This window comes from Leptopilina heterotoma, unplaced genomic scaffold (assembly GCF_015476425.1).
Source record: "Leptopilina heterotoma isolate Lh14 unplaced genomic scaffold, ASM1547642v1 Lhet_206, whole genome shotgun sequence".
Lineage (NCBI taxonomy): Eukaryota > Metazoa > Arthropoda > Insecta > Hymenoptera > Figitidae > Leptopilina > Leptopilina heterotoma.
This window is the reverse complement of record NW_025110922.1, coordinates 1,624,960-1,746,855: the sequence shown is the minus strand read 5'-3', so window position 1 is coordinate 1,746,855 and position 121,896 is coordinate 1,624,960. Positions and strand designations below refer to the sequence as shown.

At 24.6% G+C, this 121,896-nt stretch overlaps 7 protein-coding genes across 9 annotated transcripts; 2 read left to right on the top strand and 5 right to left on the bottom strand.

Annotated features, from left to right (window-relative positions):
* The first annotated feature begins 10,470 nt into the window (after nt 1-10,470).
* On the top strand, nt 10,471-11,779 carry LOC122501174 (H/ACA ribonucleoprotein complex subunit 2-like protein). Its single transcript, XM_043610467.1, has 3 exons — nt 10,471-10,750; nt 11,230-11,302; nt 11,442-11,779. The coding sequence occupies exons 1-3, from the start codon at nt 10,594-10,596 to the stop codon at nt 11,671-11,673; spliced, it is 462 nt and encodes a 153-aa protein (XP_043466402.1). The 5' UTR covers nt 10,471-10,593; the 3' UTR covers nt 11,674-11,779.
* A 321-nt stretch (nt 11,780-12,100) lies between these two features.
* Nucleotides 12,101-42,862, bottom strand: LOC122501172 (vacuolar protein sorting-associated protein 13B). Its single transcript, XM_043610464.1, has 51 exons — nt 42,706-42,862; nt 42,107-42,261; nt 41,804-41,981; nt 40,573-40,654; nt 40,299-40,474; nt 40,126-40,229; nt 39,633-39,882; nt 39,326-39,513; nt 38,918-39,127; nt 38,489-38,627; nt 38,051-38,168; nt 37,825-37,967; nt 37,272-37,444; nt 36,801-36,977; nt 36,407-36,695; nt 36,049-36,211; nt 35,331-35,721; nt 34,721-34,856; nt 34,464-34,631; nt 34,128-34,348; nt 33,803-34,019; nt 33,288-33,492; nt 32,156-32,333; nt 31,708-32,034; nt 31,418-31,621; nt 31,178-31,293; nt 30,746-31,064; nt 30,533-30,652; nt 30,223-30,339; nt 29,873-30,142; nt 28,236-28,862; nt 28,049-28,144; nt 24,675-25,944; nt 22,551-22,633; nt 22,296-22,474; nt 21,926-22,130; nt 21,606-21,770; nt 21,356-21,517; nt 20,848-21,047; nt 20,457-20,604; nt 20,220-20,370; nt 19,926-20,105; nt 19,470-19,627; nt 19,205-19,336; nt 18,462-18,993; nt 17,865-18,269; nt 17,577-17,753; nt 14,683-14,853; nt 14,235-14,428; nt 13,799-14,146; nt 12,101-12,387 (listed from the first exon to the last, which is right to left on the bottom strand). The coding sequence occupies exons 2-51, from the start codon at nt 42,191-42,193 to the stop codon at nt 12,157-12,159; spliced, it is 11,280 nt and encodes a 3,759-aa protein (XP_043466399.1). The 5' UTR covers nt 42,194-42,261; nt 42,706-42,862; the 3' UTR covers nt 12,101-12,156.
* A 154-nt stretch (nt 42,863-43,016) lies between these two features.
* On the top strand, nt 43,017-47,892 carry LOC122501173 (mannose-1-phosphate guanyltransferase beta). Of its 2 annotated transcripts, none has more exons than XM_043610465.1 (6): nt 43,017-43,352; nt 43,883-44,046; nt 44,198-44,591; nt 44,943-45,104; nt 45,440-45,671; nt 47,469-47,892. In XM_043610465.1, the coding sequence occupies exons 2-6, from the start codon at nt 43,894-43,896 to the stop codon at nt 47,635-47,637; spliced, it is 1,110 nt and encodes a 369-aa protein (XP_043466400.1). In that variant the 5' UTR covers nt 43,017-43,352; nt 43,883-43,893; the 3' UTR covers nt 47,638-47,892. The 2 variants fall into 2 exon arrangements, with proteins under 2 accessions (XP_043466400.1, XP_043466401.1); XM_043610466.1 differs by lacking the exon at nt 43,017-43,352 and adding an exon at nt 43,565-43,587.
* A 1,032-nt stretch (nt 47,893-48,924) lies between these two features.
* LOC122501288 lies at nt 48,925-61,767 on the bottom strand. Of its 2 annotated transcripts, XM_043610638.1 has the most exons (5): nt 61,629-61,767; nt 51,193-51,313; nt 49,621-49,747; nt 49,254-49,404; nt 48,925-49,128 (listed from the first exon to the last, which is right to left on the bottom strand). In XM_043610638.1, exons 2-5 carry the CDS (start codon nt 51,298-51,300, stop codon nt 48,990-48,992), a joined length of 525 nt encoding a protein of 174 aa, XP_043466573.1. In that variant the 5' UTR covers nt 51,301-51,313; nt 61,629-61,767; the 3' UTR covers nt 48,925-48,989. The 2 variants fall into 2 exon arrangements, with proteins under 2 accessions (XP_043466573.1, XP_043466572.1); XM_043610637.1 differs by lacking the exon at nt 61,629-61,767 and having other exon boundaries at nt 48,926-49,128; nt 51,193-51,745.
* Nucleotides 61,768-87,016: 25,249 nt separating this feature from the next.
* LOC122501200 (odorant receptor 4-like) lies at nt 87,017-91,399 on the bottom strand. The gene is made up of 7 exons (XM_043610494.1): nt 91,384-91,399; nt 90,736-91,002; nt 88,738-89,230; nt 88,426-88,525; nt 88,160-88,282; nt 87,622-87,777; nt 87,017-87,106 (listed from the first exon to the last, which is right to left on the bottom strand). Exons 1-7 carry the CDS (start codon nt 91,397-91,399, stop codon nt 87,047-87,049), a joined length of 1,215 nt encoding a protein of 404 aa, XP_043466429.1. The 3' UTR covers nt 87,017-87,046.
* Nucleotides 91,400-92,837: 1,438 nt separating this feature from the next.
* Nucleotides 92,838-93,898, bottom strand: LOC122501199 (odorant receptor coreceptor-like). Its single transcript, XM_043610492.1, has 4 exons — nt 93,833-93,898; nt 93,584-93,706; nt 93,137-93,292; nt 92,838-92,932 (listed from the first exon to the last, which is right to left on the bottom strand). Exons 1-4 carry the CDS (start codon nt 93,896-93,898, stop codon nt 92,873-92,875), a joined length of 405 nt encoding a protein of 134 aa, XP_043466427.1. The 3' UTR covers nt 92,838-92,872.
* Nucleotides 93,899-101,593: 7,695 nt separating this feature from the next.
* On the bottom strand, nt 101,594-106,451 carry LOC122501198. The gene is made up of 6 exons (XM_043610491.1): nt 106,220-106,451; nt 105,654-106,037; nt 102,976-103,130; nt 102,798-102,830; nt 102,280-102,435; nt 101,594-101,785 (listed from the first exon to the last, which is right to left on the bottom strand). The coding sequence occupies exons 1-6, from the start codon at nt 106,449-106,451 to the stop codon at nt 101,726-101,728; spliced, it is 1,020 nt and encodes a 339-aa protein (XP_043466426.1). The 3' UTR covers nt 101,594-101,725.
* Nucleotides 106,452-121,896: the final 15,445 nt, after the last annotated feature.

The following is a 121,896-nucleotide window of genomic DNA, read 5'->3' as shown; positions in this document are numbered from 1 at the left end:
TAAATAATAAAACTGAATGCAGAATTTCAATTATTTTTAATACAATTTTAATCAAATTTCTCGAAAAATGTAATTATTCTTAAAGATTTTATTAAATTTCGTAAAAAGAATTCAAATATTTAAAAATTTGTTAATTAAATTCTTTATGAGAATTTAATTATTCAATAAGTAATAAGTTATTTTTTTTATTTAAATAATTGAATTCTAGTAGAATTTTCTAATAAAAATTGATTAAAAAATGAATTTCAGTTAAAATTTTAGATAATAATTGAATATTAAAAGCAATATAGCGTGAATTTTTAAGAATAATTGAATTTTGTAATAAATTTTTTTGAAAAAGTTTAATTGAATTTTTTTTATATGGTATTTGAAGTTTTTATTTTGTAATATTATATTCAATTGAAGAATTTACGAATAATTGAAATTTCGTAAAATTAAATATTGTAAACAAATGTATTTGAGAAAATCCTCAAAGAACTTTTTCAAAAATTATTAAAAATAGTCTGATTTCCAGAAGAATTGATTCAATATTCAAAATGCAAAAATTCTTGAAAATAATAATTAAATTGAAATGATGAAAATAATTTTGAAGAAGTACAATTTTCGTATAATATAAAATAATGATTTTATCAGTGAATTTTATGAAACATTCAATTACTAAATAAATTATTTATTTTTGCATTTAAACAATTGAATTCTAGTAGAATTTTTTAATAAAAATTGATTTAAAAATGAATTTCAGTTAAAATTTTATATTATAATTGAATATTAAAAGAATTACAGCGTGAATTTTTAGAAATAATTGAATTTTGAAAAGGTTTTAAATTAAAATTTTTGTAAATCTGAATTTTTCCTATTTTTAACATTTTAACTAACAATTCTATGGAATTAATTTTTTTTGAAAAACTTTAATTGCGGATTTTTTTCTGAAAATATTTGAAGTTTGTATTTTCTAATATATACCTATTTAATAGAATTTCCGAATAATTGAAATATTGTAAAGTTAAATTGTAAACAACTGAATTTGAAAATACTCAAAGCACTTTTTCCAAAAATTATTAAAGATAATGGATTTATGGAAAAATTTTAAATTAAAAAAGAAAAAAATTTAATTTTAGAGAAGTTATAAAATATTGCAGAAATTATTTTCGAAAATAATATAATTCTTAGGGATTTAATTATTTTCATAAATAATAAAACTCATTGCAAAATTTCAATTATTTTTAATACAATTTTAATCAAATTCCTCGAAAAATGTAATTTGTCTTAAAAAATTTATTAAAATTTGATGAAGAAATTCTTTATGAGAATTGAATTTTCAAAAAGTGTAGTGGAATTTTTTTTAATTATTTAAAGTTTTTAATTTCTAATATATTTAATTGAAGAATGTCAGAATAATTGAAATTTCGAAAAATTAAATTTTAAACAAAAGAATTCAGTTTTTATACAATTTTACAGGAATTGCTCGAAAAATTGTAATTATTCTTAAAAATTTAATTTCAAGTCCTCGAAATAATTAATTATATTTAAAAAAAAAAGTTTTTTAAATTTTTTCGAAGAATTCAATTATTTAGAAAAATATAATTTTTCACAGGAATTCATTTATTTTCAAATATTTTAATAAAATTGTTCCAAAGATATCAATTATTTTAAATAGATAATTTGAATTAAATTTTTTTGAAATAATTCAAAATTATTCTTTTAGATTTTAATAAAATTCTTCCCAAGAATTCAATTATTTACATAAATAATTCTTCGAAAGAATCCAATTATAAAAGATGAATAACAAAATTATTCTTGAAAATTAAATTATTTTGAGGCATTTTAATAAAATTCTTTGCAAAATTCAATTATTGTCATAAATAACAATATTCATCACATGAATTCAATTATTTTTAAAAGTATTAAATTTCTTCTTGGAAATTCAATTATTTAAAGAAATTCTAATAAAATCGTTCGCAAGAATTCAATTATTTTCATAAATAATAAAATGCTTTTTAGGAATTCATTAATTTTAAAAATAAGTATTTCCCTCACAGCACCGGGATATTCAGGATATCCCAGAGACGTCCTGGGGATATCGATTTGTTTTCGGAAGTTTGGATATCTCTGGGATATCCTAGGGACGTCCATGGATATCCAGAGGATAATCCAGGGATATCCAAACTTCCGAAAACAAATCGATATCCCCAGGACGTCTCTGGAATATCCTGAATATCCCGGTGCTGTGAGGGTTAAATATTATTTGAAGTTTTTTTTTTCTAATATATATTTAATTGAAGAATTTACGAATATGTAATTGAAATTTCGTAAAATTAAAATTGTAAACAATTGGATTTGAAAAGTTAAAAGTTAAAAATTCTTGAAAATAATAATTGAATTGATAGTGATTTTATCACTCGGTCATCTTTGAATTTATTATAAAACATGAAAAAATCGATTACTCCGAGTCGAAGACTTTCGACTCGGAGTGATCGATATCTTCATTTTTTATTGTTATGAAAAAATTTAATTTATAATTTTAAATAAAATGTTCTCTTATTTGATCAGTTATATTTTTCTCAGTAATTGGTCCGTACGGTCCGTAATTTTTGGTCCGCAAAGTTCGTATAATTATTTTTAAATAATTTCACTGCGGTTCGAGCCCTGTCATTACTAAAATTTCTCTGATTTTTTTTTTGTTTATCAGGAAATTTCCCAAATTCTCCCATTGTAGAATTTTTTATAAAGAGAGAATTCCCTCCCGCACTGTAGAATATAATATAATAATTTGGAATAATTCGTTTCAAATGAAACGTGAAGGAAAAGAGAAATTGAAATTTATATGAATAAATCGATTGAAGAAGAAGGTGATGGTGGTTTATATTGAAACGCGTGCCGCGGCATTGAAAGCCAAGCGGCGAAAACCACTTGATTCTACGAACTCTAAATTAAACCGCTCGTTGTTTTTGCGATGAGAATAAGAGGGCCTCCAATCGCAAGTATTGGACTTGAGAGCGTTCCGGTGTCGTTCGCAATCGGGGGCATAAAGTGTCCGCATAAAGCAAAGTCGAGTGTTACTCGCTCTCTCGCAGGTACGGTCATCTCCAAAGTCCGGTTCACAAGAGACTTTCCTCTTATCTGTTCAGAGAGAGTAGTCTGCCCGCGGCCCTGTCGAGGATTTAATTCGAATAAATTCAACTTGACGAAGAGGCGGCCTTTTAACATTCCAACGATAAGATGCTCTCTTGGCCGATCTTTTGCCAAGACTGCGCCGTAATCCAACTATATATACGTTCAAAAAGACTCTTTTTCTCTCATTGCTCTCTCTCTCTCTCTCTCTCTCGTCGCGGTCTCTCGACTATCTCACCAGAGACGTTGTTTACTTACGTGCATTAGCTTTTATTATGCATAAAATTTAAACACCACACCGCTATATACAGATTGAGCAATACAATTTATGTGACTACTTTAATTAACGATCGTATTCATTTCATTAATTTAATGAGTTTCAAATAAATCTTGTATATTTATAATAGCTACTTCATTTTTCCGCTCGCAATACTCTTGTATATGAAAAGTCATTTTATTAAATCGATCAAATTTTTATATTTCACTCGATCCCGATAAATTTCTTAATTATTCATCAATATTTTATTTATCAATATTTTATTTTTTTGAAAAAAATTGAATTTATTCGATATTCACTCTTTTTTTGTATTTGATAAATTTTCACTCCTAATAATTTTCTTATCAATATCGTTATTTTTGTTTTTATCAATATTCGGACTGATCGTTATTTATTCGTTTTAAAAATTAATAATCTTACAGTGCTGCGAGATTGAAAGATTTTTCTTCAAATCTGAAGAAAATTGAAGCAATCTGCCATAATTGGAGAATTTGAAGAAATATTCGAAAAATTTGATCAAAATTTCAATTGCTTTTAGAAATAATAAAATTATTTTCCTCCATTCAAATATTTTTAAAAATTTCAAAAAAATTCTTGACATTCAATTATTTTCAAAAATTTTCCTCCATTCAATTTAATATTTACTGTTTTAATAAAATCTTCCAAAAGAATTCAATTTATTTTTCAAAAATTTCATAAAATTCTACGCAAATATTTAATTATGTATTTTCATAAAATAATAAAAATTTTACAGGAATTCAATTATTTACAAATTTTTTTTATAAATTTATTCGTAATCTTTCAATTACTTTAATAAATAATAACATTTTTACAGTGATTTAATTATTTTTATAAATAATAAAATTCTTTTAGGAATTCAATTATTTTCATAAATAATAAAACTCATTGCAGAATTTCAATTATTTTTAATACAATTTTAATGGAATTGCTCGAAAAAAGTTATTATTCTTAAAAATTATATTAAAATTTATCAAAGAAATTCAATTATTTTAAAAACCTTTGCTACAATTTATTTATTAGAATTTAAGTAATATTTTCAATACAGTTTTAATTAAATTTCTTCAAAAAATTTAATTATTTTCAAAAATTTTTAATGAAATTCTTTGTTACAACTCAAATTTTTTCAATTAATTTTAATAAAATTCTTTATAAAATTCTTTATTTATAGAAATTTAAATACTTTCAAAAATTTGACAAAATTCAATTATTTTCAATCTAAGATATTTTAAGAATTTGAAGAAATATATTGTAAAAAATTTGAAGATTTTTTGAAAATTTTGCGAATTTTTGTTCTTTACATCATTATGAATAAAATAATAAATGTAATAATTACTAATTACTACAGCAAATGTTACTGTTCCATGTATTATTTTGCAAATTAAAAAATTTTATAATTTCAAATATAAACAACAATTTTTAAGTAATTTTAGATTTAAAATTTGGAAAATTTACTTATTAACTATTCTTTTTCGCAAGAATTAAATTATTTAAAAAAATTTTTAATAAAATTCTTGATAAGAATTAAGTTATTTATAAAAATTTTAAAACAACATTCTTTAGAAGAATTCAATTATTTTTATAAAATGTAAAATTCATGGCAGGAATTCAATTATTTTCAAAACAATTTTAATAAAATTTCACAAAAAGTTTCAATTATTTTACAAATTTTTTAATAAAATTCTTGTGAAAAATTAAATTATTGGCAATAATTTTTTTAACATTCTTTGGAAGAATTTGTTTCTTTTTATAAATAATAATATTTTTTGTGAAAATTCAATTATTATCAGTACAATTTTAATTAAATTTTCTCGAATGAATTCAATTATTTAAAACAATTTTTGATAAAATTCTTCAAATGACTAATTATTTTTAAATTTTTGGATAAAAACTTTGCAAGATTTTAGTAATGTTCTTTAAATTCTTTAAATTTTACTAATCATTATTTCTAAAAATTGATTAATTTATGATATAGTCCTATATTTTAAATTATTCAAAAACAAAAAAATCAATTATTAATTAATTATTTAAAATTTTTACTAATTCAGATTTAGAGAATAAGTTTTGCGATATTATTTTTGCAAGAAAAAATTTTGATATTTTATATTCCTTAATTTTCTTTAATTTGTAAATTTTTTTAATTTTAAAAAATAACATTTTTGTTTAAAAAGTTTTAAATAAAAATTTTTTTAAAAAATCAAATAAAATTTATTTGAGTTTGTAGTGTATTTTCTTTGGAGGAATTTTTTAAAAATAATTGAATTGTTGCAAAAATTTTAATTGAAATTTTTGAAAATAATTACTCTTTCCAGGAATTTTATTAAAATTGTACTCTGAAAATAATAGAATTCTTGCAAAGAAATTTCATAAATTTTTTTTTTCTTGCGAAAGGTTTTATTAAAATTTCTCAAAATAATTGAATTTTTGCGACAAAGTTCTATTAAAATTTTTCAAAATAATTGAATTTCTGTAAAGAATTTTTATTATTTATGAAAATAATTGAATTATTCCTTCAAAATTGAATTTTTAAAAAAAAATTGGATTCTTTCGAGAAATTTCATTAAAATTGTATTGAAAATAATTGAATTTCTCTGAAGAATTTTATTCAAATTTTAAAAATTAATAAAAATATATAAATATAATTAATTAGTTAATAAGTTAATTTTGATAAATTTTGAATACAAAATTCTACAATAAATTAAAAATTAAATTAAAAATAAATTTCAATTGAAAATAAAATACACAAAATTGCTATAATGAATTAATAACTAAAAATTAAAAAAAAAATAGTTTAAAAATACAACTGAGTTTTGATAATTAAAACACTTTTCTTTCAAATATAAATATAGAATTAAAATACAATACTATTTTTTTCTCAATTTTCTAATTATAATTCATCTCTTGAAAAATATGAAAAGCGTTATACTTGAAGCACATTTGCAAATTTTGCATAAATTAAACATTACTTTATCGTTATTTCGTATATATTTTGCTGCTGTTCATTTCGCATAAAGAACGATTTCTCCTCCAACTCGAAGAAATCGTACTTTACGATATTTGTGCATGCAGAAAACATTTATTTTGTCCCTTAAATAGTATATACAACCGAGAAAGTGAGATATTATCGAGAAAAATCTTCGAAATACGTATAATAATTACAGTCACACCTTTTCAAAAAAAAAAAAAAAAAAAAATAGTTTTTTTTAATTTCTACCTCTCCATATATACGAAAACGTTTCATGAATCTGGTTCTCAATTAACGGTAAGTGGTATGATAAAAATATTAAATGACTCTTATTACTCCCCAATCAAGTAGTGCGCGCGTATACTTAAGGAAAAACAAGTTTTCTGCAATCGCAATGTTTAACCTCATGTTGATGTAACAGAACATGTTAAGTTCGAGAAATTATTGATTAATCGTTTTACCGCTTTCAAACTATATCTCGAGAAAATCTTTTTTTTTCCTCCCATATTTATTTATTGAAGCGATAATTTGTTACATTAAAAGCCTCGAATCATTAAAATTGTTAAGACTTTTTTAGTCACTTTAATTTCTCATTTAAATAGATTCTCAACTTTGTATTCGTTAATGTAACTTTTATTTCTCAATTCAAACTGATTAGCAATTTTTTTTTTCGTTATCAAATTGAAATCATTTTTTTTCTTTTACCATTAAAATTTGAATTCATGTTTTTCTTTTATTAAATTGAATTTTATTAAAATTGTAGAAAAATAAAACGAACACATTCGCAGACATATTTGTTAGTTTCTGATTTAAAATGAGAAACGTTCCTTTAAATTTTCTTTATTTTTTTCTCTTATTTTTTTATTAATATTTTTTCTATTTTTACTTTTTGTGTAGAAAATAAAAAATGTTTACAGGATATTTTTTTTTATTTAAATATATACTCATTTTTAAAGAGTAAAAGTTGAATGAAAAAATTTTTTATTTACATTCCAGGTATTAGATAATTTATTAATTAGAAAAAAATTGTTTTTATGAGCAATAAATTGTTAAGAATTTTAATATACAACTTAGTATTAAATACGTGTTTGATGATTCATGGCAAATAGTTTTTAACGCTCGATGCGACCGTTTAAATTTTATGATGATATTAAAAGTTTATGTATCCGTTATTTCTAGAAACGATCGACTTATTAAAGTATTTTTATATTATAGAAAAAAGATGGAAAAGAAGAAAAAGTTGTATTAGCGATGTTGGATATTACATTTCTTGGTTATTTCTCGTTAAAATCTCACTTATAAAATTGACAACCAATTCAAATAGTGTAATTGCTTCTTAGAAGACTGCGGAACAATAAAAATGTTTCAGGCTCTTGAATTTTGCGACATTTCATCATTAAAAAGTATTTACAAACTATTATTATTTCGTGACATTTTTTTTTTCTTTTATCAACATTCAATTGTTTTGACAATTTTTTTTTTTGTTTATTGTTGAAGGAAATAAATTAAGTAAGAGGAGCATTTTTCTTTTGAATTTTTTTTTTAAATTAATGTATTTTGGAAATCATTGAATTCTTGTAATGAATTTTATCAAAAATTTTGAGAATAATTGAATTCTCGCGAAGGATTTTATTGAAATTTTAAAAAATTCTAATTAAATTATTCTTTTGAAGAGTTTCTTTGAATTTTCGTTAAAAATATTGGAGTTTTTTTAATAATTTGAATTGAAAATTTTGAAAGTAATTGAATTTCATGAACAATTTATTTCACGTTCTTATAATAATCGTGTTTCTTAATAATTGAAATTAAACAATTAAATTATTGAATTTTATTAAAATTTGTAGAAAATAATTAAATTCTTTCAAAGAATAGAAAATATTTTGAAAAATTTTAATAAAATTCGTGTAAACAATTCAATTCTTTTTAGAATTTTATATATTTTTTAAAAATTGTATTCTTTCATAACATATATTTTAAAAATTGTATTAAAAATAATTGAATTGTTTTAAAGGATTTTTAAAATTTTTAGAAAATAATTGAATTCTTTTCTGAAATTTTATTAAAAATAATTGAATTGTTTCGAAGGGATTTTTAAAAATTTTATAAAATAATTGAATTTATTGTTTCCAAGGATTTATTAAAATTTTGGAAAATAATTGAATTGTTTTAAAGGATTTTTAAAAATTTAAGAAAATAATTTAATTCTTTTGAAAAATTTTATAACGAATTAAAAAAAAATTGAATTTTTGCGAAGATTTTACTATATTTAAAAAAATATTTGAATTGTGAAAGGTATATTAAATTTTTTAAAAATAATTGAATTCTTTCATGAAATATTTTATATTATATTTTAAAAATTTTACAAAATAATTGAATTCATTTGAAAAATTTTATGACAAATTTTTTGACGATAGAAAGGTAAACTTTTTAAACCTTTTTATTAAAGTTTTTGCAAATAATTAAATTAATTCTTTTGAAAATTTTTTTTGAGTTTTTTGAAAATAGTACAGTTACAGTATTCTTTCAAAATAATTGAATTTTTTTAAAGAATTTTACTAGCTATTTATAAAAATAATTGAATTCATTCAAAGGAGTTATTATAATTTTAGAAAATAATTGAATTCTTTCGTGAAATTTTATTGAAAATAATTAATTTTTCCAAAGATTTTACTATTTACAGAAATCATTGAATTGTTTTGAAGGATATTTATAAAAATGTTGGAAAATAATTAAATTTTATTAAATTTTTGTTGAAAACAATTATGAATTTCTGCAAAGAATTTTACTATTTATAAAAGTAATTGAATTGTTTCGAATGATTTATTAAAATTTTAGAAAATAATTGAATTTATTTGCAAACTTTTATAGCAAATTAAGTAAAAAAATTGAATTCTTTCGTGAAATTTATTTTATTACAATAATTGTATAATAATTATTATTTACAATAATTGAATTATTTTAAAGGATTTATAAAAATTTTAGAAAATAATTGAATTCTTTTGGAAACTTTTAAAACGAATTTTAGAAAAAAAATTGAATTTTTTCGTGAAATTTTATTGAAAATAATGAAAATTTGCAAATATTTTACTATATAAAGAAATAATTGAATTCTCTCGAGATAATTTATTAAAATTTTGTTGAAAATAATTGAATTTTTGCAAAAATTTTTACTATTTACAAAAATAATTGAATTCTTTCGAAGAATATTATTATTTATGAAAATAATTGAATTCTTGCAAAGAAATTGAAATTTTCGAAGTTATAAACAATTATAATTAATTATTATTACTTAATAAATGAATTTTTTAAATTCTGATTATAAAATTATTCAAAAATTTGTATTTGGAAATAAAAAAAATTTGTCATTTTCATAATAATAATATATGAATTAATTAATTAATTAATTAATTAATTTTTTAAAACTGTTAATTTTGTTAATTGGCCAGAAGATTAAAAGTGGTTAGATTTTATATTTTTTATTGAATTCTTGTGATGGATAACTTTCGCCATCTATGGAAGGAAGTTGCATATATTTAATGCGCAAAATGTATAAAGTTAAATATAATTATCATGTAATTAAGATTATATTATATTAACACTTTTCTTTGTAATCTAAGGATAGAAAATTATTTATGAAAATTTGAATTACATTTTAGGATCAAAAAATATTTAAAATTTCTATTTTCAAATGGTCAAACAGTTTTCTACTCGCGGCTGGTAACTTATCGACTTATCTTTCGTAGGTAAATCTCTCACCCCATAAAAAAATTTAAATTTAAAAATTGTAATTAATTTTTATAAAATTAGTTATTATATTATTTCGGGGGAATAGAAAAGCAATTTTATACTAAAAACTATAAAAATTGTTTATAAGAAGTCAATACGTTTTATTAATATTATTAAGTAGCGCGTTTATTTACTACTTTGAAAAAACTGTCAAAGATGTAAATTTTCAACTGTGAATCAAATTTTAAATATTCTTACTGCTATACTCTATTAAATTTTTAATTAAAAATAATGCAAATTGCTACAAAATTTAAATACTTATAAAATTCGTACCTTAAATAGCGCCACCTTTCGGCAGATTTGTGAATATGCGTCACTTCCTGTTTTCAGTTGTCTTGTCTGCTAGTGCACGTGTACGAAGCATTGTTGCTTTCTTAAAGTTATTTTACTTATAAACAATTTATTACTGAGAAGTATACTTTTCCACTATAAAAAAATGGATTTAGATCAATCTGGAAAAGATGTTGAAGATATGGATACAACGGAGGTGAAGGAAATGAATTATGAGGACAAGCTTGGCTTTGTTAATGCCATTTCTCAGCCTATGGCTCCAAAAAAGTTAACGAAAAAGATCTACAAATGTATTAAAAAAGGTATTAATTCATATTAATTTTAAAAATATTAGTATTTTATTATAAGGGCAGAAATTTAATCTGTAGTTTAAGTTTCATACTTGAGGAATTTAAACACCGACAAAGATCTACATAACCTAGAAATTTTTTAAAATTCATTCTTGAATTCAACATTCCGAGAATTCCGAGTAATTTCAATTATAATTTGCAATTTTAATCAATTTTCCACTTTTTTACGACTTTATTTTATTCATGTTTATTTGTTGCTTTAAAGTTCATGCGTAAAACGTAAATATAAAAGCTTTATTAATGCAAAAATATTCTTAGGTTATGTTATCTGTGTAAACAAACAACTATTTCTTTTAATCAAAACGTTTATATCTTAATTATTCTTTTAGCGAATTGTACTAAAAACAAATTTTAACATAGTTTAGAGAATTGTACTTTTGTTTCTGTAATATAAATATATTATTGTTAATAAATTTTGTAAATTGTTTCAGCATCAAAGCATAAAACTTTTGTTCGAAACGGACTCAAGGACGTACAGAAATGCATTCGAAAAGGAGAGACAGGGTAAATAATTTCAATATTATTAATTTATATTACACCGATATTATAATATATTTTTTTTTGAAAACCGAGTGATAGAATCATTATTATTTTACCCAATTAAATTGTTATTTAATTATTTTCATAAATTCTATTTTTTCAGGATTGTGGTATTCGCAGGCGATGTTTTCCCAATAGAAATAATGTGTCATTTACCAGTGGTTTGTGAAGATAAAAATATCCCCTATTGTTATACGCCATCGAGGACTGATATTGGCTCAGCAATGGGAGTCAAGAGAGGCAGTCTAATGGTTCTTATCAAAGAACATCCAGATTATCAAGAGCTTTACGACGAAATTAAAAGTGCGATGGTAACACTTTCTACACCACTTTAGTTTATATAGAATTTATTTACATATCGTTATCCACTAAATTTACATTTATTTTTAATGTACAAAATAACTTACATTTTATAAAAAATACAAAATATTTCTAATAAAATTCCTTTCAATTTTTCTTATATAAAATGGTAAAAATAATTGCATTTATTTTGCGTATTTTCAACATTTACTCTCTTTCTGTTTTTATCAATTTTAATTCATTATTTTTTTGAGAATTTTATACTTTTGTAAATAAAAAATAAACTATTGTTACAAATCGTAAATTGAATAGAAAACTTTTTATAATTGAAAGAATTACTTTTTTTCGTACTATTTCCATGTGTTAATTTAAAAAGTTTTGTAAATATTAATCTTTTAATATAATTTTCTTTTTAATAAAGCCAAAGGTAAAAGGATTAAATGAAAGGTAGTGTTGAAAGTCTGGTTTTTTAAAAATTTTATCAAATATAATTTATATCACTCCATAAATATAACATTTTACAAAACATTAAAACCACTGCCTTGGCTTTGTTTCTTTGCAACATTAAATACTGTTAGCAAATAATTGCGTGAATCGGGACTAACATAAAACGTTAGGCTACTTTCCGGTGGCGGTAATATTGTTTCGTGCGTATCTGATTGTGCGTCGCTATTCGTTGATAAACTAGCGATACCCGTACTGCTCGTTCGTAAAAATTCAGCAACCCTTGCTCTCATTTCTTGATTCATCTATTTTGAACATTAAAATTATAATTTATGTACATCAATTCGTCAGTATTTTTAATTTCAGAATTCTTATTTATAATATTCTATGTATTTCAATATCACAGTCAAAAATAATTATATACCTAATAGCATTAAAACGTTAAAATTTTTTTCTTAATTCATTATAAAATTTTCCAAAAGAATTCAATTATTTTCTAAAATTTTAATAAAAATCTTTGCAAGATTTCAATTATTTTCATTATTAATAAAATTCTTCTTAGGATTTCAATTATTTTAAAAAATTTGAAAAAAATTCTTGTCAAGAATTCAATTATTTTCATAAATAATTGATTTCTTCGGAGGATTCCAATTATTATCAAAAATTTGAAACAAATTCTTGTCAAGAAATTCAATTATTTTCATAAATAAGAAAATTCAGGCTTCCTACAGAATCTGGAAATCATGGAAATGGTATGGGATTTTTAAAAGGCTTCTGGAAATCATGGAAAAGACCTGGAATTTTTTAAAATTTCTAAATTTTTCCTGTTATCCATTTTTTCTCTTCAATAGATATTCAATTCGAAATTTCAATATATAATATATATTATACGACGTGGAAATTAAATTTAAAATTCTACTGGAATTTCCTAAAAATTTGACCTGGAAATCATGGAAAAGGAATGGAATTTTAAATTCGGATTTCTGTAGGAACCCTAATGTTGTATTTTAAAAAATTCGATTTTTCAAATTTTTAATAATTTTAAATTTTTTACCAAAGGGTGAAGACTATGAAATAAGTAAAGTATTTTTGAAGAGCCCAAAAATAATGAAGCTAACTGCCATGAAACAGAACAAAAAATGTTGAATTTTAAGAAATTCGGTTTTTCGAATTTTTGATAATTTTAGATTTTTTACCAAAGGATGAAGACTATTCAATAAGTAAAGTGTTTTTGAAGATCCCAAAAATATTGAAGCTAAATGCCATAAAAGAGAAGAAAAAATGATGAATTTCAAAAAATTCGGTTTTCCGAATTTTTGATAATTTTTAATAATTTTAAATTTTTAACCAAAGGGTGAAGACTATTAAATAAGTAAAGAGTTTTTGAAGAGCTCAAAAATTTTCAATTAAAATTATTTTTAAAAAAATCAAAGAAATTCTTCAAATTATTTTCATAAATAATAAAATTCTGCGAAGGAATTCAATTATTTCTCAAATTTTTTGATAAAATTCTTTGCAAGAATTCAATGATTTTTAATACATTAATTTTAAAATTGAAAATAATTGAAAAGAAAAATTATTAATCTGTTAGGAAACAAAAAAGCAAGCAACTAACTTCAAGCTTCGAACAGATTACCGAAATACAACGATTATTAATATAGATTATTTTGACAATAAAATTCATTTTCGAATTTTATTTTCTTTTACTGTACATACCTCAGTGTGTTCCATTGGAGAAATATTTCTCGCTGGATGTGTAACAGGCGATGGACAGAATAAACGCAGCATCGTCGAGTCGGACGGGTGATCAGCACCAATTAGTTCTTTTAGGGAAAATATCTTTTCGACACTGTCTTCGTCGACATTTACCAGTAATAGTGCTTGTCTTGTGAGGACTAATATCACAGCACGATTGCTGCCCTGGTGAACAACGTGATCTGCACTCGCCACATGCAGAATACTGTCTCCACTCTTTGCCAAGAGAGGCATCAATCGCCAAACGTAACGCAGAGACGCTGCATTGCAACCAGGTGTTGAATATTGCACAATTGGTCTTTGTCGAGGCTGAAAAGATTCATTTCATTTTTAATTTGGATTTTAAATAATTTTAATTTAATAAAAATAAACCAAAATTATTTTTTATTTCATTTACCGATGGCAACGAATTCCATCCAGCACCCTGCAAAAGACCTTGTCCGGTTCTAGCAACTAATTCAGCAGCTCCACTCAAAGGTTTCGTGACCACTCCGACAAGTCCTAAACCAACTCCAGTGACAAGACCCATTGTAGTTGATTCTCCGGACCAAACTTGTTGAAGTGGATGATGCGCTAGACCCGCAACAGCGGCTGTAATTTAACAATTGAGAATAATTAGGAAAAATTAAACCAAAGGTTTCAAATGTACTTTTTTAAAATTCTACTAAAAATAATCATAAAATTAAATGTTTTGGCAATTTAATAATTGAGAACAATTAACAAAAATTAGACCAAAAGTTTCAAATGTACTTTTTTAAAACTCTACTAAAAATAATCATAAAATTAAATTTTTGGCATTTAATTTATTTTGTTATTTTTAGTTTTATCAGATCTTCCTCTCTTACCGAGAAGACTCATTCCAAATCCAGTGAGACCCTGATAAAGTCCTTGAGCCATTCCCTGCGGTCTCACTCTCCTCGCTTCTTCCTGTCGTTGAAGATGTTCTTCGTCCAGTGTCAATCGATCCAAATTACGAGCAACACTCGATGCTAATTTAGTAACCGAATTCACGGTTCCTGCAAACAAAGAAAAAATTAATATTTTATCAAGAAATTTAAAATATTTTCTCGACAATTATTATAAAACTAGCAAATTATACGCGCGGAACGCCGTACTCCATTTATTATTATTTTGTAAGTTAAAAAATTTTATATTTTCAAGAATAAACGTCAATTTTTAAATGATTACAAATTTAAAATTTTAAGAATTCACTCATTAAGTACATAATATCAAATATTCTTGTTTATTATTATTCAAAAATTTTAATAAAATTTGTCGCAAGAATTTCATTATTCTCATGGATAATAAAATTCTTTAGAGCAATTCAATTATTTTCACTACAATTTTAATAAAATTTCTCGAAAGAATAGAATTATTTTTAAAAAATATTAATTAAAATCAATTTTTTTCAAGAATTTTAATATAAATTCAATTATTTTCAACAATTTTGATGAAATTCTTTTTAAAAAAATAATTCTTTTTAAAATTTTTAATAAAATTCCTTCAAAAAATTCAATTAATTTCAAACATTCAGATAAAATTCTTCGAAACAATTCAATTATTTTTATGAATTGTAAAATCCTCCGCAAGAATTCAATTATTTTCATAAATAAGAAAATTCTTCACAGGAAAGAAAATATTTTCATAAATCATAAAATTCTTCAAAGGAATTCAATTATTTTCATAAATGAGAAAATTCTTTGCAGGAATGAAAATATTTTCACAAATAATAAAATTGTTCAAAGGAATTCAATTATTTTCATAAATAATAAAATTTTTCGGAATTCAATTATTTTCACCAATTCTGATCAAATTCTTCGAAACAATTCAATTATTTTTATAAATAGTAAAATTCTTGTCGAGAATTTAATTATTTTTGTAAATGATAAAGTTCTTCTGAGAAATTCAATTATTTTCAACACAATTTTAATTAAATTTCTAGGAAAAGATTCAATTATTCTCAATAGTTTTTAATAAAATTCTTTGTAAATTTTAATTATTTTTAAAATTTTCAAAATTAAGATTACTTTAAAAAATTTCATTATTTTTACGAAATTTAATGAAATTCTTTCAAAAAAATGTAATTATTTACAAAAACTCTAATAAAATTTTTTAAAAGAACTTAATTTTCTATGAATAATTTTAATATAATTAAATAGGAAAATCGTTCATTACAATATTAGTAATAAACACCATTATTTAAGAAAATTAAAAGAAATTTTTCTAAAAATGCAAATATATTCAAAATTTTCAGTAAAAATTATTTTTAAAAAAACTACAATATTTTCAAGAATATTGAATTAAATTCTTAAAAGCAATTCAATTATTTTAAAGAATTTTAATAAAAATCTTTCCAAGAATTAAATTATTTTTAATACAATTTTAATTACCTTTTTCTCAATAGAATTCAATTATTGAAAAAAGGTTGATAAAATTCTTGAAATGAATTTAATTATTTAAATTTTTTATAAATATTTTACAAGAATTTAATGATTTGCAGTACATCAACAATTTAATTGTTTCTGAAAATAATTGAATTCTTGAATAGAATTTTATTAAAACTTTTTAAAATATTTGAATCCCTGCAAAAAAATTTATTATTTCTACACGGAGAGAGAATATATATTAAATTTTGTAAAAATATTTTCAAATTGGGGAAAAAGTGCGACAAAGCGAAATTTTGATATAAAAAATACTAAACTTTAAAAAAAACTTATGTGACATTTAGTATAATTATATCAAATATAAAGAATTTTAATTAAATTCTAATATAAATTTAATAAATTTCACAAAACTTTTTTTAAAGTTTAGTATTTTCTATATCAAAATTTCGCTTTGTTGCACTTTTTCCCCAATTTGTAAAATACTTTTACAAAATTCAATATATATTCTCTCTCCGTGTACAAATAATTGAATTTTTAAAAAGAATTTTATTAAAATTATATTTAAAATAATTGAATTCATGTCAAAAATTTACTATTTATTGATATTATTGAATTCTTTCGAAGAATGTAAAAAAAAATGTTTAAAAATAATTTAATTTTCCCTGGAATTCAATTAAAATTGTGTTTAAAATAATTAAATTCCAGCGGTAATTTCATTATTTATTATGAAAATAATTGAATTCTTGAATTTAATTTTATTAAAAGTTTTTTAAATAATTGAACTCCTGTGAAAAATTCAATAATTTTTGAAAATAATTAAATTTTCTCGGAGAATTTTTACAAGATTTTTAGAAATAATTGAAATTTTCCGAAGAAATCAATTAACATTGTATTGAAAATAAGTGAAATCCTGATAAGAATTTTATTATTTATATAAAAATAATTGAATTTTTTACGAAGATTTTTATTATTATTTATAAATTTACTTATTGCAAAGAATTTTATTACAATTATTGAAAATAATTTAATTTGCCAGGAATTAAATTATTTTCAATACAATTTCAATAACATTTTCTGAAAAGAATTCAATTATTGAAAAAAATGTTGATAAAATTCTTGAAATTAATTGAATTCTTTTCAAATTTTTTTATAAATACTTTACAAGAATTCAATGATTTTCAGTACATTAATTTTAATATTTTAAACATTTAAAAAGAAAAATTATTAAAAAAGTTAGGAAACGAGAAAGCAAACAACAACTTACTAATTTCAAACTGCGAACAGATTACCGAAATACTACGATTATTAATAATAATATAGATTATTTGTATTCATCTTTAAGGTAAAAAACCCACCTGCTGTAATATGCCTCATAAGACTAGCAGATCCATGCGTTATGCCGACAATAAAACCCCAAGGTCCTTGTAATAATCCTTGAAAAGGCAATGCAATAAAATCCTTAAGACCAGAACCTAAAGCTTGTGCTAATCCACCTGGCGATCCGAGAATCTCCAAAGAGCCAACAACCCATCCTGAAAAATATTATTTACCAAAATTAAAATGAAACTAATTAATTTAAATTTAAGTAACTAATTTAAAGTTGGAATGAAAAAGATAAATTTAAAGTAAATTTTTCTCTTTACCAGCTCCAAATATAGCTCCGGATAAATAGTGCATAGTGAGCGCATTTCCAAGTCTGTAGGGCGTTGTTAAGAAATTCTTCTTTTCGAACACGTTAAAATACAAGGGCGAGTGATCGAGTGCAACGTAAAGATGCACCGACGTATGTACACTTAATAAAATCGACAAAGGCTCAATAGTAAAAGTTTGCAATCTCAATGGCGAACTTAAGATTTTCGCATCAATCATTATATAATCTGGTATGTACACATTAGATGCTCCAGTTAATTCGTGAATTTTCTTCCCTCCATCGGAATTAATGAAACAAGGCGGCATCAATGCTGCCGCATAATCCAATAATTGACTAACATAAGTGTCCTCGATGTAAGCACTGATCGGCGCCAATTTCGCTCGAAATTCTTTACAAGCTGGAAAAATTAATCCAATTAAAGAAAAATTCAAAAAAGACTAAGAAAATGTCTAGTTTTCTAGAGAGAAAAATTTCAAACAGAAAAATTCCAAATAAAAAAATTCCGAACAGAAAAATTCCAAACAGAAAAATTCTAAACAGAAGAATTCTAAACAAAATTCTAAAAAAGAATTTTTTTCCCCAAACTTACCCCTCTTTCCTCCATCGAATTCAAAATTTAAAATAATTGTCACTAAGGAACCCTCGGTAATATGCTGTAAATTGCTCTTTAGACAATTGCTGAAGTAAAAAGTTTTCTCCTTTTTCGTTGGAGTTTTTTGACTTATTAATACGACGGGAAAATCGTAGCCACCCTGCTCAAATATTTGATTGTCAAATTGCAAATCACCAATGTAAATATTCGCGTCCATGAGATTGTCTCTTGAATCAATAGAGAGAATTGTATCGTTCAGTGATAAACTAGCGACTTCTGTTCTTTGTCCATTTTCATTGATATCATGCATCACGATTAAAGTGATTCCTTGAAAATGAATTATTGCAAAACCATTTGGTTTACTACTCTCATTTGATTTCTCAAGAGATTTTAAATTATCATAACTCGGACGATTTTTCACAATTGGTTTTAAATTCACATTCATTTCCTTTGGATTCTTCAAAGATAAACCCAAATTATCGTCTTCGGCCGAGAAAAAACTTGTCACTGAAGTGGAACTTTCCGAATTCTATAAAAAGAAATTAATTCAAATTTAACATTTTTAAAATTCAATTAAAATTTTTAAAACTCAGTTAAAATGTTTAAAATTCAATTAAAACTTTTAAAACTCAGTTAAAATGTTTAAAATTCAATTAAAAAAATTAAAGTATTAAAGTAAATCTATTAAACGGTGCAAATTAAATCAAATTTTTCAGAAAGAAAATAAGTAAAATTTGTACTTGAACGTTATCCAAGTCCTTTTCTTCTTCTCGTATCGACAGCATCCGATTGTAAATTACTTCCGTTTCTTGTAATTTATAATTAGTTGTCTTGCATAATTTACTTCTGATATCTCGAGCCGATACTTCCACCTGAAGGTTCAAAATTTTTTTGTTATTTAATATAGAAACGAAATTTCCTTCTAGATTTTTTGTTATTTAATTATAAAACGACAAATATGAAAGTTTCTAAAACAGACGATAAATATTCAAAGATTATTCTCACTTGTGAAATCGGACCAATATGTAAATAAGTTGTATAACATCGAGTTTGCATGATCACTTTAACATCTCCATAATACGGAAGTCGGACAAATTGCTCCGATGTTCCATTAATTGACGGTGACAAAACTATACCTCGAGACCATCTTAAAGTTTTGTTATCTGAAAATTTTCAAAATGAAGATTAATAAATTTATTTCTCATTGAGAAATAATAATACTATTAAATATATTGAAAAATATTAAAATAAATGAGCAGCCTGATAGTATAACCACTCGTAAAATTCTGACAATATAAAAAGTAAATGAATAATAAAAATAATATAGTCAAATAAAAAATAATAATAAATAATAAAAATAATAGTCAAATAAAAAATGTTAATAAATAATAAAAATAATAATAAAATAAAAAAATGACAATAAATAATAAAAATAATTAAATATAAAAAGTTTACGATTACCTTTTTCGCGAAAATCATCGTCCTCAGTGGGAGGTGTGGAGAACACCAAAATTGAACTAACATTTGTCGGAGAAGAATCTGGCATTCTACTGGCAACTGTCGGTACTGTATAGTGACAAAGAGTACCACTTTCAATTTTACACATCCATGAAAAATGTTGGGTATCCTGCACAATACCATCTGCAAAAAAAATATATACCTTTGCAAATTAATTTGGATTGAATAAATATATCGAAATAAAAAGTATTTTATCTTCTTTCTATCTTTTTAGCTTTTTCAATAGATTACTGTTACCTGTAGTTTCATTAGCTTCTCCAATGAAAATTTTGAAGAAACAGGAATTATCTATCATCAGCTGAGGATGTTCATCAGGATGAATTAAAATGTACATTGTGCCTTTATCTTCTTGTGTTGTGACGACAACAGGTACAGTTGAATAATCATTCTTCGAATAAAAGTCATTAAATTAGTATTATTAATCAAATATTAGAAAACAATCATTCTTTTCTTAATCAACATAAGATTACTTACCGGAACCGCAATACTTTTTCGATTAATACTTTGATCAACTCTCACGGGACAAGACCATTGATGTCCTAAGCTAAACGATACGTACAAAGCAACTGAATCAAAATTTGATGAATCGATCGAATGCCATTGTGTTATTGAAACTGCTTGTCTGTAAAATTAAAATTTTTCTTAAAACAATTATTATAAAATCGATTAATACTATAGTATTTTTATTGTTAATTAATATAATTTATTATTAATATTTTAAAAGTAGTATTTTAATAGAATTATTATTAATAGTATTTTAATAGTAAATTATTTTTTAAATTAAATTACAATAAGCCTTTATATTTAGTCTAATAGGATTTTAAAGAAACGGATAAATACTTTTTTTTTTTGTTAATACACTTACTTTTGATCTTCCGTTGGTAAGATATTTATACTGAAAGGTGTAAGATCATCCGGCAGTTGAAAATCAGTCAAATCTTCCGAAACGGCCAAAGTAGCTACACATAGTTCTTGACTCGTCATATTGCCAATAACGAAACTGCTACAAATTCGCACAAATCGCATTTCCTCCAGCATTGCACTCTTGATGTTTAAAATGCAAACCTGAAAATATTATTAAAAAATAAATACAAATTTATTTAAATATATTAAATTAAAAAAAAAGTAGAAGGGAAAATTAAATATGTAAAATATTAAATTAGAAAAAGTAGAAGGGAAAATTAAAAAAGGAAAATATTAAATTAAAAAAGTAAAACATTAAATTAAAACAGTAAAATATTAAATTAAAAAAGTAAAATAGTGAATTAAAAAAAGTAAACTGCTAAATTAAATTAAATTGAATATTAAATTAAATTTGTTATATTAATTCAAAATTGATTTAAAACATTCAATTAAATATCACGAAGTCTTACACTAGATCCGCAATCAACGTGAGTTTTCATATTCCCTTCGAGTGGAATTAATCCGCCAATTTTGGGCATATAGAAACTTTGACTCCAATCAGGTCGGGATAGTTGAAGAGCGGAGGATGTATAATATGTGTCTCCAATTGCAACGCCCAAATTAAAAGTACCCTAAATAAAAAAAATAAATCAATGTTGATATAGCTAAAAAAATATATATAAATTTTTAAATATAGAGTTAAAAAGGAATTTTTTTTACCTCCAATTTAGGAGGAGCTACAATTCCGAAATGCGGTACAGAACAAAGTTCTATATCCTCGGCCACTAGGGAAATGTGACATCCAGAAGAATTTAAAAGAAAACACCAAGGTTGCAATTCCAAAAGCAATGTACTCGAGACCAATCCAGCATCTTGGTATTTTACCTAAAAATACAAAAAAAATTCAAGCATAAATAAATAACAATAAAATAATAAATAAAATAAATAAAAAAAACTAAGTAAAAAAAATAAATAAATAATTAAAATAAAATAAATTGAAAAATAGGTATTAAATTTAGTTAATTCGGTAAAAGTTTTACTTGAACATGAGTCTGAGGTTGTTCGGCAGCGATCCATTCGAAAATTTCGTCAGTTTGAAAAGGCCATTGCAATTCGTTTTTCGACGATTCTAATGCCTTTAGAATTTCCTGTATATTTTCTTTCTCAGGTCTCTTAAAAAATACTCTTTGGTCCACCGAACTGTAAGACAACGGAACATAGGGATTCGATGCCGATACTCCACTTCTGCAAACAAAAAATTATTTATTTAAAAATCAAGACTAAAATATTGTAAATCGATGGTTTAGAGTTTTAGACTGTAAAACTGCTTTTTGCAGAAGAGAAATTTTAGAAATTTTTTACCCCTATAGAGATAACTGGAAAAATAAAATGATTTTTTACAAGACTCACTCCAATTGAAACGTGAGTTGATGAAAATGTTCAAAAGTACCAGGACAGTACAATTGTTGTTTTTCTCCTCGACCCATTACAGTCGTGTGAATTAATCCTTTTAAAGAAGGAGTTTCGATTTGAACTTTGGCAGGAACTGGTAAATACGAACGGATCATGTACAAAGGACTCAGCACAGCCTGTGTGAAAAAATTATTTATTTATTTTAATAAAATCTGTTGAGATATGAGAAAAATTATCAGTTTTAACACTTACGAGAATTTTAGACTTTCCTCGATCTTCTTCTTTTACTATTCGTACCCAAATACTGATAAATTGACCCCTTTCTTGCAAAGGCACTGAGGACAAATATAATTCGAATAAAACAATTAATTTGAACTAAATATTAACTAAATGATGGTAATACCATGTACAGTGTACACATTTAAATAAAATACAAGAATAAAATGTACAAAAAAATACTTCCCACTCGATAATAATTAATTGAAAATAGTAGCAAAATGTAGCTTTAAGACTAAAGAAAGTAGTAAAAAAGTGGATATAAAAAACTTAAATTTGACGACTAAAAAACTCGTGATTGTCGTTTCACAAAAACTTGATTAAGTATTTCCCTGACTTTTTCTGATTTGAAATAATTTTTAAAAGAGTAAAAAAATAAAATTCTTTAAGATATAAAATTTATTTTAATTAAATTTGACAAAATTTCCAATTAATTGGACAAGTATCTTAAATTTTTACGAGAATTGAACTATCTTTAAAAAATTTTAATTACAATTTTTTAAAAGACTTATTTTTTTCATAACTTCCAAATTAAAATATTTTAAATTTCAATAATTTCTTATTAAATAAATATTTAAATAATTACACATATTTATTTTTTCATAGAAATTAAAATTTTAAATAATTTCAATTAAATACCTTTTTGAAATTTAACTTTTTCTAAAAATTACAACTGTAATTCCAAAATTCAATAATTTTTTTTGAGAATATTTAAATAAATTTATTCAAAATTTTAATGATTTTTCAAGTAAATACTGAATAATATTCTTTTGGAAATAAATATTTAAATATTATTAGTTTTACAAAAATAAAATTGTTCAAAGATTCCAAGTTTAAAATAATTTAAAATTTAATAATTTCTAAAAAATTTTTGACAATAATTGAATTCTATCATTAAAAATTTTCGAAATTATATGGAAAATAATTGAAACCCTGCAAAAAATTTCATTATCTGTGAAGATAATTGAATTTTGCAAGGAATTTTATTAAAATTTTTTAAATAATTGAATTCATGTGAAAAATTTTATTTTTGAAAATATAATTGAATTTTTTTCACGAATTTTTTAAGTTAAAATTTTGAAAACAATTGAATTTTCGAAGGAATTTAATTGCAATTCTATTAAAAATAATTTAATTCTAAACAAATTTTGTAAAAATTATGAAAAATAATTGATTTTGTGTTGCAGAATTATATAAAATTTTTTTTAAATAATTGAATTACTTCGAGAATTTTTATTAAAATAGAAGAGATTGGAAATAATTGAATTGTTTTGAAGAATTTTATTAAAATTTAAAAAAATAATTGAATTATTTCGAAAAATTTAATTAAAATAGTATTAAAAATAATTGAAATCCTGGGAAGAATTTTTGATAATAATTAATTTTTTTTGAGGAATTTAATAAAAATTGTATTGAAAATAATTAAATTGTTGTAAACAAATTTTATCAAAGTTTTTTAATATAATTAATTTTCTTTGAAGAATTTAATTAAATTATTTATTTTATTTTATTTAAAAAGTAGATAATTAATTTCTTTCGAATAATTTTCTTCAGAATTGTATTTTTAATTGAATTCCCTGTAGAAATTTTATTTATGAGAATAATTGAATTTTTGCGAAAGATTTTATTAAATATTTTTTGAATAATTGAATTCCTGTTGAAATTTTATTTATGAGAATAATTGAATTTTTGCGAAAGATTTTATTAAATATTTTTTAAATAATTGAATTCTTTTGTGAAGTTTTATTAAAATATAAAGATAACAAGAATAATTGAATTTCAACGAAGAATTTCATTATTTGTGATAATAATTGAAATCTCGTAAAAAATTCACTGAGAATTTTTGAAAATAATTGAATCGTTTCAAAGAATTTTATTAAAATGTTTGAAAATATTTTTTTCTACTTTAAACTATTAGCGGATTTAAAGCACTGCAAATTCTCAAAGAAAGAAAAAAGTAACTTTTAGTGTCAAAAAGTATCCAAATAGTAGCAAATCGTAAAAAAGTAGTAAATAGTAGATTTTATGATGAGTGCAAAGCCTGCAAAAATAATATATATATTTCCAAGTCTTATTTATTTTATTTTAACAAAAATTTACCTTTAACAAGCCAAGGTTGACCCCACTTTGTATTCGGCTGCAATGGAATGTCACCAGTCCACGAAAGATTTGGAATACTCGAAAATCTCAAACGCATTGTCATATTTGAATTATCGCCCAGGACAATCGACGAGGGTTGACTTCTTCCTGGCACAAAATACAAATCCTGAAATTGTCCTGATTTCTCCTTCGATTGTAATTCATATTTAACCAATTTCATTTGAAAATTATCCGTCAATTGATTCGAAATAATAAATTGTCCCGAGAATGTGACTAATTTTTGTGTCGCCGAAATCGAGGACACAGTGATTGTAATCAAAATATCCGAAGAATTTCCAAAATCAACATTCTGCACTCCATCTCTACTGACAGCAAATGGTTTACTCCAAATCCAAGCATTATCCTCCAGCGATATTCTCAACGATTGATTATTAGCGTGCCTCCACGAATAAAAATAACACTCTCTACTCTTCAATAAAATATTATCGTCCGTACCATTCTGACCAAAACGAATCGGAATATTACAATCGTTAGCAATTATAAATCTTGTTATAATAATCGCAGGTTTAGTTTCATCGTCGAGGGCAATCGACCATAAATTCGCAGACACTGCCAAAGTGTGACTTATCGCTGGACTCAACTTCAGAGAAAATGGACTACAAGTCATCGAAACATCCGTTTTCTCACTGATTGATATTTGTAATTTTTCGTACATATTGTCAATAACTTCTTGAAGTATCAAAAGTCCGTAATCCAAAATATGAACGCGGAGAATTCCACTAATGTCAATGAGAGCGGAACCGTCGAGCCATTTGTTGAAGATGAAAACAGCTTCCTTGTGCTCGACGCACATGAAGCATTGCATTTCGGGAATCATTCCGTTGAGTGTGTATTCGGTGAGTGGTGGTGGAAGATTTTCGTAAGCATTCGGAGAAATGTAATTGTACAGAGCAAGATTAATCGAACTGACATTGAGTGCGGCTTGAATGTTTGGAATGATGAGAGAATTAAAATAGGAATCAATTCGTAGGCAGGCAATCAATGCTCGAGTTGGTACTAGAGTTTTCGAAAGAGTTGGATTCGATGCTCCCAAAACAATTCTCCAAACGCTGGCAACTGCACGAGCTGGCGTTTTGTCGGGCAAATCCAAACGATAGCTATCCGTCTCCGACAAGTAGAATTCTACGTATTTTTTATAAGCACCTTGGCTATCGCTCCAATATTCAATCACACAGTGGATTCGATCTTCTGTGTCGTCCTCACTCCACGCCTGAATGTTCAAACAAAATAATAATAATTAGTGGCTTTTGTTTTTTTCTTGAAATTTAAAAATAAAAATTTATCAATAAAAATTGATAAATTTTTCTTTTCAAATGTTATGAATTTAACAAATGAATGAAATTCTAATAATTGAAGATTAAATAATAACAAAAATTAATAATAAAAATTATTTTGAATTAAAAATCATAATTCTATGATTCTATGTCTTTTGTTCTAATTAGTTCAAATTTTTACTAATTCTGGTTTAGAGAATCAATTTTCTAACAGTATTTGTGCAAGAAAAATCTAGAAATTTCAATACATTATTTATGAAAATAATTGAATTTTTGCGAAGAGATTTATTAAAATTATTGAAAATAATTGAATTTTTTTAAAGAATTTCTTTGAATATTTGAAAATAATATATTTTTTTTAATAATTCCAATTGAAAATTTTGAATTTAAGTAATTGAATATTACTAAGAATTTCTTGCAACTTTTTTTTTCTTTCGAGAAGTTTTTTAAAAATTGTACTGAAAATAATTTAATTCCTGCGAAGAAATTTATTATTTATGAAAATAATTCAAACCTTGCGAAGAATTTTATTAACAATTTTTAAATAATATAATTTCTGGAAAGAATTCTATAAAAAGTGTACAGAAAATAATTGAAATACTGTAAAGCACTTTAATAATTTACAAAAATAATTAAATAAAAATGTAAAAAACTTATAAAATTTCTAAAAATACAAATATCTACAATTTTTTAGAAAAAATGTTTAATTCTTACGAGTAATTTAATTAAAATTGTACTGAAAAAATCTAATTTAATTTTTCTAAAGAATTTTATCAAAACTTTATGAAAATAATTTATTAAAATTATATTGAAAATAATTGAATTCCTGCGAAAAATTTTATTATTTATCAAAATAATGGAATTCTTGTAAAGAATTAATTATTAACATTTTTGAAAATAATTTTATTGATCAGAAGAAAATTTTAATTCTTTTGAGAAATTTAGTTTTAATTGTGTTAAAAACAATTGAATTCTTTCGAAGAATTTAAAATAAATTTTTTTAAATAATGGAATTTTCATTCAAATAATTTTACAAAAATTTTTATAAATAATTGAATTCCATCCAAAAATTTTATTGAAATTGTATTGAAAATAATTTAATTCTTGACAAGAATTTTATTAAAATGTTTGAAAATAATTAAACTGTTTCGAAAAAGAATTAAAATTCTTTTAAGGAATTCAGTTAAAATTCGTATAATAAATAATTTAATTTTTTCGACGAATTTAAGAAAAAATTTTAAATAATGTATTTAAAAAAAATAAAATAAATTCAAAAGGTAAATTCTATTGAAAATAAATGAATTTTTGAGAAATGTTTTATTATTTATTAAAAAAATTGAATCCTTGCGAAGAATTTTACTAAAATCTTTGAAAATAATTCAATTATTTCGGATAAATTTGATTAAAATTCTAATGAAAATAATTGAAATTTTTTTAAGAATTTTACCAAAATTTATGAAAATAAGGAAATTCTTTCAAAAAAATTTTATTAAAATTTTAAAAATATAATTGAATTTCATCTAAGAATTTTATTGAAACTGAATTGAAAATAATTAAATCCCACCAAAAAATGTTATTTTTTATAAAAATAATTGAATCCCTTCAAAAGAATTTTATTAAACTTTTTAAAAATAATTTAATTGTTTCAAAGAAAATTAAATTTCTTCCGGGCAATTTAGTTAAAATTGCATTGAAAATAATTGAAATCTTCTGAAGAATTTTATCAAAATTTTTTAAAGTAATTGATTTCTTTTAAGAAATTTTATTAAAATTTAAAAAAATAATTGAATTCCATCAAGAACTTTTATTAAAATTTTAAAAAATAATTTAATTTCATCAAGAAATTTTGTTGAGATTGTATTGAAAATAATTGAATTCCTAAGAAGAGTTTTATTATTTATGATAATAATTGAATTCTTGCGAAGAATTTCATTAAAATGTTCGAAATTAATTGAAATGACATCTCATAATCATCAATAAAAATAGTAATAATTTATAAACCAAGTTATAATGTGATAACAAAAAATTTTGAATAATTACCTCAAAGGGAACCGGAGAAACATGAATCCTCGTAAGAGCTCTAGGATGCGGATACCTCCAAGCCATCGCTTGTTGCGGAAATGTAAAGAATACGACCTAAAAAAAATTCCCAAAAATTCAAAATATACAAATTTATTATAAATTATCGCAATGCCAATAAATAGTTGATAAATAAAAAGTAAATTACCTGATAGGGTAATGGAAGATCATCAGCAGTCCCATCGACAAACTGAAAGACGCCCGATTTTAAATCATCCTTATAATGCTGCTCTGTAATTGTCGATGATTGTTTCGGCTGTGTTTTATTGTCCGAAGACTGACGAGTGTTGCGACTGAAAAATTCTTGCAAATCAAATAAAACAGTCTTAATTATTTGCAAATGCTGTGGACCACAATTCAAATGAATACTATCGCTGTCAGCTTGTATTTGTATTTGTGGAAATGAATTTACATCCTGCCACGATTCCCAGAGTAAGCATATGGTCACATTACAGCACCAGGGATTTAAGAAAACTTTCATATTATCACGAAACGAGCCCGATATCACAAACGAATCTAATGTCACATTTCCATAAATTCTCTCGGGTCTGATGACATTTAATACACTTCCAGCCAATGAAGCTAGACTAATTATTATTTCCGCTCCTGATTCTGATGTGAAGGAAAATACTATTTGTTTTGTGATGAGATTGAAATCGGGTATTGTGTATTTTATTGAACGAGGAGATGATTCCTGGTGAATGTTGGTCAGATCGCTAGAAGACTTTGTGGATAATTTTGTGATACTTTCATTCTCGACGAAACACGCCTTTACCTAGAAAATAATTAACAATAATAATAATTAATAAGAAATAAAAATCCAATCCTTTCTTTATGAGAAAATAATAATACAAAGAAATGAATAAAATTAAAATAATAAATAATATAATAATACATAAACTAGCGAGAGTAAAATTTTACATCCCATTCTTAGCTAGAAAAACTTTCTTTTTGAAATACAATGAAAATTTATTATTTTTTACAAAATATTATTTTAGGAAATATAATTCTTCAAAAATACGACTACATTTAAAAACAATTTTTAAAAGGGAATTAAATTAAACTCTTTCAAAAATATACTTTATTTAAATAATAAAATTTAACAAAACTTTTCATCGTTTCAATTTTTAAAATTATTTTCTGGAATTCAATTATCTTAAAAAAATGGTTAATTACAATTTTTCAAAAACATAATTTTTTTAGAATTTTTATTTCAAATTATTCAAAACTTTAATAATTTTTTGTTAAACAAATATTTAAAAACTTATTGTTATTTATTTTAATTCAGGGAGGCCACATGTCAGTAAAATCAGGGAAATGTTAGGGAAACAAAATTTTTGCCAGTAAAGTCAGGGAAATGTTAGGGAAACAAAATTTTTGCCAGTAAAGTCAGGGAAATGTCAGGAAAAAAATTTTTAGCAGAGAAATTAAGAAAATTGAGACTTTTTTCGATTATTTTCAAAAATTGTGACTTTTTCGACTTTTTTTTACAAACATTGCAACAAAATAAAACAATTTTTAGTAAAAAAGTGCAACTTATTTTGATTTTTATAATCCGAAAAATAACTATAAACATTTATTTACATTTTGGACTTATTAAAATTTTTGAGAGATCATGGTCCTTTTTATAATTAAAATTCTTCAGAAATTTGATCATTTTTATTTATATTTTTTAAAAATTCAATTATTATATTTTTAAAAAATTTTACCAAATTTTAATTGTTTGGAAATTTTTCAAAATTGGAAAACTATTATCTTTCAAAAATTATTTAATGAAATTCATACCTTCTCGAGGATCGAATTAACTTTTTTTTGCCTCTCCAAGGAAAAGTACATTTTTGTCGGTCGTCCCATGTCGAGGAAGAATTGTGGACTTTTTCCTGGTAACGTTTCGCATTTTATTGTAATAAACGAAGGCGGAATTCCTGTGTCTGGATGACGTTCTCCACTTTTTACTTGAATTATAAACACTTTAAAATCTTCACTAGTTGGCATTGAAGTATAATCTTGACGCTCCTCATTTCCCAATGAAATTGCCATATCGAAACAGGAAAACTGTGAAATATTGTTAATAAATGAAATATTTTTTTAAAAGTTAATTTTAATTTTCTTTTAAAGTTTAAAAAATTCTTTACCTGAATTTTTTGGGTCAAGTGCTGTTGAGAGATGTACAAATTTGGTTGATCGATCATAAAATAAAATAAAAGCTGCTTGTACTGACTGTTATCGTCTTCGAAAATATCTTCGTCTTCCTGAAACCAAATTGTGGGCTCAAAAATACAAAAATACTCAAAAATACCAAAAAACAACTCAAAAAACAATCTGTATAAAAAAAATAGAAATAAAAATAGAAAACCAAAGAATTAAAGAATAAGAAGAAAACTAATAACAAGAAACAAAATGATTATAATAATAATAATAAATAAAAACAAAAAGAATACATACAGTTGAATAGAGATTATCAAGCGACTTTTGTAGTTCATAACAAATAAAAGTGATTTTTCCGCAATTCACTAAAAATTCGAAAGGAGGAAGCGTAACAGCTCCTTGAGTTAATGGCTTCTCCTGAAAAAGAAAAAAATATTGAAAATTTAAAAAGGTATGTTTTTTTTAAAGTATGGTAAATTTTTTTCGATAATTAAATTGTAAAATTCTTACAATATTCATAGAATTCATACTCGCTGTTTCGAAATCAAATGACAATTCAACTTCTGATTCATTGGCAATGTTGGTTTTGAGAGGCGAACTCTTGGCATTCGTTGAGCAAGATTTTGCAATTTCAGTGGAAGTGTTTGGTACCCTTAGATCGGAAAATAAATTATTGAATTCGGCATGAAGAGCAGATATTAAACGAATTTGATGCAAATTCATTGTGACTTCAATATCCGTGAGACAATTTATTTCGGCAGCGCTTCCGCACACAATTATTTTTGGTTGAAATATAATCGTTGGTGCAATTATAATACAAAGGTCGAACCTTCGGGAAATGAAAAATATTTTGAATCAATTTCAATCAATTTGTATTTAATTAAATGTAAAAAATTAATTTTAGAAATTAGTGAATTAACTAATTAGAAGAATATTGTTTACCTTGTTATTATCGGAAAAGTAGAAAAGTGAAGTTCCAAACTGCTTCCATTTCCTAATTTATTCCACTCAACTGCCGGATTTTCATGCATTGTGTAAAGATACGATTGAGACATTCTCTGTAAAAATTATTTTCATAAATAAAAGAGAAGAAAAAATTATCTAAATATTATCGACAAATAACTAATTTTTAATTACAAATCAAGTAAATTTAATCAATGTAAATTTAATTTCTGCTAATACCTTCGTAATACTTTGTTGGTAATTTTTCCAAGTAGTCGTATAAGTGGAAATTCCATTAACATTAATTTGATACTGTCTATCCTCGACCGCAGATCCTGGAATGTTCAAAATATTCGCTTGCGCCGCAAGTTGATAAACATCCATGCGTAATGGAATTCTACAAATAGGATTTTCAGCCCGAGGTGAAATTTTAATACCATCTAACTGTTGAGGAAAATATTTTTATATAAGTTTTATATAGAGAGAGAGAAAGAGAAATTTTTCCGAAATGAGTATTTAATTATTCAAACCTGAAACATTAGGAGATCGTGCTGTAATCCTTGCAAAATTGTCGTCGAAACTGGAAGCATCAGTCTAATTCCCTTAAAATCCAAATAAACAAGGGGAAGAGTCTCATTTCTTAATTTTGTGATACCAATGAAGGGCGGAATGAAAGCGCTTTCTTGTAAACTTGAATTCTTTGGGATATTATCATGAAAATTTAAAAATGGTTTAACTAATTGCACAAATTTTCCTACCACACTCGGCGGTAAAATAAGATCCAGCATTTGAATCTTTACATCCACTTCAGTAATATAACTACCTGAGAGCTTCATTTCTTCGGCACGAAAGTCCTTCTGGGAAATAGAGAGGAAAATTAAAATCGTAAAATTAAAATGAAATAAAATTTAAATTTAAGTAAAAACATTTAATTTAATCAGTTCATCAATCACTTTAAGTAAGAGAAAAGAAAAATACCTTATGGGACTTGTACTGTCTATTCGCACCCCAACGAGTATGAACATTTCCCAATTTTGCCTTTGTTAATGTGAAATTCAAGAATCCCGTGTCTTCGCCTTTCTCAAAATTATCCTCTCGCCCGCACATTAATAAGCCGACGTATTCGCCAAAATCCCAATTTCGATTATTTGGAGCTCTGTGTAGAAAAAAATAATTTAATTTTACAAATTGTAAACGAAAATATTCAAAATTTTGATAAAATTTTAATTTCTAATTTGTAATATGAACTTAAAAATTAAGGAAAATCTAATTTAAGGCTTTGAAAATTAAAAAATAACAAAAATAAATTTTTTGGGAAAAAAAATGTTTATTCTAATTTTTTTTAATAATTATGATTTCGAATCTGAAACAATTTAATTCTTGAGAGGAATTTTATTTAAAACTTTTGCAAATAATTAAATTCTTTCAAGGAATTAAACAAAAATTGTGCTAAAATCAATTGAATTCTTTTAAACAATTTTTTGAAATATTTGAAAAAAAAATCAATTCATTGAATGAATTTTATTAAAAAATTTTTAAATAATTAAATTTTATTGGAAATAATTAAATTTCTCAGAAGAATTTTATAACTGATAAAAATAATTGAATTCCTGCGTCGAATTTTATTCAATTTTTTGAAAATAATTGAATTTATTATTTCGAAGAGTTTCATTGAACATTATGAAAATACTTGAATTTCAGAAAATAGTTTTATTGAAATTCATAAAAATAATTAAATTCTTTTAATTATTTAAAATTCTGAATTTATGTAAAGAATTTTATTATTTTTAAAAATAATTGATTATTTATCAAGAGTTTTATTATTTTTGAAAATAATTGAATTTTCTTCAAGAATTTTATTATTAGAATAGAATAGGATAATTTTATTAAAGGTTTTAAAAATAATTAAATTCTTTCTAGAAATTTTATAAAAATTGAATTGAAATTAATTGAATTCTTCAAATAAATTTTGTCAAAATTTTTGAAAATAATTGAATACTTTCAAGTAATTTGACCAAAAATTTAAAATTTTTAAAAATACCGCCTTTTGCGCACAAGTTAAATATGTATTAAAATAAATGTTAAATAAAATAGGAAAATTTCAATTTACCTGGAATAATGAAAAATCGTGGCAGTTGTTATTTTATGAACTAGTTTGAAATAAACAGGTTGTATATCAGCTGATGTTATAATGTCTTCCAATTCCAAAACTAATTTTAAAAGAGCCGAATCAGATTGTTGTGATGTGTAAAATTTAACGATAACTTTTGTTATTGTCCACTGAACCCAAGCGGACAAAGTTAATCCACTTTTTTCTGAAAAATATTGTTATAATGGAAGTTTAAAAAATTTTGACTTAAGTACAATTAGTGAAATAAGAGAAATATTTTAATGATCCTAAACAAAATTATATTTTATTTAAAAACTTGGTTGTTTGATTCATTAAAAAGAAATACATTTTTTGAATTAAATTACATTTTTTAAATTAAATTTGAATAAATTAAATCAAATAATTGATAATAATTTTAACGATCAAAGTAAAGGAAAAAAGAAATACAATTCGAATAATTTGATTAAATCAAATAAATTAAATTTTGCTTAAATTTTTGCTCTAGAATTTCATACCTTGATTCAAATTATCCTTGGACACAGACACTGTTGACGTTGTCGTCGTATCTTCCGGATAGGCAAATTGCGAAGGACTTGTAGGAGATGGCATAATGAGGAGAGATTCCTGATCATTTTTTACAAGTGACGATGAAGTGTAAATATTTTTCTTCATTTCGACGATATTTTGTAAAGTTCTTGTAATCTTCGATATTATATCTCTTAGAAAAATTATCTGCAATACGAATCAAGTACAAATGGAATTAATTACAAAGAGAATTAATTTTGTCTACTATTAATTTTCCAGTAATTGATTCTGAATTTAATTTAATTTTCAATTTACCTGCTCTTCCGATGCTGAAATAATAATTGGCGAAGTATCGACGTAAATCGATAATTGCATTGACGAGAGTTTACTGTTTAGTTCAGATGAATTTAATTTCGTTGCTAAAGCTATTGTTGCATTGAAGGAAACTTGTTTGATAAAATTTTTCCTGTCTCCCTGCTTCAGAGTGTAACATTGAAAATCTAAAATTTCTAATTTCCAGGGAAAACTTTGATGATCTGAGAAAGAGAAAATAAATTTGACATTTTACTATTTTTTCAAAGACGAAATGAAAAGTAAAAAAATTAAAAAAATACGAAACTAAAAAATGATTAAATATTTAAAAATTCTTACTGTTTGTCCAAAGCGATTTGGGTAGAATAATTGGCAGGATTTCGAGATGTTGTTTCAAAAGATCAGCTTGAGCACCGGCTGAATTTATAAGCAACATTGGCATTTTTACCACCAATACTTGTAGATTTTCATTATTTCGTATCGCTCGATCTTTTGCCTCTTCGATACCTAAATAATATTAAAAAGTAATTATTTCAATTCCGATTTAATTTGAAATCGGATTTAAATTATAAAGACAAGTTAATTAAAATTCATACCGTTGGCATCGATTCCACTCATTGTATTCGTTGGTATATAAATTGTAATATGTCCAACATATCCACTTAACACAAGGCCATGCCACCAAGGATAAAGCTCGATTAATCTTTCCAATAATTTTGGTTTCTCTAAATTCTGAAATTATAAAGATTATTCACTTTATGTAGATTATTTCAAATTTTTCCATTACTTTTTTATGGGACAATTTTTCTTCACAAGAATATTAATTATTATTATTATTATTAAAACAATAAAATCAATAATTTTTCTGAAAAATTGAACGTTCAAATGAAGGACATTCTTTCTGATAAAATATTTTTCAAAATTACTAAATTACTAAATTATGTATAAATTTATAAAATACTAAAAACTTACTAAATTTCAAAATTTTAAATTTACTAAGTTAAGAATTATTTCTTTAATACAAAAAATAATTTTAAAAAAATACAAAAGAGAAGTAAAATAAAAGGAAAAAATATCGTCGCATTCATTTGAACGTTCGAAATAAGATAAATTGGAAAATAAATATAATTCAGAGATTATTATTTTTAGAAACTAGAAATTCGATAATTAAAATTAGAGAAAATAAAACTGCAGCATACTTTTTACCTCTTGTTTCATACTTTCGTTACTTGGTTGATTTTTTTCAGTCTCATTAATTTTATAAATAGTAGGCGATTTTTCCGTCACATCGTCATGTTTCCTTTTTTCTTTATCAGACGAACTGTGAACACTTTCATGTAGACTAGGAAATTTTCTCTTTTTACTTTCAGTATTTGATGAGGGTTCAGATGTTTGTTGTCTCGTTTCCGGTTTCGCTGAATAAAGTGTATCTAATTTGTAATATTTCACGCGATACTCAAGCCACTGAAGAAGTAAAGGATCTAGACATCCTTTTACCGGTCCTACTTGGAATGACATTACAGTTGGGAATCTTTGATTTTTCGAGTCTTTGGAATATTGTATCACAGCCGATAGAAGAGAATTACACTCCATAGTTCTGTAAAACAAAATTTTTCCAATTTATATTTAAATTAAGTGAATTTTAATTCGATTTTTTGAGTTTTCTTTCAATTTAAATTTTCATTCAATTTGAATTTTAATTCAATTTAAAATTTAATTCAATTTGAGTTTTAATTCAATTCAAAATTTAATTCAATTCGAGTTTTCATTCAATTTGAGTTTTAATTCGATTTGAAATTTAATTCGATTTGAAATTTGATTCGATGTGAATTAATAATACAATTTGAATTTCAATATTACAGCTCTTAAAAAAATTAATTAGAAAAATACTGAATATAATGGATTTTTAATTGAAATGAAATACCGTTGATCTTCTACTTCTGGACCCGAAAGAATGAAAGCTTGGTCGGTTTCATTGTGAGCAAAAATTTTAATGGAGCCTACATTGACAATAGTGGACTGAACTGCCAGTGACTTGATATTTCTAAGATTTATATTTTCTAAACACAGTTCAAGATACGTTGGCTCTGAAACAATAAAATAAATAACGATTAAAAAATAATTTCAATAATTACCCTTTTCTTTTTAATTCAGTTTCAAAAAATTAAAATTTAGTATTTTCAGAATAATTTTTAAGACTTAAATTGTAACTTTCTTGAAAAAGAAGTACAAAATAAATTTTTTTTCTTTAAAATTAAATTTTCAATTCAGGAAAAACTTACTCTTTTCATCGCAAGCGTCATCGAAAAGAGATGAACACACGAGAGCATTGGTCGTATCGTTTGGTTGAAAAACAGACGATATTATAGAACTTGCAACCATAATTTTTGATTTTGTACCAGTTATAGTGATTCCATCAATTTCGAAAGAATAGAAATTATGAATCACATCTAAGCTCGTCCAGTATTGTCGATAGAGTAAAATGGTCATACTAAAATTAACTGTACAAGGCATTATTATTGAAGTATGGCAGGTGGGTTTTAAATAAAGTTGAAAATTTAGCCCCTGCATCTGTAAAAATTAGGTAATTAATTTATTAATTTAATTATTGTAATAGTATTCTTTTTTCATGTTAAATTTTGAAAATTAGATGATAATTTAGAATATTTTCCTTACCAGTCCTTTCACTTCTCTATGACACTGATTAAACATATCTTGAGGTAGATCAGTTTGTTTGGAAGCACACGCAGCAAGTCTAAATGGATAGATTGGTTCTTCCACTTCAATTAAAATTTCATCCCATTCAATTGTTGTGTAAGGATCATCCGAGAGTGCAGGCGTTAGAGGCTCCGTCTGTAATATCAAAATTTTTAATTAATATTTTATTTAATCAATTTATTTTCTTTAACGAAAAAGTTGCCTTTATTCTTCTTTAGTAAAAGAAAACAATTAGACAATTAGAAAAAATTAAATTATTTTTAGAAAATTAATTAAAAATAATTATTATATTAATATTATTAAGAATTTAATATTAAAATTAAAAAATAGAATAAAAATCTGTAATTATTACAAAAATAATAGTTTGAATAAGTGATAATTAAAACGCATTAAATACAACTAAATTTCAAATTTGTATTGGAAACTTACTCGAGACTCGACGTATTTTCGCTGTCTTTGCAAACCCGTAATTCGATGATCAGCCAATTGCAATTGAATTGCGCCTCTAATCATAAATAATTTGATTTCCATTTTGGAAATATTTTCTCTTAATGCTTCATATTCCTCTACCGTTACTGGCGGTAATTCATCAATAGTCGGATCTAAAAAATTAAAATAATTCTCCAAATTAAAAAATTTATCAAAACACAATATATTATAAATCACATCACTAATCGATGTCCCTAAAGTTCGGAACGTTCAAATGAACGAAAATATTTTTATTACTTCCTTTAATTTTTATTTTCTTACAAAACATTGTTTTTTCATAATTTAAAAATTTATTTTTAACTAAATAAAAGTTCAATTTGTTTAGTAGTTTAGTTAGTTATTAATTTAGTTTAGTAATTTTTAACAATATTGAAGAAGAAAAAATACTTTGTTTATTTAAACGTTCAAAACTTTATGATTTTGTAATTTTTACAAATTTTTGACAAATTTTTTTTTTTTTGCAATTTTTAATTTTATTGAGCAAAATCATTACCTGGTTTTGGTACAATGTATGGCGCATAATCGTATTTTGAAGCAGCTTGAATTATTGTATCAGCACGATGAAATACACCAGAACTCAAGCGAATCATTAAATCGCCAATGGCAAATCTCACCACTCTGTGTTCTGGAAAATTGCTGCAAAAGTACGAAATTAATTAGAAAACGTACTTTTAATTGAAATAGTTTAAATTTCGCTACTTAATTGCAAAAAATTATACCTGTACTCAAAATTTGCTCCAAATTCTAATAAATCTTCAGGTGTAACGTCTTCTGATAACACCATGTGATGGGCATAATCGATCATAAATGCTGGACACCTCTCTAGCAGTTTCTCCACTTGTTTTTATTTTGATAAAAAAGTTACATATTAATTTTATGTATATTTTGAATATGTTATAGTAAATAATGAATATTATATTTTTATATTCTACTTTTACATTTTTTATGGTTTTACTTAATCTTTTACTTTTTTTACTTTTATGTTTTTTATAATTTAATTTTTTACTTTTCTGTATTTTATTCTTATATTTTTACATACATTTTTATATTTTACACTTTTTTAGGAAAACAATACTTAAATAATTTAAAAAACCTATTCTTTTGTAAAATAAATAGATAAATATTGGAGTTAATTAAAAAGAGTGAATCTAGAATACCTGGATGAGAAGAAAGGTGATTTTCAATTCCCTGTTTGTAGATTCTTTTCTTGCCTTTATTTTCTACAGCTTCATCGTCAAAAAGTGTGTCCTTCAAATGATCAATGGTGGCTTTTCCGACCATTAAGTACAAAGGAGGCTAAAAAAGTTTAAAAACATTATAAAGAATTAATCCACTTTTCTATTTATAATAATTCTTAATTTTTACCAATTACAATTATATTTTGATACAAAAACTAACATTGAAAATAGTAAATTTTGCTATTAAAAATTGTCATTTCAAGAGTAAATTTTTATAATATTCGTTGTAAGTTTTGTTTTCTTTAATTTTTTTATGAAATAAATTTTATACTTAAAAAAAAAATGAAACTGTAACGTATTAATAAAAAAAAATGTTATATTTTTTACTAATCTAGGTGCAAATCTTACCCTAACTCCATCAATAACCTCGGGATGACCACAACTACAAGAACCTCTAGGATACACATTTATGCTTCCAAATCCCATTTGAAAATTAGTCATTGACATTCCTTGAAATAAAGCATCAACGACAGCCCCAGTGAATCTCAAAGATAGAAACGATTTGTACTTAATTTTCCGTGGCTTGTAAAATAATTGTTCCTTGATGCTCTCTGTAACCTAGTGACATTTAAAGATTAAAATTAAAATTAAAATTGTATCAGTTCAAATGAAAAAAACACTAGTAACAAATAAAGAACTCATTGAAAAAAGGTTTCCCTGTGTGAAAATTTAACAAAATAGAAATACAGTTTCAAAGAAAAGGAAAAATAGGTTTTTTGAATTATTATCCTCGTGATAATATTTTAAGTAAAATACCTTGAAAGTTAGTGTTGCATCATCTATGTAAATTCCAAGGTGAACCGTGTGTCCGGCAAAAGCCAGTTCATGATCATTTGACCAGTCATTATCCCAAGCAACTGGAAAAATAGAAGACATAGTGTTCCATGCCCATCCACCCCAACCGACCACTTCGGTCGAAGCTCCAGATCCAGAATTAGAATCTTCTGTAAATGATAATAAAGAAAATTATTTTAATTTTTAATTAAGAACTTGATAGTTTTTCTGTTTATTTCGACAAAATAATATTATTCATTTTGAACTTTAGACAAAAATGATCGCGAACCTTGCGAGTTGCTATCTTTGTCATCGGCAGAATTCGAGGATTTGTCTTTCTTCTCGGGAAATTGTTTAGTTCTCAATGCCATAAGTAGAGCTGTTAGTCTCAAAAGCATCGGTACTTGCTGTTCAGTTGTACTAAATTCCATTTTTTCACAGTGAAGATCTAATCTCGTGACTGAAGCCCGTTTGGATGTGTTGCTATGATAATTCATTATCATTCGAATCACCATCGAGCATCTGTACAATACAGGATCCTAAAAATTCGAAATTAATTAGTTTCTTAATTAAGACATTTACAATTTTTTTTATTTATTTAGAATTTTAGAGAGTGAATACAAATATTTGCAATTATTTCATTTCGTTACAATTTTAGAGAAAAAATAAAAATATTCGCAATTATATCATGATCCACAAGTTATGAACGTTCAAATAAACGAAATATTTTGTATTAAAAATATTTTCATAAATTACTGATTTGAATTTTAGAAATTAAATACCTGATAAATTTCTATTTTTCCAGAAGTGTCCATTTTGTCTAAGCAAAGAGTCAAATCTTGAATAGTTATAAGTTTTTGTAACATAACTTCATAGCTACTGACGTCTGAAAAAATAAAAAATTAATTTTATCATCGATTCTTAAAATCGCAAATTTCTTTTTTTGTAAACTCACCCGCAAATGCCGGTTCCCATTTGTTGTTAACAGTTTGCATGCTCAAATGTCGGACATTAATACTGAGAACAATGTCCTCTTCAACGTACTTCAATATTAAATTGTTACATATTATCGTTATATTATTTATAACTTTTGTTACTATACTCTTAATGTATCCAGGTGGTGTTTCTTCTCTAAAATTCAATTCCAATCAATGTAATACAATAACCATAAATGGAAAAAAAGGAAATAAAAAAAAATTTGGTCATAAGCAATTTTCCATGTTACTTACTGAACAATTTCGCTTTGTCTTTTTTGATAAGATGACGAAGAATTGTCGCTGTGAGAGTCATCTTTAAGTTTTAAAATGCATTCTGAAATACAAAATTTTATTACTTAATTATTTTTTTGTTTATTACTTAACTAGCAAATGTTACTCGCGAAACGTGATATTTAATTTATAATTATTATTATGCAAATTACAAAACTTTCTATTTTCAAGTATGAAGTTTTGAATAATTTTAGACTCAAATTTTAAAAAAATTCAATTATCAACTAATTTACTAATTAATTATTCTTGTTTAATAATTTCAAAAATTTTAATAAAATTCTTCTCAAGAATTCAGTTATTTAGGTACAGAAATAATAACATTCTTCGTAAGAATTCAATTATTATAAATAGTAAAATTTTTTGCAAAAATTCAATTATTTTCAAACAAAATTTTAATAACATTTCACGAATGAATACAATTATTTTCTAAAATTTTAATAAATCCTTCGAAACAATTCAATTATTTTTTAAAATAGTAAAATCTTTGCATAAATTCAATTATTTTCAAAAAAATTCCACTAAAGAATCCAATTTTTTTTCTTTATTCGATATAAAATCTTTGCAAAAATTAAATTATTTTTAAAAAAATTTCACGAAAGAATTCAATTTTTTTTTTTATTCGATATTAAATATTTCAAAAGACTCCAATTATTTTCTAAAATTTTTATAAATCGTTCGAAACAATTCGATATTATTTATAAATAGTAAAATTCTTTGCACAAATTCAATTATTTTTAATACAATTTGAAAAACATTTCACGAAAGAATCAATTTGTTTTTTAATTTTTAATAATATTTTTCGAAAACATTCAAATTTTTTATAAATCCTTTGACATAATTCAATTATATACACGAATAATAATATTCTTTGCAGAAATTTAATTATATTTAAAACAATTTCACGAAAGAATTCAATTTTTTTCTTAATTCGTTATAAAAAATTTCAATAGAATTTAATTATTTTCTAAAATTTTAATACATTCTTCAAAAAAATTCAATTATGTTTGTAAATAGTAAAATTCTTTGCAAAAATTCAATTATTTTTTAAACTTTTAATAAATCCTTCGAAACAATTCAATTATATTTATAGATAATAAAAATCTTTGCAAAAATTCAATTATATTCAATTATTTATGAGGGAAAAATAAGAAAAAATAGAAAAAAAGAAGGAAAGAAAAATGTTGTTTCTTACCTATTGTATTAATAGTGACAACAATGGGTTCTGATGTAATTTTAACCCACGGTACATGAATTAACAATTCATGGATATGTCCACTAACGAGGCTAAATGGAAGATTTAATTGCTCCTCTAATACTTCTAATCGCAGATCAAGATTCTGAAAAGATGCATCTCCACCCCATAAGGATACCTAAAATAACAAAAGTAAAAATAATTACAAAATTCATAATAATAATAATAATAAATATAAATTTGTGCAAGTATAAATTTTTTACTCAACTAAAATATCTAATCAATAATAATTATAATAATTACCTGCGATTGTTCTGGCTTGAAGTTTTTAACATATTTTTCCACGTAACTCAATATTACTGGAGTTATATACGATTCTAATTTAAACATAGTGAATTTTAAAATAAAGGATCATCCTTTAAATTAGATTTCTCCAATAATTATTAACCATAGCGTCACTGTCAAATGAAAAAATTAAACAACATTAAATAAAAATTAATATTATGGATACAAAACAAATAGATTACTTATCTAAAAGTAAATTTTGTTTTAAAAATAAATATTACCAAAAGAAAATATTAAGTGATAAAAAAAACTGATAATAGTAGGCGAAATGTAATAAACAATAAATATAAATTCTGTACATGTGAATTGTATCAAAATAAATAAAAAACCGAATTAATAAAAAACTATTTTTCGCTTACTGAAACAAAATTTTAATGTATATTTTAGTTTATTTACAAATTATTTAAACGATTGAAATGATTTCAACAAATTTCAACAATTTAAGCCATTTAAACGATTTGAACAAATAAGGATAAAAATTACAAATAAAAATTATAGGTTATAATGAATAGTAATGATAATAATGAATGTTTCTATGAAAAATAGAACAAATCTACCTGTCAGTTGTGCACTTTTTTACAATATAAGAAGACTTAATGAAGTGTAACTTTCTAATTAGAAAAAATGTCAATTCATTATTAATTACAAAAGATTTTCAATATTTTTTAAATCCACACACCACCACATCAACATATGTCATTTGGCTGACCAAATTGTATTGCAATTTCACTGGAAATGTACTTTACTAAAACCAGCCAATCGCAATTCAAGGATGACAGGAAAGAACCAATAGGAATTCAGAAAAATCAGCTGATTAGGTGACAATACAATTTGTACACATTTTAGTATGGTTGGCGTTTAACGTCAAACTTTTTTTTTTGTTTAAATAGTTTAATAAGATAAGTTTAATAGATTATAAATGTGTTGTATATATGTTATTCAAACAGTATTCCAAATACCTTTAATTACTTAAAAGTGTTTTAAGTAAATGTATGGTAAATGTGCCTGATATAAAACTTTCCATTTAAACGATTTGAACGCCCATTTAAGAACCTAACCTTAAAAACAAGACTGACTCATTTTGTTCATTTTATTAATGTTATAATATCTTTTACACACGTATCGCGCTTATTTGTTGATGAGGAAAAATATACGTGGCATATCTCGATACACAGTCCTCAGTGATTATATTTTTCAAGAGGAGGTGAGTTACTGGACATTTTTTGAATTTTTTAAAAACTTTTTTACATTTTCAATTTGTATACATTTGCATGGATATGTGTTTTTTTTAAATGTTTCGGTTGAATATTTGCTAAAAGATGATTAATTTGTACTAGATTGTGTATTTATTAGATAATCTTAAAGAGTTCTGTAACGAATCTATACTTAAAAATGAGTTTTGTTACATCATTTTTTATATACAAAGGACTTGAAATAGTGTATATATTTTGTGCTAATTATTATTATTGTGGAATATCCTTTTTTTATAAATGTTTTGTTTTACTATAAGATATATTTATAAAAAAATACTTTTTATTTTTAGGAGAAATTTATAATATTAATAATAATAAATAGTAATTAATAATTAATAATAAGAAATAATAATTAATACATTTATTTATATTAATGTTTTTCTTTTGTAAATTCGGAAGTTCTCTATCTGTTTTTGTAGAATTCGTAAAGGTTTCAAAATTTTTTAAGCATTAATTTCTAAACATTTTTTCACGTTGACAGATCTTCACATAATGCATGAGAAGAGGAAAAAATTAAGTCCCATGAAAGCTTTAATTCTTGTCGGGGGTTATGGAACGAGACTTCGTCCATTAACTCTCAGTCGTCCGAAGCCACTCATTGAATTTGCAAATAAACCAATGTTGCTGCATCAAATTGAAGCTCTGGTGAGTTTTTCGATTAATTTCAATAAACTAATTTTGTAATTTTATAATTTCTTTCTATTTAATTTAATTTAATTTAAATTAATTTGGTTTCGGTCTGCCGAACAGTAGCATTTAATTCGAGAATACTTCACTAATTGAAAATAATTTTCAGGTTGAAATAAATGTGACTGAAGTTATTTTGGCAGTGTCATATCGTGCCGAACAAATGGAAAAGGAGCTGGAGCAGGAAGCTGTGAAATTGGGTGTTAATTTAATATTTTCTCACGAGACAGAACCCTTGGGTACAGCTGGACCATTGGCACTTGCTGCTCAACATCTACGCAATAGCGATGAACCATTTTTTGTACTGAATTCGGATATTATTTGTGATTTTCCATTTAAACAACTTCTTCAATTTCACAAAAATCATGAACGCGAGGGAACAATTGTCGTTACTAAAGTTGAAGAACCCTCTAAATATGGAGTTGTCTTGTACGATGAGGCGGGAAAAATCGACAGTTTCATTGAGAAACCACAGGAATTTATTTCGAATAAAATAAACGCAGGTGAGAATTTAAATAGTTTTGGGCTTGAATAAATAGAAGACAATATTTTTCTTTTATTGCTCAATATATTATTTTATTGATGAATGTAAAATAAAAAAAATGTACCTTAAGTTACGAATGTTCAAATGAACGACAATTTTTTCTACTTCTTTTTAATTTGTATTTTATGGAATTACATACAAAAATTATTTTGGAAATTAAAAAATTAATTCTTAACTAAGTTAATGTTTCATTTACATTATTATTTCATTTCAGTAGAATAATTTTAGAAAAGGTTTAAAAAGAAAAAAAAATTGTTTCATTTGAACGTAAAAACTTTTAAAAAAATTTTACACCTGCTCTTCTTTTTAGGAATATACATTTTCAATCCAAGCGTTTTGAAAAGAATAGAACTTCGTCCCATGAGCATAGAAAAAGAAGTCTTTCCACACATGGCCAACGACGGCGAATTATATGCAATGGACTTAACAGGATTCTGGATGGATGTTGGTCAACCAAAAGATTTCCTTAAAGGTGCATATTTTTTTATAAAAATTTTGAAATATTTAGTTATACTTAGTTTTTAAATTAAATTATTCGTCAAACTATTAATTAAATTATTGATAAAACTATTAATTAAATTATTGATAAAACTATTAATTAAATTATTGATCAAACTATTAATTAAATTATTAATTAAACTATTAACTAAATTTTGAATTAAACTAATTATTAAAAGTTATCACTAAAATAAAATTTTGAACCAATTATTTTGAAATATTTTTCTAAATGAGTCTTTTTTTAAGCAGTTAATTGTTTTTAAATATTTTTTGAAAATATAAATATTACAATGCAATATTTTTCAACAGGAATGGGTCTGTATCTCACGTCGTTGAGACAAAAGACACCGGAAAAATTGTATTCCGGTCCAGGAGTGATTGGAAATGTTTTGGTTGATCCAACAGCGACAATCGGGAAAGATTGTCGAATTGGTCCGAACGTGACAATTGGTCCAGGTGTTACAATAGCAGACGGATGCTGTGTAAAGAAAACAACAATTCTCGGATCTGCAACAGTTAAAGAACACTCATGGCTTGACAGGTGATTATTTTTCTGTTTATATGTTTTGAATTTTTAAATTTAATAAAATTCTATACTGAAATTAAATTATTATAAAGTATTTTATCAAAATTTTAAGAAAATACATCATTGAATTTTTTTCAAGAAATTTCATTAAACTTTCTAAAAATAATTAAATTCTTGCAAAGAATTTTACTAAAGTTTCTGAAAATTGTATTCTTATGAACAAATTTTATCAAAAATGTAGAAAACAATATTGAATTCGTTCAAAGATTTTTGTAAAAATTGTAATGAAAAAAACTAAATTGTTTCCATGAATTTTATTACAATTTTTCAAAATAATGAAATTCTTTGATGGAATTTATTTTAAATTTGTATTGAAAATAATTGAATCATATCGAGAAATTTTTTTTAAATTATAATGAAAATAATTGAATCATATCAAGAAATTTTTTTAAAATTGTAATGAAAATAATTGAATTTCTGGGGAGACTTTTATTTTTTAAACAAATTAATTGAAATTCTTTAAAGAATTTCATCAACATTTTTTAAAATAATTGAATTCTTGCAAATAATTTTATTAAATTTTTTGAAAATAATTGTATATAGAATTTTATTAAAATTTCTATAAAGAATTGAATTGTTTTCACGAATTTCATTAAAATTTTTCAAAATAATTGAATTCATCGGTGGAATTTATTTTGAATCGCATTGAAAATAATTGAATCATATCCAGAAATTTAATTAAAATTATAATGAAAATAATTGAATTTCTGTGGAGAATTCTATTATTTAAATAAATTAATTGAAATTCTTTAAAGAATTTCATCAACATTTTTGGAAAATGTTAAGAATTTTTGCATATAATTTATTCAATTTTTTAAAAATAATTGTTGCACAGAATTTTATTTATTTTTAAATTGTATTGAAAATAATTAAATCCTATCGAGAAATTTTATTAAGATTGTAATGAAAGTAATTGAATTTCTGCAGAGAATTTTATTATTCAAACAAATTAATTGAATTCCTGTAAAGAATTTTATCAACATTTTTGGAAATTTTATTAAAATTTGTAAAAAGAATTGAATTGTTTATTTTCAAACTAATGAAATTCTTCGGTGGAATTAATTTTAATTTGTATTGAAAATAATTAAATTTCTACGGAGAATTTTATTATTTAAACAAATTAAATGCATGTCGGTAAAAAATTCTATCATCATTTTTGGAAAATAATAAGAATTCTTGCATATAATTTTATTCAATTTTTTGAAATTAATTGTTGTATAAAAATTTATTACAATTTCTAAAAAGAATTGAATATTTCGAAGAATTTTGTTAAAAACTTTTGAAAATAATTCAATTCTTTTAAGAAATTCAATTAAACTTCTATTAAAACTGAATTTTTCTAAAAAAATTGAATCAAAATTTTTGAAAATAATTTAATTATTTAAAGAAATTTTATTAAAATGTTTAAAAATAATTGAATTCTTGCAAAAAAGTTCATTAAAATCTTTGAAAATAATTTTATTCTTACGAAGAAAATTAAAATTCTTTCCAGGAATTTTAATTAAATTGTATTAAAAATAATTAAATTCCTGCGAAGTTTAGTATTTATGAAAATATTTGAAATTTTACGAACCAGTTTATTAAAATTTTTGAAAATAATTGAGTTATTTTAAAGAACTTTATTCATACTTTAGAAAATAATAAACAATAATAATTAATTAGTAAATAAGGGAAATTTTGTTTATTTCTTATCTTTTTTTATTGTAAAGATAAATAATAATAATTATATTATTATTATTATTTTAATTACAGTTGTATCATAGGATGGAGAAGTATCGTTGGCCGATGGGTGAGAATGGAAGGTACGACAGTTTTGGGTGAAGACGTTATCGTAAAAGATGAATTATACATAAACGGAGGTCAAGTATTACCACATAAAAATATCGCTGTCTCGGTTCCAGAACCGCAAATTATAATGTGAAATAATTATCGCAATATTAGGTAAAAACTTTACTGACTGATATTTATTATTAAAGTTTGTAAATACCATTTAACACTTACTTTAATATATCGACATTAAATCAATAAAAATAAATAAAAATATGTATTAATAATATCAGTTAAAAAATATATTTCACTTATTTCTATTTTACGTAATTTGTACATCTAACAGCGATTTGAAGAAAATGGAATTTTTTATTTTCTATAAAAATAAAAACAAAATAGTAAAAAATAATGTGCATTCCGCAATTTATTGTATCACATCGTAAAACAATGCTTGGTTCCTTCGAGAACCTGTACCCCACCGACTAGGCTCAAACTCATCATGATTATTCGACACCGTCTTACACCGTGAGAAGGTGGGGTCACACAATCTGTCGGTTTTCGATTCACGCACACAACGTTTATGTGCGCAAACAGAGCCTACTTGTCACGTTCAAATACATGCAAGCTCTGCATACATGCTCGGGAATTTTATTTACAACTCCTCATGACAAAGTGCAGACAGCTTTTTATCGCCGCCTGACATACCTTGAAATGTCCCGAACTGAGAGTTGTCGAGCCTTTGCAGACCGATAAAATGTTGTAAACGCAGATTTTGAACTTCAAAACATCCAAAATTCTACTGAACACATCAGACTCCGCAAGACTCTCCGACGATGAGATATGCGAATCATCGCTCTTATATATTAACTTGGTCCGCGATTCACCACTTGCGAGAGAAATGTGAAATACGTGTGTTATACGCTCCTCTCCTGATAGAAGCAACACAATTGGATACTTGTTACCGCGCAAATTCGAAAGCAACCAATGACAGCATTGGAGAAAGGCAGATGGAGATGTTGTAGATGGAGCTGTGGTTGTCCGATTGTTGGCGCTAACTTTTAAATATGCTGATTACCTTTTTTTAAATCTACTAAATCCTGCTATTTACTACTTTTTTTTACCTTATGCTACTATTAGGGTACTTTTTTTAAATTTCAGCAACTAAAAAGCTACTATTTCTGTTTTTTCTTTTTTTTTTGAGAATTTCCATTACTTTAAATCGGCTAATTACTAGAGATCAAAGAACTATTCACAAAAATTATAATAAAATTCTTCAAAACGATTCAATTATTTAAACAATAAACTTTTCATAGGTATTAAATTATTTTAGAATAGCATTTTCAAAAAGATCAATTATTTAACAAAATTTTTATACAAATTTTTCACAAATAATTCAATTATACTTTCGCTAATAATAAACATTTTTCATAGACACACTAAAAAAAAAGTTTAAAAATAGTAAAATAATGTTCACAATCTTCATATACATTCAGCAAATTGATTTATTTATTCCGGTCGTAAAAATCGATCTATATTCTCCTTTTTGCAATTGTACTCCGAAGGACATTGTCCTCCTGTACCGTATTCTATCGCTTTTCGAAAATCTGCCATTTTTCTCTCATATTTTTCGTTCAATTTCGAAGTTCTAGAAAGAAAAATAAATTTTGTCAATAATTTTTTGCTTTAGTGGAGATTAATGTATTTTCTAAAAATAAAATACAATTTTTATATAAAATTATATAGTGAATTAAAAATTAAATAAAAACTTACTGAGGCATTAATTTCATAGCTTGTAAAATCATTTCAGCAGCTCCTAAATATTCTTTTGCGGTTTGTGGAACTTCACAAGCTGCTCGATACAAACAGGTGTCGCCAATTAGAAAACCAACAGCTAAAGCAACTTCTCCCTCTGATACCATATCTAATTTGGAAAAAATTACAATTTATCAAATAATTAATATTCAATAATTTATTTGGAATCGTTCACAATTATTACTTAACGAAAATTTGGAAAATTCAAAATCTCCCGCCCCTTTTTTGCAAATCTCTGAACCCCCCCAACCCCAACAGGCCTGTGACGTAACATGTGAATGATCCCTTATAGTAATCAATTAATCATTAAATTCAATTCAATTACCTTCCTCTAAACCACGAGCATTGACATTATTATTGAAATTATTATGTCCCCCTAAATATCCAGCACCATAAACGACAGCCTTTAGAACTAGTAGAAGCAATAAACTTGAAAGATTTAAGTTGAGAACCTAAAATTAATTTTTGTCAAATCGTGAAAATTTTTGTCGATTATTCTTATAATTAACTATTTAATATGATAAACATTGCAATTTTTTAATATATCTACATAATATTATTTTAATTGTGGTAAAATTAGTTCCATTTAGCGATGTCTAGAAAAAGTTTTGCATCAGTCATAGAAAGTGTGCATTACGCGTAAGTCTGTCTCACTCTAACTCATGGGCTGCCATTGGCAATGTGCGCGCGCTTCCATTGCTCGTCAGTCGGCAACAGTCCTTTCCGTCGGTCACATGTACCGTTTTTTCATAATATTTAAGTCAAATATTAAAGTTTTTAGTAATCATAGTGAATTATTGATCGGGATTGTGAATCGAACAAGTGATAATAAGTATTTTATGCAATCGTTACTGCGCTACATTCGTGTTCAAGGTGTTCAACAATCGGGTAACATAACCTCAAAATGTTTGACAAAAGTAGTTTTGTCCGCTCGGTCCGCTCCGTAATAACTGTCTTTTATATCATTCGAAAAGTTTGTAATCGTAGTAAATTATTGATCGGGTTTAAGCAATTGATTCGGGTAAATAATTTAGTAAGTGCGGTAAATGTCTTTTGAGCGTAATAAGTGTTAAATATGAGTAAAATTGATAATTCACAATCGGAGTTCGGACAAGATAATAAAAAATTTGAGATGATAGATAAATTTGACCGGGTGCGTAACAAATAATTTATATTTACTATCGCTTGAAACGTAAAATTTTCGTTAATCGTCGTGTATTATTTATCGGGAAATAACAAAGTGAATCGAAAAAGTGTGATAGTGAGTGCTATGGATCTCAAACAAGGATTAAATACTCATTCAAAATCTCCAACGACCAATCGGACAAAGGAACGCAAAATTACTCAACAATAAAGGTAATTTAAATTGAAGTTTACATCCCTTTCGTTTACACTAGTTCTGAAAAGTGCTAAAAGAGGGTGAATGACAAAAGCGTTTACGAAGTTGAAGTCCAAGACGTTGATCAACGAAAAAGGTTTTTTAATTTATTCAAATATTATATTTTTGTAAAATATACAACAACTATTATTATTAATATATAAATAAAACTCCCTTTTTAATACATTTTTTTGACAGTATTGTTGCTTTATTCTTTTTTTCTATTAATTAACACTTATTAAAAAAACTTTTTTCGTTGATAAACGTTGTGGACTTCAACTTGGTAGCGTTTTCTGTCGAATTCAGTCGTCAGTCCTTCTATTTTCGGTGTTGAAACTTGGAAAATTAGTCGGAAAATATTTTCTTCTGTGTGCTTGGTGCAATATTTCACTACATTGTGTATAATTTTAAATTAATTATATATATATTAAAGAATAAATTATCTCTCCAAAATAGATTATTCGTTACAAACGTAAATAAATAAACATAAAAAGTTATTTATTTCCAAAAAAATTTTACCTGACTTGTCGATGCGGATCTTTGAACCAATTCTTTTGCAATATCAACTAACATCGTTCCGGCTGCATTTTTTCTATCCCGTTCGATATTTATCTCCCAATTGCTCATTGCAAGAACACTACTGATTATTATTGGAAAAATTACCAAATATTTTATATATATCGTCATAGTTTAAAGAAAGAAAACTTGTAAATTTTTTTATTTTATTTATTTTTTTTTGTTCTTTTGAAGATGATTGACACAGTGCAAATTGAAGAATAAAAGTCTTAAGGACGTGTCGTCATATTTAAGGTGACTTTGAATACAGTAAAACGCATTCATGTGCATCAAACGGTGGATTGTTTTTTCTTGGTTTTCTCTATTGTGACGACTAAGCATGTAATGATTTATATTAACAACTCTCATTGTTATAACGTGTGTGTCTCGTGCACAAAAATAATTTTCTGAATTTAACGGAAAAAAGTGGTGAAAGTCTGTCATTTAAATTATAACTTTTACTTTCGTACAATTAATGTGTGCAATAATTGAAAAGCAAAATCACTTTTATCGATATTACATTGTAAAAAGAAGGATATAAATATGGAAATGAATAATTTGATGATGTAAGGATAATTTGTTTCACTACAATAATTATAGGAAAGATTTATAAAAAAAATTAATAAATTCGTTCAATCGAGTGTTCAAATCTTTGGGAAAATTTGGAATTCTGGATTTTTTTTAGCAGTGCATTTTAAGAATACATAAATAATTAAACGTGGGTAAATTTCACATTTATAATCAACGATTGGAAGAAAAAAAATCATTTTACAGAAAAAATTATAATATTTTTTGTTTTCAAATATTTTTTGTTAAATATAAGTCAATGAAGAAATATCGCAAAAATTTTTTATAGGACAAAAATTTGAGTAGAAAATATTTTTTCTTCTAAATTATTGATTATGAACGTATTGAGAACTTCACCAGCGAATGAGTGAAGTAGCTTATTCAATATTGAAATACTATATCGATCAAGGAATCAATAAATATGTCTTTTCTTTCAAATTTTCTAAATTCTAGACTGAGACAAAATTTTTTTTTAATAAAAAATTATGTAGTCAGTTAAAAAAATACCTTTGAATTAAACATATTTTATAATTGAATTAAACGTTATTTTTATTGAATAAAACTTATTGTGTATTGAATCAAAATTATATTTAATTCAAAAATAATTTTTGACTTATAACAAAGACAATTATGATTCATTTAAATATATTTTTTTCTTAGTGTACTTTCTTTATATGCCCTTCAAATTTTGAACGTTTAAATGAACGTTAATTTTATTTTTAAAAAATGTCCCTGAATTTATCGTCGACGCTTAGCGTGGAAAATTATTATTGGGCATTTTAGATATGAAAATGGCTCTAATTTCACTTTTTTATTCAATTTGGGAATTAAAAAGCCACCAGGACAAATTTTTAATATAAAACCTTTAAAACAATTGTTTCACTTTTTCGATTTTGTAGAAAAAAAATTGTTTTTGATTTTCAATGTCAACGCTAACTTCAGGAATCTAAAGAATATTTTTTCTTTATATTATAGAAAAATTAATAGTTAACAAAATAGGTTTTGAATTAAAAAATTAAAATTTTTTTATTCAGTATAGTAATTTTTGAAAATACTTATTTTAAAAGAAAAAACTTTTTTTTTCATTTGAACCTTCAAAACTTTAGGAAAATTTTCCTCTATAATTTCTAAAGCTAAATCAGTCAATTTAACTAATTTAGATTTATGTCCATATAGTTGGCATTTGCGCTAAATGTCGAAAACTAATTTTTAGTATTTTTAGTCATAAAATTATCACTAATTTCACCTCTTTCAGTACCTAAGAAATTAAAAATTTTTTAAGATTAATTTTTTAACCAATCTGAATCATTCAATCTTTTAATCATTCAATCTTTCAATCATTCAATCTTTCAATCTTAATCTCTCAATCATTCAATCTTTCAATCTCTCAATCTCAGTCTCTCAATCTCACAATCTCAATCTCTCAATCCCAATCTCTCAATCATTCAATCTTTTAATTCCAATCTCTCAATCTCAATATTAATCTCTATATTAATCTCAATATAAATTTCAATCTCGGTAAACTGCCATAAGGCAGTTCTGCACAACTGCCGTAAAAAGACTTTTTATGGCAGCTAACTGGCTTAAAATAGTATATTGTGCAATAAGTACAGAAAGAAGCTTTTTTCCGACAAGTGCAAAGTTTGCTGCTCCGAGCGAAGCGAGGGCAGTAATTTGCACGAAGTCGGAAAATCTTCTTTCGTACGTGTTGCACACAGTACTTTGTGCAACACCTGTTTACCGAAAAAAGTAATTTTTATACTTTTCTAATCAATAAATATAGTTTTATGTTGATTATAGTGTATATTATACTGTTTACAGAAAAGTGTGCAGGAAAGTACACTTTCCTGCACAATGTGCGGAAAAGTAATCAAAAGTGTACAGGAAAGTACACTTTCCTGCACAGTGTGCGGAAAAGTAATCAAAAGTGTGCAGGAAAGTACAGTTTCCTGCACAGTGTGCGGAAAAGTAATTAAAAGTGTGCAGGAAAGTACACTTTCCTGCACACTTTTAAATGTGCAGAAATTGACCACTTTGTGCTGCATTTATGTTAAAGAAAAGTAGCTCTTTTCCAGCAGGTGTTGCACAAAGACTTTTTCTCCAACACTTGCTCTGAAAGGAGTACTTTTCTTGGTAGAAAAGTGTGGCGAAAGTAGAACTTTTCTCAACTGCTCTGAAGAGCGTGGCGAAAGTAAATCATGAATTTATTCTTTTTTCTTGTTCTTTGACCGAGATTTATTTTGTATCTAACTTCTTCCTCACTCAAAACATTCGTCTTTTATTATATTAAACATAAAAACATTTTAAATTAAAATTATACGAAACTCACGAAGAAACCTTTCCTCGCAAGGCGTTGGAGAAAACGTAGTGCACAACTCGTGGTGAAAGAATGATTTTTCTCGAGTGATTGCTGCTCTCGCTACGCTCGAGCCGCAAACTTCACTCTCGAAAAATCACACTTTCGCCACTAGTTGTACAATGTACTATTACGGCAGTTAGCTGACATAAAAAGTCTTTTTACGGCAGTTGTCCAGAACTGCTTGAAAAAGTGCTACTTTATTTGCCCAAAACAGGTCCCAAAAAGACACTTTTTCATGTCTATGGCGAAAAAATATTTTGTTCAACACCTGCTGGAAAAGAGATACTTTTCTTTAACATAAATTTTAATTACTTTTCCGCACACTGTGCAGGAAACTGTACTTTCCTGCACACTTTTGATTACTTTTCCGCACGCTGTGCAGGAAAGTGTACTTTCCTGCACACTTTTCTGCAAACAGTATAATCAACATAAAACTATATTTATTGATTAGAAAAGTATAAAAATTACTTTTTCGGTAAACAGGTTTTGCACAAAGTACTGTGTGCAACACGTACGAAAGAAGATTTTCCGACTTCGTGCAAACTGCTCCCATCGCTTCGCTCGGAGCAGCAAACTTTGCACTCGTCGGAAAACAGCTTCTTTCTGTACTTGTTGCACAATATACTATTTTGCTTTTATATTAGTTATAGTTATGTTTAAATGTTGTCAAAAAATACCGTTCATTTAAACGGTCAGAACTTTTTTGGATCATATACTACATTATTTTCACGAAAAACACTGAAAAAATCAGGTCTCACATTGAGCTGGAAACTTTGATTGAAACTTTTTTTTAAAAATAATGCAGCACTTTTCAGATGGTGTTATTTTAACACATTTTTTGTGTTATTTTAACCCCATTTAAAATGTATATTAATTTAACACTTTCTAGCGTTAATTTAACACACTCTAGTGTTATTTTAACTCCAATGAAGTGTTAAATCACACAGTGTCGGTTAAAAATGTTGCGTGTTGTTTTAACACTACTTTTAGTGTTAAAATAACACTTCTTTTTTCCTGTGTGCACACTTTTAACTACTTTGCTGCTCTCTAAATCTGAGTCAGTGAAATTCCACTAAAAATCAGTGAAATTTGACTGAGAATCAGTGACTCTATTCTCGCGATTTGAATCAGTGATTTGAATCCGTCGAATTTCACTGAAAATCAGTTAAAAATAACTGAAATTTCAGTCATTTTCCACTGATTCGCCAATTAAAAAACTACTAAAAATTTCTGTCACACATATTGAAAATTTCAGTTATTTTTTAATTGACTGAAATTTCAATCATTTTTAACTGATCTTCAGTGAAATTTCACTGAGTCAAATCGCGAGAATAGAGTCACTGATTCTCAGTCAAATTTCACTGATTCAGTTTTAGAGAGTATACTTTTTTTATACAGTATATAATATACACTATAATCAATATAAAATTACATACATTCATTAAAACAGTATAAAAATGACGTTTTTGGTAAACAGGTGTTACCAAAGCATTGTGTACGCCTCATATGGAAATTAGATTTCCTGACGAGTTTAATTTAACAAACAAACTCGTCGGAAAACGGCTTCTTTCCGCACTCGGTGTACAATGTACTATTTTTCTCATTTGGTTGTTTCAACCAAAGTTTGGTTACAACAACCAACATTTATATTTTGATAAAAAAGAAAACTGCTTGATTAAATATCAATTATCAACCAAACGTTTTCTGTTAATACTAAACTTTTTTTCTCAGTGTATAAAAGGCTCAAAATAATAACAGTGCTTAAATTAATTCAGTAAATTTAATGTTATATTAAAACTATAAATACGACGTTCAAAAAAAATTATAATATAATATGATTCTTACATTAAAGTGTTTAGATATAGCATATTTCGTAACGAGTGCGAGCAGTTGCCAATTTTTGAATGAGCACTTTTGTGGAACGAACAGTTTGTTCCAAAAAAAGTGCTCGTTCAAAAATTGGCAACTCCTCGCACTAGTTACGAACGATATTTTTCATAACAAGGTGCAAAAAAAGTGCCGCTTTTAGCACCGCGTTATGAAAAATATATTTTTGATTTGTCTGCAGGGGAAAAATGATATTTAGTGAGGTGTATGAAGTTGGCGTCGACGCTTAGCGTGGCAAATTATTATCTTTTCAGAGATAAAAATTTCACTAATTTAACTTCTTCTATTCGACTATAGAGTTAAATTATTTTTTTTGGCACTTTTATAATACAAAATTTGCGAAAAGATGATTTTTTTTTCAATTTTGCGAAGAAAAACTTTCTTCGACGCTCAGCGTCGACGCCAATTCAAGGTGCTGCCATTTGGTCCCTGAAGTTGACGTAGACGCTCAGCATCGAAAACTATTTTTTTCTTATTTTAGTCATAAAATTTTAACTAATTTCACTTCCTTCAATAATCTAAGAAAATTTTGAAAGTACTTCTTAACCTCAAACCTTGGGAAAAAGTTTCATCGTGAAAAACATGTTTTTCGATGCTCAGCGTCGACGCTAACTTCAGGGACCTCTGCCATTTATGTATTATATGGAAATAACTATTTCTAATGATATTCATGCATTACGTATTATTTTAGAGTGCAATATTTACAAGTGCTCTCGGGAATTTTGACTACTATTTAACTTAATTTGGTTTTTTGTTTAAAAAAAATAATTTTTTCTCTTTATAACGATACATGAACGTCAGTGACACTCACAACGTTTATGATCAACGATTAAAAAAAATAGTGCATTGTGCACCTAGTGCGAAAAAGAGCCGTTTTTCTCACGGTGTGCAGATTGTACTTTCTGTAACACCTGTTTGGCAAAAACGGTATTTTTATACTGTATTAATAAATACATGTAATTTTATGTTAATTATAGTGTATTTATTATGATGAATACAGAAAAGTATGCAGAAAAATTTACTATTTTTCTGATAGTGTGCAGAAATTAACAACTTTGTGCTGTATTTATAATTTTATATTAAAGAAAACTGACACAAAAATTCTATTAACAAATAGTAAAATTTTTAAAAATTTCATATGGACGACTTTTCTCTTTTTTGATTAGTAAAATATTACTAGTTTGTTTAGGTAGAATTTAACTAATTTCTAGTCATCTAATTAATTAAATGAATAAGTGATTTAGTGAAACTGTTTTATCAACTTTTAATAAAAGAGTTCTACTAATTGTTAGTAGAATAATTACTATATCATTTGGTTGACGACTTTTCATCATTTTATTAGTAATTTTCTACTAAATTCAGATTTATAGAATACTAATTAAATTATTAGTAATGAAATTAGTATTCAATTAATTTTCTTAATTTAATTAATTAGTAATACGTTAGCATCTATACTTATAAACAAAAGCTGCAATTATAAAATAATTGCATAATAGTATCTATCATATTATCTTCTAAACTTATGAACCATGTGAACATATTAATCTTAGTGCAGTATTTACAAGTGCTCCTGATCATTTTAACTTATTATTTTAATTTATTAGTATATTTTGTTTTTAAAAATATTCTTGTTTTTTAATAATATTTTGTTATAGTTGCAAAATTATTTTATTACTTATGTAATAAAATAATAAGATTTCTTTTAGGTGAAAGGAATCTTATAAGCGACAAAGAATTATAGGTTATGTTTAGGAAAGTTTTTGCTTAATTTAAGATTCATTTTTAATAATCTAAAGTTAAAAACAACTTTTATTAACTATTTTATATACTAAATAATAAATACAAATTGTTTTTAACTTCGGTTATTGAAAAATGAATCTTAAATTAAGCAAAAACTTTTGTAAACATAACCTATAATTTTTTGTCTCGTAAGGTCCATTTCACCGAAAAGCTGTAGAACTTTAGGGATACGTTATTCAAAAATTTTAAATAATTGTGCAATATTTGTGACGCGCTCCCAAGAAAGGTACCTAAGAAGCAAACGAATTATAGGTTGGGTTCGAGTTAGATTTATCTTGATTAAAAGTTCATTTTTAATTATTTGAATTTGAAACCAATATTCATTGAATATTTTGAATATAATGAAGACTTGAAGACCAACAATTTTTAATTAATAATTGATTTTCTTTCTGTATTTTTACTCAAAAAATTTAAAACATAACCTCAAATTTTTTGCTTCTTAGGTACCTTTCTTGGGAGCGCGTCACATTTAATTTTATTAAATATAGTACGCATAATTACTTATTCTAATGATTATTCTAAAAAATGGATAAAAATATCCATCGTATTTTGTATTACTAATATTTTATAAACTATATAAGTGCTCTCTTATACTCAAATTTTATTATTGAAAAAATTCTTTTCTGTAAATTAAACTTTATGTATAAGGGAAATTATTATTTTTTAAGCAGTTAATTTGTTCTTCTTGATTTATATATTGCAAATATTTTTTCATTTTTTCTGCATAAAGTTTCATAAAGAGAAAAAGATTTTCAATAATTATATATTAGTGCGTAATATAATAAGTGCGTGTGACTTAATCGCTAAATTTGAATTTGTAAATTTAATATTTACTAATTTGAATTAGTGACTGACTTTTTGCCTTTGAATTCATAAAGTTTACTAGTTAATTAGTAGGGATTACTCTTTATTAGTAAACTTTACTAATTCAAATTTAGAGAGTAAACGAAATCTTATACTTAAAAAAGTGATATATACTTTTGTGCATTTTGAATTATTATACTAATATTAATACTAATTATACAACTATAGTATTAAAATAATTATTAACAAATTAAAAAACAAAATTCTTTCTAATTCGAAAAATATTTATATTTTTAAATTTGCCTTTGTTTACTTTTCTGGTTTTCTAATACTGTTCGAATTATTTTTCTTATAAATTAAGAGGACATTTCTTTAAAATTAGAGAGAATATTCTTTCATTCCAATTAAAATCATTTCTCGCTATATTTATTAAGATATTAATTTAAAGATAAATTAAGTAATTTCTTTCTTTATGCAATTGAGATTATTTTAAGAATCGCATATTTTATTATACTTTTTTAATTAAATATCCTTTCAATTAAGTTTGAAAATTACACTTATAATGGAAAAAACTGCGACTCAATGTGAAGAGAAAAATTGTCTTAATTGTAAAAAAAATACTTTGGTGATTATAATAAATATTTTGCGGTGTAAAATAGATCTGAATGAATATTCTCCTAATTGAGAATTTTTGAACGTTTGAAATTATACTAGCGGTGTTACTTAAACTATATTATTTATTTATTTAGACATTTGTAAACTAACCAAAATATTTAGTTAAAAATTTCTTATAATCTAAACCCCCGATTTTTTTATTTGAAAAATTTTTATGCAATAAATTCATAAGAGTATAAGTAAAAATTTATGTATAACTTAATTTTCACAGAATGTCTTTTTATATAAAAATAAAGAATTATATATAAAAATTTATAAAATTTTCTCTTGAAATTTATAAATATATTACTTATACATATAAGAGAAATATTTTTGAATGAATAGTTAAATTACTACATAACTATATTTAAACAAAATATTTCTATTAGTTTTACAAGTATATAGGAGAGTTTTTAGTAACTCATCCAGAATCTTAAAATTAAAAACTATAAACTAATTAAAGTAATAAAAAAATTATTTTAAAAAGTAATAAGTGTGCAAAATATGTAACTTTCATATTTAAAGAAAATTTTTTTATAGTAAATACAAATAATAATAAATTATTAAATTACAATTATAATAGTACATTTTTCAGATTATTTGTTCTTTGATAAAGAGTTTTTCAATTTAAAATTTTTTAAATACAAAGATTTTAAATAAAAAAATATTTATATCGAATAAAGCATTTTCTTTATATGATTTTGCACACATATATTAAATTTTCGCTATAATGTAATAAATTTTTATTAAGATTACTCTATGTCTCTAAAGTTCTGAATTCGTTCAATTCGTCCAAATGAAGGAAATTTATTTATTTTCTCTTCAAATTCAAAATTTATTATAATAATATATTTTGTCAAGAATATAAAAAGAAGAAATTGAAAAGATTTTAAAGGTTTAACTACGTCATTGTTTTTTTATTGTGGATATTAATTTTTGAAAATATATAAATATTTCATTAATTATAATTTCATTAATTATAATAATATATAATATTTCTATATATTTAGATATTTTATTTATATACAAAATTTCATTCTTTTGAACGTTCAGAACTTACATAGGTCCTATATTATTCTAGCAGTGCTCTTATAACTATACTTTTTAGTGCATTTCTTAATGTGTAGAAAACATATATTTCGCTTTATGTTTGCATATATTGAAATTAAAAAATTAGTGAAAATATAACTACTAATTAAAATTGCGAGTATAAAAAAGTGATTAAAAGAGAGAAATATGTGTAGTTGAACTTATAAAATCAAAAAATGATAATGAAATAAAAGTTATGTAGAAAATATTATTGTGCAATTACATATAAAGATATTACTTTACAATATACAAATTGTAAAAAAAATTATTTGCTCTCTAAACTTGAATTAGTAAAAATTTTTACTAATTTGAATTAGTGACTGACTTTTTGCTTTTGAATTAGTAAACTTCACTGATAAATAGTAATTTTTACTAATTTATTAGTAAAATTTACTAATTCAAAAGCAAAAAGTCAGTCACTAATTCGAATTAGTAAACATTTTTACTAATTCAAATTTAGAGAGTGATTCAAATAACCGATTACTATATTGGTTATTATCAAATTAGTATTTACTCGAATCAAATAAATATTTTATTTAAGTCATATAAATTGTATGTTTAAACCAATAATTTTAGTATTTGAAAAAAATATGAATTGAACCATTTAATTGAATTAAAGAAAAATTATTTGATTCAAGAAAATATTTATTTAATAATAGACAAGTAATCGGTTATTTAAATCAAATAATTTTTTTCAGTAATAAAAATTGTATACAATATACGATTTTTATTGTATTATATTCATTTCTTTCGTTCAATAAGTGCATATATACACTTGCAATAATTGAAGATATTTATTATTATTTATTTTGAGTGGAATTTAATTTAATTTCCCTCTCAAAAAAATTTTACGGAGGGGATTTTTTATAGAAAATATAGTTATATACACTGAATAAAAATTTAATTGATTCAAATAACCGATTACTTGATTATTATCAATTAAATATTTACTTGAATCAAATAATATTTATTGGTGTCAATTAAATGGTATTTGAACCAATAATTTCAGTATTTGAAGCAAATATGAATTAAACCATTTAATTGACTCCAATAAATATTATTTGATTCAATTAAATATTTAATTGATAATAGTTAATTAATCGGTTATTTGAATAAAATAAAATTTTTTTTCAGTGTAGTAGTCGTACTATATATTATTAGTTAAAAAGAACGCTTATTTGAAATACGTTTTTTATTCAGTAAAAAGTATTTAAAAGAAGCGCTCTCTTTTTTATTATACCAAACCAATATAATTCAGTCATTCTTATTTCTTTCATTTCCTGATGATTTTTAGCATTTTTACAAAACACTCTCTTCTAATTCTTCTTAATTAATAATGACATTGAAACTTTATCTCATTCTGAGACAATTTCGTCAGATAATAATAATTTTCAATAATTTTCATATTTTCAATAGAAAACATGCAATATTTCTGTATTTCAATTCGTATATTTTTTGAATTATTTTATCCTTGGTTAAATATTATAAGATGTCCATTTCATCATTAGTCATGTATCTGCGAAAAAGATATAAAATTATTACAAACGAATTTATAGTTATAATTTTTTTCAATTGGAAATTTAATTCATTTTCATAAATTTTTTATTTTATTTTTTAGTTTTTCATTTCTTTTTTTATGAAAATAGATTAATGATTTTAATAATTATACACAGATTTGAAGTATATACACTGAAAAAAAGTTTATTTGAATCAAATAAATTTTTTTTTCTCTGTATAATATTTTTTCAAGGGAAAATTTATTGCGTTAAATGAAAATATAATAATAAAAGTTAGTCGGATAAAGTTAATGTTCTTTGAACTAATTCAAACAAGTGTCTAATTTTTTTTTATTTAAAAATAATTTCTCTTAATGTTTTGAATAATGTTCTTTACAATTTAAAAAAGAAATTCTAGTGTTTAAAACATTTTAAATAGGTATTATGGTAATTAACCTGGATAGGCAAAAGCGTAACAAAGAAACACTTTCTAGATTACAGTAATTATAATAGCAAAATTATTTCGAAGCTAAATAAACACTTAAAAAAATGTAATTAAGATTATTTATTGTTATGAATGTTCAAATGAACAAAATTTATTACTTTCTTCTTCAAATTCAAATCTTATTACCATAATTTAGCGTCAAGTATAAAGAAATAAATTGTAAAGTTTTCTAAACGTTAAATTTCAGTTTTTAATTTTCTTAATTGTAATTATTTATGTTACACAAATATTTTATTTATTTGAATGTTCCAAATTTTTGAAGCATTTTTATTACAAGAGTGAGAAAATGATACTTTTTTAGATTAAATAAAAAAAAATTAACATTTAATAAAAAAAACGAAAGAAAAAAGTGAATGTTCCTGAAGATAGCGTCGACGCTCAACGTCCAAAACAATTATTTGGGGTTTTAGAGATAAAAATGGCACTAATTTCCATTATTTAATTCATTTTAGGTCCTATGAAGTTAAAGAAATAATCAGAAAACTTTGAAACAAATTATTTGATTCTTTTCGATTTTGGCCAAAAAAAAAATTCATTTCGACGCTCAGCGACGACGCTAACTTCAGAGATCTAAAAATAAAATTAGAAAATTAAATAAAATTGAAAATAAAATAAAAAATATAATGAAATAAAACAGGTTATTAAAATCGTACCTGTAAATAGAAGATTCAGAAATATTTGATAAATTTATCATTGATATTTAATTGAAATTTGACGTAACATTTGATATTGTGAGAGTGATGACAAAAATGTTTGCTCTGATTGATAAGAGAGCTTTAGAAGTAATGGAAGATTGTTTATGAACGATGTGCACGGTAGCGAAAAATATTGCAAAGTGACAGGATTTAGATAATATTGCGCAGGTCAGAAAGCTATAGACATCTCGTGACTATTACCATAAATGGCCTTGAATAAATAATGAACAAATTGAAAGGACTGCAACAAAGTTTTTATTCTTATTGAGAAAAGCTGATTACAAAAAAGGTAATGGGGGTGCATAAATGATTGTATTTCGATCATAGCCTATTACTTTTATAATGTGTTTTTTTTTATTTCAAGCTCAGCGAACTGCGCTTGTAAACTTGACCGATGAATTTTTAATAATCTCTTCTAACAAGACATATCAACAATTCCACGTTAACAATAACGCGACTTAGCTATCCCATTACTATGAATTATTAATTTACAAAGGGAAAAAACCTTTGACCAATTCGTTGACCTTTCAATTATTCAATAATTTCTAAATTTAGTCATTTTTTCGATATTTTTCAAAATTTGGACTTTTAGTTAATTTATCACTAATTTGATTTATTTATGCAAACAAATTTAGAATTTTAAATAGAAAATTTTAATTTCTTCATTTTCTTGAAGTAATCTATGCATGTACGTTGTATGAAAAATTGTAATGAGACTGAAGTCGGCAAAGTTTTTAAAAATGGAAAATCAAAATTTGAAAACGGAAATTCCATGGAATTTCCGTGGAGATTCCGTGGAAATTATGAAAGTTTTATATGTTTTAATATTATTTTAACACTTCTATTATGATTAGAGTCTAATAATAAGCTTTGTTGTAATTTTTTTGCAAAACTTGAATGAAATACGCATTTTGCAAAAGAATTGCAAAACAAAGCTTATTATTAGATTCTAATCATAATACAAATGTTAAAATAATATTAAAATAAAAAAACTTACAGAATTTCCTTGACTTTTCCCTCATTTCCGGACAAAATTTTTAATTTTTCCCCGACCCTAAAGAATATTCTCATTCACTCTAAAAATCATTAAATACTAAAAAAACTGTTCGGCTGTCAACGAGATTTCCACTGTTTGGGCCAAAAGTGTGTTGAAAAAAATTTTAATGGATTTTTATGAAACTTGGTACCCTAAGGTTTCTGGGGTCGCTGATTACAAATCTGACATCAGTTTTTTGAAATTCAAAATGGCGGATCCAAGATGGCGGAAATTTTTTCAAAATTCGTCGAATTTGCTTAAAACTTGTTACTCGGGGGTTTTAAGGGTCGCTGATTACGAATCTAACATTAGTTTTCAAAAATTCAAAATGGCGGATCCAATATGGTGGACGAAAAAATAAAATAGGAAAATATATGAATAACTTTTTATAAATATGGTAAAAGTGATTGAATCTTGGGTCAATCAATATGTATTTTTAAATACTCTACAATATATAGTTATAATAGTTTAATAGTTAAACAAAAATTTTCAAACAAAAAAGTTGATAAAATGTCATTTTCCACAATTTTTGGTTTTTAAAATACCAATAATTTCGAAATTTATTATCGAATTAGGTTCAAAAATAGGTCAATCAAAGCGTTTTTTGAAGCTCTACAAGTCGGTAACGATAATTTTAAGATTACTTTTACATTTTTCAATAAAATTTCCAAAAAAGTCTTATTTTCCAAAATTTTGAATTTTTAAAAGTTTAATATCTCCGGTTAATATGGACGAAAAATGTTCAATTAGGGCTCAAAAGATGCGTCTAAAAAAACTCTACAAAATTATGGAAAAACATTTATAGGTGTCCTAACATTTTTTTAAAGTTATGGGCAAAAAACGTTTTTTTGCAAAATTAAAAATCCAAAAAAAATTTAGTTAAACTTTATTAATCTATCTCAAAGTACTCTCATTTTATGTCCGCAAGTGAGATCTACAATTTAAAAAAAAATTCAACCCAAAAGCTCTTCATAATTTCGAGATATTTATGAAAATGTGATGTTTACACACACACACACACATACGGAATGACATTTTTTAAAAATGTCATTTTTGAACTCCTGAGGTCAAATAACATAAAGATATGTCAAAAAATCGAACTCGAAAAATTTCGGTATTACAATACTTCCTCTATGAGAAAGTAAAATTAATTATATGAGGCATTTCACGTCAGAAATATCACGATTTGCAAAGGGTTTGCCGATTTTTGCAAAACTTCGTGGGATTATAGTTCTTTATAAGAGACTTTTTTCCCCTAAATTTAAAAATAAAAATTCAAAATTGTTGAAGATACGCCATTTTGAATTTTAATATTAATTTTATAAAATTTTGAATATCTCGGAATATTGTTTATGGATTTTTACGAAATTTACACATCTTTCAGGTAAAAGTATGTACTTTAAAATTCAAATAAAGTTAATAAAAAAAAAATAATTTTTAAATAAAAAAATTGAAAAAAGTTTTTTTAAACAATCTTTTGTTTATTTACTCCTCTTTGAGAAAAATGTTATTAACATATTTGGATTCCTTATGAATTCACCTTTAATTTCATAAAAAAAAATTGATGGAGACTCAACTGGTTCCGGAGATATTAAAGTTTTTGTAAAAAAAAGCGTCGCCGCGCTATAGCACCATACTGCACAAGTCGCGTAGTACGTTACCGTAGTCGTGCATTGCTGCTGCAACTATGACTATTTTTTACAAAAACTTTAATATTTCCGGAACTAGTTGAGTCTCCATCAATTTTTTTGATGAAATTAAAGGTGAATTCATAAGGAATCCAAATATGTTAATAACATTTTTCTCAGAGAGGAGTAAATAAACAAAAAATTGTTTAAAAAAACTTTTTTCAATTTTTTTATTTAAAAATTATTTTTTTTTATTAACTTTATTTGAATTTTAAAGTACATACTTTTACCTGAAAGATGTGTAAATTTCGTAAAAATCCATAAACAATATTCCGAGATATTCAAAATTTTATCAAATTAATATTAAAATTCAAAATGGCGTATTTTCAACAATTTTGAATGTTTTTTTTTTAAATTTAGGGGAAAGAAGTCTCTTATATAGATCTATAATCCCATGAAGTTTTGCAAAACTTGGCAAACCCTTTGCAAATCGTGATATTTCTGACGTGAAATGCCTCTTATAATGGCTTGAAACTGAATACTCGGGGGTTTTTAGGGTCGCTGATTACGAATCTGACATTAGTTTTTCAAAATTCAAAATATCTGGTTCAATATGGCGGAAAATTTTTTAAAATTTATTGAATTTGTTTGAAACTGGTTAATCTGACATCAGTATGATAATTTTTGGTGAAATCGAATTTCGATAAATACCCTAGAAAAATAATGACAGATTCGTAATCAGTGACCCTAAAAACCCCCGAGTATTCAGTTTCAAGCCATTATAATTAATTTTTTATTTTGGCGTCCGTCATATTGGATCCGCCATTTTGAAAAACTAATGTTAGATTCGTAATCAGCGAAAACATTTTTTGCAAAAATAAATAATTTATTGAATAAATGAATGTTTTTCAAAATTGAATCCTCATATCCATAATTTTATCAACAAATTTTTAAATAATTCAATTTTTTCGACGAATTTTAATAAAATTTTTAAGAATAATATTAAATTTTTCGTGGAGTTCGATTAAAATTGTATTAAAAATAATTGAAATTCTATGATGAGTTTTATTTGATTTATGAAAATAATTTTGAATCTTGCGGTTAAAAAAGTTTATTATTTTTGAAAATAATGTAATGTTTGCTTTAAATTTTATAAGTATTTTTTTTAAGTTTTAAAAAATTTTATTATTAAATAGTTAATAGTAAAGATATTGAAAATGATGGAATTGAGGAAAATTTTTGAAAATAATTGAAATTTTGCTAAGAATTTTATTAAAAGTTTTGAAAATAATTGAATTTTGGAGAAGAATTTTATTATTTTTAAAGATAGTTGAAATTTTGACGTGGCACTTTTAAAAATTTTTGAGCATAATTGAATTTCTGCAAAGAATTTTATTACTTTTGAAAATAATTGAATTTCTGCAATCGTTTTTAACTTCTTATAAATTCTATTTTACAGTACTTTAATAAAAATTCCTGACTTTTCTTTGATTTTTCTGACCTATGACAACCCTGGAAATGTTAAAATATTTTTAAAATAAAAAACTTGAAGAATTTCCATGGAAACTCCACGGAACTCCATAAAAATTTCATAGGATTTTTCGACGTGGGAATTTAAAGTTACATAAAATAAAATAGTCTCATTATTTTTTTGGTTTTGTTTTTAAAAGCGTTGTGGAATTCACCCTGAAAAGTTACATGAAATGGAAATTGTTTGGAAATAAAATAATTTCAGGGGATAATATTTAAACATTTTTTAAGAAATGCAATTTTTTTATTTATTTTGACGAAAAATTACTAAATTAACGCACAGGATTTATGCTTAGAAATAAGAAATATACATAGAAATGTATTTGAATATTGTATTGTTGTAATAATTTTATCATGTTACAATTGCTTGATGTCAATGCATTTGGTTGTTTTTGATTGTTAGTAATATGGATAAGTAGCCCATTGACGTTTTTAAGATCTAAAATTAAATACAAAGTTAGATTAATTAAATTTTACTGCAGCAGTAACCAACAAAAATGTACCTGAATATAAATATGTTAATTTGTTATTAATACAATATGTGACGCTTTCTGAAGAAGAGATCTAAGCTGTAGAAAATTATAGATTATGTCAGATTTTAAAAAGTCAAAATGGCGGTTCTAATATGGATATTTGCTGCTTAGGTTCCCAGGCGCGGATCCAGAAGCAAATTTTTTGGAGGGGGGTCGATTCGTAAATTAAAACCTTATACTAATAAACACAGTAAAAAGTAAATCTTAATTTAAGAGCTGCCTTAAATTCAACACTGTCTGCTATAATGTTAAAGGATACGAAAAACGTGCGTAAATTCAACATTACTGTGTAATGTTAGGTATTAATATATCTTACCTTCACAGTAAAAAGAAAATCTTATTTTAAGGCACGAAAGCTGCCTTAAATTAAGATGCAACATTTTTAAGACAGTCAATGTTGAATTTACGCACGTTTTTCGTATCCTTTAACATTATAGCAGACAGTGTTGAATTTAAGGCAGCTCTTAAATTAAGATTTACTTTTTACTGTGTACACTGTGAGTAAGTGTGTTGGGGGGGGGGCGATTGCCCCTTTTGCCCCACCGTGGATCCGCGCCTGTAAGTTCCTTTCTTCAGAGTATTTTACATTAATAATGAAATTAAGACGTTGAAGTACGCTTGATAATTTTTTTTCTAAAAAAATTTAAGATTATTATAAAAATTCAGGAGTTACGTAAACATGAAAGAACCATATTGTTGGAACACGATTTTTTTTCGGTGTAGAATGAAGATAAACATTGTGTACTTCAATGTCTTTGTGTTATTTAAAAAATGTAGTATTCTATCATTACGTTCCCAAATTTTTCCATATTCATGACGTAAAATTTCGCCGCTGTAAATTGTACAGGTTTTCTGCAACGTTGTATTATAAACATAAAACTCCTCATTTTTCCTGGTGGTAGATAAAACCAGTTGCAATTATATGCTGACTGTCCAAGTGTAATGCTCTGGCGATAATTTATTTTACAGTTTATATATTAAAGTTTACTGACCCCCTTTTTTCTATCTTAGATTTTCTAAGGATATCAAATTGAGTCAAAAGACGTATAACGTTTTGATGTCCTTAGAAAAACTATGCTGTTTTATTTTCTTTTACTTTCGTGGAAAAAAAAATACTACCAGCTTTTAAGTGGATGTCCAAGTCAATGTGATTTTTCTATTAAAATTCAAAGTCGCATCGACTTTGACTAATTTTGGTGCCAAACTTCTATAAATTAATTACTACAGCTTAATGGCGATTACCTCAATTTCCAATGCCTCCGATACGTAGCAGTAGATATAAGAAATTGATAAGAGATAAATGACATATTCGACAACAAACATTTCTTCCATAAAAAGAGATTTTGTTTGTTGCATTGTTACAAACTAAAAATGATTCCAGAGAAAATATTTTTACCATTTTTTATAGCTTTTCTTTTTACAAATATTTGATTCATGTTCTTACTAATATTAATTTATATCCTTGGACGCAAAAGAGAATACTGTGTGACAGTAATTGAACAAGGAGCATTATGCAAAAACAATCTTCTAATAATCCGAGACATCTTGATAGAAAATAATTAAAATAATAATTAACAAAAAGTATTAATAAACATTTGCTACATTCATTTAACAAATTTTAACAAAATATGTCAGAAACCTGTTAATGTCTTCGTGTTTTTGAATGATTTGACAAAGTTTCTTATCAAAATTAGATGAAAAAGATTTGCTCTCTTGCTCCGTGACTAAACTGATGATATTTGAATGTAAAATTTGAAATTGTGCAACATAATGAAAACCAATTTGAAAAAATAATCCGTCCGTACCGCAATTACTGATATTACCTAAAAATGCACCAAAATAATTAAGCATGAATGTTATTTCAAATGCAGGACAATAATTGTAGTCGTATGGCACATAGAGTTCCATAGTTAATAAACGAGTTGCATTTGGTTGATTGCGAAAAAAAACACCGGCATTCACATAGCACATTTGTAAAAAACGAGTAACAGTCGCAACAAATATTACAAGAACAAAATAATCTGACACTCTTCTGCTAAAGTGACCATATTTCACCATAATTTCTTGTTCCTCCTTTGATGTCGTATGATCCCAATCTTGGATCATATGGAACAGTAGTTTTATTAGTTCTATGGAACAGAAAATTATTTTTTTCATTTGTACAAATTTTAAATAATCTTCTAATTTTTTAATATACATTAGTATTATTATTATTATTCCTATTATTAATATTTCATGGTTGCCACAGAGCCTGGAAATCCTTGAAAACCTGGAAAAGGTATGGAATTTAGAGAAAGGGATAGAAAACCTGGAAATACTATGGAATTTAAAAAATTTTTTGGAATTTTGACTGTTTTTAAAGACTTTTAAGAAAATTTTGTTGTAGCCATTGTTTAGGAGCAGTAAACAATTTTTGTACTAACAATTATTGTCAATAAACGGAAAATAAAGGTCACTCATAAAATAATTTTTCATCTTCTGTTGATTATCAGAAATTTAGGACTGGAATTTCATAAGTATTAATCTGGAAAATCCTGGAGAAAGCTTGGAATTTTATATTTATCATTTTGTGGCAACCATGTATTTCTTTAACCTTTACCATTCTAGAAATTTTTATGGGGAAAAGTTAAAATTTTGTCTGGAAATCACTAAATCAGACACACTCAAAGGATTCTAGTTCGGCAAAGGTTAATCATAAATTATCAAAGTGATAAAATTACTATTTGAAAAAATAAAATGGAAAATACAATTTCGAAAATATTTGCAATTAAATAAACAATGAAATGATTTTTGAGAAAAAAGAAAATGGTGGTTAAAAATTAAGTAACATACTTTTTCTAAAGAACCACAGGCATGTAATTTTTGATAAAGACACTGCATAAAATAATAAGCCAAATGCCATAATATCACTCATGGCATCAACATCGCCCCAAATTTTAATTAATTGAAACGATTGAACAATAACAATAACGATAAACAAATACCCTGCTCTTGATGCATAATGCAAAAATGCTGATAAATCACTTTTTTCGGAATCGGGCCAAACACCAGAAATTTGAAGACTTATGCGACTCAATTTCATAAAATAATTGATAGCTATTTGTAGATAATAAAAAAAAGTTAGAAAAAATTTAGTATTTGTTTATATAGAAATGTTTATTATATGTTTATTTTGTGTTTATTTGTTTATTTGCAATATTAATAATTTAAGAAAAAAATCTTTTAATTTGTTTCAAAAAAAGCACTAATATACTAATTTAGTTTTTATTTATGAAACACTTTTTAATGAGATCAAAACCAATAAATGATGGAGAAAAATAATATAATTTTTTTTATATGTACAATATTTGTACCTGTTTTACCATCCATCATATATTATATTTAGAATAAATGATTGAAAAGTTACTGGAAAACTGATAGGCATTTGTTTCTAAAGTTTTTCTAATAGATCAAATGCAACAAGAACGCATGTTCATGCATAAATTTTTTATTCGAATACATTATGTAATAAATCGAAAGTCGCAGAATTTTCAAGTTGCCTCTTGTGATGCCCATAAAAATTGCATTCGTCATTTTTCTTCCTTGCATATACAAAGTCTATTGTCATAAAGCTATATAAGAATAATAAATTGCAAAGAATTCTTAGGAGCATCAAAAATTATAATAATTTTCTTAATTTTATTCTCTGGGTAATGTAATTAAATTCTTTCATTTCATTTGATACAGATAAGCAGTTTATAATTTTAGTTTATTATGCTTTAAAGAAAATATGAAATACAATAATTTAATTTTTTAAAAAAATAATTATTATAAAGATTTTGTCGATCACTCCGAGTCAGGTTATAATAAAAAATAATAAAATAATAATAAATAATCATTGCGGACTTGAACCTAATAAATTTACGGCATTTCATATTTGTTTTACAATTTTCTCTTTTTTTATTTCATTTTATATTTACATGATTATTTTTCACTCTGTAATTTATTATAAACTTTCCTTTTTACATTTAGTTATTATTTTAAAATTTAAAAATATATTTCTTATTAAATTATTTTTTAATTAAGAGAATTATAAAACATTTTCTATACATAAGCATTTTGTATATTTGAAGTATTTTTTGTATTTTAAAATTTAGAATCCATTCAGAGTTTTGAAGTTCATTCAAAATTTGATTTTAGAAATCTCGCATAGATTCTGTATTATTCCAGTGAAAATGAATAATTTTTAGAAGAATAATTCTTCTACTTTTACTTTATTAGAAGTTTTGTAGTTCCTTTGATTGTTTATTTTTTTGTATTGTCCTTCATTTTTTTCTAACTATTTGTGTCTCTTCATCATTGTTAACAGAATTGAGAGGTAGCCCATCGAAGTTTTTAAAATCTGTAATTAAAATTTGTAATTTATTTTTTATTTGACAATAAAAATGTAATGTAGTTTATTTATTTGAAAAAAAATTTTTTAATGCATTATTCTCGAATTAATTTTATTTTTGTAATGCTATACGTACTGTTCCAAATTTCTGCATATTCATTAAATAAATCTTGGCGGCTGTAAATTGGACAGGTCTTCTGGCACGTTGGATAATTAATAAAAAGTATCTCGATTTTTGCGGAATCAAATAGAACCATTTACTATCATATGCAGACTCTCCGAGCATTAAACTCTGAAAGAAAAAAAGATCTTTAAGTTTTGAACATTCAAATGAACAAAATATTTTTTATTAAAAATATTTTTACGAATTATTGATTGTATAATAAAAATTAAAAACTTTAATTTTGCATTTAGAAACTTTATAATTAATTTTTTTGATATAAAATTATTGGGATACAAATTTAATATGACAAAATGAATAAACTTTGTTCGGAATTTTAGGATCACAATTATTATACAAGATATTACTTGATGTAAATTATTTGACTTGGTGGAAATGAATTAATTATTATGAAATGATAAATTAATTACTGGTAATAATTAAAAAATAAATATTCTCACCGCATTTTGAAGCTTTTCGGAAACATAACAATAAATGTAGGAATTTCCTAACATGTACGTCACATATCCCACCATGAAAGATAAATCCATAAAAACTAATTTTGAATTTTCTTCTGTTAAATTCTAGATAAAAGTGCATATAATTATAATTTATTTTGAAATAAAAAGCGTTTTTTTTTATTTCATTTTGCAATTAGAAAAATTAAAGAAATTTACTGTTATAAATTGATAGCCTTGCAGACAAAATAAAAATGTATGAAATATCAATTGGATTAGTAATAGAAAGCAAAAAGTATCCTCTAATAATTTTAGACATCTTTTACATAAAAAAAAGAATAATTAATAAAAATTGCAAAATTAAAAATAATTATATAAAAATTCAAAAACAATAGAAAATAGTTCAGAGTTGCCACAAAGTCAGGGAAAAGTCAAAGAATTTTATCAAAAGTACTAGAAAAAGTATTACATTTTTATAATTAATAACAAAAAAGAAATTCAAGTTTTTGGAGTTCATTAAACTTTGAAAATTTAAAAAATATTTAATTCATGAATTTTAATACAAAACCTATTAAATTTCTTTCTTTCTGCGACAATAATTAAATCTTTATAGAATATAAAATTGAATTTATTTTGCAAAATTTAATTCTTGAAGAATGTTCATAAAATTATTATTCATAAATTATTTTAGCGAATAATTTTATTTCAAAATTTTAAAAATAATTTAATTTTGAAAGAGTTGCGATCATTAGGATCAAGAAAAAAGAACAAAATTTTATCTGGAAATCAGGAAAAAACAAAGTCAAATTTTTGTCGCAACCCTGCAGTTATAAAATATTTTTTTTTAATTTAAAGAAATAATTTATTTTAAATTTAATTAATTTAATTTAATTTAATTTTTTATATTTAATAAATAAATGATTAGAAAACCTGTTGATGTGTTCGTGTTTTTGAACAATTTGTGCCAATTTCTTGTCAAAATCAAGATACAATGGCGAATGACTATTCGTCACTGTGGCAATGTTCATCAATTTTAAATGTAAAATTCGAAACTGCGCTAAATAGTGAAAACCAATTTGAAAAAATAATCCATCCACACCGCAGTTGCATATGTTTGCCAAAAATCCAGCTAAATGATCAAAGAAATAAGTGAGTTCGAAAACAGGCGAATAATTGTATTCAAATGGAAAATAAGCGTTCATAACAAATACTCTTGTAACATTTTCATCACTATTCATCCACGCATCTCTATTGACGTAGGAAATTTGCAAAAATCGAGTGACACTTGTGGCGAGAGCGACAAAAATGTATGTGTCCGATATTTTTTTACTGAAAGTCGCATATTCTATCATTATTTCGTAATCTTGTTTTGTTTCAACATTGTTCCAATCCTGAATGATGCAGTTGAGTATTGTTTTCATTTCTGGTAAAAAAGAAAAAAAATGGTAAATAATAATAAAAAAAAAAATAAATAAAAAAATTTCGTTTGTTTGAAAATTGAAAATAGTGAAGCATTTACTTTACAAATTTTTATTTCGTGTATAAAAATTTATAGAAATTTGTTTCGAAAATTATTTTCTCTTCTAAATTGTTAATTTGAAATATTGTAAAGTTCGGAGTGAAAAAGAAAAAGGTTTAATAAATGTTAATAATAGAAATACACACTTTTTTTGTAATACCACAAGGAAATCATTTTTACCAAAGAAATGAACATAAGCAGCAGGCCGATCAGTAGAATGTCACTCATGGCATCAATATCGCCCCAAACGATAGTTAATTGAATGGTTTGCAGTAAAATAACGGCGATGAATAAATACAGTGTCATCGCAAAGAAGCGAAATCCTGACAAAAATTTGTTTTTATCCAATGGCCAATTGCCGGAAATTTGAAGAGTAATTCTATTCAGTTTCATGAAATACTCAAGAGCTGTGTTTTAAAGCAAAAAAATAATTTCGGTTAAAAATAAAAAATACTACCTTTACTATTTTTTGCATAAATAATTGCATTTTTTTATCCCCTGGAATTATTTTATTCTCTAATTTCCCAAATTTCCAATTTTGAACGTTATTCAAATGAACAAAAATTTTTTCTATATAAATATTTTTGTATAGAATATTTTTTTTTTTCTATATTTATTTTTGAAAATATTTATATAGAAAAAAATGATGAAAAATAAATAATGTTAATCAAACAGTTGCTTATACTTTTAAAAATGAATTTTTTTAATTTACAAAATAATTTTTTATAGAAAATATAAAAATATTTGTAATTTTTATAGAAAAATATAAAAATGTTTGTTATTTTTATAGAAAAATATTAAAATATTTGTTATTTTTATAGAAAAATGTAAAAATATTTGTAATTTTTATTTTATAATAAAAATATTAGAAAAAATTAGCAGAAGTAGAAACAATATCATCGCTCAAAATTTTAGTGATACACACCATCTTCCCCATTCATTTTTAAAATGTTAAAGATATGAGAATAACGTATTTGTTGAAACTGAGAAAAAAAAAATATTCTTTTCAAAGTTTCTGCGTACAGTGTGGCATAATGCCCAGAACGCATGCTCATTTTCATATATTATACTTTATATGCAATATGTATAAAAATCGAAACTTTCTGGAAATGTATATAGTTTCATTGTTCGTTGTCATAAAAATTTCATCAATTCTAGTAAATTTTTATCCACCGATCAGTGACTACATATCGACAATATTCCACTTCTGCAATATGGATGGAATAATTTTTTTTTATTCTATTGTGATTTTTTGAAGAAAAGCACACGACGAATTTTAATCGCCATAAATGTCTTGGATATATCTAATAATAGAAAATTACCAAAAGTTGGTTAAATTAATTAATTATACAATTTTTATTAGATAAGAAGAAGTTTTACAAAATTATATACAATAATTCATTGTCATTTAGTTTTTTTGCCCAGTATTTTTTTAATGAGAAGAATAATAAGTTTTATGGTCTTTTCTTGTCATTACGCCTTCTTCAATGTAAGTAGCAGTGAAAGATATCCCATTGACGTTTTTAAAATCTGCAATAATTATAAAAATAAATTTTTTTAAACAAACATTTGTTATTATTTTTTTTATTTTGAATTTTATTGCAAAATATTTTGTATATTCAAAAACAGTACTTTTTAACTGTAAGTTAAGATTATGATATTTGTATATTATTAAATATATTATACTATTTATTTAATTATTATTTTCTTAGATGAATAAAAATTTGTAAAAATATTGCAAACAAAAAATTTCGTTTATTAAAACGTTCGTAATTTTAGATTTTATAGAGAAGTATAATAATAAAATTATTGAGAAATTTTTTTTACATACTTACACTGCCAAATTTTTCCATATTTAATACATAAAATTTAGCAGCTGTTAATTCCTTTGGTTTTCTACTCCTCAAAATAATAATAACGAGATTCCTTGCCTGTTGTGGTGCCACATAAAACCATTTGCATTCGTAGGCGGACTCACCAAGTTTCATGCTCTGAATTTTTTTAAAAAAAAGATATTTTTTTATTAGAACATGAAATTTTTCAATTATAAAAATTTTATTAACCCTTTAACGTCCAGCGGTACATATGCTGTACCATAAAGAATAAAAAAACCTATCTTCAAATAGGGTTAATATATTTAATTACAAAATGATATCTAGGGGTTTTTGGGGTCGCTGATTACGAATCTGATGTCAGATTTTGAAAATTCAAAATGGTGAATCCAATATGGCGTATCGAAAAGTTTAAAATTTGATGGATTTTTATGAAACTTTGTCTTTAGGGGTTTTCGAGGTCGCTGATTACGAATCTGATGTCAGATTTTGAAAATTAAAAATGGCGGATCCAATATGGCGGACGAAAATTTACAATTCGATGAATTTTCATGGAACTTGGTATCTAGGCGTTTTCGAGGTCGCTGATTGCGAATCTGATGTCGGATTTTGAAATTTTAAAATGGTAAATCCAATATGGCGGATAGAAAAATTTAAAATTTGATGGATTTTTATGAAACTTAGTATGTAGAGGTTTTCGAGGTCGCTGATTATGAATCTAATGTCAGATTTTTAAAATTCAAAATGGCGGATCCAATACGGCGGACGAAAATTTAAAATTAGATGGATTTTCATGGAACTTGGTGTCTAGGGGTTTTCAAGGTCGCTGATTACGAATCTGATGTAGGATTTTGAAAATTAAAAATGGCAAATCCAATATGGCGGACCGAGAATTTTAAATTCATGAATTTATATGGAGCTTTGAATCTAGGGGTTTTCGATGACACTGATTACGAATTAGATGTCATATTTTCAGTATTCAAAATGTCGCATTTAAAGATAATGGATAAATTTTAGAAACTGTATTAGGTCTTTAATAATTTTTAAATACGAAACCAACTTACACTTTGCGTGACCCAGAACTAACGACGTGGACTTAGTAAGCCACTAGTTCCAAGCTACATTGGATTTATAATCAGCTACCACAAAAACCCCTACATACCAAGTTTCATAAAAATCCAACGAATTTTAAATTTTAGGTCCGCCATATTAGATCCGCCATTTTAAATTTTTAAAATCTGACTTAAAATTCGTAATCAGCGAACCCGAAAACCCCTAGATACCAACTTCCATGAAAATCCATCGAATTTTAAATTTTCGGTCTGCCATATTGGATCCGCCATTTTGAATTTTTAAAATCTGACTTAAAATTCGTAATCAGCGACCCCGAAAACCCCTAGATACCAAGTTTCATAAAAATTCACCAAATTTTAAAATTCCGGTCCGCTATATTGGATCCGCCATTTTGAATTTTTGAAATCTGACATCAGATTCGTAATCAGGGACCCCGAAAACCCCTAGGTACCAAGTGTCATGAATTTTGAATGGAAAAAAAAATTTGGACGTTAAAGGGTTAATCAAGTAAATTCTTTTTTTGGATTTTTTTGGATCATAAAAAATCAATTTTTTTTCTAGTATCAAGGAAGAAATCAATTAAAAAATAAAATAAGAAAAGTAATTAAAAAAAAATTTTCGTTATTATTAATTAATTTCTTGAAAAATTAAATTTATTGTATATAATAATAGAATTGAATAGAATTGAATAGAATTGAATAGAATTGAATAGAATTGAATAGAATTGCATAGAATTGAATATAATTGAATAGAATTGAATAGAATTGAATAGAATTGAATAGAATTGAATAGAATTGAATAGAATTGAATAGAATTGAATAGAATTGAATAGAATTGAATAGAATTGAATATAATTGAATAGAATTGAATAGAATTGAATAGAATTGAATAGAATTGAATAGAATTGAATAGAATTGAATAGAATTGAATATTCCAGAGAATTTTATTAAAAAATTTTTAAATAACTGAATTTTTTTAACATATTTGTGGAAAAAAATTTTTTTGTAACAATCCTTAAATATTCTTACTGATGCTCTTAATTTTTCTGCGACATAACAATAAATGAATGAATTTCCCAACATATAAACAATATAGGCCACCATAAAAATTGCATCAATGAAAACAGTTCCTGAATTATCATCTGTGAAGTACTTGGAAATTAAAAGAATTCTTATGTAAAATATAAAAATTTTATTTATTTTTAAATATAAAATTTTAGAATTTTCTTTTCAAATCATCTTCATGCAGACTTACAAGTATCAGTTTATAACCTTGCATGCAAAAGAGCATGCTGTGAGCCAACAATTGAACCAGTAGCATAATTGAGAATATTTCTTGAAGAAGTCCAAGACCTCTTTTAAGTAATAAATAATTAAAATTATTATCACCATTATGCACAATTTTTTTTCTAATTAATTATGCATTATTTTTTAAAAGTTATTAATAAATTTTTTCAATTTCGAAGAACCTGTTAATATCCTCATGCTGTTTTACAATTTGTCGCAGTCTAATATTGAAATCTAGTGTTTCATTCTTGATTTCTGTGTTGATATTTCTAAGTTTCAAGTGTAAAATTTGAAATAATGCAGAAAAATGAAAACCAATTTGAATGAATAAACTGTCGGTTCCACAATTACTTAGATTTCCAAACAATGCGGCCAAATAATCGACGACGAATGTTATTTCAAAAATTGGACTCGATTCGGTGTTGTAGGGGAAATATGCCTCCATCGTTAAATAATGAGTTGCATTCAATTGTCGCTTAAACCAAAAATCTGAATTCATGTATGTCATTTGACAAATACGTGCTGCACTTGCACTCAGTGCCATAAAAATGTAAATACTTGTAATTTTTTTACTAAAGTAACTGTGACTTTTTAATATGTCGAGTTCCTCTTCTGTCCTTGAATTGTTCCAATCTTGAATAATACTCGAAAGAATCTTTAATAGTTCTAAGGGAAAAATTAGTTTCATGAAAAAATTTATAATTTGTGACACGATACTAAAAAAGATACTTAAGAAGCAAACGAATTATAGGTTATGTTAGCTTTAGATTTTTCTTGATTAAAAGTTCGTTTTTAATTATGTAAATTCGAAACCAGTTTCTATTAAATATTTCGTAATAAAGAATTGAAGAACAATAATTTGTAATAGTGATTGATTCTCTTTCTGTATTCTTACTCAAAAAATTTTAAACATAACCTAAAATTTTTTGCTTCTTAGATACTTTTTTGGGAGCGCGTCACATTTAATTTTATTATTGTTAGTTCTTGATAATTAGAAATTTTTTATTTTGAAATGATTTTTACAATAATTTTGTTTCTAAAATTTTGAACGTTCAAATGAACGAGGATTGATTTTTTTTCGTTTTGAATTTCGCGCCAAAATAGTTGTTTAAATTGCCCGCCTAGACGGCATGAAAATTCTCTCACAAACGACGTAACTTACAGTCTAAAGATTAAAATCTTTTTATTAAAAAGGAATGAAAAATAGGAAAAAAATTCCCTCAACTGGAATTGAAATGGAAAATTAAATTATTTTCAGTAAATAATTAATTATTGTGTAAATACCTTTTTTATAATACCAAAGAGCAATCATTTTTGCCAAACCACATACGACTAGTAATAATGCACAAGTGAGAATTTCACTCATTGCATCCACATCTCCCCATATGATAATTAATTTAATTGTTTGCAATACAATAACTCCGATAAACTGATACGCTGCCATTGTGGCAAAATGAATAGTTGCTAATCGTTCATTTTTTTCTGGATTTGGCCACACTCCCAATATTTGAAGACTTATTCGACTTAATTTCATGAAATAATTAAGAGCTGCAGAGAAATTGAGAGATTATTCGAGATTTTTTTATAATTAATAATTTTGTCTTTAACTCAAAAAATTTGTATTTTTAAATTTACTTTATTTCTCTTTTAAAAAGTATTTTTGATTTAATTACAATTTCTAATATGTAATTTAATAAAACAAATTTTTTTTTAATATGTAAATATTTAATGGTAATAATTATTTAATGTTTAACTGAATAAAAGAATTAATAATTTTTATTTAAGGGAATTTGAACCATTATGACGTCACAGTTTTAGAATATACGCTTTGCTTAATCTGTGACGTCATAATGTTTCAAATGCCCTTAATATGAAAGTTAATAATTTGAATTTAGTAAGAAAATAATTTTAATTTAGTAAAAAAATTTAATTAATAAACCAAAAAGTTTTTGTTCATGAAAAAAGTATTTTTAGAGGCAAAAAAAATTTACCCTCTTTACCATCCATTATACATACATGTATGTATGTGTAAAAATATAGAAGATGACTGAATGATGAGCTGATATAAAGTAAGAGGCAATTGTTTTAAAAGTTTTTTTTGCTCTCGTACTAGAATAGTTGCTACAACGCATGCTCATCTCATTTGCAATTCATATGATGCATTATTTATCTATTTAAGTCGACTGTTTCAAAGTATCATATAATTTTATAATATTTATAAATTTTTTTTAAAAAATGACTTTAGTTTTATTCATTTCCATTATGCGAAAATAAGAAATGTTTTCTTGATTCATTGTTATATTTAAGTCACAAGCAGTTGATTCTTAACGTTGAAAATATTTATTCTTGTAGTTTAATTTTCATTTCGGAGAAGTTCTTCATTCGGCTGTCTTGAGGAGGGTGATGAATATTTTTTCGATATTTCTTAAAATTTTTAAAATTATTTCAATTAATAAAAAATTAGAAAAAAAATATTTTTTTTATTTAAATTTTTGTTTGAAATAATTATAACAATTTTTCATGATCAACAAGTTTGAAGAAGATAAATTTGTAAATATAAAACATCATTTTTTTGTGAATATAAAATCTAGAATCGGACAAACAAAAATTTCTTTATAAATTTAAAGAGAAATTCATTAGTTTGAAATAAGTTTAAGGATAAAAATTACATTTTCAAACATTTTAAAATTATTCTAGTGTTTATGCGGATTATTACGACTAAATGAACTTAAAATCAAAATAGAAATAAATTAAATGAACAATTTGAAAGTAATGAATTATTATTTTATAAAAAACTATACATGCGTTGATAATATTCTATATAATGGAAATTTCATTTCTATTTATGGAATGCAATTGTTACTAATTCACGTGAGATTTTTTCATTGTCAACAATATTGACAAGTAGCCCATGGAAGTTTTCAGAATCTGAAAAATATAAATTATGATTTGTAAAATTCACACATGTAATTTAATTTTTTACGTTAAAAAGAGTCAACTAGTGTACATATATAACGTCCCCTCTTTTGTCTTTCTTTCTTAACGCATGCGCGCTGATACGTTTATGGTGGCGCAAGCGCAGTTGCTTCTGGTGACAGTCGTTGGCATCTTTGTGCGCATGCGTCTCTAGAGAGAGAGAGAAAGAAGAGGGGACGTTACGTACACTCTGACTCTTTTTATCGACCTCTCGCTTCCATCTATGCGATTAATAAATATTCACTAACTATATTTTACTATAAAGCATAAAATAATCGCAAAATCGGGAAATTTGAAATATTCAGACGAGATATATAAGATTTATTGCTATATTTTAGAGAAATTTAATAATTTTTTTTATTTCTATTCGTAAGAAAAAACATGAATTAATTACGCTTCCAAATTTTTGCATGTTCATTTCATAGATTTTAGCGGCTGTGAATTTGACTGGTCTTCTGCAACGTTGAATAATAAAAAGAATATTTCTCGACATTTTCGGTGTTAATGATGACCATTTACATTTATAGGCGGATAATCCTAAGCTAAAACTCTGAAAATTAATTATCGTGCAATGTAATTTTATTTTTGTAATTTTTTAATTATTTATTATTATTATCATCATTATAAGATTTATCTTTTCTGAATTGTTTATATATAACTTGAAGTAATTCCATTAAAATTTTGAAAAATTAAAATATATCCACCTCCTCTTGAAGTATTTCCGAAACATAACAGTAAATATACGAGTTTCCCAACATATAAATGAGATAAATAATCATAAATATTGAATCCAGAAGAACTGATTTTGAATTATCGTCTGTCAGATACTGTAATGATTAATATAAAAGTAACTTAAATTGGAAAATTTAAAAATTTTCCTGATTATTAATACAAGATAAAATTTTCTTTTTCATCATAAGTCTCTAAAGTTTTGAGCAATCAAATGAAAGAATATTTTAATGACAATTTTTTCAATTTGAATTTTATTATTAAAATATTATTTTCAATATGGAGAAAATTAATTCTCAAAAAATTTAGATTTTTTGTTATAACTTCCTCAGAGAGGAAGGATTGTATTTTTGTTTATAGTTGTTCTTAAAATTTATAAGAAGAGAAAAAAATGTTTCATTCAAAACTTTAGAGAAATTATTCTGTTAAGTAACAATTTTTCGTATATTTTGTTGCAAAAAATGTAACTTACTAATATTAATTGATATCCTTGGACGCAAAAGAGAATACTGTGTGACAGTAATTGTACAAGTAGCATAAAACAAAATGTGTCTTCAAGCATTTCTAGACATCTTTTATAATAATTAATTATTTATAGATAATATGTTATACAAAATTATTTAGAATTTTTTAAAACGAATGTGAGGCATTCTTTTTAAACCGTTCCATCTATAAAAGACGATCGAAAGGATAGTATTTTTTAAGTGAATTTTATTTTGTGACAATCGAATTATTCATAATAAGGCTCATTCCAGGTGAAATTTTTATTACAAATTTTTTTTAAAACAATTTTTTGGAATTCAATTATAAAAAATAAGGAAACACGTATTTTTTTATTTTTTTATTGGATGAAAATTGTGGATGATGCGATTTTTTTAAATTCAACTTCTTTTGTTAATTTAATTTGTTTAAACAGAATTAAACAGAAATTTAATTTGTTTAAACAGAACAATTTTTGAAAGAATTAAATTATTTTTAATAAATTTTCAATAAAATTCCATGTAAGAATTGAATTATTTTCAATCAAATTTTAATTAATTTTGTCGAAAAAATTTGCAAGATGTCACTTATTTTCATAAAATAAGAAGTTTTCGCATGGAATTCAATAAATTATAATCAAATTTCTCGAAAGAATTTAATTTTTATTTAAATTTTAATAAATTGTTTGCAAAAATTAAATTATTTTTATAAATAATAAAATTCTTTAGTTGAATTGAGTTATTTTGAATATAATTTTAATAAAATTCTTCACAGGAATTCAATTTAATTATATTTTTATAAATAATAAAATTCTTTAGAGAAATTTTCAATTATTTTCAAAATTTTTTATAAAATTCTTTATAAGAATTCAATTATTGGCAATATAATTAATATTGAATTCATCGAAATAATTTAATTATTTATGAAAATACACATATATATATAATATAAATAAATAAAATTATTCAAAGAAATTCAACTTTTTTCAAAAATTTTAGTAGAATTCTATTCAAGAATTAAATTTAGATTTTAGATTCAAAATTATACAAAAGTTACAAAAAGTATATAATATAAAAAATTTTCAATTGAAGTTTTAAAAATTTTTAATTTTAATAAGTTTTAATTAAAAATTCTAAAGAAGTTAGGTTTTTAAACATTTTTATTAACATTTTTTTGAAATTAGTTGAATTTTTTAATACATGTTTAATTGAAAAAATTTCATATTGATGAAATTTTATGAAATTGAATTGTAATGAAGTGGATTTCAGAAATAATTCAGGTGCAATTTTTTTCATTGAATAAATAATTGAATTCTCAAGGAACTTTCTCAAAAATTATTAAAAATAATTTATATAGAGAAGATTTTTAGTTAAAAATTCTAGAAAAGAATTAAAATGTTAAAGATAGTTTTAGAAAAGTTAGATAAAAAAAAACTATTTCTGTTTTGAATAATTTTACAATTAAAGATATTATCGAAAATAAATGTATTGTATACATTTTTTTGTGTATATAATTATTTTTAGAGTAAAATGAAATATTTTTTAGGGTTAGGGAAAAAGTTATTATTAATTAATCAAATTAAATTATTTAAAATTAATTTCAAAAAACTTCTGTCTGGAAATCAGGGAAAAATAAAATGGAATTTTTTTGGCAACCCTGTATCGTTTTTTGTAGATATGAAACCATTTTTAAATAGAATACTCCATATAAAAAAATATTATTTATTTATTAAAGAAAATAATACAAGTTTCTGAAAGAAAATAAAAAAATTATCAAAAAACCTATTAATGTGTTCGTGCTTTTGAATGATGTAGCAAAGTCGTTTTTGAAAATTAGATGAAAAGTCCTTATCGATAATTCCATCGGTAGCGGTGATATTATGAATATTTAAATGCAAAATTCGAAATTGTGCGGCATAATGAAAACCAATTTGAGAAAAGAGACTGTCCGTTCCAGCGTTACAAAGATTGCCCAAAAGTGCTGCCGTATAGTCCAACATGTAAATGATTTCAAAAACAGGACTATAATTCCACTCGAATGGAAAATAGGCCTCAACTGTTAAAACTCGTGTTGCATTTGAATAGCCCGTGAACCAAACGTCAGCATTTATGTACGAAATTTGAAAGAAACGTGCAACACTCGTGGAGAATGCCATTAAAATATATATTTGCGATATTTTCCTACTAAACTGACTGAATTCGAGCATTATATTGCGCTCTTCCTCTGATTTTATATTGTTCCAATCCTGAATAATAAAGGCAAGAAGTTTTATCATCCCTAATTGGAAAAAAATTACTTTTCTTTACTTTTATTCTTTTTTTTCTTCTATTTTTTTACTTTTATTTATTTTATTTTTATTACTTTACTCTATTTATATTTTTTACTTATACTCTATTATTTTACTCTACTTCTATATTTTTACTCTCTTTTAACATATTTTACTTTTTCTGTGACGCTTTCCGACGAAGGGGACCTTTCGCAACGCAAAGAATTATTATAGGTTATGTTTGGGAAAGTTTTTGCTCGTTTTAAGATTGAATCTCAATTATCTAGTCAAAAACAATTTTTTATTAATTATTTACTATGTAAAATAGTAAATAAAAATTGTTTTCGACTTTAGATTATTAAAAATGAATCTTTAATTAAGTAAAAGATTTTCTAAACATAACCTATAATTTTTTTAAAGTTTTTTTCTCTCCGGAAGATGTCACACATTTAGTATTTATTACAAATATAGTGGTGATTTATCATTATCATTAAGTTCAAAAAAGAAACTAATTTATAAAAACAAATTCAAAAATTCTACGATAAAAAATTGAAATAAATAATACGTACTTTTTCTATAGCACCAAAGGCATGTCATTTTTGCCATGGCAACTAAAATTAATAATAAAGCACATGTCAAAATTTCTGACATTGCATCTACATCACCCCAGATTATAATTAATTGTACTGTTTGTGCTAAAATTACCACTGAAAATAGATATATTGCCATACCGATAAAGTGAATTTTTGCCAAATATTTATTTTTATGCGGATCGGGCCATACCCCAAGTAATTCAAGAGTCATTCGACTGAATTTCATAATATCGTCGAAAGCTGTATGTAAATAAATTTTTATTTTATTTAAACTAAATTTTGATTAATTATTAAAATTTAATTTAACATATTACATAAGAAAATTCATTGTTTAATGAAAAAAATTCTAAAAATTTCAGTTAAAAAAATATTTTTCTTAAGATTTATATAATTGAAAAGTAGTTATTTTATAGTTAATTTTTTATGTATTTTATATTTATTTTTATTATATTGGAGTTGGTATAAATTATTTTGATTATAAATGAAAGTTTTCATTTATTTTAATGTTAACGTCTTCAGTTAGCACACTGGGTCATTTTGACCTGAACTTTATTCGGGAATTGATTAATTCAATTAATTCGAATTGAATTGAATACAAATTAAAAGAGAAAAATTTTTTTTGCTTGGTATGAGAAAGAATGAGTAAAAATTGGAAAAAGTGATTTTATGAAAATATAAATGAAAGAAAAAAAAATGTAAATAATTTTTTTTTATTGAAAATAATTTTCATTTTTAAGCACATACACTTCTTGCCATTTATTATATACATATTATAGATAATTATATATGTATATATATATATAAGAGATAAATGAATGACGAGTTCACGTAAACTGAGAGACAATTGTTTTAAAAGTTTCTCGCACTTGAAAGGAAACGCGCATGTACAAGTGCATATGAATTTTTTTTCTGCATATTTTATGTATGTAAGTTAAATGTCTTTTTATTATAAAGTCCCCCTGTTAAATACATGTACTCTAACAATTAATATCTTTCAAGTCATAAGCAGCGGGTATAAATATTGCTAGTAAAAAATGTACATTGTGAATTTTATTAATAATTTTATTTAAATATATATTATTATTCTTGTATATTACATTTTCTATACAATGTATCTGAACTTTTATGCGCTTTTATGCGTATAAATTAAATTAGAAAATAAAATTTATTGTAGTGAAAGAAGTGATAAAATATTTTGAGGTAAACGAAAGCAAGTATGTACACAATAAATTGTCGTAAAAATACAGGAGTATAAAAATAATTATTTTTTATAACATTAGATTATTTTCTTAGTTATTTTTATATTTTTTATTTTTCTGTTTTTTAATTTCTTGTTTTTTTATTTTGTTTTTAATATTTGTAGTTTTTTATTTGTTTTAGTTTATATACTTTTTGTTTATTTTTATGCAAAAACGTTTTTTACTTGTTTCTCTATAAAATTTACTTTTTGCCCCTCTTGTATATTCCATAATTAAATTTTTTTGAATCATTTAATTTCGATTATTCATTGTTATTAGTACTGATAAATATCCCATTGAGGTTCGAAGAATCTAAAACATCATTAAATGTTTAATTAGTTAATCAATTGTACTAAAATTTTATTTTTCTTTCGAGATCAAATTAGAATAACGTATCAAACTGAAAAGAAAAAGTAAAATAAATTGAGTATTTTAATTATAATTTTTTAAAGAGTGTAGTTTATATTTTTGTCTTTTATTTGCAATCTGCAGTTTTAGAAATTATTTATAACAGAAGAAAGTAAAGTTCCTGAAGTTAGCGTCAATGCTGAGAATCAAAAACAATTTTTTTTTCTACGAAATCGAAAAAAAGACAATTGTTTTAAAGGTTTTTTGTTAAAAAAGTAACCTGACGGTTTTCTTAATTCCCAAACTGAATGAAATAAGTGAAATTAGTGCCATTTTCATCCCTAAAATCTCTGGACAATAGTTTTCGACGCTAACTTCAGGAACATAAAAAGTAATTTAATTAAATTGTTAGATCGAAACAAACTTTCAAATTTGAAAATTGAAATAACGGATTGCAAATAAAATTTTTTCTCATTTACCCTTCCGAATAATGCCAAATTGAGAACACAAAATTTGCCGGCAGTTATGGCGACTGGTTTTCTGCCACGTTGCATAATGAATAGAAGAAATTTCGCCTTTTTCAAAGGCAATTTATACCAATGGCAGTTGTAGGCAGCTTGGGCAAATTCGAAACTCTGAAAACGTGTTTTACAAAATTTATTATTTCATTCCTAATTTATTTAGTATTTTCAAAAAAATTTTTTTGGTACAATTTTTCTAAAACAATTTTTAATTTTATTGTCCTTTAAATTTTGTTTATCTGATCATGTTTAATTTTTAAAAAATGCCTCAAGTTTTAAATCATAACAAAAGAATACTTGGTAATGAAATTTTAAAATTCAAAGAAATAGTACAAATATTCTTTAGAAAAAAAAATTCATGGAAAATTCTTTGTCAGGGAAGAGATTTTATTAGAAAAGGTTTGTTTTAAGAAGTTAAAAAATTTTTTTAGAAAAACTGGTTAGAAAAATTGATTTTGAAAAAGGGAGGAAATTTAAAGTTATAGACTAAATTTACCTCAATTTGTAACATTTCCGCCATGTAGCAATAAATGTATAAATTTCCAATTTGATAAATAAGATAAGTTACGATAAATAGGACATCAAACAACATGGATTTTGAATTTTCCCTCGTCGAGTACTGAAAAAATTTTTTGAAAAGATTATGATGATTTAAATTCTAATTCAAATTCACCTAAGATTTTTTCTCGATATGTAAAATAATTAGTAAAAATGCTATGTATAATAAAAAAGTTATGGAAAAATCTATTATAAATTATTTACCAAAATAAGAACATATCCTTGTACACAAAACTGAAGACTACAGGCCAATAATTGCGCGACGAACATGATATTAAATGTGTTTTCTAGGATGTGAATGCATCTATTAAAAAAAAGAAAGGATTAAAATTCCTCATGCTAATGCTTTCGAATTTTATTAGGTACGTCGGAAATCTTACTAAACTTTTGAATAATTCAAGTGAAAAATTTTGTTTCGTTTAATTATTTTCAAAACCTTTATTAAATTAAATGTAAAATTAAAAAAATTACAAATAATGAAAAGTTTGTAATAAAAAAACAAGAAAATGAAGAAACCTGTTAATATGTTCATGAACTTGAATGATGCCCCTCAGTTGATTATCAAAATGAGTCCAAGATTTTATGTTTTCTGTTTTATTGACAAGATCCAAAAGTCTTAGTCGTAAAATATGATATTGTCCAGAGAGATGAAAGGCAATTTGACTGAAGAAACCATCAGTTCCGGTGTATGCAACCGTTGCTAAAAATGTGCCAACGTACTCGATGAAACAAGTTATTTCAAAAATTGGCGAATATTTCCAATTGTACGGAAAATAGGCTTCAATATACAATGTAAAATTTTTATCCTCATCATCATTTCTTCTCCACGTGTCAAAATTGATAAATATAATCTGTGGAATTCGAGCATGTACCGTCAATAGTCCCATAAAAATGCATAGAAACGATAATTTTCTTCCCGATTTTCCCGCCTTCAACATAATATTTAATTGTTCACTATTCACTATTTTATCCCATTCGTTGATGAACGATAGAAGAAGATTTGACATTTCTGTTCAAAAAAATAGTGTATGAAAGGAAAAAATTATTTTTCATTTGCAATTTTTTGAAAGGGTGCACAAATTTTTATACCACACGGAGAGACCCACATTCGTAAAAATTACTAAAAACGGTTGCAATGACCGGAAATAAGGGGACTTTTAGCATAATGTACTACAGAATTAGATAAATTTACAAAAGAAATAGATAAATTTGCTACATTGAAATAGCAAGTTTTAATATTTTGTGTAAGAGTTGTAAATGTAGCGAAAATTGATTATAGTTTTCTCTAATTTCGTTACACAAAATCTGACAAATGAAAACATTTTCCACTAAAACCTACGATCCACTGTAGTAATTTTTGGTGAGCAAGTGTGGCTAGCGAGTGCAGTCATATGGCGCCTGCATTTCTATTGGTTACTAACCTCGTCAATCTCCGTAAATGAGCCGATGCCATCCGATCATTGACAGTGACTATGTTTCGCGTACGTAAAATAAATTTGGATATTATCTACAATAATTAAATATAAAGTGAAACGTAGGTCGTTCGTTATCTCAGAAACTGACCATTGAAAATTAATAAATTTTGCATTTATTCCTGTCCCAAGAACTATGTCTTATAATAAGTTGTTAAAAGTGAACTGCTTTCTCGTAAGTGCTGTAAATTTTCATCATTCAATATATAAGGAAACAAAGATGTATGCTTTCAGTGAAATTCGTTGTCGTGCGTGCAGTTGTGTATTAGTGTATTAGTTAACCGCGTCTATACATATAAGTGAAATAAACATGTGTGTGTCTTCAAATATTTATCCAACAAATATATAAGTGTGTGTGTGTCTGTGTATGTAAAAATCCTTCCAGTTTGTCTCCATTAGTCAAGAATTGACGGGGAAACCGGCGACAAAAATCCGTATTTTTTCTTTTCACTCTTTCTTTCTGCATTTACAACGACTATAGTAATTTTACGTACACAATACTTCTGAGTTTACTACAGTTGTTTGGAACTATTGGACGAAATAGTAAGAAACATTGCTAATTTGGTGAACATTTGTCGGGATTAGTGACTTAGTGTAGAAAATAGTAAAAAATACAAAAAGTCCCCTTATTTCCGGTGGTTGCAATGTGAATATAGTAAATTCTAGTGTGATTTTATACAAAAATTAGTAATCTCGGTCTCTCCGTGCACGTTTTTATTAATTGTGAAAGTGTCTAAATTTGTTTATAAATAATTATAGAATTACGAATATTGATGAACATTTTGAGATTCAATATGGATAGACGCTACTATCCACCTGAGAACGCCAAGGTCACCGCTAGATGTCGGTTCAGTTGGTAAAATCAGACGCCACCTAGTGATGACCTTGGCGTTCTCAAGTGGAGAAATCAAGTCACCATTTTATGCCTCAAAAGCTTTTTTATAATTAAAAAAATGTTATTGTAAAACTACTTTAAATTGATAACTAAATATTTTTTTTCGTGTGAATTAAAAATTTGTGCGCTTTAAATATTTCTGCATACTTTCTTTATTGTATAGCAAGACAATCATCTTGATTAGAGCAACTGTGAATGGTAGTTCTGCAGTAGAGAGGATTTGACTGATGAGGTCCAGATTACCCCAGATTTGTATCAATCTTATGGCTTGGGGTAAAACCACACTAAAGAATGTAAATCCAAATGTTAGGACGAAGAAAAATTTTGCTAAAGTTTTGTTTTTACGTGTAGGCTCGGGCCATACGCCTAGCATTCCAAGACTTGCACGACTGTACGTTGAAAAATATTCTAGAGCTATTTGCAAAAAAAAAAAATAAATAAACAATTCGTTTTTGTTTATCATTATAGCCAACTATAGTTGGCGTCGAAGCTCAGCGCCGAAAATTTTTATTTGGGTTTTGAAAATTTCACTAATTTAACTTCTTTTATTCACTTGTAGAGCTAAATTATTTTTAGACCACTTTTGTAAATTTGTAATACAAAATCTAAGAAAAGATGGTTTATTCTTTTCGATTTAGCAAATCAAATAAATATTTAAACAAAATATGTTCAATTTTAATGATTCGGGGTTTTCACTTAAGCCAAAGTACTTTTCTTCGGTTTGTATAAAAAAATTCAAAAACAAATGTTTGAAAAAGAAAAATATTTTGTATTTCTGAGAATTAATTTTCCTACCACGTTTGCCATCCATTTTAGCGTCCGTTTTAGAAAAATTCATTTTTATTTTGAAATTTTACTTATTCTTTTTTTTTTTTTTTAAGAAATAGTCATAGTGCTTCCGCATATAGAGGAAGTATTTTTATTCTTTTCTTATATTTTAGACGTTTACTTAAGTTCAAGTAAAACTATATGGTTAAAAGATTATGGGAGGGTATAAAACTCGAAACTAAGTTTCGATCCATATTTCGTGGAAAAGAAAATAAGGAAGTAAAGTTGAGCCCATACTTTTGGCAAAATTATCTAATGACAAATGATTTTCAATCGTTACACTACTTATGTTCATCAAAATCTTTAAATATTTATAATCCTAGATTAGAGAATTGTATGCTTAGAATTATTAAACCAAAAACAAGCATGCGCATTTCGTTTCATTCATATCGGAGTCTTGTTCTTATTTCTGCCTTGTCCATTAATCCTAGATTGATAAAATAGATAACAGAATCTTAATAAGTTTGATTTTTCTATTCAATTTCTTGTTTTTCTTAACAGAGTAATTCTTAAAATTATTTAAAAATTAAAAATTAATTTTTTTTTGGTTCATTACAATTACAATACAATTTTATTACGTTCATTACAATTTATCATTTGTCATCTATCAATTTGCCAATCCAAGTGTCTTCTGTTTCTTTAGAATATTCACTCTATTGCGACAATTAATGTTTATTAATCACTTGTTTATGAAACGAATAGTTAAAGTGTGCGTAAAGACGGACAAATTTTTGTTTTACAAAAATAATTATTTTTTTTATTAATCGGGATCCATATTGAAATAAAATTGAAGTTTAAATAAATAAACAAATTTCGTTCATTCGATTGCTCAGAACGTTAGGGCACCTTAGCGACATTCGGATGGAGTGTTAATAACTACAAAATTAATTACAGAATAATCTATTTATTTTCGTTTACTGTAATAAGCACTTCTTTAAGTACATCTGCTATTTATGCAAATTTATTCAACCATAAAGCACAAAATATTGTAACATTGTAAATAAAAGGATTTTTCGTTTTTCCTTATTTTATCTTTAAATTTGAATTAAAAATGTTTTACTAATTTGAATTGGTGATTGACTTTCTGCTTTTGAATTAGTATTTCACTAATAAAGTGTCACATCTACTGATTTATTAGTAAAATTTACTAATTCTGAAGCAAAAAAATTTATTTATATTAGTTTTTGACATAATTTATGACACTAAAGTATTTTGTGCTTTATGGGACGACTACTCACTAAATAACATTAAATATTGTTAAACTATTTCATTGAAAATAATAACATTGTTATCATTTCGTAACGCTGCAATATATAATCTCTTCGAAATCAACATGTTCTATAAACTTCATCTTGCAAACCATTCAAATTTACTTTATAAAACCATTTCTCATAGTCCTTATTTATTTTTGAAATTCTTTATCCAGTGTTCTTTTATGCATCTTTTTTGGAAAACATTAATTACTGTGTTTCATTGTTATTAAAAATGACAAATATCCGAGTGATGTTTTAACAATCTAGAATTATTTACGCAATGATTAATAATAATAAAAATATTGTTAGGATAAACATTCATGGTTTATTTATGTTTAATATGCCATGAATGTTTCTCCTTACAATATGTTTATTTTTGGTCATTTATTGTACAATAATAAGCAATGAAATTAACGAATTTTATTTTCTTTTTCAGGTAAGCAACTTTATAAATGATAATAACGCACACTTCCAAATAGTCTAAAGTTGAAGACGAAAAATTTTCCAGCCGTTATTTCTACAGGTTTGTTTCCACTTTGCATTATTAAAAGAAGACATTTTGCTTTCCGCGATGGTAAATTGAACCACTCACAAATGTATGTCGTGTCGGCAAAGGCATAACTCTATTAAATAATAATAATAAGTGATTAGTATAAATATTTTTTTAATTTTACGCAGTAAAAAGTAAATCTTAATTTAAGATCAGTCTTAAATTCAGCACTGTCTGCTCTAATGTTAAATCATACAAAATCCATTGCTTAAATTCAGCATTGACTGCCTTAAAAATGTTGCGTCTTAATTTAAGGCTACTTTCCTGTCTTAAAATAAGACTTTCTTTTCACTGTGATAGTATAAATTCTTTTTGGTGCATATTTAATTTAATATTTTTAATTTAAGTTAACTATATATCTTACTTCCATTTGTAACATTTCAGCTAAATAGCAATAAATGTAAAAATTGCCTATTAGGTACATGGAAAATACTACTATAAAAAAGATAGATGGTAACATTGAAAGACGATTTGGATGACTTATGTACTGAAAAAAAGGTTAAACCATTTTTGAGAAAAATTATATTAATTCTGATTTTACTTTTTCTGGCATTTTATACTTCTGGGAAAGTTTAAGTTTAAAAACTTTAAAAATATAAAAGAATGTACTTACCAAAACAAGAAAGTAAGCTTGGAGACAAAATTGTATCGTACAAGCGAGTAGCTGTGCAAGGAACATTACACAGAAATTGCTTTCTATTATTTCAACGCAACTATCGTACACGAGAGAAAAATATACTTTTGTTAAATTTATAATAACAATTATATAATTTAACTAGTTAAATTATCTTTAAAGTCCTAGATCTTTTATCAAATAAGGTAAATAAAACGAAAACATTCGGACAATGAATAAAAATATTTATTTACTCCAACGTTTTGAAATCTAAATGATTTCCTCTTCAGGGAGTCTATCCAAAAAATACATACAAAATTGAAATACATAATAATAAAAAATTAATTTAAGAATAAATAAAAATTCATGAATATTTATCTTATCAAAAAATAATAATTAAAATAAACGAAGACTTAAATTTTATGCCCTGACGATATTTAATTTTGACGAATTACGAATTTTAATTTTGTATATATATTTTGGATAGACTCCCTGAAGAGGAAATCATTTAGATTTCGAAACGTTGGAGTAAATAGATATTTTTATTCATTGTCTGAATGTTTTTGTTTGATTTACTTTATTTTATAATTTAACTAAATAATTGAAAAAGAAACAGAGAAAAGTGCGACAGTATTGAAGCAAATTGAAGTATGTTTTCAGAAATTGCTTTAATTCTGTCTGATATTAATGCCATATTAATTCAAAATTTTAATATTTATGCTATTAATCAGTTTTCGGTTGTTCCTAAGAAAGGAAAACAAGATTGAATTTTTTTTTGTAAAATTCGCTTTTTAATAATTTTAGATAAAAAGAATCTAAATGTTCAAAAATTAAAAGACTACCAAGTTTTGAACGTTCAAATGTACGAAATATTTTTCACTAAAAAATATTTTCTTAAATTATTGATTGTAATAAGAATTAAAAATCTAAAGTTAACATTGAGAAAATTTATAGTTAACTTTTTTTAATACCAGACAAAATTATTGTTATAAAATTTTAATTTTAAGATGAAATAAATAAATTTCGTTCACTTGAACGTTCAGAATTTTAGGAACATAAAATTAACTGGGTGCTAGTTTCAGCTTCTTGAAAAATAATAAACTTTTCGATAACAATTTTTTTTATAGAAATAGATGATGTGGAATCTTTCTAAAAGTATTTTTAACTGAAAATTTATAATTTGCTTACAGAAAAAATATTTTTTGACAAATGTTGATCATAAACATTAGTAGACAGATTTTGAGATATAGTTAGTGATACATTGAGTAATGAAAACAATAGATCATGTTTCACTACTTAATGACAAGGAGCGTTATTTAGAGCAAAAAACTTGTCGTTTAATAAAATAATTATTAAATAATGGAAATTATGTTATCGCACCAATTTTGATTCGTTTTTTGTCTCAATTTGTTATCCTTAGAAAGAAACGTATCCCAAAATATTATTTGACATAATAGTCACGAGACGCATGCTTATTCCCGAAATCCTTTTTGACCAAATAGTTATTTGATATAAAACTACTTAAATTAAAATTCACATAATATGCACATTATTTGACATAAATTTCATTGCACACAAAAACCATTTAACATAAATATAATTTGTCATAGAATTCATTAAACAGAAATATCATGTTACATAAAACTCAGATAACTTAATTCCCATTTGACATAAAAATTATGTAACATAAATTTCTATTGACATAAAAATCATTTAACATAAATTTCTTTTCACGTAAAACTCATTTAACGTAAATTTTAATTGATATAAAATTAATTTTACATCAATTTCATTTGGCATAAATGTCATTTAACGTAATTTTCATTTGACGCAAATATCATTAGACATAAAATTAGCTTGACATAAATTTCATTTGACGTGAATATCATTTCACGTAAAATTAAATTTATACAAATTTCATTTAGCATAAATGCCATTTAACATAATTCTCATTTGACATAAAATTTACTTGACATAAATTTCATTTGGTATAAATCCCATTTAACATAATTTTAATTTGACATAAAGTTCATTTGATATAAAAGACATTTAACACAATTCTCATTTGTCATATAAAAGTCATTTAACAAAATTCTCATTTGACATAAAAATCATTTTACACAAATTACTTTTTACATAGAAATATCGGCGCCAATTTTAAAAGTAACCAATTAGATATTATCAACAACATTGTGATTCGCCAATTTTGAAATTCGCGCCTATATTTCTATGTCAAATGATCTTTATGTAAAATGAAATTTATGACATCTGAATTTTATGTCAAATGAGAATTATGTGTAATGACTTATCCGTCAAATGAAATTGATATCAAGTGAACTTTATGTCAAATGAAAATTATGTTAATTGGGATTTATACCAAATGAAATTTATGTCAAGTATATTTTATGTCAAATGAGAATTATGTTAAATGGCATTTATGCTAAATGAAATTTATATAAATTTAATTTTACGTTAAATAATAATTATGTTAAATGATATTCACGTCAAATGAAATTTATGTCAAGCTAATTTTGTGTCTAATGATATTTACGTCAAATGAAAATTACGTTAAATGACATTTATGCCAAATGAAATTGATGTAAAGTTAATTTTATAACAAATAAAATTTACGTTAAATGAGTTTTATGTCAAAAGAAATTTATGTTAAATGATTTTTATGTCAATAGAAATTTATGTTACATAATTTTTGTGTCAAATGGGAATTAAGTTATCTGAGTTTTATGTAACATAATATTTCTGTTTAATGAATTCTATGACAAATTATATTTATGTTAAATGGTTTTTGTGTGCAATGAAATTTATGTCAAATAATGTGCATATTATGTGAATTTTAAGTTAAGTAGTTTTATATCAAATAACTATTTGGTTAAAAAAGATTTCGGGAATAAGCATGCGTCTCATAGTCACTTGACATGAAACCATTTAACATAAATTTCATTTGACATCAAATCTATTTGGCATGAAAAACATTTAATTTGAAATTCATTTGACATAAATTTCATAACACATACAATTGATATTGCATAATTAGCATTTGATATAATAACCATTTGACATATATTTCATTAGATATAAAATTTATATAACATATATGTCATTTGACATAGAATTAATTCAACATATATTATATTTGACATAAAACTCATTTTTATCATAATTTCCATTTAACGTAAAAATACACTTTATATGTCTTTTATTTCACATAAAAATCACTTGGCATAAATTTTAATTGACATAAGTTTTATTTGACAGAAAATTTATTTGAGGTAAAATTTATTTAACATATGTCATTTGACGTAAAATACATTTGATATAAATTTTATTTTGACCTAAAATTCATTTGTCATAAATTTAATTTTTAACAAAAATTTCATTTGGCATGAATATAAATTTCATTTAACATAAATGTCATTTAGTATAATTCTCATTTGACATAAATTTAATTTGACATAAAGTTCACTTGACATAAAAGACATTTAACATAATTCTCATTTGACATAAAATTCATTTGACATAAAAGTCATTCAACAAAATTCTCATTTGACATAAAATTTATTTCACATACATTACATTTGACATAAAAATACCCGCGCTAATTTTAAAAGAAACGAATAAGATATTATCAACAACATTGTGATTAACCAATTTTGAAATCCGCTCCTATATTTTGATGTCAAATGATCTTTATGTAAAATGAAATCTATGTAAACTGAATTTTACGTTAAATGAGAATTATGTTCAATGATTTATGTCAAATGATATTTATATCAAGTAAATTTTATGTCAAATGAGAATCTTGATCATGAAATTTATGTCATGTGAATTTAATGTCAAATGAGAATTATGTTATAGAATTTTATGTCAAATGAGGATGACTTTTATGCCAAATGATATTCATGTCAAATTAATTTTATGTCAAATAAAATTTATGACGAATGAATTTTATATCAAATAAAATTTAAGTTAAATGAATTTTATGTCAAAAGAAATTTATGGTAAATGATTTTTATGTCAAATGGGAATTAGGTTAAACGGCATTTATGCCAAATCAAATTTAAGTCAAGTGAATTTTATGTCAAATGAGAATTATGTTAAATAATATTTATGTTAAATGAAATTTATGCCAAAGTGAATTTTATGTCAAATGAAAATTATGTGATAGAATTTTATGTCAAATGAAAATTATGTGATAGAATTTTATGTCAAATGAGGATTATGTTAAATGATTTTTATGCCAATTTTGTGTTAAATGACTTTAATGCCAAATGATATTCATGTCAAATTAACTTTATGTCAAATAAAATTTAAGTTAAATGAATTTTATGACAAAAGAAATTTATGTTAAATGATTTTTATGTCAAATGAGAATTATGTTAAACCGCATTTATGAGAATTATGTGATAGAATTTTATGTCAAATGAGAATTATGTTAAATGACTTTTATGCCATATGAAATTTATGTCAAATGAAATTTATGACGAATGAATTTTATATCAAATAAAATTGAAGTTACATGAATTTTATGTTGAATGATTTTTAAGTCAAATGGAAATTAATTATGAGTTTTATGTAACATAAAATTTATGTGAAGTGAATTTTATTAAAATTCATATTTATGTCAAATGGACATTGTGTGCAATGAAATTTATGATAAATAATGTTTATATTATGTGGAAATTAAGTTTAATGATTTTATATCAAATAACTATTTTGTCAAAAAAGTTTTCGGGATTAAGCATGCGCCTCCTTAGAAAATCTGTGTTTTAGTATTTTTTTTAATCATTTTTATGATTGTTTTCATAACTTATTGATTCACTAATTCAGAGTTCCTCTACAGCTTCGATAAAATAAAAAACCTAATCTAAAAATGCTATTATTTTAAACATGAAATATTGAAAAATAACCTGTTTATGTGATAGTGAACAGTAATAATATTGCCAAATTCCATATTGAATGCGGAATCACATTTAAACTTATGAAAATTATTGATAAGATATAAGAGTCTCAGACGTAAAATGTGATATTGCGCCGCATAGTGAAAAGATATTTGACAATAGATACTGTCTGTTCCACTGTAAGCAAAAGTCGCACAAATTGTTCCGATATACTCGAAACAACACAGAAACTCAAATGTTGGACTATAGTTCCATGTGAATGGAAAATATGCATCTGCAAATAGTGTAAAATTTTTGTTTTCCTCTGGACTATTCCAATTTGGTATGTTCTCGAGGATCCACTGAAACAGACGAGAGTTGACTGTAACGTGACCCATAATTACGCAGATCAGTGAAAATATCCTTCCCTTTTGACCATTTTTAAGCATTATGTCCAATTCTTCATTACTTTTTTTGCTGTTCCAATGGTTCGACATGTCATTGTACAAAAACGAGAGTTCTAAAAGAGAATTAAAAAGGGAGGATTAAAAAATTCTTGATTAAATTACTTTACAGTAATTTATTAAATTATTTTTATCAAACCAACTGTTGCTTCCAAATAAAGCTGAAACTGCAATTATCATCGCCTTTTTAATTTTTAAAATTAAATTTTAAAGTTAAGTTTATTTTTTTAAGCCAAGGTAGAATTTTGAAAAAATTAAGTGGGTACTGATAACAGGGTGCAAGTTGTCAGCGCCTTTTTTATTTCGGAAATTAAATTTTAAAGTTAAATATATTTTTTTAAAGCCAAGATAAAATTTTGAAAGAATTAAGTATGGATGCTGATAATAGGGTACAAGATATTAGCGCCTTTCTAATTTCGGAAATTAAATTTTTTAGTTAAATCTGTTTTTTTTAAAGCCAATATAAAATTTTAGAAAATTAAGTGGGTGCTGATAACAGAATTAAAGTTAAATTAAAGAAATAAAAGTTAAAATTTAATTTTCAAAATAAAGTGGTTGGATAATTGGGTGCCAGTTTTAGCTTCATTGCCTGTAAAAAAATTGTCAACAAACTATATTTTCAGTTAATGTATGTAAAAGATCCGATTTTGTAAAAACTTAAAAATCATTCTTATCTCCCTTAATTTCCAAATATTCAAATGAACAACATCTTTTAATTTTAAAAATTTAAATTGTATGATAATTATTGCGCTAAAACAAATAATTCAAAAAAGTTTCATAATGTTTAACTTACGTTTTTTTAAAATTTTTATTGAAGTTGGAATAATTTTTCAAAGTACAATTGAAAAAATATTTCGTTCACTTGAATTTTTGGAGTAATCATTTTTCTCAATTAAAAAAATAAATAAAGAAAAAGGAAATTAACATTATGACACTAGTAATCGTGCAACTAAAATTTGAACGATGTGATGATTTTTCAATACAAACTTTGCTTATTCCGATAAAGGACAATCATTTTTGTCAAAGAAACGATGAATGGCAATTCGGCTGTGCATAAAACATTACTCAAACGATCCAAATCCTGCCAAACTTGAAATAATCTGCAGAATTGAGGAATGAGTACACCAAATATTAGACACAAACTACTGATAATTAATAATCCTCTGGATAATATTTTACTCTTTTGAGTAGGCCAAGCGCCAAATGTGCTGAGGCTTATTCGAGAGAATGACGTGAGGAATTCCAAATAGTCATTATCTTTCAAAGAGAATTAAATCAAAAAAGAAATTAAGTTTATATTTAAATTAATTTTATATATTAAAATATTATAATTGTAAATATTAGAAATTAAAAATATTGTAAACAAAATTCTTTCCATCGCCAAAAGAATAGAAACAAAATGTGTTTTGTTTAGAAAATATCATTTCGCTTTTTTACCTCCCATTTTTTGGTCTGTTTTTTCCTCCATTTTGTAAAAAGTTTCCTCGATTTTGTTTCGAAAAATAAAAATTATATTTTTACACTTTTTTTTTTATTGAAAAACTTTTTTTTAACAAATTTTTTTTTATTTGGAGAAAAATTTCGGTCTTAATAAAACAGGGAATGAAGTATGTTTAAAATGATATTTTATACTACACGAATGAAATTTACAGTTTAGGGAATAATATAAATAATACAAAGTAGTAGAAACATTGTAAGTATATTATAAATATACCGCAAAATAAAATAATTGAAGGTATTATTTTCAGGGAAATTAGAGAAAAGAATAAGGAAGCATAAAACTTTGTCTCCAATTTAGGTAATAAGGAATCATTTTGGTATCATTTTTTGTAATCATGCTGAATATTGCAAAGAGACTTCCCATTATATATTTATGTCATTTTACTTTGTTTTTGACATGCGCATTGAGCATTCTTGGAATTTTTGCACTTTATCGTTTGTTCCCATCAAAGATGTCATGTGTGAAATATATTTACGAGTCCAAAGATTTTACACAAGGGAAAATTTTGAACACTTATTTTTATTCTCAAGTCTGTTTATTGTGCTTCATTCGTCATTATTATCACTGTTCTGTAATAAAACACTGTAGAAATTTTCCTTGAGTATTGAATGAACGTTTTTTTTAATTAGTGCATTTATCACCAGTGGTAAAATAATAAGACATTACAATTTTAGTATAATTTGAATTTATTTCAAAGGTGTCATAATTTTACTTATGTTAAAATACAAATAAAAATAAGAAATAATTGAGATGAAACAAATTTTCAACAAAATTTTCTGATCAATTGTTTGAAAAAAAATTGCAAACGAATGTGTGAAGTTTATGTTCTATGAGAATAGTGTTATTTTACATTTTAATCAAACAAGAAATATTTTATTCTTTATTTTAAAAATCATGGTGTCTGACTACAGGTGCAACCATTGTCGATGATTACATAATCATAAATATTAAAATTTATAGGATTTAAATATTGTATTATTAGCTTCTTCTTCTTCTTCTTCTCTTTTTTAATTCAATAAATTGAATTCTCCTTTCATTGACTTTCCTTCATAGTTATTAGAAATGACAAGTATCCGAGGGATGTTTTGACAATCTGAAATTATAAACACAATAATATAAATCTCGAATTATTCACCATATTTAAGTCAATTAAATTATTTTAACCAGTTTGAATCCTGCATTGATTTGAATATGTTTTAAATATTTAAATAAGAAAATTTTTGTTTATGTCGCCTCGCGAAGAAAGGAACATAAGTAGAAAAATTTTAGAAGTTAGGTTTGTTATCTTTCTTGAATAAAGAATTTTTTTTTAATTTTGTAAAATAAAAAGAAAAATTTATTTAATATTTTAAATGCAATGAAAGCTTTAAAGTAATTAGTGAGAATTGAGAGTTATTTTCACTAAAAACCTAACAAAAAAAACCTGAAAGATTTTACTTCACAATTCTGTTTTCTTATATCCCTTTTTTCGCGATGGATCACATTTTTTTCGTATATTTAAAATTTATTAACATTTTTCGTAATTTACTGAAAATAACGTGTTTTATTTTTTTCAGGTACGGAACTTTAAATGATTACCAAACGTACACTTCCAAATAGTTTGAAGTTGAAAACGAAAAACTTCCCAGCCGTTATTTCTACAGGTTTGTTGCCACTTTGTATTAATAAAATAATTAATTTTGCTTTCTGCGAGGGTAAATTGTACCATTCACTTTTGTATGCTGTGTCCGCGAACTCGTAACTCTAAACATATTTTTATTATTAGGATTAGATCATGTTTAAATCATTATATTAATTAATTATATTAGTTCTAGAATTATATTAATGTTAAAATAATATGTGACGCTCCACGGTACCTAAAGTATAATAATTTTATATTTTAACTCTCAGTGAAAAATAATATTATTTAAATCCTTAATACTGTTACGTGAAAAGTAACTCACCTCTTAACATTTGTAATCCTCGTTTTAAATAAGAAATTCCGAAGAAATCTTATTTTGGAATGAGGAAAAAGAATCAATGAAAAAGTTTAAGAGTTAGTTAAATAAAATTTATTGTATAAAAATTGTATAATGGTTTCTTGAAGTTCGTTATTTGTATCTTGCCGAGAGAAGACCAGTTCCCTTTCCAATAAACACCTTTAACAAATAGGCGTTTATTAGATATAGAAATTGTATTGAAAAGATATGATGAAAAGATTTAGTTACTAATTACCTTTATTGCTTCTATTCGAACCTGGAAACCCGTTCTCCGCTCGTGCGTCCACAGTCAGCTCAGATGCACCGCCTTTCCAATTTTACTGCTTTGGAGATTGACAAGAGGTTGCTCACTCACGAGATGGGTATTACTTGAACTGGGATTTTCGTAGGTTACGAGTATAGATTCGCACTGACTACTGGTACATAGATGATGTCGATCGCTTTGATTTAAATTAGATACTGATTTTTGGATCCAAATTTAGGGCCTTATATACCCAAATCACATCCGTGTATCGACGTAATAGGGTTGTAAAAAGATTGCTCATCAATGGGTGTTTGTCAAGTTTGCTTGGTAACAGGACTGGTCTAAGGTTACTTAGAGGTCACACACGTGGCATGTGACAATACATTCAAAATAGTCAACAAAAATTATTATTTATTTTCTGAAATTAAAAAAAGCTCCACTAATGAAAGTGATACAATCGTAAGCATTACTTAACTCATTTTTTTTTTTTTGAGAAAGGTACTCATTAAACCGTTGAACGTCACATATTACGAAACATTAAATTTTAGATCTAATTTTAATGATTAAATAATTATTTAATCATAAAGATAGTTAGATAGGTCACTAAAGAAATTAGTGACACTTTTTTCTCTAAAAAACCATAAATAACAAAAAAAATTTACGAAGAGCATCGATGTCAACTTCAGAGACATAAAAACGTACCAAAAATCGATAAAGAAATACTTTTAAAATTTAATATAAAATAACATATATCTTACTTCCACTTGTAACATTTCAGTTAAATAGCAAAAAATGTAGAAATTTCCGATTTGATGCGTGCAAAATACCAGTATAAATAGAACAGCTGGTACCAGTGAAAAACTTAGATGCTTCAAGTACTGAAAGAATTTTTAACAATTTCATTGAAAAATATACAATTAAATTACTTAGCTCGTTTGTCATCACATTTTTTCCAAAATTTATATCGTGACGAAACATTTAATTATTTTTAAAAGATGTTCTGATTTTTCTTTTCCACAAAAAAAAACACGAGTCGGAAAAGTTATTAATTTTAAATTGCGAATTATTTTCAGTTAAAATATCAATTTAGTTCAGAAAAAATTATTATTGCACTATTTTTAAGAATAATGAAAATTTATGCTTACCAAAACAAGAAAGTAACCTAAGAGACAGAACTGTAGAGTACTAGAAAAAAGCTGTACAAGAAACATTAAATAGAAGTTACTTTCTATTATTTTGATGCAACTATTGCAAAAAATGATAAAATATTTTTCATTAGAATTAAATTAACTCAATTGGTATTTTGTGTTATGTAAAATTTTGATAGAATGTTAATAATTTAAGCTGATATGAAATCAGAGCTATTAGAAATTATAATTTTTTTTTTAAATAAAAAAAATCGTATTTTTTTAATGTAAATCAAATTATTTCTATATATTGATAATTCGATAATTCTTCGAGACCTATCATAAAATTATTACTTAAAAAATATTTCATGAATAATTTTACTTAAATATTTCAAAATCAATTGAATTTTAAAAGAGTTGCGTTTACAATTTTCATAAATAGATGAACTTCAAAGGGTTTCAATTTGAAATTTTAAAAAAATTACAATTTTGAATGAATTTCATTAGAAATTTTAAAGAATAAGTTTCAAATTTCTGAAAAAATTCTAATAATTCACATTCTTCTGAATCTAGTAAAATTTTTTAATTATTAAAAATAATGGATTTATAGAAGAAGTTTAGTTAAAAACACTAAAAAATAATTGAATTTTGGAGAGGTGAATTGAATAATTTCAGAAATTCAATTATTTTCAAAAGTAATAAAATTCTTCGCAGAAATTCAATTATGTTCAAAATTTAAAAAAATTCTATTCAAAATTTCAATTATATTAAAATAAAATTCTCTAAAATTGAATTATTTTTAAAAATTTTAATAAAATTCTTGGAAAAATTTTAATTATTTTCAAAAAATTTTCTTAATTCAATGGTTTTCAATATCTACTATTTTAATAAATTTTTCCAAAAGAATTCAATTATTCAAAAAAAAGGTTAACAAAATTCTACATAAAAATTTACTTATTACTCATCGCACAATTTTAATGATTTTTAATGCAATTTTAAACAAATTCCTGGAAAGATGTAACTATTTAAATTTTTTTTTTTAAATTCATCCAAAGAATTTAATTATTCAAAACTTTTTGATTAAATTCTTTAGGAGACTTCAATTTCAAAAAACATTCATTTATTCATTAAATTATTTATTTTTGTATTTAAATAATTGAATTCTCTTAGAATTTTCTAATGAAAATTGATTTAAAAAGGAAACTTTAGTTAAAATTTTATATAATAATTGAATACTAAAAGCATTATAGTGCGAATTAAATTTTTAGAAATAATTGAATTTTGAAAAGGTTTTTAAAGTCAATTTAAAATTTTTTTAAAATGAAAACATGTCTTTGAATAAAATCTTGATTTAAATAATGATTTACATCATAACAGCCGAGTATTAAATCACCATGCATTTTATTGAAATTGAAAAAAAATATTAATTTTCCTTTTAAGAATAAAATATAGTCAAATATTTTTGCTTCTCCCACCAAAAATGCTATTAAAATTAAAAAAAATACCTATTGATATTATAGTGAGTGGTGATAATGTTACCAAATTTTTTATTAAATTCTGAGTCACATTTGATGTTATCAAAATTATTAAGAAAATGCATTAGTTTCAAACGTAAGATGTGAAATTGTGCTGTGTAGTGAGTAGATATTTGACTAAAATAGGCGTCTGATCCACTATAAGCGCATGTCGCCAAAATTATTCCAATATATTCGAAAGAAGTTACAAATTCAAAAGCTGGATTGTAATTCCATGTGAAAGGATAATATGCATCAGCAAATAGTGTATAGTTTTTGTAATACTCTGGACTTCTCCAGTTTGGTATGTTCTCCAAAATCCATTGAAACATTCGAAATGTGACTGTTACGTGACCCGTTACAATACATATCAGCGAAAATCTTCTCCCTTTTCGACCATTTTCAATCATTATATCTAATTCCTCGGTACTTTTTTTCCTCTTCCAATCAGCCATCATATAATCGTAGAGAGTTGTCATTTCTATAAGAAAGATCAAAATTTAACTTTCTATTAATCTCTTGGTTGTAATTTAAAGAACTTTATTATAGTTTCTGTAAATTGAATTTTTAAAAAAGTGCACGTTTTGCAATATTACGTTTTTTTTCTGTTGGTGTTGATTTTATGAAAAAATGTTTTTTGCATTTTATAAATTTGATACAAACTTTTCTTATTGCGATAAAGTACAATCATCTTTGTTGAAGCTACTATAAATGCAAGTTCCGCTGAACATAAAACATTACTCAAACGATCCAAATCTTGCCAAACTTGAAAAATTCGACAGAACTGAGGAATAACCACACCGAATAGTACACAGAATAGACTAATAGTAAATAGGCCTCTTGATATTGTTTTATTTTTCTGAGTAGGACAAGCGCCGAAAGTGCTGATGCTCATTCGAGAGTAAAAAGTAAGTTCTTCAAAGTAGTTTGTATCTTGAAATAATTTTAAATAATAATCAAAACACTCACTTAGATTTGAATTAATTCAGTTATTATTTGTTCAAATTATTAAACCTGTCCCTGAAATTGACTTGATGCTCAGCATCGAAAAAGTACTTTTAAATGTTTTTTACTTTCTACGTGAATAAAAGAAGTGAAATTTGTTAAAATTTGTGAAATAAGACATTATTCTTAGTAAAAATAATAAAAATTTATGCACATGAAGTTAACGAAACAACTTTCTCAAATCATAATGGCGCCTACTCGATAATTTACCGTTAAGTATTCACTAATTAGTGGTAAAAAAATTATTTTGTCGTTTTTATGCAATTAAAAATTTTTTTAGATGCTGAGCGTCTACGACAACTTCAGAAACCTTCATTTATTTCGTTGTATTATTTTTACCCTTTATTTCTGCTGATTTTATCATTTTTTTACATTTTTATTTTCTCTTTTTCTTTTTTATATTAATTAAATTAAATTAAATTGAATTACTTTCCCGTACTAAAGAAAAAATTGTGAAAAAGTGATTCTTCTCGAGAAAGAAAGAATAAAATTTATATGAAATTCTACATTACGATTGAGTAAAATTAAAAGTTTTTATGGAATAATATGTGTAATACAAAGATGTTGAAATATTGTAGGTATATTATAAATATAGCGTAAAATAAAATAATTGAAGGCATTTCAGTTTCATGAAATTAGAGAAAAGAATAAGGAAACATAAAACTTTGTATCTAATTTAGGTAATAAGGAATGATTTTGTTATCATTTTTTGTAATCATGCTGAATATTGCAAAGAGACTCCCCATTATATATTTATGTCATTTTACTTTGTTTTTGACATGCGCATTGAGCATTTTTCTTGGATTTTTTGCACTTTATCGTTTGTTCCCATCAAGATGCCATGTGTGAAATATATTTACAAGTCCCAAGATTTTATAAAAGAAAAAATTTTAAATATTTATTTTTATTCGAAAATTTGTTTTTTCATCGTTATTATCAATGTTCTGTAACAAAACTGGAGAAATTTTCCTTGAATATTGAAAAAATGTTTTTTTAACCAGTGCATTAAGAATATCATCAGTGGTGGAATAAAAAGACATGTAAATTTTATTACAAATCGAATTTATTTATTTAAAGAGAAATCAACAGTTTTGAAATAATTTAGTCGAAACAAAGCTTTTTCAAAATTTCGTGATCAATCGTTTAAAATAAAAAATTGCAAACGAATATTTTTTATAGTGAATTTTTTTCTAATTACTGAAAAGATTATTGATAAAGTTATAAGCATAACAAATATATTACCGAAATTAAGAATAAAGCTTTCATTCAGAAATAAGTTTTAAAAATAATATTTTATAATTTAAATATATTTTTTTGTTTAAAATATTAAAAATACTTTTTCTATTTTTCTTCCATGTATTCAGTATTAGTCGTAGGAAAATATTAGTTTTCTGCATTCGATAAGAATATCCACATGTTTTGAAAGAGGTCAAATGAACGAAATTTTTTTATCAGTAAAAATATTTATATAAATATTACCGACTGTTAGAAAAAAAAGAAAATTAAATATTTAGAATCTTCATGATTTATCTATTTTTTCCATGACGCAATATTATTTAAAATAAAATTTTTATTTTATGAAGAAAAAAATAAATTTTGTTCATTTGAACGTTCAGGACTTTAGGGACAAATAAGATGGATACTTATTCTTCTTTCAATGACTCTTTTTCATAGTTATCAGAAATGATAAATATCCGAGAGATGTTTTTATAATCTAAAATTATTATATATAAAATATAATATACACATCTAAATACATTTTTTTATATACACAACAATAAGAATAAGAATAATATACATTATTTATGTCAATTAAATTACTTAACGAACTTGAATAAATTGTCTTAAATTTATTTTAAGTTTTTGAAATCTAGAAATTTTTATTTTTTTTTAAATTTAAAATTTGTGAATAGTTTTTTTCAATTATTGAAAGTAAAGTGTTTTATTTTTTTCAGGTAAGGAACTTTAAATGATTACCAAACGTACACTTCCAAATAGTTTGAAGTTGAAAACGAAAAACTTCCCAGCTGTTATTTCTACAGGTTTGTTGCCACTTTGTATTAATAAAATAATTAATTTTGCTTTCCGCGGTGGTATGTTATACCATTTACTTTCATATGCTGTGTCCGCGAACTCGTAACTCTATAAACATATTTTTATTATTAGGATTAGATCATGTTTGAATCATTATATTAATTAATTATATTAGTTCTAGAATTATATTAATGTTAATTAATCACATTAATATTAGAATTATAATATTTTTAATTAATTATATTAATATTAGAATTATATGTGACGCTCCACTGTGAAAGGCTTCTAAAAAAAATTTTTTTCTGACTTCTAAAAAATTGTAGGTTATGTTTGTTAATTTTGAAGTGATAATACATAAGGTGGATTAACTCTCACTGAAATCTAATGATACGTAAATCCTTATTACATTCAAAATATTCAATAAAAATTATTATTTATTTTATAAAATTAAAAAAAGTTTTACTAAAGAAAGTAAAACGATCACAAACATAACCTACAATTTTTTTTAGATCAGCAGAACAAGTCCCTGAAGTTGGTGTCGAAGCTGAGAGAGTTGAAAAATATTTTTTGCAGAAAACCGAAAAGAATAAAATAATGTTTTCTTTGATTTTAGTTTAGAAACGTATTCAAGAAAATTCTTTAATTTCCTAAATAATTTAAGAGAGTTGAAATTAGTGCCATTTTTGTCTCTAAAAAACCATAAATAACCATTTTTGACGCTGAGCGACGTCGCCAACTTCAGAGACATAAAAAGGTACTTAAAATCAGTATAGGAATTCTTTTAATATTTAATATAAAAAATTATATATCTTACTTCCACTTGTAATATTTCAGTTAAGTAGCAAAAAATGTAGAAGTTTCCAATTTGATATATGCAAAATACCACAATAAAAAGGATATCTGGTAGCAGTGAAATATTTGGATGCTTTAAGTACTGAAAGAATTTTTGACAATTTTATAAAAAATTATAAAATTAAATTTTTAATCGATAAAAATTTGTATATTTACCAAAACAAGAAAGTAACCTAAGAGGCAGAATTGTAGCGTACTAGCAAGCAGTTGGGCAAGAAACATCAGATAGAAGTTACTTTCTATTATTTCGATGCAACTGTTGGAAAAAGTGATAAAATATGTTTAATTAGATTCCAAAGAATGCAATTGATACTTTTTCTTATAAAATTTTGCTACGTTAATTATTACCAAATATTTTTGCTTCTCCCATCAAAAATGCTATTAAAATTAAAAATAATGACCTATTTATATGATATTGAGTGGTGATAATGTTACCAAATTCTTTATTAAATTCCGATTCACACTTAATGTTATTAAAATTATTAAGAAAATCCATTAGTTTCAAACGTAAGATGTGATATTGTGCTGTGTAGTGAGTAGATATTTGACTAAAGTAGGCGTCTGATCCACTATAAGCTAATGTCGCACAAACTGTTCCCACATATTCAAAAGAACATAAAAATCCAATGACTGGACTGTAATTCCAAGTAAATGGAAAATAAGCATCAATAAGTAGTGTATAGTTTTTATAGTAAGCAGGAGTACTCCAGTTTGATATGTTCTCAAAAATCCATTGAAACACCCGAGAGGTGACTGTCATGTGACCGGATATGATACATATCAGCGAAAATATTTTCCCTTTTCGACCATTTTCAATCATTATATCTAATTCTTCGTTACTTTTTTTCCTCTTCCAATCAGCCATCATGTAATCGTAGAGAGTTGTCATTTCTATAACAATGTTTTTGGGGGAAAAAATTAAATTTTGATCATCTGTTTGGAGAATTAGTTTTTGTCACGCTGTTGGCACACTCGGTCAATTTGACCCAACACTTTATCATCATGTTTTTTAATAAAACTTCAGTCGAAATTTTGAAGTAAAATTAAAAATTATTTATTCAAAAATTAGTTTTTGTTTCTGAGGTTGCAAATTTAAAAATTTTTTTGGTCAGAATTTTTTTATATGATAAACTTTATGGTAAAAATTGTTTTTTTTATATAAATTTGATACAAACTTTGCTTATTGCGATAAAGCATAATCATCTTTGTAGTAGCCACTAAAAATGGAAGTTCCGCTGTGCATAAAACATTACTCAAACGATCCAAATCTTGCCAAACTTGAAACAGTCGACATAATTGAGGAATAACCACACCGAATAGTACACAGAATAGACTAATAGAAAATAAGCCTCTTGATATTCTTTCATTTTTCTGTGTAGGTGAGGCGCCAAATGTGCTGAGGCTTATTCGAGAGAAAAAAGTGAGATCTTCCAAGTAGTCATCTTGAAATATTTTCAACAATTAGTTTTAAATACTAATCAAAACACTCACTTAGATTTGAATTAATTCATTTATTGATTTAATTAAATTAATTAATAATAATATTAATAATAATAATAAATTAGTTAAAATAATTATTTATTTAAAAAATTTGAATTAAAAACTGTGTTGAGTTCTAAAATTTGAAGACAAACTTGTCTTTCTAAATATAAACTTAGTTTTAAACACATTAAACGTGTTGTTTTATGTCATGAATGAAATTATAAAAAACAAAGAAAATAACTACTCTTTCGTTATAAAAATGTATTTAATTTATTCCGTTGCATTATTTTTACCCTCAATGTCTGCTGAATTTTTCATTTTTTTCTTTTTTTTTGTAAATTCTTTTCTCTTTTTGTTATCTAAATTAATTTAATTTTATTACTTGGAATTACTTTTCCCGCACTAGAGATAAAATGTAAAATTTCATCATTGTAATAGTGTTATAAGTACTTCTCGAGTAAAAAGAAAAAAATTTATGAAATTCTATTGGGAAAAATTAAAAGTTTTATAGAACAAAATTCATAATGCGAAGAGTTAGAAATATTATAGGGATATTATAAATATAGCGCAAAATAAAATAATTGAAGATATCATATTTTCAGGGAAATTAGATAAAAGAATAAGGAAGCATAAAACTTTGTCTCCAATTTAGTTAATAAGGAATGATTTTGTTATCATTTTTTGTAATCATGCTGAATATTGCAAAGAGACTCCCCATTATATATTTATGTCATTTTACTTCTTCTTTGACATGCGCATTGAGCATTTTTCTTGTAATTTTTGCACTTTATCGTTTGTTCCCATCAAGATGTCATGTGTGAAATATATTTACAAGTCCCAAGATTTTATAAATGAAAAAATTTTAAATATTTATTTTTATTCGAAAATTTGTTTTTTCATCGTTATTATTAATGTCCTGTAATAAAACTGGAGAAATTTTCCTTGAATATTGAAAAATGTTGGTTTTTAATCAGTGAATTAAGACTATCACCAATGGTAAAATAAAAAGACATGAAAATTGTATTTTGAAGCAATTCAGTGCAAACAAATTTTATTAGAAGCTTTTCTGGTCAGTTATTTCAAAAACAAAATTCACGAAAGAATATTTTCCCTAAAATTTTGAACTGCCAAATGAACGGAATTTTTTCCCATTTTTTCGAAAATTACTCTAATGAATTAAAAAATAATCTAAATTCATCATTTAGTTTGCTAACAATTAATTTTCTATTAATATTAATATTAATTTTCTATTTTATAAAATAAAAACTAGAAGTAGTAACAAAAATATTGGCGTTCATTTGAAAATTTCAAAATTTTAGGGACGTTTTTTTATTGTTTTCCAAGTGAATTTCTCTTTTAATTGTTGATTAAGGTATTTTGTTTTTCACAGTAATACAACTTAAACAATAGTGTTAAATGTTAAAATATTATATTTGAACTAATAACATATTGTAAACACATTTGAAATACAGTTAAATAATTTTCTTATTAAAAAGTAAGATTCTTGCAACATTAATTTTCAAAAATTAACAAATTATCTACAGGAAAGAAAATGTATTAAAGTAACTTTTACTATTTGCAAAATAAAACAAAAACTATTTGTAATTTCTGCGCATGGTTCTAATTTGTGAATAATAAAAGTTATTTTATATTTTTCTCCCATATATTTGCAGTATTACTCGTAGAAAAATATTCGTTTTATTCATTTAATAAATTGGCTAATAATCTTCCTTTCATTAATTTTTTTTCATAGTTATTAGAAATGACAAATATCCGAGAGATGTTTTTATCATCTGAAATCATATATACAATATTTAAGTTAATATTATTTAACCAGCATAAATTTTATTAAATTTTAACTAAGTAATTAATTTCAAATAAGTATTTGAAATTAAATAATAAATTTTTATTTTGTTCCATAAATTTAGTTGAACGTTGTCTTTATTACTGCTAGTAACGTGTTTTATTTTTTAGGTAAGAAATTTTAAATGATTACAACGTACACTTCCAAATAGTTTGAAGTTAAAAATGAAAAATTTCCCAGCCGTTATTTGCACAGGTTTGTTGCCACCTTGAATTAATAAAATAACACATTTTGCTTTACACGGTGGTATATTATACCATTCACTTTCGTATGCTGTGTCCGCAAACTCGTAACTCTATAAACATATTTTTATTATTAGGATTAGATCATGTTTGAATCATTATATTAATTAATTATATTAGTTCTAGAATTATATTAATGTTAATTAATTACATTAATATTAGAATTATATGTGACGCTCCACGGTGAAAGGCTTCTAAAAAAATTTTTTTTCTGACTTCTAAAAAATTTTAGGTTATGTTTGTTAATTTTGAAGTGATAATACATAAGGTGGATTAACTCTCACTGAAATCTAATGATACGTAAATCCTTATTACATTCAAAACATGCAATAAAAATTATTATTTATTTTATAAAATTAAAAAAGGTTTTACTAAAGAAAGTAAAACGATCACAAACATAACCTACAATTTTTTTTGGATCAGAAGAACAAGTCCCTGAAGTTGGTGTCGAAGCTGAGAGAGTTGAAAAATATTTTTTGCAGAAAACCGAAAAGAATAAAACATTGTTTTCTTTGATTTTAGTTTAGAAAAGTACTCAAGAAAATTCTTTTAATTCCTAAATAATTTAAGGGAGTTGAAATTAGTGCCATTTTTGTCTCTAAAAAACCATAAATAACCATTTTTGACGCTGAGCGACTTCGCCAACTTCAGAGACATAAAAAGATACTTAAAATCAGTATAGGAATTCTTTTAATATTTAATATAAAAAATTATATATCTTACTCCCACTTGTAACATTTCAGTTAGATAGCAAAAAATGTAAAAGTTTCCCATTTGATATACACAAAAAACCAGTATAAAAAGAATAGCTGGTATTAGTGAATAATTTGGATTTTTCAAGTACTGAAAGAAACAATTGTATTAAAAAATATAAAATTAAATATTCGTTTATTAATTTTGAAACGTAAAATAATTTTACTATGTAATAGAATCGGAATTTAAAAAATAAATTAATTTCGTTTATTTGATCTATATTTACCAAAACAAGAAAAAAACCTAGAAGGCAAAAGTGTATAGTACTAGCAAACAGCTGTACAAGAAACATCAAGTAAAAATTGTTTTCTATTATTTCAATGCAACTGTAGCAAAAAAAGATAAAATATTTTTGATTAGACTTTATTATTAATTTTATTTTATTAGTATAGTAAAATAAAAAAAAAAATACCTATTGATATTATAGTGAGTGGTGATAATGTTGCCAAACTGTTTATTAAACTCTGCGTCAGACTCAATATCATTGCAAGTATTAAGAAAATTAAGTAATTTCAAACGTAAGACGTGAAATTGTGCCGTATAGTGAGTAGATATTTGACTAAAGTAGGCGTCCGATCCAGTGTAAGCGAATGTCGCACAAAGTGTTCCCAAATATTCAAAAGAAACGATAAATCCAAATGCTGGACTGTAGTTCCACGTGAAGGGAAAATAGGCATCAACAAGTAATGTATAATTTTGATAATATTCTGAACCACCCCAGACTGGTACGTTCTGATTAATACATTCAATCACCATACACATGACTGTCATGTGTCCCGTAATGACACATATCAAAGAATATTTTTTTCCTTGTTTACCATTTTTAATCATTACTTCTAATTCTTCATTAGTTTTTTTTCTCTTCCAATCTTCCTTCATGTAATTATAAAGAGTCGTCATTTCTATAACAATATAATGAGGGAGAAAATTAATTAAATTTTAAATATTTGCTTTGGGAAAATTGCGTTTGAATCAAATGAACAAACAGGCCTCGAACTAACGCGACACTTTTTTCACCTAATACAACTATTTAGCTATTATTTTTATAAGTTACTAATGACACTTATTTCGTTGAAAAAGTCACTAATGATACTAATTTCTAAACCGAGATTTTATCTATCAATTTATTTAGTGGAAAAATTAATTCCAAGACTTTAAAAAATTGGAGAAAGTAAAAATATAGCAAATTAAAGTGAATTGAAAATTGAAATCCGTTTGTATTAATTGTCAAACTCTCTAAATGTGATATTAAATAATTTTAGAAATACGAATATTGACGAATATTTTGAAATTCAATATGGAGACGCTATTCTCCACCTGAGAACGCCAAGGTCACCGCTAGGTGGCAGTTATTCCTCGCCACCTAGTGGCGATCTTGGCGTTCTCAAGTGGAGAAATGAAACCACCATTTTGTTCCTCGAAAACTTTTTTATAAATTAAACAAAAACCACGTCGAAAAATACAATGGAAGTACCACCTGAAAATTCCATGGAACTTCTCCATGGAATTTCCGTGAAGTTTCCATAAAAATTCTGCAAGCTTTTTATTTTAAAAATATTTTAACATTTCCAGATTTGTCATAGGTCAGGAAAAGTCAGGTATTTTTATTAGAATACTGGAAAAAATTGAATTTATAAGAAGTTACAAATGATTGCAGAAATTCAATTATTTTCAAAAGTAATAAAATTCTTCGCTAAAATTCAATTATGCTAAAAAATTTTTAAAAGTGCAATGTCAAAATTTCAATTATCTTTAAAAATAATAAAATTCTTGGCAAATTTCAATTATTTTCAAAAATTTTCCTCAATTCATTAATTCAATCATTTTCAATATCTACTTTTTTATAATAAAATTTTTTAAAACATTTCAATTATTTAAAAAAAGTAGGTACTGATAAAATTTAAAGCAAACATTACATTATTTTCAAAAATAATAAACTTTTTTTTACCAAGATTCAATTATTTTCATAAATAATAAAACTCATCATAGAATTTCAATTATTTTTAATACAATTTTAATCGAATTCCTCGAAAAGTGCAATTATTCTTGAAAATTTTATTAAAATTCGTCGAAAAAATTGAATTATTTAAAAATTTGTTGGTAAAATTATGGATATGAGGATTTAATTTTGAAAAACATTCATTTATTCAATAAATTATTTATTTTTGTATTTAAATAATTAAATTCTCGTAGAATTTTCTAATAAAAATTTATTTAAAAATAAATTTCAGTTAAAATTTTACATAATAATTGAATATTAAAAGCATTATAGCATGAATTTTCAAAAATAATTGAATTTTGAATATTTTTGAAAATAATTACATTTTTCGAAGAATTTACTTAAAATTGTTTTAAAAATAATTGTCGTCCTGTGAAGAATTTTATTCTTTAGGAAAATAATTAAATTCTTGTAAAGAATTTTTATTACATTTTTAAAAAATAATTGAAGTCCTGTGAAGACTTTTATTATTTATGAAAATAGTTCAATTCTTGCAACGAATTTTTATAAAAATTTTTTTTTTAAATAATTGAAATCCTGTAAAGAATTGTATTATTTATGAAAATAATTGAATTCTTGAAACGCATTTTATTACATTTTTTTCAATAATTGAATTCATTTAAGAAATTTTATTAAAATAGTAGATTCTGAAAATATTTGAATTTCAGAGAAGAATTTCATTATTTGTGAAATGTAATTGAGCTCCCGCGGGCAATAACTCGATCTGCGCTCGGACGCAAGCGCTAGTACCAGTCGGGGAGCAGTGAGCGCCTCTGCGCCACTCACTGCCACCCGACTGGTATTAGAGAGTGCGTCCGAGCGCAGATCGAGTTATTGCCCGCGGGAGCTCAATTGAATTATTGCAAAAAATTTTTGAAAATAATTAAATTTTTTGAGGAATTTATTTAAAATTGTATTAAAAATAATTTAAATCATATGAAAAATTTTATTATTTATGAAAATAATTGAATTCATGTGAAAAATGCTTTCACTCGTAAAAATAATTGAATTCTTGGGAAGGATTTTATTAAAATTTTTGTAAATAGTTTGAACTTGAAAATTTTTAAGAATCTTAATTCCTATGGAATAATTAATAATGATTAAATATTTATTAAAAATAAGAATTTATTGGTGTTTTGGAATAATTTTACAATTAAAAAAATTCGCAATTAAATGTAATGGAACAGTTTTTTTTTTTAGTATTTAATGATTTTTAGAGTGAATGAGAATATTCTTTAGGGTCAGGGAAAAATTGAAAATTTTGTCCGGAAGTGAGGGAAAAGTTAAGGAAATTCTGTAAGTTTTTTATTTTAATATTTTTTTTAACTTTTGTATTATGATTAGAATCTAATAATTAGCTTTGTTGCAATTCTTTTGCAAAATACGTATTTCAATCAAGTTTTGCAAAAAAATTACAACAAAGCTTATTATTAGACACTAATTATAATAAAAGTCTTAATATACTTAATTATTAAACTATATAAAACTTGCAGAATTTCCAGGGGGTATTTCCATGGAATTTTTCGACGTGGGAAGATTTGATACTATAACTATTTTTTATTTTTAAATTTAGTCCGAGGCCTGTTCAAACAATCAAATATTATCAAACTTTTTCTTAAATAAAATTTTGAACGTTTAAATGAATAAAAATAATTTTGTTACTTCATTTGTGTTTTATTAAAAAAAATTTCTGTATATTAGAGAAGTTAATTATTATCGAAATAAAAAATTTTAATCTACATTATTTTCCATTTCATTCTGTAAATTTTTTAAAAATATTTAAATGAAAAGAAACTTTTGTTCATTTGAACGATCAAAACTTGACAGAAATTTGAAATTAAATTTATCAAAGTGCACAAATAATTTAAAATACAAAAATAAGTGAAAAGTATAGTGTTGAAAAGAATTTAATTTTTGTAAAGAATTCCGTATTCAGATGTTGAAAAAATTTCTAAAATAATTAAAGTTCTGATAAATTTTGTTTAAATTTAAAAAAAATTAGATTTCTTAAAGAACTGAATTTTTGCAAGATATGTGGATTTTAAAAAATAATTAAAAACTTTTTTAAAAATGCAGAGTATATTTTTGCACTAAAATTTATAACGATTTTTTTCTTATGTTGAAGTTAATTTCGTATAAAATTTTTTTTTTTTTACAAATTTGATACAAACTTGGTTTATTGATATAAAGTACAATCATTTTCGTTGTTGCTACTATGAATGGTAATTCTGCTGTACACAAAACATTACTCAAACGATCCAAATCTTGCCAAACTTGAAACAATCTTGTGAATTGAGGAATCACAACACCGAATACAACACAGCCTAGACTAATAGCAAATAGGATTCTTGATATTGTTTCATTTCTTTGAGTAGGCCAAGCCCCAAAAGTGCTGATGCTCATTCGAGAGAAAAGAGTAAGTTCTTCAAAGTAGCTTACATCTTGAAATATTTTTTAAGAATTAATTTTAAATACTAAACAAAATACCCAATTGAAATTAAAATATATTTTTTTTCTAAAATACTACTCACCAAATTTGGATCAGTAAAATTATTTTCTAATTTGAAATAGTGACTGAATTTTTGCTTTGGAATCAGTAAATTTTTCTAATAAGAAATTATTATTTATTAATAAAATTTATTAATTCAGAAGCAAAATTCACTCACTAATTCAAATTAGAAAATATTTTTGCTAATTAAAATTTAGAGAGTACTTTATTAAAAAATTTGAATTGAAAACTGATTTTAATATTAAAATAATTTTAATTCTCCTGTTGTAATAAAATTAACTGAAATTTTTAGACAGACTTTTATTTTTAAACAAATTAAATTTATTTTAATTTCATTAATTTATGTAAAATCAAAAAAAAACTACGACTTTTTCGTTATAAAAATCAAATTTATTTTGTTGCTCTTTTTACCATCCATTTTTGATGATACTTTCATTTTTTTTAATCTCTTTCCTTTTTTCGTTTGTTATTTAGATTAATTTTAGTTACTTAATTTGAATTTCTATCGCGCACTAAAGAAAAAAATGTGAAATTGCATCAAGTAAAAAATGATATTCCTCAGGGAAAAAAGAAAAAAAGATAATGAAATTCCACTTAACGATTGAGTAAAATTAAAAGTTTTATGGAACAATATGTATAATGCATAAGATTTAGAAACATTGTAGCTGTATTGTAAATGTAGTGCAACACAAAATAATTGAAGGTGTCTATTTTCAGAAAAATTTGAAAAGAAGAAGAACAAAGTATAAAACTTTGTCTCTAAATTACATAATAAGGAATCATTTTGGTATCATTTTTTGTAATTATGCTAAAAAATTCAACGAGTGCAATTATATATTTATACGTCATTTTACTTTTTCCCAGGCATGCGCATTGGACATTTTCCTTTGAATTTTCGCACCATATCGTTTTTTCTTTTCCACAAGTCACATCGTGTGAAATATATTTACACCTCCTTTGATTTTACAAAAAAAAAAAAAAAAATTTTCGACATTTTTACATTTATAATATTCGAAAGTTTCTTTATTTGTCGTATTAACCCTGTTCTTTTAACAAAACAGTGGAAAATTTCTTTCAAGACCAAAAAATGTTATGTTAATTAAATCACTAAGAATATCGTCAGTGGTAAAATATGAGAATAATTGTTTGAAAAATAAATTCGCAAACGAAAGGTTTTTATTGTTTTTGGCATGAAAAATTTGTTTTTCAATTGTTGAATTATTTTCTAAATTTTAATTTGTAAAAATTACTAATTTGAATTAGTGACTGACTTTTTGCTTTTGAATTAGTAAATTTTTTCAATTTTATTTATAAGTAATTTTACTAATAAATAGTAATTTTAACTAATTTATAAATAAAATTTACTAATTCAAAAGCAAAAAGTCAGTCCCTAATTCAAATTAGTAAACATTTTTACAAATTTAAATTTATAGAGTAAAAAACTTTGCAGAAAATTAAAAATAATTATCCGTACAAAACTGTTGAAAGTATTATGTGTCATATAGAAGTGTTTATTAAAAGATAAAATTAAGTGTTAAAATATTATATTTTCTTACAATATTATAAAAACATTTTTTTTGTAGTTACATAATTTTTTACTTAAATTCATATTCTTGAAAGTTCAATTTTGAAAAATTAACAAATTTTCTACAGGATACTAAGTATTATTGAACTTAATTGTAATATATAAAGTTTCGTTTACTATTTGTAAAGTAAAATCTAATTTGTTTATAATTACTGCACATTTTTCTAATTTTTTTTTTTACTAAATACTTCAAGCGTAGTTTACTCCGAAAATATATAAAAATTTGTCAAAAATGTCCGTCAACGATTTTTCTATGTAAATAAAAGAAGTTTTTTTCTCTTGTTTTTGGTATTATTCGTAGTAAAATACTCAGTTTCTTCACTCAATAAACTGGATAATTGCCCTCCTTTTATTAACTTTTCTTCATAGTTATCAGAAAAGACAAATATCCGAGAGATGTCTTAATTATCTAAAATTATATTCACAATATTTCAATTAATTTAATTAAATAACCGGCTTAATTTGTCTTAAATTTGTTTTAAGAAACAGAAATTTGATTCAAGAAATTACTGTATTTTTATTTTGTTCCTTAAATTTAGTTAAAAAAAATTTTTTTTTTGTTTGCTGAAATTAACATGTTTCATTTTTTTTAGGTAAGGAATTTTGAATGACTACAACGTACACTTCCAAATAGTTTGAAGTTAAAAACAAAAAATTTCCCAGCCGTTATTGCAACAGGTTTGTTTCCACCTTGAATTAACAAAATAACACATTTTGCTTTCTGCGAGGGTAAATTGTACCATTCACTTTTGTATGCTGCATCTGCGAACTCAAAACTCTAAAAACGTATGTTTATTATTTTATTTTATTAATATTAATTAAATGTATTAAATGTATTAGTACCCAGAATTATATTGATGTTAAAATTATATATCTTACTTCCACTTGCAGCATTTCAGTTAAGTAGCAAAAAATGTAGAAATTTCCTATTTGATACATGCAAAATACGAGTATAAAAAGAATTGCTGGTACCAGTGACATGTTTGGATGTTTCATGTACTGAAAGAATTTTTAACAATTTTATTAAAAAATAAATAAATAACTTAGTTTGATTTTCATTACAATTTTATGAGAATTAAAAAAAGATTTGTTAACATTCACTATTTTTAAGAAATGAAAATTTATACACAACTTACTAAAACAAAAAAGTAACCAATTAGACAAAAATGTAGAGTGCTAGCAAATAGCTGTGCAAGGAACATCAAATAGAAGTTACTTTCTATTATTTCGATGCAACTATTGGAAAAAATGATGAAATATTTTTGATTAGTTGTTTTTGAATAAACATTTTATTGGCATACTGAAAAAAATAGTTCTTTTAGGAGACTTTCTGGTCAGGAATAAAAGAATTAAAAAGAAACTATTTTCCATGGTGTCTACTGGTCCTTGAACTCCTGGAATTTGAAAAAATGTCCTTAAATATTCTGGATTTTGAACTTTTGTCCTTGAATTTTCCATATTTTGCTTTTTAATATTCAATAATTTACAAATTTTACTCAATTTTAAGAAAATAATTTTTTAGATCCATTAAAAAATAATTTTAATTTGTCATTTGATTCACTTTTTCCCTGACCCTGAAGAACATTATTAACTTCCTTTTTAGATAAATATTTAATCATTATTATTTTTCTATAGGAATTAAGATTCTCAAATTCAATAACTTATGAGAATATTATAATAAAACATGAGGAAATTTCCTCATGCTTTAAATTAATAAAATCATTATTTTATTTCATAAGAATATTATATAAAATAATAATGAATAATAATGAATAAATTCAAATTTTCGAAGATTTTAATTTTAACCCTTTTCAAAATTCAATTATTTAAAATTTAAATACAAAAATAAATAATTTATTCAGTAGGGTCAATTGGGGTAAATGTAAACGGAATATCTATTTTTCACCAAAAACATTAGTTTTTTTTGTTAAAAGGTAAAACGGACGGATTTTTTTTGCATGAACTTGTTACTAGAGTTCCCTAGAAAAATTTTATGAGGTTCAAAAAAATATTGA

Coding starts and splice junctions, on each gene's coding strand:
- LOC122501174 (XM_043610467.1), top strand. CDS start 10,594: ATGGATTTAGATCAATCTGGAAAAGATGTTGAAGATATGGATACAACG. Junction 10,751..11,229: donor CTACAAATGTATTAAAAAAG/GTATTAATTCAT, acceptor AAATTGTTTCAG/CATCAAAGCATAAAACTTTT. Junction 11,303..11,441: donor ATTCGAAAAGGAGAGACAGG/GTAAATAATTTC, acceptor CTATTTTTTCAG/GATTGTGGTATTCGCAGGCG.
- LOC122501172 (XM_043610464.1), bottom strand. CDS start 42,193: ATGTTTAAATTAGAATCGTATATAACTCCAGTAATATTGAGTTACGTG. Junction 35,722..36,048: donor CCAGAAGTAGAAGATCAACG/GTATTTCATTTC, acceptor TTTGTTTTACAG/AACTATGGAGTGTAATTCTC. Junction 14,854..17,576: donor TATGAGGCATATTACAGCAG/GTGGGTTTTTTA, acceptor CTTTGTTTGCAG/GAACCGTGAATTCGGTTACT.
- LOC122501173 (XM_043610465.1), top strand. CDS start 43,894: ATGCATGAGAAGAGGAAAAAATTAAGTCCCATGAAAGCTTTAATTCTT. Junction 44,047..44,197: donor TGCATCAAATTGAAGCTCTG/GTGAGTTTTTCG, acceptor AATAATTTTCAG/GTTGAAATAAATGTGACTGA. Junction 45,105..45,439: donor ACCAAAAGATTTCCTTAAAG/GTGCATATTTTT, acceptor ATTTTTCAACAG/GAATGGGTCTGTATCTCACG.
- LOC122501288 (XM_043610637.1), bottom strand. CDS start 51,360: ATGACGATATATATAAAATATTTGGTAATTTTTCCAATAATAATCAGT. Junction 49,748..51,192: donor GATCCGCATCGACAAGTCAG/GTAAAATTTTTT, acceptor AATTAATTTTAG/GTTCTCAACTTAAATCTTTC. Junction 49,129..49,253: donor GCTATGAAATTAATGCCTCA/GTAAGTTTTTAT, acceptor TTTTCTTTCTAG/AACTTCGAAATTGAACGAAA.
- LOC122501200 (XM_043610494.1), bottom strand. Junction 87,778..88,159: donor CGGAAATGTTACAAATTGAG/GTAAATTTAGTC, acceptor ACACGTTTTCAG/AGTTTCGAATTTGCCCAAGC. Junction 87,107..87,621: donor ATTTGGCATTATTCGGAAGG/GTAAATGAGAAA, acceptor ATGATGTTTTAG/ATTCTTCGAACCTCAATGGG.
- LOC122501199 (XM_043610492.1), bottom strand. CDS start 93,898: ATGTTCCTTGCACAGCTACTCGCTTGTACGATACAATTTTGTCTCCAA. Junction 93,707..93,832: donor AAGCTTACTTTCTTGTTTTG/GTAAGTACATTC, acceptor CCTTTTTTTCAG/TACATAAGTCATCCAAATCG. Junction 93,293..93,583: donor CTGAAATGTTACAAATGGAA/GTAAGATATATA, acceptor ATTATTTAATAG/AGTTATGCCTTTGCCGACAC.
- LOC122501198 (XM_043610491.1), bottom strand. CDS start 106,451: ATGAGCATCAGCACTTTCGGCGCTTGTCCTACTCAGAAAAATAAAACA. Junction 103,131..105,653: donor AGCACAATTTCACATCTTAC/GTTTGAAACTAA, acceptor TCCAAAAATCAG/TATCTAATTTAAATCAAAGC. Junction 101,786..102,279: donor ACTTCAAACTATTTGGAAGT/GTACGTTTGGTA, acceptor TTATAATTTCAG/ATTGTCAAAACATCCCTCGG.